The following is a 109,218-nucleotide window of genomic DNA, read 5'->3' on the forward strand; positions in this document are numbered from 1 at the left end:
GTTTTACGTCGTACATATCTGTACGTGCGATTGCTAGAGAAACGATTGGATTGAAACCTACCATTGATACCAAAGGCGTAACTTTAGTGCAGCACGAGGGAAAATTAATGGTGTGTCACGTGTTTGCGCATAACCTAGTACAGTTTGAACAAATGGACGAAAGTTTAATGTGGCGATCTTAATATGCGCACGCAAAAAAGAACTGTTTGATAATTCCCGTCCTTTAGCGTGTTCGTTATTTTACGGGAAGACTTGTAGCATTTTTTTTTGAACACGTCACAAATAGTTACATTAACTAATCGCGACGACGTCATTAAACAACGCAGTTCCACCTTTCCTCACTACCCCCTTTTTTTTGGGATTCCGTCAATTACTGGCGAATATGTAGAGTAGTTAAATTACTTGCGTTTTTGAATGAGCATCTAGGAGGGTAACTTGTACAAAATTGTTGTGAAATTGTCGCAATTTCTTGGTATGGTTGTTTGCAGTTTATACGCCTATGATAATGATGACTGTATTTTAAAATATTGAAATCATTGGACTTGATCATCATCTCAGAAATGATTGAAGCATAGATGCTGAAGTAAGATAACAATATTGTAGATTTCACAAAGTTTGGTTATTTTCCCAATTTTGAACATTTCCTTTTTTTGTTGGATAGTTGCTTAACATTTTTGAAAGTACAAATATAAGCATAGTGATGAATGTGGTACAAGAAATGGTTCAAACAAATTGTTGCTAGTCAACGTAAAAAGGGGCGTAATTTGTTGCTTGTTTGGGGTTAGGCAATATTATCTTAATGTTATGGGGGACCTTGTTAATGATTTACTTAACGAAATCTTGTAGTAATTGTAAAAAAGACTTTATTCGTTTTGTTGTGAATATTTAATTGTTGGAATAAAATGCGTCATTGAATTATTGAAAATTGTGCATCCTTTTTTTTGACTTAATAAAAACTTAATTTTCCACTTTACCACCGAGTGGTCAAAAGATACTAAAAGAACAGTAAATTAGGCATTTGTAGTTGCATGCAATTGTAGTTTTTGGTGGAGGTAAATAATTCTAGATTGCAATTAGGTTACTGTAGCGTTTAACGCATTTTGGAAGTTTCTTGTAGTACCTCTTTATTAATTTTCCAGGATAAATTCGTAAACGGCAACATTCTCATGTTTTCCCCCTCTTTTTTTCTCAAATTGAAATTAGGAATTGTGAAGTTCGTAGTCAACTTTGAGGCGCCGCGAACAACTTGGCAATAACCTCCCCCCCACAATTGGTTTTGTAAGTTCGTACCAAGGTGCTTAAAACTTTACCACGGCCTTTGAGGTAGCTTATAGGATCAAACCCAGTCACGACTTAAAAAAAAAGCACCTTGCAAACTTGAACGTTACAAAATTTCTGAAGGAACCATCAGGCTCTCGTTGATTGAGGGTAGCCCCAAGTGCCAAACTAGAAGCATCACGCTGTAAGACAAACTCACGAGAGAAGTCTGGCAATGCCAACACAGTATGTTCCAGGAACACCCGTTTAAGTTTGTCAAATTGAATATGATCGTCATGTGTCCAAACAAAGGTGACCCCCTTTTTCTTTTTGTCGGTCAAAAAACTAGTAATGTCTGCGTATGAAGGTATAAACTTAGCATAATACGCCAATAGTCCAAGGATACGTTGAAGAGCTTTCAAGTTCTTAAAGGGGGGAAGGTCTTGAATCGCGGAAATACGTGCAGGGTCCAAAATAAGCTGGCCCTCACGCAGAATATACCCGAGATATTTAACTTCCCTCTGCAACCATTTGGATTTGGACGGATTCACCGTTAGACCCGCTTCACGTAAGGCTTGTAATACTAATTGAAGATGCTGAAGGTGAGTATTTTCATCAGGGCTATAAATAAGCAAATCATCAGCATAATTTATTAAGAACTTATTTTTGAATTTGCCCAAAATCTTATCTAAAGCACGTGTTAACAGCTGTGTGCCCAAATTTATTCCAAAGGGAACTCTAGTGTAACGGTATTGTCCGAAGGTGGTAAAAAAAGGTGTTAATTTTTTGCTTGGTTCGTCCAAACGAATTTGATGAAAACTTTTACATAAGTCTAGACATGAAAATACCCTTGCTGATTGTAAGTGCTGAAAAATTAGCTCAATCTTAGGCTGGGGAAAATTGTCATAAGCTATTAAACGATTTAATTGCTTATAAGAGCAAACTAGACGATGTCCACCATCCTTCTTATCCACCAGGAAATATGGCGATGCATAAGCACTTGAACATTCTTCAATAATGTTTTGTGATAAAAGATCTTCAATTTGTGCACGTAAGATGACTGTTTGCGCAGGATTCAACTGAAAAGGTTTTGTACGGAATGGTACATCAGTTATAATAGGGATGGAAACTGGGTCTAATTTGCATTCACCAACACGTTCTGTAACCACATCCTGAAACTCCTTTAACAGTGAGTGAACGGTTTCAGGAGCATTAACAAAAGACGACTCCAAAGGAGATAAATTTGGAATATTTATAACCTCCTTTACTTGATGTTTCCCGGTAAAGGAAATGGGTTCCTGAAAAAAGGGAAATGTAAGAGTCGAGTTTGCAAAAGAAATACTAGCATGCGAATGCGATAAAAAATCAGCGCCCATAATAAGTGGAAACGGAAGAGCATCCGAAATCCAAAAATACCATTTCCAAGATAAGGTATTTGTTTTGACAGAAAGACAAACACGAGAAGTCAAGTTTAAAGGTTTACTATCCATAGTATGAAGCGTTTTTGTTACATCTTGTAGTATAGTGGGATGAACCTGAAGAGTGGATAAAAAGCCACTAGCAATTAAAGAAACAGAACTACCCGAATCGAGAAGTACACGGGAAGGAGTAGAATTTATCAGAGCTTGTATCACCGGCACCGACTTTTCATTTATATGAAACGGATGATCCAAATGGATAATATCGGAACCTGAATTGTTTGAGGAAGTGATGCTATTTCTGGTAGAGAAGAGGACAAAGCTAGAGGCGATTGAAGGGTGTCATTCAAACCAGAAGAAAAGGAAGACGATGACTGTACATCCAAAGATTTCGTAAGTGGTATATCTGAAGGTGTAAGGCAAGGCCTGTCATTGCTGCTGTTGAATGTAACTCACCATAGGAACGTAGTTCCATCGACCAAATTTCTCTCGCCATCTGCATAAACTCCTGGACTGATCTGGGACGCTGATACCCGACTAAATGAAGGCGAGTAGAAGATTGTAGGCCCATGGTAATAGAATATAATAAACTGTCCTCCGACCAATCAATCGGTAAAATATGAAAGGCTTCGTAAACGTTACGCAGATAAGAAGAAAGAAATTCATTTGGGTGTTGACAACGTAACAAATATTTTTCTATTAACACACTTTACCGAATTAGGAGGAACCAACCTATGCCAAACATCTCGAAGAAACATAGGCCACGGAAATTTTTCCAATAAGGCCTCGTACCAGATTTCTTTAAATGGTCCCAAAGTTTTAGCAAAGGCAATAAAAAGTAAGGATTCAATATCCAAAAGCTGTAATTAAGGGTTCTGTGTAGAATAAGCATAAACTGGAAAAGTAATTCAGGATTTGAGCCATCAGTAAAAGGTAAATGCTGTAATAAATCCATTGCAGTGTTATAACGAATCTGGTTTGTAAGAAAACTTTCATTTGGAGGTAATACCAATTCATTGAAGTTATTAATGGGAGGTGGATTAATAAATGGAGTAGGAGGAATCGTAACATAATGTGTTGAAGGAATTTAATTAAAAAGGGACTGCTGTGGATTGGTTGAAAGAGACATGGTGAAATCCAAAAGGGTAGAATTCAAAGGGGTACAATGATATTTATATTCAGCCAAAGAATATAGTACTTGATAAAGCGGAGAACTAAAGATAACACAAATCAAAAGTAGTTGAAACTTCATAAACAAAAAGGTGTCTAACACAAGCAAGGTGTCAAGGGAAAGGAAGGATGAAATTATTAATAAGACGTTACAAAATTTCAAGAGCAACGAATCAATTGCGAAATCCCCAAAAGTTTTAACTTTCAAAAGCAATAAAAGGAATGTCTGACAACTTTCAAAATTCTGTCTGTCCCCAATTTTTTTTTTTCTAACCATAGCTCTGGTACCAGAAATTTTGTAACGTTCAAGTTTGCAAGGTGCTTTTTTTTTTTTTAAGTCGTGACTGGGTTTGATCCTATAAGCTACCTCAAAGGCCGTGGTAAAGTTTTAAGCACCTTGGTACGAACTTACAAAACCAATTGTGGGGGGGAGGTTATTGCCAAGTTGTTCGCGGCGCCTCAAAGTTGACTACGAACTTCACAATTCCTAATTTCAATTTGAGAAAAAAAGAGGGGGAAAACATGAGAATGTTGCCGTTTACGAATTTATCCTGGAAAATTAATAAAGAGGTACTACAAGAAACTTCCAAAATGCGTTAAACGCTACAGTAACCTAATTGCAATCTAGAATTATTCACCTCAACCAAAAACTACAATTGCATGCAACTACAAATGCCTAATTTACTGTTCTTTTAGTATCTTTTGACCACTCGGTGGTAAAGTGGAAAATTAAGTTTATATTAAGTCAAAAAAAAAGGATGCACAATTTTCAATAATTCAATGACGCATTTTATTCCAACAATTAAATATTCACAACAAAACGAATAAAGTCTTTTTTACAATTACTACAAGATTTCGTTAAGTAAATCATTAACAAGGTCCCCCATAACATTAAGATAATATTGCCTAACCCCAAACAAGCAACAAATTACGCCCCTTTTTACGTTGACTAGCAACAATTTGTTTGAACCATTTCTTGTACCACATTCATCACTATGCTTATATTTGTACTTTCAAAAATGTTAAGCAACTATCCAACAAAAAAAAGGAAATGTTCAATATTTGGAAAATAACCAAACTTTGTGAAATCTACAATATTGTTATCTTACTTCAGCATCTATGCTTCAATCATTTTCTGAGACGATGATCAAATCCAATGATTTCAATATTTTAAAATACAGTCATCATTATCATAGGCGTATAAACTGCAAACAACCATACCAAGAAATTGCGACAATTTCACAACAATTTTGTACAAGTTACCCTCCTAGATGCTCATTCAAAAACGCAAGTAATTTAACTACTCTACATATTCGCCAGTAATTGACGGAATCCCAAAAAAAGGGGGAGTGAGGAAAGGTGGAACTGCGTTGTTTAATGACGTCGTCGCGATTAGTTAATGTAACTATTTGTGACGTGTTCAAAAAAAATGCTACAAGTCTTCCCGTAAAATAACGAACACGCTAAAGGACGGGAATTATCAAACAGTTTTTTTTTGCGTGCGCATATTTAGATCGCCACATTAAACTTTCGTCCATTTGTTCAAACTGTACTAGGTTATGCGCAAACACGTGACACGCCATTAATTTTCCCTCGTGCTGCACTAAAGTTACGCCTTTGGTATCAATGGTAGGTTTCAATCCAATCGTTTCTCTAGCAATCGCACGTAGATATGTACGACGTAAAACAGAACTTGCCCTCTAACAAAATAGTTATTTTTAGCACTTTGAAGCAAACGTTACAAAAAATCGAGTAGTTTTTTGTCGAGTAAAAATCGGCATTTTTTGACTCTCACTCCAATTCACCAAAACTACAATTTCACTTTCCTACCTTCGTTTTATGCGTCGCAGCTTATAGGTTCTGACCAAGGGAAGACTTCCTTCACTCTAGGGTGCACGTGCCTCGTGGTAATAAACCGAAATACCTCACTTTCCATTCTCTATATCGCTGGCTGCATACGAACTGTCAAATGCCGCGTTCCTTCCTATGCTTCAATTCTGCAATTGGCACCATATTCCAAACGTAGTTACGTCTATTTTCACATTGAAGACTCTTGATTAATGTTCAACAAATCTCGGCAATTCATCACGAATTTCTTGAAGACGACAAAGTACAACTACGTATCCCGAGAGACATTTTGCAGTGGGGCGCGTGAATTACATGTATTGCCGATACCAAGCCCAAGACGCAACTGTAGTGTGCTCACGCACATGCCCACACACTCTGCCTTCACTTCCTGTGACATCCGAGCTGCAGATGTCGTGATTACAGCGAAGATCAGGGAATTAAATGATAGGTCGTTTTTTTTTTTATCTCTATTCTGAGCGGAGCAATTTCCAACACAACGAGTTGGACGTTGTAGGATTTTGCGATGTAAATTGCAGTAAATCGCTACAGGCGGCATAGTGGATCTCCGGTCAAGAAGAAATTCAAACAGACGCTGTCAGTACAGAAAGTGATGTGCACCGTGTTTTGAGACAGGAAGGGCATTTTGCTCATTGACTTCCATTCCAGAGGTGAAACGGTGAACGCTGACCATTACTGTGAAACACTAAGGAAATTGCGACGTGCCATTCAAAACAAGAGGCGTGGCATGCTTACTGCAGGTGTTGTGCTCCTCCATGACAATGCTCGTCCACATACGGCTCGGCGCACAGCAGCTGTTTTGACGGAATTTGGCTGGAAGTTGTTTGATCATCCACCTTACAGTCCTGATCTGGCTCCCATCGATTTTCACGTTTTCTTGCACCTCAAGAAATTCCTGTCCTCCGGTGAGCGTTTTGGCAACGACGAAGAGTTGAAGACGACGTCTGTCACACGCTGGTTCCATTCACAGGCGGCAGAGTTCTACGACAGTGGGATCCAAAAGTTGATACCACGATACGACAAGTGTCTCAATTCTGGTGGTTGCTATATTGAAAAATAGCTGAACCTTTGCTGTACCTGTTGCCAATAAATGGTTTCCTGAAACTGTGTTGGTTTTTTTTTAAAAAAAATAGGGAAACTTACTTTCTGGATGCGCCTCGTAGAATACAATACAACCATCTAAAAATAGTACTGTAGCAATAGTAATAAAATAATAATAATAATAATAATGTCCTAGCACAATAGAGTATCGTTTGGCATAATTTCACAGTTCAAACAGCACTTTTCATGGCTGAGTGGAGTTCCACTCTATCTCTCCCCTCCATGTTCAAGTAAGATGAGCAGGAAACGTGTTTTTGAGCAGGCCCTTGGAGGGGCCATAGCAATAGTTTATTATGGAATTCTCCCGAGAAATCAATAGGTCTGGCAACACTGACGTTGGCCGCGCTGAAGGCTCCTTCCCCCTGTCCTATTCCCCACCCGCCAGCGCGATGAGGTTCTGCGCAGGTTTCTTTCCTTTTGGTTCCACTATAGTTCAATCTACTGCCGTAGAGATGGCCTTGCCTGCTCTCGCACGGTTCCACGTAGTTCACGTGAACGGCGCTACCTGAACCGAGGCTATATAACCAGCCGCGGAGCAGATTTTCTTCAGTTGGCGAAGAACTCGATCAGTGATCGTTTAGTTCGTATGAACTTTCCAGCCTGATCATTACCAGTGCGTAGTTAGAGATCGGTTAGTTCATTGAATTCTCCAGCCTAATTATTGCCTATTTTTGTGGGAGCAGGAAAAGGTTTATTATCCATTTTCTTCAGTTGGCTTTCAGGTCGGCTCACGATAAGATATCTCTTACAAAACTGACCTGGGAGAAAGTAGCACTCCGCTCTTGCGAGAGTCCAAGCACCCTAGAGAAGTTGTCCTCCGCCCGTGGGCGAGAGAGGTTGAACTCTGACACTGGCAAGAGAACCCACTCCACTTTCGAGTGAGAGATATCCCACTCTGCTTATTGGCGAGAGAGATAAACTACACTTTAGAGTGAGAGGACCCACTCTGCTTGCTGCGAGAGGTTTCCTCCCCTATCAACCTGCGGCACCCCGCCAGGGTAGTGTGGCGTTGGGTTTGTAGGCAACCGCCCATAAGGTAAAATTACAGGTCAGATAAAATACTACTGTTATCGTGAGGGTGGCCTTAATAGATGCCCCTTGTTCCCCAAAAGCCAACAGTTCCCTGTAAAAAGCCTGCAGCTGCAGAAATCGGCACAAGGTCAGCACATTCCTAACGAGAGTTGGAGCCATGGTTTTCGACGGCAGAGGGAAGCAGCAGCAGCATTCTCGCGCCCCCTCCCCTCCATTGTGTGGCAGTACATTGGCCAGTGAGTGTAATATCCTAAGCGGGCATGTGCTAAACTTACAACGTTTACAGTGTATCCAGCTATAGTCATTAAACTTTCTCTAACTTTAGACAGTGTACTTTTTCCCGAACCCTGAGTGAAATAAAGTCTCATGACACCGCTGGCAGAAGAGTTAGCATGATGAGTAAAACTTTGCAGTGGGTTTGGTGCTACTGATTGGTCGTTGCCAAGCTAGTTGACTTGCACCTCCGCTGACGTACTCGTGTAGGTGTAGTAGGCACCGGACAGACGTTGCAAAGGAATATAGAGTCCTTTACGCCAAACCTGCCCGGTGTCCGGCCAGGAAAGGCATAAAAAAATACTAGAAGGAGTGTTAGTGGAGCGTTGCAAGCGGAACGCGAAAAAAATCTATTAAAATACCATGAAGGTCAAACATATATGAAATTAGTCAAGTTTTGCTTTTTATTTACAGCATTTACGCATTTTTGAAATTTTAAATCTGGGAACGCCGGGCGTACTATTACTCTACGCCACTGGCAATAGGTCCTTTGAGGAATAAGACATGTTCTAAAGGCCGAATCACACTGAACTGGATTTCCAGTAGGAATGCCCTAGTTGATGCTGGACTGTCTACCCATTTGCTAGATTTTGACTCACACGATACTTGTTACCGTACTTGTCGGTAATTGCTTGTACACTGGCCTCAACAAGTATTCCGACAGTTTGTTTCTTTATACAGCTTATTTGCAGAAAATACAATTCAGTCTACAGGTGTATCAATATACCCAGTATAAAACACAACTTATTACTAACTTCGTTGACCCTGTACCTGGACATGTATTGAATCGTACCAAGTAAAATTCGCTGACATATAAGTTGATAATTAAATTTTCCCTTTGTACTTGTGATATTTTGGACAGATTGAGATAAAATTTCGGTCTCCTTGTTTTACAGAGCATAAATTTAAATAAAGCAAATAGGTTACATGAAATCACAATGACTGACTGTGCAAGTGTATGAAACGAATTGTTATTCTTTCAATACTTATAAATAGAGCCCGGAAGTTCAGGCATTTATTTTCGTTAAAATAGGCAGGCAAAAAGGCATTTATAATGTGGTAAATAGGCACTAAAAATGAAAAAAGGCAAAATAAACCGAAAAAAGGCACATTTAGAAGTCGCTTACTTTTATCTATAATTTCTGGCAAAATGTTAAAATCTAAGTTGGGGAGAGCATTTCAATTTTCTCCGTCTTGATTGCACATAACTACAAGGTGCTTTTTAAGTTCTAAACATTCATTGATAGTCGTCTGTCGGAGAGAATGTTTTTCATAATAGAAAATGAACTTTCTACTTCGACAGAAGTTATTGGAGCATACATATAACAAGCTAATGTAGCTGGACTCATTTTGGTAACAGCATTTTCACCTTTTAGAATATCACAAATTGTTTTCAATTGTTTCAAGTCCTCATTTGCACTCACTACCCGTTAGCACTTTTCCGCAACAGCTCACCCCTTTTCTCCTGGCACTTCCATCATCTGCTGCATAGATTCCTCGAAGATTTTCATGGATGCTATAATTGTAATTGTCTCTGGCAATGCACCATAATGTGCAAAAGTGAACTTGAATAGCACAGGAGTTTTTTCACTTCACGAATTGAAGCCGCTTCATTTTCTGGAAGAGCATCGATCACCTCACTGATTTTTTGAAGGTTGTTAGCATAATATATAGCTGCTGATATCCAGGTTCCCTATCTCGTCAAGACTGATTGCTGAGGTAAACTAAGCTCAATCGCAACTTCCTGAAATTTTCGGGTTCGAGAGGGAGATTTCAGAAATATTTTCTTTGTGTTCGAAATCAACCTGTCCACTTCAGCAGTCAATCATGCACAAGAAATGTTAACCGAAAGGCAATATCCTAACTCAGCATGAAATACTTTTTTCTCACACTTTTCTCCTTCAGCAATGTTGAAACATGCGTGAGTTCAATATTACTTAAATAAGGCGAAAATTATTCACATAATAAACGGAAGAAAAATAAATGCCAACAACGTTTTTTGGGAGAAAAATAATATATATATACACATTTTTTTTTAAAAAAAAAATATCAAATTTCATTGAAAAAGGCAAGAAAAAGGCATTATAATTAAAAATAGGCAGTGGGGTCCCAAATAGGCAAAATAGGCAAAATGAAAAGGCTTCCAAAACATTCGAAACAACATAAGAAACGTATATCCGGAAAAATTTTATCAATATATGCAGTAGATAAAAAGAGGCATTTTGCCAAATTTCCGGGCTCTACTTATAAATTTTCACTTTAGCAACTTGTCTACAGATTCTCGTTCTACATTTCCAATTACCTTAAATGCTGGTGACGCAAGTACACATTTGTTTATAGTTCACTAACTACATCGCAATAATCAAAGATTTCTTCCTGTCTTGGACAGAAATAATCGACAAGGGGAAAATATAACATCCATTACTGAATACAAAGGTACAAAATTATCCACAATGTATTTGTGAAATAGGTTACTAAAATTGAACAAGGTCGTAAAATTATATTAATGTACATTATACAGTATGTAACATTCTTATTCGTACATACGGATTTTCAAAGAAAATTCTTTAATGTCTGAAAGGAAATACACTCTTTTGAAATTGTCTCTTTACAATTAAATAACTAATATCATTAGGAACATAAAATGTTACCCAATTGTGTATAACCAATGACAATAATAAATGGAACTGAAAGAGGAACATTCCATTTTTTGTACAACTTTTCTATTCGTACACTTAATAATATAAAAGAAAAAAGTATATTCAGAGCAAATTGACTGACAGTTCTAATACTTTGATGCGTATCCCTTGGCTTTAATTACTGCTTGACACCTGTTTTTCATAGAATTAACCAGTTTTCGACATGTTTCAGAGCTTATTTTATTCCACTCGGGTTGCACAACAGTTTTCAACTCTTGTTTGGACTTTGTGACCGATTACTTTGGGTCACGTAAAATAACGCACACGTAGGACGAAAGGGTGATTACGAGGAACAGGAATAGTGCGTAGGAAGAGTGGTGGATTACAGTGAGCGTGTTTTGCATAAGAAATAGAAGCTGTAGCTAGGCGGGTAAGAGCTTGAATGATATTGGTTAGCATTGCATGGTGTAATTATGCAAAGACCAATCACAGCCTTAGAGTTGCAATGGGGTGAGTGATGCAAAAAGAACAAGAGCAGTGCAGTTGGTAACAGAAAAGGCGTAACATCAACTTTCTCGGTGCGGAAAGATTTCCTCGGTTGGCAGTAGTGCCTTCGGACGTCGCGTTGCGAGTTCTCCGCGATTGATCAAACTTTATCCGGGCGTCGCGAAAATACTTTTATAATCCCACATCACATTCTCTGGCATAAGAACAGCATAAGAAGAAAAGTTGATACCACTGTTTATAGTGTAAAATGTAGTGAATATTGGAATTTAAGGTTTATTTTCAAATACAAAAATTAGATATTAGTAGTTTATTTCCTTTTGTGTGAATCTTTTTACAGTACACAAATTAGCTAACTTAAGACTTGCGAGTGACTGGTCGGTGTGGTGCCATAAACCCCAGAGCTCGTAAGCCGAATCAGGTTACTACAATCAAAGCAAGAGTAAAATTAGAAAGCAAGTAAACAAACGCAAAAATAAAAACGGTTGAAACTTGACGCTTGCTTTATGGACTCTCCTCTTCAAAATTGCCCATAAATGCTCAATGGGATTTAGCTAAGTCTGGACTTTGAGCTTGTGTTTGTAGTAGCATAGGTAGTAGTTCGCGCACATTCCATATTAGCCAATTCATGTTAACTCGCGCCTTATGCTTACTGTCATTGTCTTGTTGGAATCTGTAGATTGGCGGCATGTCCAGGGTTGGCAAAATTTGTCTTTTTTAAAAAGAACAAAACAAACTGTTCTTTTTTTTTGTTTAAAACATGTTTTTTTTGTTTTAAACATAGTTTTAAACATGAGTATAAAAAAACATGTTTTAAACAAAACAAAGACAACCTTTTCCCAGTAAATTATAGTTAAAGTCGTTAAAGAGAAAAAATACTCATTTTTATGAGTGGCGACAAGGACAGTTTATTTACCATTGGAGATAAGGTTTACCATACTGCAGGGTAGGCGTGTGTGCGGGACAGAATTTTTTGGGTCGGGACGGGAAATTCTTTAAATCCCGACATTGTGGGTAATAGCCCCTCCTTTTCCGCCACTACTGAAGTAGGTTAGGATTTATATTCACCTAAATTTCAAGAAACTAAATATTATAGAATTACTATCCTCGTCCTGAAAAAATCACGGTGAAATATTTCCTGCTGCCTGAACAGTTTATATAGCAGAAAACAACCTGCAGTGCCATAATAGATTCTCCAGATCAATTTATCTTTCAAAGTACAAAATTATGTTACCAAAAGTAAGCATCTGCGCTTCATTCAGTTATACAGACCAATGAATCGTATCGCAAAAGAAAAAAAAATCACGTCATGATCAAAATCACGCATTGTGTATTCAGATATTAGTTTCCATTTCCAGCTTCCACCAGTCTCAAACTTACAGGACGATACGAAACAAGGAACTTAGAGGTTTCGATTTCTACAGTAAAGCACGGGTCTTTCTTGTCGCACAACAATTTTGCTACCTTGTGCATACATAGCTAGCCTGCCTAACCTAACAACATAGGCATTTAGCCTAAAATTAAAAAGCTTTCTTCCGTGGCGTCAGAACATAAGGTTGCTCAAATGTTGTGCGATAAGTGAGACCTGTAAAGCACGGATTAATTGACACAGATTCAATGAAAAACAGGGTTGCCAAACAAAACAATTATCACAGACTATAAAATATCTACCACCAAAATGTGTTTTAAACACTTGTAAAAAAACATGTTTAAAACACATTGTTTTAAACGTTTAAAACATTTGTAAAAAAAACAAAGCCGTGTGTTTTAAACGTTTAAAACAAAGTGTTTTAAGCACTTTTGTTTTAAACATGCCAACCCTGGGCATGTCCATTTTTTGGGCACTCTGCTTTACGTTGTTCTTCAATATGTCCAAATTAGACATATGCATCCATGATACCATCAGTAAACTGGATGGTACCAACACCTTTGGACGACATACAGCCCCAAATCATTAATGACCCACCACCGTGTTTAACTGTTGGAACTGTGTTAATGTGATCATTGTCTTTTTTTGATTTTCTCCAGACCCTATTTATCCCATCTGACCCGTATATATTAATCTTGGATTCGTCTGACCATATGACACTATCCCAAAATTCCTGGTCCTTGTGGATGTGCTCTTTCGCGAATGAAAGTATATTCCTACGATTCACGTCATTTACATACGGCCTCTTTCGTGGTAATCTGCCATGATATCCATGCTTCCACAAGGCACGTCGGACAGTTTGATCGGACATCATCTTGCCACTAACATTTTCTACTAACGGTCGTAACTAAGGAACACTTAGTCGGGGGGTTTCTCACACTCTTTTTAAAATAAAGCGTTCATCACGTTTATTCAACCGTCTCTGTTTTGGTTTTCTCGGCACCCTGTGTTCAACCTTCCTCTCTAAATTTGTTTACTATGTACTGAACTGTGTAGTGTGATTTATTGACTGTTTGTCCAATCTTTCTTAAAGAATAACCTCTAAGTGCCAAATTTATAATAACATCCTTCAGATCGGAACCAAGTTCCTTCACCTTGCCCATTTCGAACACGCTGATAGATAGGCGATAGGCCTACAACAATATCTACGTCAGCATTCCGCTTGGCGGGGAGCGCGCCTGCATGTTCAAACTTGTTACGAAGTTGCAAACTGCACAAAATCGCCCGAATAGCGGTGGCCAGGGTTGGCAAAATTTGTTTTTTTTAAAAAAAAAGAACAAAACAAAATGTTTTTTGTTTTAAACATGAGTTAAAAAACATATTTTAAACATGTTTTAAACAAAAGAGAGTCAACCTTTTCCCAGTAAATTATAGTTAAAGTCGTTAAAGAAAAATATTCATTTCTATGAGTACAGTGGCGGCAAGGAGGGTTTATTTCCCTTCGGAGATAAGATTTACCATACTGCAGGGTAGGGGTGTGCGGGACAGAATTTTTTGGGTCGGGACGGGAAATTTTTTAAATCCCGACATTCGGGACGGGATATGTTCGAAATTTCCAAAAGGATTTTGAAATCTCGAATTCTACACGTATTTTCCATCTTAAGTGCTTGTTTTTGCACAGCTGGTACAAAAACTAACAATTTCCGGTAAGTTCCAGACATTTACAATGCAGAAAACGTCGAGAATTGACGACTTTTTAAAATGACCATTCGGTATTTCCCGACTGCTTGGGATCCCGAAAAGTCGGGAAGTCATTTCCGGGAGTCGGGATCCGGACGGGGATTTTTTTCTCCCCCCTATACCGGTTCCGACTTTTTGGGATCCCGCACACCTCTACTGCAGAGCAGTGGCGGCTGGCCAAGTGCAACAAGTGAAGATATTTTCACCTAATTTTCAAATTAATATTGACATTTTTCATTTGCTTGTTAAATTAAACTATTTCCCAGCAGAACGCACACGATAATACTCAAATAATACGCCGCTCGGCGCTACGCACGTGAAGAGTTCGTCGTAGCATAAACAAACCAAGATCAGACGCCGCCAGGGTGCGGAAGACTTTAGCCGGTTGTCATGGCAACGGTGACGTCACCTAGCGTTGGAATTGAACGGGTGTCACCATCTAAGTGCAGCAGTTCTCTCGTCGACAGAAAACATTGCATCCAGTGGTTGTGCCAAATCGTTGCGTTCTCGCGAGATCTTGTTCGGCGTGTGTGTTTCGCGTTTCCTATCGTGTGTTGTGTTCATGTGTTGAGCTGTGGTTTGTACAATGAACCCAGTAAATGACTTAGTGTGTAATTTATTGCAGACACCATTTTCCAGATGGACGGATGAAGACAAAAATACCTTTTAAATTGTGGGGGCCCACTGACACTTACTATTTGTTTCTTATTGCCTATAAATGTACTTCTTCACCTGTTATTTTAGGCACGAGCCGCTACTGCTGCAGGGACAAAAGTTGGGGGTCATAGCCACTGCTGAAGTAGGTTAGGATTCATATTCACCTAAATTTCAAGAAACTAAATATAGAATTACTATCCTCGTCCTGGAAAAATGAGGGTGAAATATTTCCTGCTGCCAGAACAGTTTATATAACAGAAAACAACCTGCAGTGTCATAATAGATTCTCCAGATCAATTTATCTTTCCCATTACAAAATTATGTTACCAAAAGTAAGCATCTGCGCTTCATTCAGTTATACAAACCAATGAATCGCATCGCAAGAGAAAAAAAAATCACGTCATGATCAAAATCACGCATTCAGATATTAGTTACCCGAAGCTTCAGTGCAGACGACACCATTTTGATTCACCAGCCGCACCATCTCTAGAGGATGACGTCATGGTTTAACCTGGTGAAAGCTTTGGTGCTCCCCGGTGAAATACGGAAAGCCGAAGCGTGCATCACCGGGCAACCGGTGAAATCTGGAAAGCGCGGAGATTTAATGAAAAGACAGGGTTGCCAAACAAGAAAATTATCACAGACTAAAAAATATGTTTAAAACTCATTGTTTTAATGGTTTAAAACATTTGTAAAAGAACAAAGCCGTATGTTTTAAACGTTTAAAACAAAGTGTTTTAAACATGCCAACCCTGGCGGTGGCGCTGTATGCGAGAAAACATATGCCTGTACAGTGGGATCCATGAGTATTACCGTGCAAATTGTCCATCACCGTGTTCATGCACTTGCTTGCTTGCTGTTTCTTGGCTCACACCGCCTATCCCTTGCGATTTCGAGCCCTGTTCATGCACTTTATTTGATCAATTAAGAGCTTCAAGAAATATAAGAAGACTCAAAACAAGCTGTTGACAACCTCTCCACCAGCATACATAAAAATCCATCGCTTAAAAACACACAAGATTGTAAGAGAAAAATTAATGAAAATAGTCATGGAGAATTTGAACGGTAATACTCATGGATCCCACTGTACGAATAACAATGTTGCATGAAACAGCGTGTTTTTCTCTTTTCACACAAATTATATGCTCTGTTTATACACTTTGAACATTCATTTTTATTGACATTTGTTGGTGAAACCTTCATTAACATTAATTTCCAGGTACATATGGAAATGATTATATTTATTAGTAGATATGACATTTTTTCCTCGGAAATTCTATGTGTACGAATAACAATGTTACATACTGTATTAGCATAGAGCAATCTAAAACTTGTAGTTTTTGTGGTGGGATGTGGTATAAATTAAAATGACATTTTGGAAATTTGTCAGATGGATTACATGATTTTTTGTTGTTAAATCAAGAGAATGCTGAAATTTGAAAATACGTTTTACTTCTGGCCAAAGGATCAAACCAAGTTGAAGCTTCCAGTTCCACAGGTTGATAACTTTACACCTGTTCCTTTTTCTTCTTTTACGCTAAAACGCGTGGCTAACAGTGTTGTTTACAACCGTCAGAATTTTGTGTAATGAATCGGTAATCATCTTTGCAGAATATAAAGTAAGTAAATTGTTAATAATGTGAGATGAATTCTTTTAAATCGATGTACAACATTAGTACTTTATATGCGCATCGGTTAATCTCTTTAACAACCAGAGAACTTGTTCGTATCCACTACGACTCTAGTGTATCTTTTCCGGACATGGGCATATGCTGATATAAAGGAACGGAGAAATAGAAATGGTAATATTCTGTATTAGGTGCGTTCTATACATAATTTTTAAATGATCATACACGCTTTTCTTTACTCGAATCTCCAACATAGCTTGACCTCGTAGGTACGTATCTCGTGTAGAGGTATAAAGCACACGTGTCCTGTACTCTGCAACAACAGATTTGCTTCTTACCGAAATTGAGAATTTGGAACAGTTCATAGAACTTCCATTCATTAATGGATACAATTTGTGTCTGGTTCTGATTTTGAAACAACCCTCTGCAGTATTTCATATTCCTAATTTAAACTGTATTCGTATGTAAACCAGAAATCTTGACAATAATTACTTCATACTGTGTAACATGTTCCTTCGGAGCAATTTTACAATACCCGACCATTCCCCGATTTCGTTCATATTTCGCATATGTAATGGTTTTGGGCTCCTAATCACGAATCTGCAGTTAATATTGGGGGGGGGGGGGTCATGTGTAGAAATTCGAAAAAAAAGGGGGGTCCGTGATCGCAAACGACAATGCACGATTACTCATTATTTACCGGAAGATATGTGTTTCCCATACATTAAGAAGCGAAGATAACAGTTATATCGGAGACATTAAAATCGGATATTTTCTCTTTCGCATGTTTCGTACTTACCTAATGTATATTGCGGAACATAGTTCAAGGTGCCCTTGTGCTTTTTACACAAAAACAAGAACAATTTTTCACATAGAGAGTGATTTTTTTATTCCTTTCGTCGCTTCTGTAACACACAATATGGCGGGCACATTTTGACTCACGTTATGGGTATCCAACCTTCTTCACCGGAAAATACCTACTATCGTGTTCGTCACGTGTGAAAATTTTACATTATGCATACGCATTGGTAGCTGACGGATAGCCCTGCGAACCATTTCCGTTTAGGTTTGGTTAGGTTAGGCAAGCATAGTGAATAAAAAGGGGTTGGGTCTCCCTGCACAACATAAGCTGCTTTTTTCCTCTAAATAGACTAACAAAATTTATATCTCCTGAAAGTACGTACCTTCTACTTCCATTTTCCGTTGTTCCTTTTACAATTACTATTATATTTTTGCACATAAAAAATGTTTGGTAAATGTCTGTTATATCGAAGACACATTTCTTAATTTTTACATAAGAAACTACTTACGGAAATGAGTTTCTGTAGTATTTTGAAAGTTCTTGGAGGTATTTTCTCACCGTAGAATGCTGCACAACAAGAAATAAGCACTTTTGATATAATAAACTTGCATTTTGTGCAAAGCGACAACATAATGCTGTTGTTTCCATTATGTACCTGCATATGGTGCGAGCGTTGAAAGTCATGCGGTCTCGCCAGTGTTTCCAAACGTGCCTTTTTTTACCAGAATTTTATTTATTTTATTTTTTTAACTATGCTTACCTAACCCAACCTATACCGCGTTTGGTAGAACCTGTCCCGCTTCCCGCGCTAGGGAGCGCTCGACAGTTTCGGTGCCAATGAGAAACGAGGAAGAAATCGTCTGCTGGGCAGCGAGGAGCTAATGGAAGCCAGAAGAGAGGCGCTTACGTAGACGCTGTTGTGACGTTGCGTATTTTAATTGGCTGCCTGGCTTTGACTTTCCCCAGCACCGAGAAAAGACAGGGAGCAACTAGCGCGGGAAGAGGGACAGGTTCTACCAAACGCGGTATAACCTAACCTTACCTTGCCGGAAATGGTTCGTGGGGCTATCATGAAGGGTTTTTGGGGCTACCGTGAATGGTTTTTGGGGCTATCCGTCAATGGTTTGTGATGACATAATGAACACGAAAGTAGGTATTTTTTGTTAAGAAGGTTGAAACACTGCATACCCCACTCCAAATCGACAAAACACAAGCACGACGTGCCATATTGTATGTTCCGAAAGGACCCAAGAGAATTACTCGTAATGTGAAAAATCGAAGCTATTTTCGTGTAAAAAGCATAATGGCACCTTCAACTATGTTCCGCAATACACAATTGGTAAGTGCAAACCATTTAAAACTGAAAATATTCGATGGAAATGTGTCTCCGATATAACGGACAATTACCAAATGTTTTTCCCTGCTACTAAAAACAATGCATTTCTCCATTTGTTCGCGTCCATATTGTTTACGTGCTCAAGTGTTGTGCGATAAGTGAGACCCTTCGTTTCGTGGCATTCGAGTTAATTTATCGCTCCAGATTCCACCCACAGACGCACGGTTTCTTTCATTATTTCAGACGAGGAATGCTTACAAGGTTAGGTTAGGCCTGTTAGGTTGGGTTCCAATAGCATAAATACAATTAAAAATGTTTGGTAACACTTTACTATACCGAAGATGGATTTCTTCAAATTTACATTAGAAAGTACTTACGCAAATCATTTTATGTATCGTTGTTGATGTTCGGGAATGTAGTTTTGATCCATTTTAATGCGAATGCATTTGGTTTTCTACGAAAATCTATTTCAGACGCGCTATTGCTGCTGCTGCCATTTGCTTTCTGCACGAGTGCACAATACGCTCTCATATTGTCCGTATATGCTAAATTGAACGAAAGGAGTGCTAATGGAACCTAACCTTGTAGGCATTCCTCGTCCCCGTGATGGTTCGTGGGGCTATCGTGAATTTTGGGCTACCCGTGAATGGTTTGTGGGAAATAAGGAACAACAGTAAGTACTCGTTAAGGTAAGAAATGGACATTATTTTCGTTAGAAATTCATTATTTCACCTAAAGAAATGTTCTGCAATGCAGAATAGTACGTTAGTAATGTAAAAAATTGCGAAATAAATCATTGATAGGTGTCTCCGGTATAGTAAAGTAGTACCAAATGTTTTTCCTGCTACTAAAAGCAATGAATTTCTCCATTCGTTCGTGTCCATATTGTTTACGCACAGTTTGTTTCATTATTTCTTCGAGGAATGCCTACAAGGTTAAGTTAGGCCTGTTAGGTTAGGTTTCATTAGTATAAATACAATGACTAATTATTAATTAGGCTAAGAGAACCAAACCTAGCTACCTAACAACATAGGCATTTTTTGCTTTCACTAGATTTGTGCAGGAATATGCCTTTTCTTTCGTTGCTACGATTTCAATACCGCCCAACCTGGACACGTTTTTCTGGTTTTTTTCAAGAAAAAAAAATCCGCACCTTAAAACTTACTTTTCCAGATGACTAACTACAAAGCGTTACCAAAAAATTATGAACCGCGTTCCTCCTAAGCAGCCCATATTCTGCAGTCTTACCCAATTGTGCGTCAGTGAGAGATTTCTCTTGAAAAATACATGATTTCCCAGTCAAATTTATTCCACGATGAAAGAAAATACCTCAACGAACATTGGAAAGCTTGGAGAAACTAATTTCCGTAAGTAGTTTCTTCTGTAAAAATGAAGAATATGTGTCCTATATAACGAACCGTTACCGAAACAAAATTACAACCCCAAATTTGAACTATGTTTGCCTAAGCTAACCTATCCTAACCTTACCGTGAATGGTTTGTGGGCCTATGCGTGAATTGTGTGTGTGGCCTGTGATCGCAACCGACAATGTACGATTGCTCATTATTTACCGGAAGATTTCAACAAACATGGTTTCCATTCTCCCATGCGGAGAACGATTGTGGTAATTGAAATACAACATCTGAACGTCAAATAACAATATCAACACGTCACCCCCACATGTTAACCTCAGATACTTCATCGGAACTACCTATTTTGTGAGTATAGGAAGTAGGATAGAAATTACAGCTGTATCCGGTATTGTAAAATCTTACCGTTCCTTCTTTAAACGAGAGCTTTATTTGTACATTCTTGCAATTAAACCATGTTGTTTGTTGACAGCAGTGCTAACAAAAAATCTCATACAATATTTATTTGCTTCATGTGCCCATGCAGTAAACACGCTATGTAAAAATTAGAATTTTTTGTTTCATACATAATTTGGAACCAAACTAATAAAGATTGCCAATGGCAAATCTGCGGATCCTAGTTCGTCTTCGCAGTGATTGCAACTGATCTAGTACATACTTGCTAATGGATGTATTATTTTGTCTGTATTTTACAAATTAAATAACTGTTTTCTTGCAAGTATGCAGTTGTGTCGGAATAGAACCAATCTCGGTGGAACTATATTCTGCGCGTACGTTTGGATCTACATATGCGAAAACCTGCTGCAAAGTTGACTTGACGCTTGGTAGTGATGGATGGCTCACACGGTGGAAAAATCATCATGGAGTTCATATTCTTGGACTTGTGGAGAAAAATTATCAGCGGACCTCCCTGCAGCTAGTGATTTTCCCAAAAAACTCCAAAAAATCATTGATGATAATCATCTTAGTCCAGAGCAAATCTATAACATTGATGAGACTGGATTAAATGTTAAACTTTTGCCAAATAAAACGTTTGCTACGTCACAGGAGAAGTCTGCTCCAGGCTTCAAAGTCTGTAAAGAAAGAATCACGGTGGCTCTGTGCTCCAATGCGTCAGGAACCCATAAGTTACCACTCTTTGCTATAGGAAAATCAGCAAAACCCAGAGTATTTAAGAATTTGAACATGTCAACCCTCCCAGTGTACTGGTCACAGAAATCAGCATTGATGGACACATATCTGTTCAAAGAGGGGTTCGTTTGTGAATTCGTCCCCAAAGTAAAAAATATTTGTCGAATTTGAAATTGCCTGCAAAAGCACTGTACTTGCAACTAGAAAAACATAGTGTAGAATATAGATTTTTACCTTTTGGGCTACCCTGAAAGAATGTCTTTTTCTGAAACTTATTTAATTACCACTATCTACAAGGTCTACGAAACCCATTTTGGCATGAATTTACAATACCGGAAGTATCTCAAATTGCTTTCAAATTCGACATACTCACTAATATTTGGCCTCGTAATCACGAATCTGCAGTTAAAATTTGGCGGTCAGGTCTAGAAATTGCAAAATAACCTTGTCAATTACCGCTGTGATTCTCCATATACTAACATGGAAATCATGTTTTCTGATACTAAGAAGTCTTCCTTTCCGCACAACTGTCTTGCTACCTGTTGCATGTGAGGAAAATTGCATCTTGCATAAATTTGGAAAACTTGTTTGCCCCACGAACCATTCACAGTAAGGTTAGGTTAGGTTAAGCAAGCATAGTTAAAATTAAGGGTCATCAGGTTTGAAATGCTAATCATTGCAAAAAATAGTTGTTTTCGTCATAAGTCAAGGGTGTTTATCTGTTCAGACCTACTTTTTTTAGACTTATTTTGCAGTTACCGCCAAATGTTAACTGCAGATTCGTGATTACGAGGCCAAAATTAGTGAGTATGCCAAATTTGAAAGCAATTGAAGATACTTTCAGTATTGTAAATTCGCTCCCCCCCATTTTTGTTAACGATTTAGAGAAACCTCAGTTTGGTGAAAATAACAGTTTGAATAACCACTCCATCACATTCCAATATGAAGTTTAGTGCAATCAAGACAAGCCCATGGTGGAGTGTTTAGCACATTGCACTATGATGTCAGGGCTCCCGGGTTCGAATCCTAGCCTGGGCATGGATGGATGTGTGTTTGCGAGTGTCCATTCGTCAATTTCATCATGTTATCACTCATCCCCATCTTGGCAAATTAGCCAAAAGTGACACAAAAAGCGAAGAAAAATAAAGCAAATCAATCATTAGTGTACCCAAATGCTGAGGACACAACTGTGCTGGTGCCTCCAAAGTGCTCCACTGGGAAAGAAAATGCTAGTGAACAGCCTCATTTGTCACCAATGCTAATACTTAATTTTTTGGCTGTGACTATTTTCACCAGGTGGTGAGAATAGCATGTAGGGCTAGTATTTTCTATAGCAAAATAATTACCTGAATCATAGCATATCATTGTCTTTTATCTTATTTTATTATAATCATTGGCAGCGTTGCTGAACTTACTGCTAAGAAGTTATTTTAAATTAAAATAGGTGTAACAACTAAGTCACCAAGTAGTGAGGATTGCAGAAAGTGCTGAAGACCAGAAATTGCATGATCAGGTGGTGGAAAGTATTTACCGAAGTAATTTTGATGCTAAAAAAACCCCTAAACCTGACCTGCCTAACCTAACACCGAAAGCATTTAGGAAGGTAATACCCCTTCATACTTGACATGCGACATATTAGCAGTACCAGTCCACATCAGAACACCTTGTGGTATTCTTTCAACTCCATGATGTGCAGAAAAGAAGTACTTGTCTCAATGCACACCAACGTATGCTTCATACACATCAACAACTGAAGAATACATGCATCTGTATAGGAGGCCAGTCCAGGTTGTAGACCATGCACATGCAGTTTAGAAACTGGTGAAAATAGCTCAAAAACTAGCCTCAGCACCTGGTAAAAATAGTCACTAACTTTTTTGCAACAGCACTATGGGAAGAAATCAATTTTTGTTATTAAATGATTATTTAATAACAATATTGATTATTATTAATAGTTTGATAAGTTTGAAGCAAAACTTGGGTAGATTGATGTACAGTTCTAATGGAAAACAATATTCTGAAGTACTTAAGGATTGATGCAATTTTCAAATTTTGGTATTGACATTGGTTTTGGTTTCATTTGAAAGTACAACCTTGGTGACAATGAAGTTCGACCAGAAAGGAATACGTGATTAAATGCACAGAGGCATAGGCGGTGGAATGGGTGACCTGCAGAAGTGACGCATGTGTGTAAAAGGAGGCATGTGAGCAGGCAAGAATCGTGATCCCAGCATGTTGCACACAAGGTCACGTAAAGAACGAAAACGGGGAACTATACACGTGACATTGAACTTCGACCAGGCTCCAGACCCATACGGAAAATTCCAGATAGTGGCGCATTTGACGGAAGCATGACGTCACGGACACGATAAGGGAGTCCGCCGTATATAAGCGCGTGCTGTGCACCGAGGAACCGCAGTGCATCATCATGGCCAGGGGCAAACCTATTGACAACACCATGAGGAGAAAAGTGGTGGAGTTGCAACGGGATGGACTCAGTGAACGGGAAATAGGGTGCCAACTGAACTTACCCAAGTCAGCCATCCACTGGATCATCAAACACCACCAAAATACGGGTACTACAGAGCCAGGTAAGGCCCCCGGTCGAAAACGCCTGCTGAGCGTGCGTGACCTACGGATATTTAGGCACTATATCCAGACCAACAATCATGTTTCTGTGGCCGAATTACGACTGTGGACTCGAACGCTTTCACATTGAAGTGTCAACCAGAACCATTCGCCGTTACCTACAGCGATGCAGTTACCGAGTGTACAAGGCGAAACGTAAACCCTTCCTTTCCATGTTGAACAAAGGCAATGACTACGGTGGGCACGAATGTGCCAGGGATGGACATTTCGGCAGTGGAACAGGGTTTTGTGGACGGACGAATCCATTTTCAATGTTGTGTACGGTAAAATACGGAAAACAGTCATTTGTCGGAAGGAGGAACAGAATGAAGCAAAATGTTATGCACGTCGGGTACAGAAACCTGCGTCAGTGATGGTATGGGGATGCATGACGGCATCTGGGGTTGGCCCACTACATGTCTGTGAGGGCATTGTGAATGCACATGCCTATACACGCATACTGGAGCGGCATCTTCCCACAGTGCGAAGGCACCTGTTCCACAGGCGGCATCTCATCTTTCAACACGACAATGCTAGGCCTCATACAGCGCGGCTGACAAGAGAATGGTTGACTCGCCATCACGTGCGAACTCTGCCATGGCCACCATCGAGTCCCGACCTCTCGCCCATTGAGAATGTGTGGCGTGTTCTTAAGCGACGTGTGCAACAGAGGGGACCCACGACAGTGGCTGCTCTTATCGCCTGCCTGCAGGAGGAATGGCACCGCATCGATGTGGAATACCTTGAACGACTCGTCCGCAGCATGCCCCGACGCATTGCCACAGTTATTCGCCGACGGGGTGGCGTCACACCATGGTAAACAGGATCCCCTCTAACAGTGGTCGAACTTCAATGTCACATGTAGATGGACGAAAATGTTTTATTTTGTGTGGACACCATACATTGCTGCGTTGCAGGGGAAATTTATGTTTTCCTTTGTTCCATGTAGCCTGCTGAATAAAATATGTTCAGCATATGCATGTGTTCTCCTTCTTTCACAACGCACTCCTATATTTGTGACTGGTCGAACTTCATTGTCACTAAGGTTGTAGTATCGGCTGAACACCATAAATACATGTGTATATTTTGATTCTTTTGTTACATTGTGATTCTATTTCTTTCTTCCAGGCATGGGGAAGATAATGAGACCAGGGAAAGTCGTGCTGATCCTTAGTGGCCGGCACGCAGGTAAAAAGGCAATTATTGCCAAAACCAATGATGATGGTACATCGGATAAGCAGTATGCACATGCCTTAGTTGCTGGCATAGATAGATACCCACGGAGAGTAACCAGGGATATGAATAAGTCAAGGATTCATCAACGTACTAAAATTAAACCTTTTCTTAGGGTGAGGCTTTTCTCTTTTTTAAATATTAGAATATACATATTGGGTAAATTTAAATGTTAAAATTGGAAACTAGTATATACATTTACTACGTAAATAATTTTCCATCTTATTTTTCAGTGGTTATGAAATTTAAAAGTCCAGCTTTCATTTGATATACGGAAAATTGATTTGAATTTGAATTTAATACCTATCCTAAGCTCACATCTCCTCAATGGCGTAGTGGTTCTGCCATTGCCTTGTCCCTGTTTTGAATACCACTTTGAACTGTAGGTCAAGTCCTGATTATCAGGTATGGCTCTTGCCTTTCCAGGCAGGCAGGGCACATTTTTCTTTTGGAGGGGGGCGGCGGTCAGTTAACCTCTATATTCCTCTTAATAGTTTTTGAGAAGATTTCCTTCACATAGAGTATACCTTAGTGCAACCTATCTTGATAGTGATGTCAGCTGGGACTGCACTGCAATTTGATGTATCACTCCGTGCCAAGCATGAAAATTTTTCTCCTTCACATTTGCATCTCAGAGTCCGCAGAGAAAGCGCATAGGAGGAGCGGAACGTTCTTGTGTGTAGCTGATCTTCATGTGGAGAAATGTAAATGCTTGTGGCTAACAAAATACGGACACGAAAAGATAAAGAAATTACAAAGTTAGATATATTTGGACTGAGAAAATAACGGACATTTTAATGTTTTGAAAACATGTAATAAACAAAGTACTGACATAAAGTAAACATTGATTTTAAGAGTTTATCAAGAAAGCCACTCTTGATGTAATTTCTTCTCGAAGCATTGTTTGGGACAATCTCATTGAGAACAGAATGATACGGATTATACATGACAATTACGCTATTTGGTTGCAGTTTGGGTAGAATGTCGACAAACCACACCTCAAAGTGCTGGCTCAACGTCTTTTTTCGAACGAAACAACAAACACTTTCCACAAAACCATCTTCGCTTCCTACATACACAACAACGAACCTTCCATTTTTCGAATGGGCTGAAGTCTGAGCCTAGATGGAAAGCATACCAATGTGACAGGCACGTATCTAGAAATACATTTCGGGGTGGGGGGTCTGACCAAGTGTCTCAATAATAATAATAATAATTAGAATAATTATATTTAATTAAAATAATTTTAATTGATTATACAAATTAATTAATATTGTATTGTTATTAGCCTACATGAATAGGTAAAAATAGTAAAAGAATAGATATATATATATAACGTCTATTCATTATGTAATTTACATGTAGTTAAGATCGCCAAAATTTGTGTAAAAACAACAGCCCTGGCAAGGAAATTTATGTCATAGACATTGAATTGAATATTTATTGCATAACAAAAAAGTACTTAGATCATAGTGTAATAGGCAAAAATAATTGTACTTGAGTTGTTGTTTTAAGTCCACTTTATGCACTGATAGGCTAATCGGGACTGGATTTACAGTTTAAAGTGGGATGCGAACCACTATATGCCTCCACCGGGTATCGAACCCGGGACCCCTTGATTACAAGGTGACGATGCTACCACTGCATCATCGTGGAGGCTAAAAAATAATTGTACTGTGATCGCTTTTAATTGCCTATTGGAAAAGTAAATTTGGTGATTAATATTTCTTGCATATTATCATACGTAGTGGTGTGTATAAATCTTTGGAAGCCGTATGAGCCAAATTCCTTGCCTTTCATTAAGTTCAGCGGAGTATAACCATCGATTGTACAACAAATGCTAAACAATTATATTTTGAATATTTAAAATTAATACTTGCTAAGTCTTTCACAAGGATGACTGTAAAATGTGTGAAATTGTTAATACCCCTCACCGCTGATCAATAACAAAATAAAATGAAGAAGTGAAGATACTAATTACAGAAATAAGAGAAAATGAAATACCTTTATTTCCATTTATAATGATGGAAAACTTTTCCAGTTCGACGAATATTTTCCTTCGCATGATGAACTGTGATGACTATGATGGTGAATGAAGCCTATATGCATGATCTATCTCCAGGCGAGCTGCTGCTCATCGTCTTTTAATAGAGGTAGGGGCATGGACTTCGATTCCACACAGTTATATAGTGCAGAGCAGTTGATTCACTATATAATGTCAAAATGTCACACTTTTAACAGGGGGAGGGGGGAGTCTTACTCCTCTTCCTTTCTGTACCTCACCATGCCAATAATGAAAACTAATATTAATGTGTTATGTCTTTGTATAAGAAGTCCATTCTGCGGTTCTTCAAACATGCAAACTTCTCGATTACTCTTTTGTTGGAAGTCTGGAATTTCACAAACAAGTTCTTTTTCCAATATATAGCATGGCCAATGCATATAATCTCTTCTGCTTCATGGTGTTACGCATAAAAGTTTTAATGCGCTTTAGCGTAGAGAAACACCCTTCTGATTCCGCAGTGTTCATGGGAGTGGTTACAATAACACGTAACAGTTTCACAATTTTCAGCGTATACCCCTTCTAAGTTGTTATGAAGAAAAAACTGAAGGAGGGAGCTTGCTCCACCACTGATTCTGAAATATTTTATCGTGTACAACGTAGTTAGTTCGGTTTTCAGCCGTAGCTTATTTAGAAAGGTGTGTGCATCAACAGCAGCGTTTACCTCAGATTCAGGTAATTTTAGAGCATATGCCTGAAACTTACTAGAGCTAAAAGTGTTGAAGCCACAAGATGCCCTTGAGAAGCGTTCACGGGCTTGTGTTGTTATGGTATCACAAACTTCTAGAGATGCTGCTAGCTTCAGTTTCGCCGAGTTCTGGATCACTTCCTTCCTCAGATAAACGTTCTCTTCCGGATATACCATTTCTCACGTCCGTCACTGCATTTTCGAATTTGTTTATAGCAGCATGCACTTGTACTGGGTCCGTGTTCGTTTTCTGAACTTCGGCATGATTTTGTGAAACAGTGATAGCCAATACATAAAGGTGTCATTTTTCAATTGATAACATAAACCAGCTGCCTCTCAAATTGTCACACTGTCAAATTCGACACTGTTATATTTTTTCAAGACATTAAATAATTTCCGTCCTGTATTCAAATATTGTGTTCACCAGTCTGCTATTGAAATTCCACCATGACCTCGAATACAAAGCCAGTAAGATGCATGAAGAATGTCCCGACCCCACTTATATGCAGAGTAGCCTGTTGCATGGTAGATTTAATTGATGGGCATATGAATGAATAAAATATGCATATTCATAATGCTTCCTAATAAGTGTTTGAACACCTCTATGTTGCCCACTCATTACAGCTGCCCCATCAAAGCACTGAGCAATTAATTTATATGGCTTATCTTTTAAGAACTGACCTATTTCGGATAACAATATTGTTTGCTGTGGCACGAGCAGGATTAAGAAATCTCCAGAATCGTTTTTAAACTTTTCCAGATCTCTCATAGCGGAAAATGAGAACAAGTTGTAGCTGTTAAGAAGAATCTGTAGTTTCATCAGCCTGAATTGCAACAAAATGAGCATTTTCTATCTAAATACTTATTTCTTCTCTGCTACCGTGCTTACACTAGCAGACAAGATGTTCTTTTATTGATGAATAAAGTTCATCTGCAGATTCATCATGACACCTCAATGCACACTCAAATACATGACAAAATTTAATGCAGTCTATAATAGTTGATAGAATTTTCCTGTTCTTGTCAACCATATCATTGTGCCGTTTCACTGCTATTCGATATGATGAGTCCAGTTGTTTAGCAATGATTACACAACCCAGTAATGCAAGATCTGTACATGCGTTAATGTGCAATTTGGAAGATTCGTGGCTTTTCATCTTTTCTGACAAATGTTTCATGTTCTTTATACCTGTATGTGTCAAAGCAAAGTCGCCCCGAACAAAATACAAGGAAAGCAAACTAAAGTGCTGCGTTTATCGCAACCACAAAGCCACACTTTTAGTTGATACAGTCCATGTTAAAATTCCGATTTACTTGCTTTCCCTTACATGTTGTTGAATGCTGAATTGAAATATTTGGTCGATGTGGTCGTAGTTGCTTTATCTGCAGTTTCTCTTTCATTGTCGGTGATTTGAAAGGCGTAGATATTAAAGTTTCTACATGATTCAATGTCATTTTAACATGGACTAGCGTCGCAAAATGTCTTCCAAAATAATGAAAAGAAATATTCTATATTCTCCAAGTATCCACTAATATCAAGAACTAACTAGGAAGATGATGCAGCGTTAAGTTCAGTTACAACACTTTACATTGGCCATGTACCCCCCAAAAAGTTCATTTAAACTTACAAAGATAATCTGCATGTCAAGTTGTTTGGAACAGACACAATCACACAAATAAATAAATACACACGTACGGAAACTATAAACTCTTCACTCACGAAAACTAATTATTTCATAAGCGATCAGTATGCACACAGAGGAACGCAACACAAACTCACACTAGCTCAAATCCAAATCCGTATACAATGGAATGGAACGAGGATCTTTTTTAAAACACTGAGGGACTAGTTTGTGCAATAAAAAGTGTTGTCAACTTTTCAGGTTGCCGGAACAAGCGCGAAGAAAAGAGTTTGACGGATTTTTTTTCTAGCTTATTGCTGCGTCATACTGAGGAAGATGAGGTGAACCTACGAAGGCTGAAAGTATGAATTAAGTGCCTGCCAAGCGTTGGAAACACTGTGAGAAATTTCATAGTAATGTTTTACCCCACGAGTTTGATAGTGTATAACATTTTACATCTACAAAATTGCGATGAAATGCTATGATGATATATCTACCATGCATGGCCAACTCAGAGAGAGAGAGAGGAAAAAACCTCCTTCAATACCCAAACTTCAAATCTCCCAAATCCAACAAAATTCTCAGTTTTGTCACCTGTCAGATAACACAAAGATACACACACATTGTTGTCAGTTACTCATGAACAAGTCACCTATCTTCAACTTTAGTTATTACCAGGGCCCAGATTTCGATGACCTAAAAATCTTTGAAAAATTACTTTTAAAATGACTACAAAAATCCTGTAAAATGACCTAAAATCTTTGAAAAAGGACCCAGAAATTCTTACAAAACTCAATCTGCTTATTGAAAATAGTATATATATTCCAAGACAAACAACTTAACAATTACTTCTTTACCTTGGTGTGTCGTACGGACTGTGAATAAGATACTCGACAATGTTGCATTTCGCGATTTTCAGACGCTTTGTTGCACTGGTAGTTAAACACAGTGTAAGTACCGCAAGAGAACATTGACAAAACAGAATTGTTGAAGTTCTTATGTTTCAGCATGCAATGATACAAATTAAAAAAAAAAAAAAGACCTGAAAATGATGCAAAATTTTAAAAAATGACTAAAAAAATTACATTTCCTCAACCTGAGGAAGGTGTTCAGGTTTTCTGTACTAGTTAGCAATGTCTAAGTTTCACCAGTTAAAAGATGAAATGTCATCAAGATCCAGGCCCTGGTTATTACTAAGAACAAATATTAGACTTAATTCTCACATAGTTGGCAACAACTGTCTCTTCTGTTTTGATAATTATGTTAACCAAATCTTCATGTAAAATCTGACAATTTCCATAATGCTTTGCAGAAATTTGAGAGGTTGGAGTTAAGTTTAAAAATTATTGAATTATTATTAGTTTTGTCTACCCCTGGCTACGTGTGCTTGTGTCTGTGTCTGGGGATCTTCTCCCTTCAACAACAAAATACGTATGTATGCTTTGCAACTAACAGAACATCATAAGTTTTAATTGATAGGGATTTCGTGTAATTTGGCACACAGTGCATACTGAACTGTATATGTCAATTTTAAATCTATCTGGGAGGTGAACTGTATTATCTGAAGTGTTCTTGTGGCTGATTCCATTATGCTACTATGTTTAAGTTGTAGTAGGAGTGAATATTAGCCATATAATAAATGCAATGTCATAGTACCACAAGGAACAGTTCCTTGTGGTTTCCCAAAGTTGTAACATTTGAGATGATGCACTAGTCAGTATCGACTCACGTTGCTGTTTTGTGGAAATTTCTAGGTCTAGACAGTTGACCACTTACACAATAGGAAGTAGCATTAACCATTGAACTATATAAGACAGCAGACTTTAATAGCCATTGCTCAATACATAATACATGTAATTAGATCCAAAAGGCTAAGGTAAGGAAATGTGATAATTCTCTGAATGTTAGTGACAATGGTTCTACAATAGCATGCAATGTTAATTGGACAGTATCCATTGTGTAGTGCTTTAAACTATACTTATTCTAAGACTCCTCTCCTCTTCAGGTTAATTTTTTTTTGCCAGTGGTGGGAGTCCCAGTGTAGATTTCAAGCATAGGTGGTCACTCGCCTCTCCTCAAAAATTGCAAATAGCATAATTTAGTACAGAATTCTGAGGGACGCTGTGGAGTAGTTGGTTAGAGCAACGGATTTGTAGTAAAAATCACTGTACTGTAGTAGGTTCGATTTCCACCACCTGCAAAATGGTGCTGCCTCAAAACGTAGTGTTAGAAGATGTACACTTCAAAAACACTAGACAATGGATAATGTCCCGTTAACATTGCATGCTAAGGAAATGTGATATTATTGAAGTACTTGTATATTTTTTAGGGTTAGGAGCACCCTTGCATTCATGTTCATCTTTTGAGAGCAAATTTTATATGTTCATGCAAGAAATGTCATCAGATACCTACTAGTTTCCCTGAAGAAACACATTTAAACAGGAAAAACGTATTAATATGTTAACTTCAAATAATGTTAACTTTTCTGTGCTGTTTCTTTTTCAAGTCAAAAAAATCACTCTAAATTACTCCCATAATGGATACTTTAATCTGGCAAGAGCTCGCAAAATAAGCTTTATGTGTACTGTACCATAATATCTCGAGTTTCATAGAAACTTGCACATACATATTTAAATTGTGTTTAACTTTTCACAGATTGTATTTGCATTTTATTGCTATCATCATTGTAAGAATGCTGGCTCATGAGAATAAGGTGATGGTGACTGAATTATTTTAAATTTGGTCTACTCTTTGTTTATCTGTAATATGAAATCTAGCTTAGTGCACTGAAAGGTGTCGTACAAACTTGCTAATTCCAGCTTCACTTACATTGACTGGGCATTGAGTTTGTGTTTACATGTTATGTTGCATATGAAAATGCTTACTTCATCATGAAGGGTTTGCTGCATAATAAACCAGGGTGTGCTATAAACTCAGACCCCAACCAGTAAAGTTTCTGCAAAGCATTACGTAATTTGTTACGGCTGAATCGCTGATCCTTCTTTCACGTGTAAGTTGAGGTCATGAACATCAGCCATAGATGAAATACAATAACATAAACTGGAAAGAATAATTTCTTCAAGGTTACTGTAATTGGAACATTTATTACAGACAATTTTACTTGAGGTATTTTCCCTTAACCTTTACTCGTATTTTGGTCGATTTCGATTTGATACTCATAATTTGGATCAAAAATCGACCATGCAGCTGATTACAAAATTCCTGTTTTTTATTATCTTGATACTTTTCTGTTAGGTCGGAAACACTTACAGTGGGTTAAACAAACCTTTGGCACATCATGTGGATGCACCCCCCCCCCCCCCCCCGACTCCAAAGTTATGTATGGAAGCTGCCTTGGACAGCTGAGCAAGAAATACAAAGGATTTTACGAGCTTGTTTTCCTTTTCTGGACTAAGTGAAAGCTTTTAGCATGGCTTGGGTAACCCGACCTATCTTTTGTCATTAGCCTGAGCTAAGAATAGACAAACAGGAGCCGAAATGCACATGACGGCTGGCTGTAAGAATTCAAGTTCTGGAACACAAGATGCCGGAGGGTAAAGGAAAGAAATGCAGTGTTTGTCGGTGAAATATTCTGCACGCCTTGTATGCACCAATTTCCCCCCTGCCCCCCACACACCCTCCTTTTTGCATCATGGGAAAGGTCAGAACAGGTCCGACCTGAGTAGTGAGAGGAAGTTCGCTCTGGGTGCTTTTTTTTTCGTGGCTGTGAATTCGTGTGCTTTTTTTTTTTGGTGGCTGTGAATTCGTGTGGCTCCTCCGCACCCGTGATTGTTTGTGTTTGTCCTTGCATGTCATTGTTGGTAAGTCCTTGCATCTTTTGTTTCTGCATATCTACTTTTTCCTGTTCATTCGGCTATTTGATGAACCATGTCCGAAAGAAGGCGATTGAGCGAAAGGGAAATACATCAATTCCTAGATGACATGGATGCTGAATATGAGAGTGGGCCAGAGAGTGACTGAGTGAGTGAAGTTGATGATGATTGGGAGAATGTCTTTGACTGGTCAAATAGTCTACGAGTTATGACAATTTTCTTAGCAATATGCAAATTAGCTATTTTTCGTAAAAATACTAGTTTCACATTCGATAATTTCTCAACTTGTAATGCACCCAGGAACATGAAATGACTTTCATTCGGGTGAGAAAGGACCATTCTTTGAAAATAAGGGTAACGTTTGCACCCCCTTCCCAAAATAGCAGGGGAAGAGGGTGCAAACTCCCTATTTTTATGATTTTTTTCATTGAAAGTTTTTGGCCGTTTCCCACCCAACCCCATTTATTGGCTTTGGCATTTTGATTTCTGCAGGGCAGTATGCCCTGATGTTTTAGCTGCAAAACAAAAGTTACCCGAAGTAGATTGGTCAAATAGTCTTAAGAGTTATCTTTTTATAACATTTTTTGTCAAAGAAGTGTACGAATATGAAATGCATGCTAAAAGGGCCTCAGCGAAACCAGGGTTACTTTCTGACGACCCTCTCGGCAGAGTAAAGGTTAATATAAATTTAATTTATTTAGGATTGATGCAGGTATTAATGCAACAATCTTGTTTTCTTAAAATTTTCTGTTTTGTGGAATTATTTTGTGGTGTGTGAAACTTATATTTTCAAGATGATTTGCACAGGGAGAAATCAAACATCACACGGAAATCTGTGTTGTAAGTTGTTGTTAAACAAATTGATGGAACATTCTGGAATATCTTATGATTTGGCACACATTGCATGCTGAATAAGACAGTGAAAAAAATTGAATCAAAGTGAGATATTATTTCTGTATTCAATTTTAGATCTATCCAGAAGGTGAACCTTATTATGTGAAATGTTCTTGTGGCTGATTCTATTATGCTTCTACTATGTTTAAGTTGTCGTAGGAGTGAATATTAGCCATATAATAAATGCAATGTCATAGTACCACAAGGAACAGTTCCTTGTGGTTTCCCAAAGTTGTAACATTTGAGATGATGCACTAGTCGAACTCTAGGTGTCCAGAAGAGCATCAACTACTTCATTGCAGGGACTAGTCTTGAAAGTCATGTAGGGGTGTGTGTGTGTGTGTGTGTGTGTGGTTATCTTGGCTTGAGAAAGTTCTGGGAAACAGGACAAAACGCATGAAAAATAAATAACAACCACCTAAAATAACCATATATTATTTTGTATTCATAAAAAGGGATTATGCAAACTTTAAGAACAACCTGAATGTCCCTATGTTTTAATATGGTGACAAAGCATGGGAGTAAAGGCCCAAAGTTTGAATTTTTTTTTGGAAATTACACAAAATTTCCGAACTCCGTAATTTTTTCCTCAAAGAGTAGTCTTTTGTCATGCTTCCCTCCAAATTTGGTCCATCCAGCATCTATAGGGCTGACGCTATTGTTAGAGAGAGTGTGTATACACTCTCTAGCCATCCCCCCCAAACAAAAAGCTAATGTGTGGCTGAACTTTTATCGAGGAGCCTTCTCCTACTGTTGCAGAGAAGAGGATCTATGAGAAGAGATAGCCACCATCACTGAAATAGCCCTGAAACATGGCTACACATAAGCACAACTGTCCACTTGGTGCAGTAAAGCAGAAACACAGGTCAGGCACCCTAACCAGCCACAATCAACTCATCCACTAGCAACCCAGCCTTCACCAACCCCCAAGGGCCAATATAAATGGTTTGCCTTCCCATACCGTCCCATCACATCCAACCGCATATCCAAAGCCCTTCTCCCATATGGCATCAAAGTAGCACACAAACCCAATGCCAAAATAGCTGATAAACTAAACAAACACAAACTGTACTTCCTCTCCCCCTTGAACACAGGTGTATACAATGCAGAGTGTGAGTGCAAGGCACATTACATTGGCAGTTCCATCAGATCTGTCAATGAAAGAATCCAACAGTACCTAACAGATGTGAAAAAAGCCCAACCCACTACTGGTCTTGTTTAACACATCAAATACAATAGCCATAAAATTCAAAAGGTATAAGTCAAACATGCTGCCCACACACTCGTAGAGACCAAAATCAAGGAAACACATGCCATAATGCATTTCCAGCATGAGCTAAACATTAATAGCAGACAATCACACCACACTTGGATTCCCCTACTACAACAGTTAACAACACCACACCTAGCGACAGCCAGATCAAGGAAACACATGCCACAATGCATTTCCAGCATGAGCTAAACATTAATAGCAGACAGGCACACAACATTTGGATTCCCCTATTACAACAGTTAACAACAACACACCTAGCGACAGCCAGAGAACTACAAACAAAGGATACATGCCAAGCAACAGTACAGCAAGTTCCAACGAGGATGGTGGCAGTGGCCACTGAAATTAATAGAATGCAGTAATGAATGAAGATAAAATTAATAAAAAAGACAGAACTGAATTATCGTGTGTAGTTTTCAAGAAATGGCTCATTAATTGCTGCCGCGTACTGCTTGACCATCCATCCTCAACGATAATATTTATTTGGTGCCAAAGTCGACCATCCAGACGCTAAAGGTTATTGCTGTTGAACCTAACATGTTCTTTCCTCTTAATCACTGTAAATTTGTGTGTTTACAGTGTTTCTTAACCTTTACTCGGCCAATATAGGCATTTTTTGTCAAATAAGTGTACAAATTTAAAATTCGCCCCGAAAGGCCTCGGCAAGACCGAAAAAATGTTATAACTTGTAGACTAATTGACCAATCTACTTCGGGTAACTTTTGTTTTGCAGCTAAAACATCAGGGCATGCAACCGTGCAGGAATCAAAATGCCAAAGGCAATAAGAGGGGTTGGGTGGGCCGCAGCTCAATCAAAAAATCATACAAATGGGGAATTTGCCCCTCTTTCCCTGCTATTTTGGGAAGGAGAGGTAAACTTTGGCCTTATTTTCAAAGAATGGTCCTTTCTCAACCGAATGAAAGTCATTTCATGTTCTGAGTGCATTACATTATCGAATATGTGAATAAACTCCCCATTTTTTATTTTTTTCATTGAAAGTTGGGGGCCGTGGCCTACTTAACCCCTCTTATTGGCTTTGGTGTTTTGATTCCTGCACGGTTTCATGCCTTGATGTTCTAGCTGCAAAACAAAAGTTGCCCGAAGTAGATTGCTCGAATAGTCTGAGATATAACGTTTTTCTGAAATAAGTGTAAAATTAAAAAATCGCGCGCAAAGGTGGCGGCGAGAGAGATGTTACTTTCAAAAACCTGCTCGGCAGTGTAAATGTTAAACATGCGAGGCATTACGTAATTTGCTATGGCTGACTCGCTGATCCTGCTTTCACCTGTAAGTTGAGGTCATGAACATCAGCCATAGATGAAATACAATGTCATAAACCTGGAAGAATAATTTCTTCAAGGTTAATGTAATTGTAACATTTATTATAGACAATTTTACTTGAAGTATTTTTCCTTGACATAAACTTTATTTAGTGTTGATTTAAGAAGTTAGTAGCACAATTATTTGTTTTATTAAAGATTTCCATTCTCTGTGATTTTTTTTTTTTTTTTTGTGAAACTACATTTTATGGATGATTGGAACATGGAGTCTAACAAAACGCAGTTCTGTTGTCTTCTACGTTCACATGTCTATAAATTCTAACTCCAGTAATATTATTTTCAGTGCTTACCCACCCCCCTCCACCCACACACATATATTTTAAAATTTTCATCCCTGTACTTCGAACAGCAATTCCGTACACACTCATATCCAAACCCACACACCTTTACACTTCCTTTTCTTCTAAATGTGTATAGCTCTCAAACTTTCTTTATTTCATTGTTACTATAGAACACTATATATACTAATGTAAATTCATCACATTTTCCTTAGATGTAGCTTTTGCATATTTTTTTTACTATATAGGGCATCAAGTCATTATTTGTATTAATTTTGTTCAAAATGAAATGTTGTATGGCTTAATTGTAACCCTATGGAAATAATAATAAATAATAATAATAATAATAATTACAAATCTACACAGACATCCAAATTATCAAAAACTTGTGTGTGAAATTTGTGTAGTTTTTTAATGCAAGTATGGTATTTTGTCTTCTATAATATTGTGTGTGTGTGTGCCTTTTAGGTGTACAACTACAATCATTTGATGCCAACTCGTTACTCTGTTGATATCACAGTGGAGAAAGTGTCAGTGAAGGATTTGAAAGACCCAATGAAGAGGAAAAAAGCAAGAATTCAAGTAAAGAAGAAATTTGAAGAGAGGTAATGTTATTTTTTCTCATCAGAATGCCAATGAAGTAGACACTACCTGAAAACCTGGCTGTTGCATGAAATATTTTATGAAGCTCTACAGAAAATTTTCATGTTATGTGCATTTATTTATTTTTTGAAACCCAAATATAGATGGGATATAAAGAACAAGAAAAGTTGCTTCATTATTATATGCTGTGTTAATATGTTGAATATATTGTTTCACAAACTCTTGCTTCTAATTTAGGAGACATTTATTCTGTGTGCACACTTTTATCTGTCATGTATCTCATTATGTATACACTGAAAAAGACCTGTATTTAACCTGTATGTATGGTTTGCTGTATATCTCAAAATTTTCACATGCATACCTGTGCATTTGTTTGGTTTCAAATTGCCACTTTAGAACATTTTTATTACTAAAATAACATTTTTTCTTGAATTTTAAGATACTGTATGTGACAATGCCAAGTCCCATCTCTCTGGGTCATATAGTTTAGAAGACAAAATTGTTCGCAAAAAAAATTAATCTGTCAACCCCACGTGGCTTACACAATGTCTGTATTGTTTTTGTTTTTTTTCCCCCACAAAGTGACTCAAAATATTTGTACACTTTTTTCACTGAAAATACCATGCAGGTCAGTCAATAAAAGTTTCATGTCAGGAATTTTCTAAAAGATGAATTTTGATCAGTTGTTCAACCCATAAAGCCTGTTTGTTGAAAGAACGTACTTGAAAATTCAGTTTTTTGGCTTTACCATGGAAAGCCAGGGAGATTCACTATGAATTGCTGAACCAATCAGCTTGGTCCAGTTGCCATGGTGAGGGGAAATTCTTGTGGTATTCTGCTTTGCAAATTTTTCAAAACGACTGGCACCCTCAACAAGGTCAAGCACGGCAAAGCCTAATGGTGGCTGCCTGAAATGCGAGCAAAGGCTAGTTGTTGACAGGAAAAGGTGTCATGTACGACAACAAAAATCAGGCATGTAGCAACATCACTTTTACCTCCTTGAAGTGGAGGCGGAAAGTCGGGGTTTCCTAAAGTTCATTCTGTGACCAGTCGGGCTTTAGGAGAAGTGCAAAATCCTAAAAGTTCTTCTCCCTCCCCTTCTCCCTCCCCCCAAACATCAGGTTTGCAGATTTTGAAAAAGACTAACTTTTTTTTTTTTAACAAGCAGACCTGTGCAAGAAAGGTTAACCAAAGGGCTACTGATCTTCCACTATCAGTATTTTTTGTAATTGTGGCTGCAATTATAATTTTGCATATTTGGAATTAGATAGCAACTATCAAGTGAAATGACAGATTTTTCCTGTTCAATTAAAGGCAAGACAGTCTTTCCATCATTTTCCTGACTTAGTAATTACTATTGCACAAAGTAACCAAGTTATGAAAGAATTTTTCATTGGCTTTCTGTAAGTAATGATGAATTTAAATATTATGGTTTGAAGTCTTCTGCTCCTTAACTGTCTTATTCACAGTTGAAAGTTACCAAGTCACCTTTGTTTACAGTGACACTAATCTTTGTTTTGTTAGTACAAAATGGAGACATAGTACAACAATGGAAATACTGTCTTATCTTCATAATAATATGTATGTTCAATAAATGGTGTATTATGGCTGGTGCATTGGGCGAGTGTGTTAGGGGGTCAATTTTCAGTCTTGCCACCAAAGTTCCTGGGTTTGAGTCTTAGTTTGTGCATGGGTGTCTCTTTTAGTTTCATCTAATCGCTAATTCTCATTATCACATTAGCCAACCTCAGTCGCAGAGTGTTTAGCATAGTGCACTATGACACCAAGGGTCCTAGGTTTGAATCCCCATCTGGGCATTTCATCATCTATTTCATATCATTTATCCTCATCTTTGCGGTTATCCAAAAGTGGCATAAAAGTAGCGTAAAAAAGTACTGACAACACAGGCAATAGAAGTTAAATAAACACATCAGCAGAAATAAGAAAGAAAATGACGTCAATGGAAGTAACCAGTTCTTGTATTAAATTACTTGATGATTGGCCAACTGGAGAGATTCCAGTCATCTGAAGTAGATCTTTGAGATTAGTTGATCTAGCCACCTTCTCCCTATACGCCTTCATGCCGTGGTGCTAAGCACAGGGGAACACTTTCCTTTTTTACCTTTACCTTTTCCCTGCTGAGTGCAACTCCTATTAGCCTGCAGGAACCCACTGCTTTCATGTTACTGCATAAAGCTTTGCAGCTTCATTGTAGAAGTTAGCATATAATTGTGTTGTTACCTTGCTTTTGAGTGTTAATGCCTTTTAGTAATTAATAACTGGCAATGATTTATATGTTCCCCTGGTCATATCCTACTTTTTGTGCACAAATAAATGTCTCGTAACAATTTTATGGTTACATTTTTCCAAATGTGAATTCCTTCTCATTCATGTATTAGTTTTAAGAGATCTGAAATCCAGGTTAAATCCATTTTGGAATGTAATTATTTGTCCATGTCTCTTGTCTTTTACTTATTTCCTGCCACTTCCATAAATCCCAATGAGAAAGAATGGACAGTTATAAGGAACATCAATGCTTTGACAAATTTGACTGCTCAACAACTGCCACTGGGCACTCTAAACTAATAATTTCTCTCTAATAGCTTCTACTCAAGAATGCTTTACAAAACTTTAACTACTATTGTATTAAAAATTATAGGTACCCAAGTTTGGACTCCAATTAAGAATTAACCAGTAGAGCTACAAAAATATGAGTTACATCAAAATTTTGCTTATTCAATTCTGCTATGCTAACAATTTTTTTTTGAGTATGCCTTATAGTTTTTATCGTTGAGAGAACAAGAAAACTCCCAGTTTTTTTTTGCAGTTTTGCAAACGATTGCTCTTTTTGAAATTCTATAAATCAAAAACAGGTTGTCCGATTGTGATGAAATTTTAGTATGGTGCATGCAGAAAGGTTTCTAACAAATCTTAATTTTCAGATTTTTATTATTTGTCAAGAAAGTTATTTAATTTGGGAAACAACTTTTCCTAAAGTCGTTTTCACGTTCAGAAGACACAACGGCGCTTATGGAGAAACCGCAGTGTGTTGCCAATACAGCGCTAGCTCATGTCGCCGGGAAATGATGACCTTCCTTCACAATGAAGGTGTTACATATTTTGTATATATAATGATAATTATATGTAATTATTAATATTAATATTATACTGTGAACGTTACAGTTACCCTTTTTACTATGATCCATTGTGATCACTACACACGCGAGTGTAATGCACGAATATGACACTTCAGAAATCACTTAAAAAAGTAAAAATCACTGAGAGCTCGCACAACTGAAAACACTTTTTCGAGAGAGGGAAAAAGTCTAAACAGACCAAAGCAGATCTCTCACTCAAGAGATTCAAGTTGCAACCCAAACAAACAAATGAGTTATGGCCCACGTGAACTGATAAGACGTGAATGACTCAAGCAAGGCATGTCATATTTCTATCTTGAAGCCCCATATTTTGTCACGTGTTGGAAAGCCTTTCAAAGGTTAATATGGTGTCTATGAATTTATGTGTACGTTGGAAACTGAAAGGTGATCTTCATTTCAGTATTAATGTCGACAGTAATGTAAACGAAATCAACGTGTGACAGCACTAATGTTGCTCACAACAGCAGCATTGGAAATAATTGTCAATTATTAAATTTAAGTAATTTCAATTCTATTATAACAAACTGCATGAAGTTCATATTTTTACTGAATGGAAGTAAAGTGACAACTCGAAAACTTGGTGGTGATTAGCCGGAACGCTGCGGAGAGTCAGCTCAAGATGGCCAGACAAGGTCCCCTTACTTCGCGCCCGGTTCGGGTTAAAAAGAAACTCCAAATGCATGGAAGTAATATTTCTGGGAACCTTTGAGTGGTTATAAAAAATAATTTCATTATTTTCTCCACAACTTTGTCGCTGGAAGTTTTTACTTGGAATTACAGAACAAAAAATGGCCAGCGACGACATTTTCTACTGCACGAATATAAAAAATCTCCACATACTTTATTTGAATATTTTTTAATGCAAATATGCTTTAAAGTATTGATAAATTCTGAGTACCACCATCACCTATGACAATTAAAAAACAGTGTCAATTTTTTTAATAATGAATGCTTCAATTTTACGGCATGTTTCAACGTTAGGAATGAAAACAATGTAAAAATTGTGTTTTCACAGAAAATTTGAGTTTTTAATTTATCTAAAATTATGTAAGCAAGTTACCAGTTTTTTGTGTTCACCGTATTCTCTACAAAATTTCCTGCAAAACTGCAGGTACAGATTTTACTTAAGCTAAATTTGTAAATCCAGAAATTTCTCTAGAATTGGGTAGTCCTACAAATGCAATATTGGTCTTGTTTTGAAGCTCTTTGCATCTGTTTTTAAAATCCATTATCTTTGTCAATTCACATTGAAAAACCAGTTTTATACAGATTTGTATTCAGCGGAGTAAATATGTATATGGCACGTGGCAGCACAGACCCGCGGTGCCATCATGGCAGTTTACATGGTTCAACGGATATTGCAAAATTGATAACGTTTTTTTGACAAATTGTAAAAATCAGAAAATTAAGATTTATGTTTAGAACCATTCTACCTGCACCATATTAAAATTTCATCATGATCTGACAACCCATTTTATATTTATAGAATTTCAAAACGAGAGATCGTTTGTAAAACTCCAATAAACACACTATTTTTTGTTCTCATGAGGATAATAAATATAAGGCATATTCGAAAAAAAGATTGGTTAGCATAGATTAACGCAGAATTGAATAAGCTAAATTTTGGTGTAACTCGTATTTTTGTAGGTCTACTGGTCAATTTGTAATTGCAGTCTAAACTCTAGTATCTATACCTAGTCTGGCCATAAATACTGTTACACACTATTTTGTGAATAAATTGAATATGGTTTCATAATTTTTAAATGTTCTTTTAGTATGTTACACTTACATATATTACACACAAAGAGCACCAATCAGTTTTCAAAATGTACAATTTTCGCTCTCACACAGGCTCGAAGTCTCCCTGGCCAGGCATCTATTACAGCACGCATGGTCTTGATGGGAAAGTCCGCCCCTGCTGCTATCAAGGAGCGCTTTTAACTTTCAATTATAGGGTGCCTCGTCTCTCAGACAGTCCCCTCTAGCTCTGGACAGAGTTTATAGTCCAAGGTACTGAGATCATGGCTATCAGATGGCCAATCAAAAGTGGAGATGAAATCGAGTACACTGATCTCCAGTCACAGTCGCGTCATCCTTGCCTTGTGAGCTGGGGCAGAATATTTCTTGAACATCCAGGATCCATTGTGAAACATTGTTTGGTTCAACAATGTCACGAGAGGGTCGAGGACACTTTCCACATACACTTTCGCATGGCTTTTAAGACCTTTTTCTAAAAAATGAGGCATGGTGGAACTCTCATAGCTAACCCCCCACCAAACCATGACCGAGGAAGGCTGGTGGCATCTCTGATTTTTGGGAACTCTCTCACAAACTTCTTTAGAGTTCGAAGCATACACCCTTTCATTTTGGCGGTTAAAACTTTATTCAGTGGTGAACAATTTCTTACCAGTGAAGAGAATCCTGCAATGCCCATTGGCAATGTATCGCTGCAGGAGCCGTCTCAATTTCGGTTCCCTCTGCTTCTTCACTTGTGGCGTCAGGAAATTTCCAGTACTCCACCGGTAAGCTCCAATTCCAAGGTCTTCATTAAGTTCCCTGAACATTGATTGTTGTGAAATGTTCAGCTCCTGTGCCATTATCACTTGCTTCCGGATGGGATTTCGGCGGATGCGAGCCGCCACTGTTCATACGGTGTGAAGTCTACCAACTCTTGCGCAATCTTTCATGCTACCAGTATTAGTGAATCTCTGGATTGTCTGATACACAAATCTTTTGCTATCTTCGGGATTTTTAGGGGCTGGAAAATCTGTGAGTGACTTCCCAACCATATGCAGAGCAATTACGGCTACTCTGTTTTCATATTCGCCCCACTCCATGCTAAGCACAAGAAGATACACGCTTGCTCTTTCACAGCTGAACACACAATGGTCAGGAGTGAACTTCAGCACAAGCATGGTTCATGAGCCTGACTACCGGATGTATAGTCCAAGCCCAAAGTTTGCAACAGTATTTATGGCCAGACTAGGTAGTATATCCTATAGTAGTTCTGTAAGAATGAAATTGTAAAGTTGCAGATTTGGGTTCTAATTGAATGTTTTTTGTTTTCTGTTTCAGACATAGGGCAGGAAGAAATAAGTGGTTCTTCCAGAAGCTGAAATTTTGAAGGAAAAACTTTTTTTTTTATCAAATCTTGAAGTGAACATGTACATGCTGTTATAATAAAGATCCACTGGAGAACATAAAGTTTCTTAATAGTACCTTTGTGTGTTGTGCACTTATTGACATTTCATTTACTTTGAAAGTTTGGGTTTTGTTTGAAGTCAACTTTTATGCACAGATAGGCTAATTGGTACTTGACTTACAGTTTAAAGTGGGATCTGAACCACTACGTACCTCCACCGGGTATCAAACCTGGTAACCCTTGGTTACAAAGTGACCACTATGCCATTGGGAGGCCTCACGTTTAAAGTTCCTTGGACATCTTAGTGGCAAACCATGTTTCTATGTAAATCAAGGCATTCAGAATTAAATTCATGGTGGAGGCAAATTGCGCAGTGGTTTTGATCCACAAACAAAAATGCATGTTCAACCAGTACTTGAGCTTTAGTCTCTGGCGTACTCCTCTATTAACCGATTCAGCCCTGGATTTGCCTAATCTTTCATTGTCGGAATTGTGTTTGTCTCTATGCTGAGACACCCAGCGTCGAATGACATGGGTACCTGGGGGAAACCCTGGGGGGTAAAGGCGGTCAGGGGCGTGATGCTGATCACATCACCCCCACTCATGACCGGTTCAAGAAAGTGTGGGGTGTTACCCCCACACCTCCTATACGCCTTCATGGCATGGTGCTAAGCACAGGGGAGCACTTTACCTTTTTTTTTTCTATCCTGAGTGGAACTGGGTACAGTTGATATTTTTCCAAGGCAACAAATCCCGTCCCAGTAGCACTGACAGAATCCCACACAGGTAACTCGGTGCAAAATTCTGCTGCTTTTTTATGTCTATAGAGGTATACAGTTGAACCTTGAATTTTTTTGTCGGGAACAAACTGAATATACTTAAAATTGGGGAAACTTTTATAGCATTTTCCTCTATTGTGACCATGAATATTGAATGTATAATACAGGGAAAGGTAAAACCAAGGAACATAAAATCAGGGTTCCACTATAATACTCTTCTCTCTCTCTCTCTCTCTCTCACTCTCACTCTCACTCAGGAAAATGTAAGATTGGGGTTTCAATGTACATACATAAATGGGGAAGGTCAATGGACCATCCGGTTCTCCATGGAACATTTGCCATCTTATATCAGGTCAGTATCAGCAGAAACTTCACATAGGCTCATCCTTTTTTTCTTGTAGTATGGAACAGTACTGCCACCTATTGTAAATGCTGAATGAAAGAAATATTGTACAAACTTGCAATCACACACGTGAACTTTTCTCTATTTTCTTGCATATAGGACAGCCCTCAGTTTGTAGTATGAAATCTGTATTCCACAACATTGTAGAAACTAAATGTAACAGCAGTAACAGAGGGTTTCTATATTTGTTCAACACTTCAAAAAGATGAATGCAAGTGTTTTATTTTCACAATCACGTTTGACCGTTCCACTGTGGAGTTCCATGATTTTTGTTGGAGGTCCAGTTTCACCATATCCTCAGTGGATGAAAATTTACCTTGTGTTGCATACTGTTCTGAACCAAGCTTTGACGTGACTTGCACAGGATCATGTTTGTGGAATGAAAGTGGGGTGACCTGTCGACAATTGCATCATGTATGAAGAGACTCAACTGTTGATGTGTTTGAAAGTCTGGTTTTAGTCAGGAATTTTTATGGACTGATTAAATTATAAAGAATGCTTCCACGATTTCACTAGGATCAAACCTGCAATTAAGTTTGTCAGTTTTTAAATTCAAGCTTGATGCCGCAATTAAATTTTTTAAATTCAAACTTGATGCCATACAATTACTTTGAATTTCATTTCTGTTTCTCATGGAATTGCAAGTACTGTATTACAGTTCTGATTTATAATCTTCATGAAACTTACATTCATAATAGGAATAGTGATGCACATACACAATAAAGAGTAGGTACTGTTTGAAAGAAAATTTATTGCTAAATTACAGCAATCACATGTACTTCTGTGTATGTGTGGATATTTTTAGTATGCTGGTTGATTTTTACTTCGTCTCCACACATTTAGATAACCTATAGTATGAAGCACTACATAGAAAATTACCAGCAACAAAAAATCTCTCGGCAAGTTTTTCTCCGAAAACCCTGACTCTTCCAACACCTCTGATCCTGAACTCAAGCATGGCAGTGAGGGCTTCTTGGAGCATTCTGTAAGTACATGTTCATGGCAAGATAAATATAACAGTCATTGTTGTTAGCCCATTGTTGTTAGTCCTATTTATATGTCATTGAAGTGAGTAACATCTGGTTACAAGGTTACACAAGAATGAGTGTGTTGACACTGAAAGCGTTAATATTATCAAATGCTAATAACTGGATACAGTGATACAGTAGATTGTATTCTATACTTATTGTTAAATGTTCAACACGAGCATCAAACAATTTCCAGTTGCAATTCCAAAACTGCATAGAAGAGAATAAATTGCATGTTATTTCAAAATCTTGAATAAGATTTTTGCCAACTGATGGTCATGTGACATGAAGGAAATTGTGTTTTACCATATGTTGGTGTATTGTCATGGTAACTGAAGTGTAATGTAAATGGCTTGTGAACATTAAGCCTCGGCTGGATGTTCCTCTCAACAGCTGAAAACTGCTGACAAAATCTCCTAACATATGCTTCCAATTTCGGCGATACTCTACAAGGCTTTTCTAGAAGGATACACGAAGTGATGTAGATTCAAAAAAATCAGTTTGGGGTTCTAGTTTGGCGTACAAAAAATAGCATTAATGGGATCTGAAAAGCAGCTTTAAATGGGGCGTTTGAAGAGTTTTAAAATTTGATACTGTTTAAGTTCAATATTGTGGATCTTAGTTTTGGGAATTTATATAGATAATTCCAAACGTTTGCACAATATTTTCAACAGAAATTACATAATTTTATTATGAAAAAGACAAGTATTTAGTTCCCACGCCTTCTGAAATTCAAGGATTTTCTGCTTATGGCGCTGCTACAGTGTAGTGAGGAACACTGACCGTTCTGGCCCCCCTGGCAGGTTCCACTCAGAAATGATACCGCTAGAGGCGCTGGTGTCTGTACAGGTGCATGGCATTCTTCTGCTTATAATGGAAGTAAATGAAGTTTTTGCTGCAACATCCGATTCTTTTCCTTGTAACATTTCTTTGTATCAGAAAATTGCTATGATATTTGGTACAGTAGTCGCGAAAATATTAAAGAACATTCTGTACCGTCGATCATGACCTGTCCTTGAGTTTTTATTAACAATACGGAAGAAAACATAGGCATGGATTGTTACTCGTAATTCGTAATATGACAATTGCCACGAGAATTAATATTGTGTATGCATTATCCTGAAAGCTTCATTGATATTGTCACAAACATTATTTTTATAGAAATTCACACAGACAATACTCGTTTATTTTTCAAAGATCTGATTTACATCCGCTCGCGTGTTGTCTAACTTACCACCCAAAAACTCGCAAGCGTGAAATATGACACTTTTCGTTTCCCGCTTACTGGAAAAATGTAAACAACGCGTTGGTTGAGTTATATTACCACCATGTCTCGAAGATATGGTCCCCACTGTTTTGTGCCTGGTTGTTCTAGTGGATATCGTTCAAGTAAAGAAAAAGGGTATTTGTATATTTAGTGTTCCCAAACAAAAAGATAAATTTTATTAGCATACAAAAATAAACTCATGTACACAATCCAACGTTCGACGTCCAGCTTCACATTGCGATGCACATAAAACATATTTATGTTACTTTTCTGTGTAAATTGATGCCATTTTGTGACTGCAAATCACTCCACAAATATAACTGTTTCCATCAATTCACTTACCACCTTTCAAGACAAACAAATCTACACAATATATTCCAAAAAGTAACTAAGCCACATTACTTTCATAACAAAATTAGCACCTGTACGGATTGCACTGCCATCTATGTTGTCATTGTTTCAGGAACCAGTTTCTTGGTCGTTTTCCACACTACGTTATTCAAGGTGCTGTAGCGCTGCTGTCGCTTCTGGGCAAGCAACCCTCTGAATGTGTATTCTCCCATCTGCGGCACCGGTCATGTGCTGCTCGGGAGGGGTTTTACGTAATACAATTATAAATACTTACTAAATCTTTTGCACCGTGGTGAGACCAAAGAACTGATTTATTTTAATTTCTTGAGGCTCAAAGTAAATAATAAAATAAAAATTTAAATTAATGTTCATTATATTATGATCATAATGCATATTATTATTATGAAACTTATAACGTGCAAAATTTAATAGAACTGTAATGCTCTGTATGAATTTCGTGTAGAGTAAGAAAATTTTAATAAATTTATTTCCAAATCATGAATTTCATATGAAATTAATGCCAATCACATAGTGATCGCATCACCTTGTAATCATGGGGTCCCGAGTTCGTGTCCAACTTTAAACTGTAGGTCCAATCCCAATTAGCCTATCTGTGCATAACATTGGACTTACTACAAAAAATTAATGTAATATTTTGTGTAAAAATAGACAACTTTGACTGACGTGTCGTCGCTAAATAAACCTAAAAATTAAAAGACAAATTATACAAAAATAACAGAAAATTTATGAAGGGGAAATTTGTTACTCGGAAGATGGTAGAGGCTGGGGAAAATGGGAATCCCCTTCAATTTGAACAGTGACTGGCATTGGTAGAAGCATTCATTCATTATCTGATATTCGAGCCTATAGGACTTATGACTTTGCAGTGCATCAAAGTCAGAAATCTTAATATTTAGTTTCAAGTAGGATCCAAACTGCTCCTTCGGGATCGGTGTGCCTTCAACTGCTATTGAACCTATGGCCCTCTGATTACAAGGTGTTACCATTAAGCCATCTGGTAGGCCCTCCTTGGTAATGGTGCATAATATTTTGAATACAATTGAATTGTATTCCTTTTCCAGCAGTTTAGCGAGTAAAATTTTAAAATTTCGCTTACACTAAACTAGGGCGATTTTTTATTTTTTTCAGTTTATCGCCTCGTTTGAGCTGGAATGAGACTTGGGAGAGTCTAGAACTTGTAATACAGAAAACTCCCTTTTCTTTATAACTCCTTTATTTCTCTCTGTGTAAAACCATAGTATCTTTTTCACGATTAGGTCTTGTTCCATTTTCTCTCCCTGGCTCTTCAGATATCGAGCTTCCTTAATTTCTTGCCCTTCTGTTTCTCTCCCTCTCCACTTGCTCCTTCTCTATTTCACTTTCTCCCTTTTGCTTCTGTTTCTCATTCTCTCTTTCTATAGATTTCTCTGTTTCTCTTCCTTTATCTCTTTATCGTTCTGTACTGTTTCTTTTCTTTGTTCCTTTTCTCACACTCGTGAGAAATGTTTATCTTCATTTCTCTCAATCCACCCCTCCCTGTGTTGTTATACTCTCTTTTGGTTGGTTTTCCTCTTCCTTTTCCTCTTTTAGTCTGTCTTTCCTCTTTATTTTCACTGGAGGCATATGGCACAGTGGTTTGGATCCCACTTTAAACTGTAGGTCCACCCCTCATTAGCCTTTCTGTGCATAAAGTGGACTTAAAACCACAAATCAATCAATCAATCTTTATTTTCACTTTCATTCTCTATCCTTTGGTTTTTAAGCATCACGCTCCAGCCTCCTTTAGCCTCCCCCGCCGCTAGGGGTGTCGTCCTCCACTGGTAAAGGCAGTCAGGGGCGTGATGCTGATCACATCACCCCCACTCACGACCGGATCAAGAAAGTGTGGGGCGTTACCCCCTATACGCCTTCATGGCGTGGTGCTATGCACAGGGGAGCACTTTACCTTGTTTTACATAAATTATTGGGTGGGCTTGGGCCCCACAGACCCGTATAAATTGTTATCACTGCACACAGTCACCATAAATTGCATAACGAGAAATTTTTGTATGTAGCTATGCCATCGTAAACTTAACTGAATTCAAATGAAACACCATAAGTATGATATTGTTTACAAGTGGGTTGGAAATGATTATCCCCGATTGAGATGTGTCACTCCTAACCAGTTTTTTGATGTTTCAAAACAAGACTGGGGGAAATCCCTCCTATTGTGCCTTCAAATGACACCCTGCATTATAATTAATATATATTCGCTACTTTCAAAATTTTGATTTTCCTTTTCATCCTCTTCCAAATGAGCTTAATATGTTTCGGAATTATAATTATCTGTTTTTAAAATAACCATTAAAAAAAAGTATTTATATAAAAAAAACAACAGGAAATCTGTGTGTGCTCTTCTAAAATTGAATTTTCAATGCCCCAACTTTGTGTGTGTGTATAATATAAAAAAACACACACACAACAGAGTATATATATATAATATGGAGGACAAATTTTGTACCTTACAGATGAAAAATGTTCCTGAACCACTGTTAATGCATCATCCAAGTTCACAAATTCAGCGCTTCCCCCAAAAAAAGAAAATATATAGGAAAATATAATTATAATCTCAAATTCTTCGTACGCCAGTGCCAGAGGGTATCGAGTACTGATATTAATAACGAAAATATAAGTTTTTAGTATTTGTTGTATAATCTAAGGTTATTTATTTCTGCCGAACTTTTTGGAAGGTAAGGATTATATTGGGAACATATGGTTGTGAAGGCCAGTATCAAAGAAGATTTATGCACACTGGTACTAACATGCTTTTTGTTCATGATGGTTGCGGTAAACACGGTTTAAAATTACACGTGAAATTTAGAAGATTTCGCACTTCCGCATTGCACAATTTAATGGTTCAATCCTAAATTTCACGTAAGTAATGCTTTTTGTTATTCAATAAATATTCGATTCTTGATCTATTTGACATTCATTTCCAATTTCATTTTTTTGCGATATTAACTACACTACACCTAAGCTAGATAATGAATACGTCATGTTATATCCCTGTTCTTACACCGTATTTTTGCCCATTCAGGTAATAATAATAATAATACATTATTAATTAATTTACATATTTAATTAATGTCATTAATCTAATGTGAATACTTTAATTTCATCATTTATATTATTATTATAATTTCTGAGACTTGGTTCGGACTCCCCCCGAAATATATTTCTTGATACGTGCCTGCTTTTGACTAATCTTGATTGATTTGTTGCTTAAAGTCCACTTTATGCACAGGAAGACTAATCGGGACTGGACCTACAGTTTAAAGTGGACAGAGACCTTTATGAAATCGGGGAACTTCAGTGGCTCCTTTCAAAAAAACAAGACTGACAGTTTTGAAAGTCGAAGCAGTGAATCGTCAAGATTATTAGTCTCACAAATTACGCCAGTTTGAGTCTGATGTGAAGGAAGAAGGCAAGTTACGTCGTTCAATTATTCTGTGATTAAAACTATTTGCTTTTGTTTCTATATACTTTAAGCACAATAATGGGAATAAATATACGCAGTAATTGAATTGAATAAAATGTAGAAAAGAAGGGACAAATATTCCTATTTTGACATTTTATTTTCTTTACTTCATTTGTTATAAATACTTCGAAAGTCCAGAGCTCACAGAATCTTTTCAGGCGGGAAGTTTTCAAACATTCGTACCAATTTATATTAATTTATTGAAACTCAAATTAAATAAAAAATATTATTTTCGTTGTATAAAACGATCTCGAAGACAATCAACGCGTGTGTACCCCCACCCACCCCCCTCCTACCCGACACACACCTAGTCCAATGTTCATCCCAGCAAAAAGAAAATCTGCCGTATTAAGACAGCAACGTTTTCAAGTATGCACGTGGTGTGGAGTAGGGAAATTATTCTAAATTTCTTTGCACCCCATGAATTCAAAACATCATTTAGTATAAAAATCAGCAATTTAAACTGACGTATTAACGTGAGATGTAACTGCCCCCTTACTCAATCTCTGGCACCACGTCATTGGTTCTCATTTTCAGTATCGCTTGCTGGCCAATAATAAGTGAGGGTCGAGCACAGTGCTTTCACACAACATAAAATCCGCTTTGTATGGGCAATTGTTCTTGTGGATTATCTTTTAGATTGATATAGATGATTTCACTCCTTGTTTTAATGTTAACAACTGCACAAGCACTTCCGACAAGCAAAAGCGGCGCAGAAACATTTTTCTTCGTGAGCACAAAATTAACAATGTGGGGGCATGGAAAATTCCATTTTAGAACAGCACACATGAATTTCCTGTTTCTTACTGGAATATTTATAATTATTATTACTTAATTTTTGATAATTTTAAAAACTGATAATTCCAAAATATATGAAGATCTTGGGGCCCAGTTCTGCACTCATTAGGGATTTAATGGAAATTGTGAACAAATATAGGTCTACATCAAGGACGTATTTAGGGGGGGCCAGGGTGTCCGAACCCCCCCGAAAGACTTATCAAGTACTAAAATTTAGTAGTGAAAAATACAGCGTTATCTGTTTGGGTATGGATAAAATAAAATGCATGTGATTTTTTTTTTGGTCAAATGGAATTACCTGAAATATTGTATACAAAAGACTTAAAGGTGGGAGTTTTTATTTTTATATTGGGATCATATGGCTTTGAAGGACACGAAGGACATATTTAGGAAGGGTTCAGGGGTCCGGACCCCTTTAAGACTGACCAAGTACTAAAATTAATTAATGAAAATATTAACATTTGTTGCATAATCTATGGTTATTAATTTCCTCTGAACTTTTTAGAACGAAAGGATTATATTGGGATCATACAGCTTTGAATGGCATTACAAAGAAGATTTATGTACACTATTACTGAAAATAATATGCATAAAATATTAATCAAAAACTTACTTTTTCCAACTACATGTAATATCATTTTTGTTATTCGATAAATATTCAATTATTCGTCTATTTGACATTAATTTCATTGCCAGGGCACTTGTTTTTATGTAAATTATTCCGATCTTAACTACAGGTAATCTACGTAATGAATATCCACTGATATATTCTTATACAGTATTTTTACCTAATCGTGTAATAATATAATATTAATTTATGTATTATAATTAGTATTAACTTGATTTAATTTAATTATTTTAAATTAAACATTATTATTATTACTATTCCTGGGACACTTAACTCCCCTTTGAAACATATTTCTATATACGTGCCTGGTCTACATGTATCCATTTTAATGCCTGGTGGAATTTGAAAGGATCAGGTTGAGGATGATTCCACCCCTGTTTTAAACCGTCCCAACCTCTGGTTGTGAATGATACATCCCAACAAGGGATAATTATTTCCCACCCAGTGGATATGTAAATTACATTATTAAATATATCATTCTAATAGAGTTCCAGTTCAGATCAGTTAATTTTAGAGCCTTGGGGACAATAGTGAATTAAGGGAGAATAAAAAATGATACCAGAAAATATTTTTTTATGTAATTATGCACGTTGCGAATTTGTACAGTACAGTGCCTTCAGGCGTAAAAGGAAAAAAAATGATGAAATTTTACTTTTATTTCTCCTGACAGTTTTAAAAATTTGAAAATATTTAAATTTTATTGTTTCGGGTTAAATTAGCTGTAGTTTCAACTTTAGGGAAATAACTTGACACTTTTTCGATGTTAACAACTCTCTTGAATTCCTTATACATATAATTTAAAAGAAAAATGCGTATCCCAATTTAGCCTTTACTATAATACAAGGCCATTGCAAACAAGTTTTTCTCGGGGGGGGGGGGGGGGGTGGCTGTTGAGAAATATTGCCACCGACCTCTTGGCAGTCCTATTCGGGGAGAGTATTTGGTTTTTATTATCTCTCCATTATCATTTTTTAAATATCGCAATATGTTAAGCCTATTTACTGTCAGTGATGATCGTAAACCACCTCAGTGCAAGCTGAGTAGCAGACTGACTCACATTCTCACTACGGAGAGTCCTGACATAATGAAAGCTTTGTTTATGAATGAATCAACTGATTTATTTCGCGTGTCTCCCACTTTTGGCTAATTGCGAAGATGGTGATGAATGATGAAAAGATGAGATGACAATCACAAACACAATGGACAGCACACAATTCCCACAGAGGATTATACTCGCTATGATTCCAGACGACAAGAGTCCTGTTAGTCTATTACATGCAATTGTACTACGTGGAAGATAGGTTGATATTTGGATGCCTTCACAAAGGGATGACATACCCTTGGGGGATGAGCACGTGGAAAGGTAACAGAATGTCAAAGAAAATAAATTAGAATGAATCATGTTACTAAAGCTTAGTAATATCAGTCAATTTTCTAATGCCCTATATAAAAGTCCCTGCTCTACTTTTTTTTAATTACGTTTCGCATTCATTCCCTATTCTTTTCCTTGCTTCACGAGTTGCAATAACTGAAAATTATTTTTCCAATGTTTTGTTATGAGTCCATTTTTTACTCCAACTGTTGAGAGCGGAATTTGTACCACTCCACAATATCCTTTGTGGCAATTGAACCCCGGGAGCCTATCATTACAAGATGTTTAAAATGCTGAATGGTTTCGTTCAAGATTATGTTTGTAAGATGAAGTGGGGAATTCTGTTTTCTACACCACCTTCTTGTTGCCTAAATTTTTACTCCTGTACTACTATTAAATGTCAATGCTTTATGGGTATTTGCTTATTGCCCTCCCCTAGAAATATTCTATGCACTGTTCACATGCATTCATCCATTCTGGACACTTATCGATATCTAAAACTACTGGAACATAAGATACAAAAATTCGAATAATCGTGGGGCTTATATTTTGAGAGGGGAGGGCATAATCGAACTTGGGACAAGTTTGCAGGGGGAAGAGAATCAAAAAGTTGTCCATCTTATTAAAAAAAACATCCAGAACTATTTAACTAAATAACTGTTGTGTTTGATAAATTATAAAAACTACTGTTTTTTTCGTTGTTCCTTATGTCGCAGGAGATTATCAAAAATATCCTTAACTTGTAAATTTTAAATTTTTAATAGCCTGAAAATTTGGGGGGGGGGCAATTAATCCCCCAAACCCCTTGTCCTCACCAACTTACACCTGGGACTTTCAAACCTAAAACAAGCTACTTCACAGCGCAAAGGGGCTGCTCAAAGCAAGTTGGAAAAACTTGCTCGAGACTATGAAGAAAACATGTTTCAGGCACATCTGCCAGTAACCACAACTAAAGACCTGGAGCAGACCCATTCGCAAAACATCGCTCCTAAAATGGCATGCAACCTGCGCAACACCCTTGCTTGAGCAGCTTGTCTGCCCACCTGCCCAGATCGTTCCTGGCAGGCATTGTAGACCCACCGGGTACCCGCAGTCTTACGATACCTAGTGGGTCTCAGTTCATTCTTTCCATCAACTGCAGGCCCCTCCCTCTGCATGACGTAGTTGCTTCGAGTAGGAACTCCACCGGTCGCATCTGTCTGCAGTGTTGCCAACTGCAATAGATTTCCACTACTTAGAAAGGGAACTCAAAGCCACATCGCCAATGAAATGAGATTTAAGAATGTTGCTACCTTTGCCCCCACACACATTGAAATAGGTTTTCCGTGGCATAGACTCCATAAGAATATGTCGTAAACAACCAATAATCCAGGGCACTACTGGAACATGTCACGTTCAACGTCGAGGTCGCGAGTAGAGCAACACACTGTTCTACTGCGAACACCAGAGCCGTAGCCAGACAGGGTCCAGGGGCATTGCTGTTATCCTACCCCTCCCCCCCCTTTCTGAAGTTTGGTAAACTACTTTGTAAAATTTGTTTGCAGTGACGAGTGAAAATGTAGACTGCAGATATTACTTTACTCAAAACTTACTAAATTCACAGAATACAAAGAACAGATAGGTGTAAAATGATTTCATTTGATTTACGAGCCGAAGTCAAAGTAGCAGGTAATAATTAGAATATTTTCTCTCTGCTTCAGCTATGAATGGCAAGATATTGAAAATATATTGTAAGTATTCGAACAATATTTCTAGATTTTCTGTGTCTATATTAACTTAATGATTAGGCTACACACACAACACACACATATAATTTACTTTCATATAATACTATTAAACCTTTGAAAATGGACTTGGTTTATGAAGCCCACCCTGATAACCCATGAGTGCCCCCCACCCCCACCCTGCCAATCAATTCTGGCTACGAGCCTGCAGAGGCGCAACCACGAATTTTCTTTTGGAGGGGCAAGTATCTGGATAAACATGCCAACAACAACAACAATAATAGTAGTAAAGTAACATCAAAGGAATTATTATTCTCAAAAATCATGCAAAAAGGGGGTGGGTAGAAGTCGGTTCTAACACATTTGTGTTGAAACAAGGGATTTGAAATATTTTTTCAACATCTTAATTTCACATTAGCTAATAATGGAAACCAAGCACACAAACTGTTTTTGAAGGAAAGAAAGTGCATGATAAATGCATTCCGAATGTTCATATTGCATGTAAAATATTTTCTTTTCACATATGAAACATGGAGCGACGTAAAATAAGAAAATACATATGCAACATGTTAACACTAAATTGTGTACGTATTCAAAGTTTCTTTAATGCATATTTAAATACATTACATAATCAATTAATCAATCTCATAGCAGTGTTGGCATTGGGCCGCCATGGCATTCTCTGTTTTAAAACTTTTTTCATTTAGATCGTTCGGCTCCCAGGGCTGACCTCAGCTACCCCCTAGCTACGGCATTGAACTTGATGAGACGGTATAATATACTATAATATATTTCTACTTTCATAAAATTTGAAATCAAGGGCTTGCAATTGCCCCTCCATTCCCCTCTGCAGGTGCCCTTTGCCGTCTGGAAGGAATAATACAAGAAAAATATGAAAACTAATTCCATCTTGAGTATCCTTTAGCCTAGTTTTTCTTGTACTTTAATGTTTGCCCCCCTTGCCCAACCCCGCTAGACTTCATTTTCGTCGAAAGTTAATGAGCAATGCCTCCTGCCTCCTGTGGTTGCGCCACTGTGTGCCTGGTTAAGACACCATGTAATGAAAAACAATTAGTTTTCAATGAGGAGTTTTTTCTTTGCCCGATCATTCATTTAAATAAATGAAGCTGTAATATTGCATGCATTTCCTGGCAATAAGATAAAAACTGCTTACAATGAACTGAAATCGCGAAGTATATAAATTCTCCTTGGAGCAGAGAGCTCCTAGGACTTCGTAGGATTTTGGAGCTACATAAGTAGGCAACACTGGCTGCAGCTGTCCACGTGGTGAAGAAATGCCTGGAACGACATGCTGCTGGAGGGCTGTTTCCTTCCAGCAGGTTTTGCAGGTGCCTGGGTCTTGTTGAATGCCCAGGTACCTTGAAGATGCAGAACCCGGGTAAAGATGCAAGTCGACTCGTTGCTGTGGGCAGGCGAGCAGGTAAACCTGTTCTCACGGGGCAGGAAGCACGGGTAGGCAAAAGCTAGACTTTGCAGTACTCTGACCACAACCATTCAATCCTCAATGCCCCCCCCCCCCCCCCCACACACACACTCTTCCTTTTCTTCCCTACCAGATCGTAAAACCTGGGGTACAAGGTGCTGTAGCTGTGGTGCCAATTTGATGAAAGGGTATAGTTCATCGCACCATATTTCATCTGACGTAAGCGCAGAATGCTTTCTTGGTTAGGGAGGCTTGTTAGTTTAAATCTCTCAGCATAAGTACACTCTAACAACGAAAACATTTAACCTTGCCTGGCCTTAGAAGATTAAATACGGAGCTAGACCAAGAAGAGGTTTGAATTTGGTGGGATACGTGAGACCAGTTGCAGAAAGTCGGCAGCGAAGATGGGAGTTGTCTGATAGGGACAGAGGGAAATTGGTAGACAGCGATGCCAACGCCTCCCTCGCACTTCTTCGTACTATTGTTAGGAAAGGGACTAACGACACTCTTGAAATCGCTTTTCCTTTCAACATCCAGCTGAGGCTTAAAGATGTATTAACTCTGTAGTGCATCAGTTAATACAGTAATGGTGTCACATTCACATGGAACTTCAGAAGGCAACACCAATGTTAGCAGTTTTATCCTGTTTTGACAGCAGTTTCAATCGTACTTATGACAACATTTAAACAAGTAATAGCCCACAGTAACACCTTACATGTTTGTTTTTACAGTACAGTGGGGTCAAAGGCCCCAAGTTCAAAACTTTCCGTAATTACGCACAATTTCCGAAACCTGTAATTTCCAGGGTTTTTTTCTTCCAAAGTTGCAGCACATGCATTACATATCCTCATAGAGTGATCTTTTGTTGTGCTTCCCTCATTGGTCCATCCAACGTCCATAGGGCGAATGCTAGAAGCGAAATTCCTGACATTGTCCCGAAGCTGGCAATACTGCAGCTTTAAATAGTTATTTTTCGCTCAAGACATATCAGTGTGATTTGAACGAAACTTGGCACGGATGTAGGAATGTACCACCGCTACATACTACATTTTTCCATACACTTCGGTGTATTGAGGGGACACTGTGTCATTTTAGAAAAATCAACTTTCTTCTTCTTCCTTTAACAATAATTATTGTGATGCACAATATGTAAATTTTACCTCGGGTAAAAGCCCTGTCTTGAAGTAAGAAAGAAAACAAAACAATTTCATCTGTCTATGACAATTAGTTTTAGAGTTACGATTTTTTTTGTACTCCGTGGAAAGTTTGAAAAGATGCTGTATCCTTTCAAAAGTCAGGTGCACGAGAGCTCCTGCCTCTAAAGGTTAAGGATCTGCATACTGCATTATTGGGGGAAGGGTATCATTTGTGTTTGTTGAGCTTGCCGCCTGTTTTGACAGTCAGTTTTGTGAGCTACAGTAATGCTATGTGGTTGGAGGGGTTTAGTTAGGCTGTTGGATGTGGCAGGATGGTAAAGGAAGGCAAACTACTTTTTCTCTGTTGTCTGACCTGCATTTTGGTTTTGTTGCACCAAGGAAATAGTTGTAGTCATTGGAACCATGTTTTAACCCTAATTCTAATACTAAATATACAACACATGACAAATAAGCACAGAGTTTACACATGAAATGTTAGATATTGTTAGCTGTATCAACCTAAAGTTCTCGTTTACTAAATTTGGATCCAAAATTTTGAATTTTCTATTAACAGTTAGTATGTGTGTCTAGTCACTGTAATTGTTATAATTTCCATTCCATTTGTTTCTTACCAATTGACTTAATATCTCTCCATTGCAAAATTGATAAGGCTTCATTGCTATAGTAAAACTGAGACAAATATTTCAACCAGCGAATTCCTGATGGCAAAGACCTGAAATATAATAAAGGCTTCGATGTAACAAACAAGGTTCAACATGCTACTGATAATTTATGTTATGCAGAAATTGGAGACGCTAATAAAATTGTACATTAATTCAACTTTACAGGGTGGGTCAAAAGTGTGGAACAGACTGGCTGACGCACACTAATCCCATGCCTGAAATGTGAGTGGGTGAAATTGTACCAAGATGGCCATAATCGTTGAGTAAACCTAATTTTCTTAATTGGAAAGATATCAAAATGGGCTAGAATTTGATTAGAAATGTGACGGTGTGCTCAGTTTTGTCATGACTTTAATCATTCCAGCTCCCTCTGGTATTAGGTAAAACTATTTTGTATAATTTGTTTGCAGTGAAGAGTAAATATGTAAGCTCACAACTTGAAGGATTATTCCACAGAACATCAACAGCAGCAGTGGCGTAGCGACCACCCCCGCAATTCAGGGGGTGGGGGTGGGGGTGTAGAGGCCCCGCAATGTTTTCCCCGCTCCTGAAATTTTATATAATTTCAGAAATTCAACACATAGTGTCGAAATCGAAATAGACAAAATGTAGGTCAACAATGACAAAATTTGAACTCTAAATTCACTGAGGTGAGCACTAAATAGAAACTGCTGATGGGTGAACTTAGAATACATATCAATAGAGTTACTGTACATAATTTAAGAGTCAGAGGACACCACAAATAACTTCACGATTGTTTTATTTATTTATTTTCATGTGGAACATTGTCGAGAGGGTTCCCAGTAACATATGCGATAATAAGCAGGGCATACTGGCTCAATTGAAGAGGCCATTGCAACTTAATCTGTGGGCTCTCAGAAATGCCATATTAAGTTACTTGCTTGTAGATTGCCTAAAATAGAAAAAAAATATCTCTCATCTCACACCTTTACAGATGTACCATTTGTCGGAATCTTTCAAGAGTATAAATTGTCTGTAGTTATGAATCCACTAGGAAGATTCAATTGCTCGGTCAGTCTGTTTTTTGTTGCCACACAAACAAGAAAACTTGGTAATTCATGAACTTTTACTACTAACATTAGTTTTATGTGTAGTATTTAAAATGTAACTTCCCACCAAATATTTTCAAAGTGGGCCCAAGTCTTTTCATATTCAAATAAGAACAGAGACAAATTTCCCACATAGTCCAGACCTGTTAAGTGTTACAGATTATTTGAGATTTTTAGCTATAGTGTGATAAGGTAGTTTAATTTTGGTTTAATTGTTAAACACTTCAAAAGGGGGGTAGCTAATTGTTGTATGTTCGTTACCCTCTGACGTCATCAATGATAAGGGGTCCCAGGGCACTACGGTCCACCACTGAACAGCAACTATTACGTTCGCTCATCTTGTTTATGAGCTGAAGTCTAAGTAGCTGCAAGTATTTAGAACTTTGTAAGTTCTTTCATAGGGGAGCTTCTTTATCTGTAACTTCACTGCCCCTGTTGCAGCCTTCATTTATTCAGAAATCTATGACTGTCATCATGCAAATTTCCTTCGCACCTGCATCAAAGGTCAACAGCTCCCAAGTTTTGGGAAGGAAGGGGAGCTTCATTGATTCGGCCGGGGATGGAATGCACTGTAGGCACTGTAATTGAATATTGTTCATTTTCTTGTGATATAAATATCTGTATCATCTAAAGCAGTATGGATTGTGTAAGGGATGATTTCAGTATCAATTAACACTTCAAGATATATTTTAAAAGATGTAGAAAAATTTAGTATTTGTGTGATATTTATAAATTTTATGTAACGTAATGACTCCCCCCCCCCTGCACACATAATTTACCTTCATTTAATACTTAAATTCTTGAAAAATGGAATTGGTTTACAAAGCCCCCTCCCTGATAACCATGAGGCCTCCCCCCCCCCAGAGATCAATTCTAGCTATGGGCCTGAATCATTCTCACGTAATTAGTTGCTTGCTTTTTATCGTTCACTGTTGGATTTTCGAACGAGCCGAACAATAGAACATTCGAATTAAACTTGAAAGTACTATCACTTTTCATTTCATCAGATTTACCCAGGAGGTAGAAAAGATCATGCAAGAATGATTAAAGTTACGATAAAACTGAACACACCGTCGTGTTTCTCATGAAATTATAGCCCACTCTTATGTCAAATGGCCACTTTTCTGTTGAGGAAAATAAATTTCATTTCAATATTATGTCCATCTTGGCAGCATGGCCTAGATTGCTTTAGCTCTCACCAAGGCTATATTTCAGGCATTGGATTGATGTGTTTTACATGGCTGGTTTCGCACTTTTCACCCACCCTGTACATCAAAATTTGGTAATGAACAACTACATCGGAACTAATAAATAGATTACTTTGCAACCACTAATGGACATAAGCAAATTTTTACCAAAGCATTGTTGAGAGTGGTGTATTTTAAGGGAAGGGGCCTTGAGCCAAAATGTTATTAAAATTATTATAAAGATAGACCTATTTGCAAGTAAAATTAGTCTAAAAGTAAAATTGAAATATTTTGCTTTGGGTGAAATGTAATTGACATTCGATTCAACACGTACCTGATATTTATCAAAACACCAGCCATGAGAAGAGAAATTTGATCAACAGGACTTGACAAGAGAGTTGCTAATATTGGAGATTCGAATGCAGCAGACATCATGCAACCTGAAGTTTAATATTACATCAGAACATATATAATTGATAGTAATGCTTCATATAAAATCATGAATTTAATAAAAGTATATATATTGCACATGCGTATTTGAAATAGTTAAATTTCCTTACATTATTTTTTAAAAATATAATTCTAATACAAAATCTTATAGGAATATCTATGGAACGAGTACCTTTATTCGTATGATCAGTAATTATTACTGCAGTTCTGCTATTATTATTTAGCTAATCGTTCTAATTTACATTTGTTTCATTATGTATGAATTTATTTTTTAAAAAAAATGAAACATACTTGCTACTGTGTAAAATAATTTGATTGCTAACACTTCTTGTAAGTAGGGATGTAGGTTTTTTGCATATTTGATGACATTGAAAAACAAATTGCTTGTAAGGAAATGTTCAGACATGCCTGATGTCTAAAGTATGTCCAAATGTCCTTTGATATTTTTTTTCTTTACTTGTAAAGATAGCTAAAAGTTTTCCTAGTGTTGTTCCTTTCATGAAACAAGATGAAGGTGTTGTGGCGGGTGACCTTTTTTTGAAAGTGCTCAAAAGTCAACTTCTCTTTCAGACACTACACCATGGATTGCATTCTGCAGACTAACAAAGGTCTGAGACCTGGACTTGGAAAACTTTTTCTTTTTGTTCTAGTATGATTTTTGTTTCTTTCTTATAATAAATACATTAAAGACACCTTATATTTACCAAATGCAGAAGCTGAACTGGCCAATAAAAGTACAGGTACTAACAGCAAGAAAAATGCTTCAAGCCCAGGTTTAAATCCAACTGCCAAGAAAATAACAGTGTAGAATAAAAATGGTTCAATCATTGTTTGGGGTACCTAAAAAATTAAAAGACATGTTTCCAACATTTACCTTTTTTAAAACAAAAGTACGTATACATATGTACAGTCAACATCAAAGATAATGGTAGGCAAATTGTCCACCGCTATTTTTTTTTATTCTACATCCTGTGTTGTTTTTAAGGAATGAAATCAATACGTTAGATAGTATTAATAAATTTAACTACTTACATGAGTGAGTATGGAGTCTTATTAGGACAACGTTTCTGAGGTCAAACTGCCTCCTTCATCAGGTCGTGAATGTTTCTAGGCACAGAGCATAGTGACACGTAAAAGAAGTGTTGAATGAGGATTCGGTTAAGGGTTAAAGTTAAAAACAGCCTTGGCTCGTAACAGCCACATGGGATCTTTTTTAGTGCTTTTAATATAAGGTTGGGTTGTTTTTACGAAGTTTTTAAGTTGGGATATGGCAGATCTTTTGCAAGTGTTTTGAACCTCAACCCTTAACTGAATCCTCATTCAACACTTCTTTTACGCGGCACTATGCTCTGTGCCTAGAAACATTCACGACCTGATGAAGGAGGCAGTTTGACCTCAGAAACGTTGTCCTAATAAGACTCCATACTCACTCATGTAAGTAGTTAAATTTATTAATACTATCTAACGTATTGATTTCCTTTAACAGTGAGTAATACACACCAATCTACAATATGTTAAGGAATGAAACCATGTTGGTTCAAAGCAGGCATTGTCCTCTGCCTATGGACATCATTATATCAATTCATTATCACATTATGTAATACAGACCTAGTGAAAATGGTGGTGGACAATTCACCTACTGTTTCTTTTGCTGTTGGGTGTACTACAATATTATAGATTCTAATGGCAGAGAATCTGTTAAAGGGATTTTTTTATCTGTTGGATGTATTTTAACTTGTTCCCAGTCAAATCTGTCCATGAAATTTTGTTTTGCCTAAAGAATTAGTAATTCTGTGATTCACAAATTAAAATATTGTGATCTTGTAATCAAGTGATCCTGTATTTGATACTTGGTGGAGGCACACAGTAGTTCGCATCCCACTTTAAACTGTAGGTCTAGTCCCAATTAGACAATCTGTGCGTAAAGTGGATTTAAAATTCAAACTTGATATTAAAAAAAAAAATGTGTGTGTATAAATGCATGAGGGTAGAGGTAGCAAAACATTTTCAAACTGCAGATAGATTATACATTTTTGAGTTGTAACATTATGCTGTAATGTCTGTATTCTATCAACAGCAGGTTCAGATTTTAAGTGGGAGGGGGTTACTTTAGATCCAGGCCTCCATCTATAACAGGGGATGCTAGTTCAATGGCCAAACACATTAATTGGTGAACTTTTGATCTCGTCACCAAAGTTTGAGTCTTGGACTTTGCATGGATGTTATTTCTTACTGTCCCTTCATCAATTTCAACTAATCTTCATCTTTGTGATTAGCTCAAAGTGGCAGAAAAGTCACTAAAGAACGAAAATAGAAAATACATTAAAGAATGGATCTCCACTCTGAATATAAAGGCCATTGAAAGAAGCCAGAATATGAAAGAAAATGAAATACTGGTATGAAATACGGGAAAGTTAACCATCTGATAAACGTAAAAGATCTTTGTGAGATAATTAATATGTACCCTTGAAATTAAATATTAATAAATAAATTATGGCATAATTATAAAGATTAATAGTTCGATTATGTCTAAACTTGTTAACAAATATATAATTAGCTTTAAATTTGTTGACTACTGGATCTAATGATCTCAAGGTCCAGTATAATTGATGTCAGGTTGAGAAACACTGGTAACAAGACATCTCGGTTTCAAAAGCCCCATGACTGATCAAGAAATATGCTTATGTAAATACCTAGCTAGGAAAGTCACACTATAACCATGAATAAATCCTGCCCGCTTTCATGTTGAAAGTCGTATTACTTGCCCCAATTGTAACTTAACAATCTTCGTTATTTCAACCAACTCTGTGGTGCAACATCCAAGACCTCTCGAGCATCTTTCCATTGGGTGCTCGTCAGTTCATCAAATCCCATCCCATTATTTTCTGGCTTTTGAGGCTGGATTCTATTTCTTTCAAATAGCTCCCTATACTGAATAAACAACAAAACTTTTGAGCTTGCACGGATTGAACCAAGCTCGCCTACACCAAGGGCAAGAGCACCAATCATCTTGCTTTGCATGAGCACCTTGATTATGTGACAAATACATATCAATAAACTGAAAACAGAATTAAACATGCATGCAAGTGCATAAATATATTTTTCAACTACGTAGGCCGTACATTCCCTTATTAGTCACAACTTTGTATTCTCTCAAGTGCAGTAACAAAATATGCTGTTGTTTTCTTAAAGGGGGGGTGGCCGCGGTGGCTCAGTCGGTAACGCGTCTGACTACCATGCTCAAGGTCCCGGGTTCGATCCCCGGCCGGTTCAAATCCGGGAACTTTTCTAACGGTGGAAGCGGCCCCGGCGCCTACCCAGCGTCGAATAACATGGGTACCTGGGGGAAACCCTGGGGGGTAAAGGCGGTCAGGGGCGTGATGCTGATCACATCACCCCCACTCACGACCGGATCAAGAAAGTGTGGGGCGTTACCCCCACACCCCCTATACGCCTTCATGGCGTGGTGCTATGCACAGGAACACTTTTCTTAAAGGGAAAAATTAAATATTTCTACAAAGCCTTTTCAATGTTCCAAAGTGTATATATATAAAAGGGTACGTACCAAACTTATAATTTTTGAAGCATAGTATGTAGCTGGCTGATAAAGTCCGTTACTACTTTCCCTGAGGAATGTAGGGATTTCCTGAGAAAAAGTGTACAGCACAGAGTATGTGCACGAAAAATAGACTTCACTGATAATTAAGTAGAGTAAACCTCTAATATCTTGAATTCCGCTTTGGTTAAGTTTGATTTCTGCAAATGTCAGCGCGAGATAAATGGATGTAATCTGAAAGTGAAGAAAATTGAGAAATTATCATTTGTTGCAATTTAAAGAATAAAATCAAGTTTGGACATAGTCTAAAGTTTAAATTCTAGCCATAATTGCCTTAAATTATTAGTGGCAGAAAACAGTAAAATACACAAAGACCATTCACTGTTTGAAAACAAAACAACAACAACATGATTTTCTTTTCAAACTTAAAAAGCTTATGCATTATCTAACAAAAGTTGAGAAAATTGTATGTGCATACAATTCTGGAAAGCGTAGAATTTTGTCTTGTATCTAGAGTGACCACCAGGCAGGGGCCAGAGGGGCTGAGGCCCCCCCCTCTTTAAACTGCCTTCTACCCCCTTGACTTTAGGCAAAACTATTTTCTGTAATTTGTTTGCTGTGAAGAGTGAAAATGTATACAGCAGATATTATTTTGCTCACAACTTTGGTGAAGGATAAATTGACAGAACAAACAACAGCTAACACATTTCTTCATCTCATTTGTAAGATGAAGTCTAAAGCCGGCTATAGACGAAAGTATTTCCATTAACATTTTTGCTATCATAAATGCTACGTAAATGCTTCAAAAAATCTTATAACAGATAGTACACCAAAGCAGTTCATGGAACATTTATGTTAGCTGTTGCAATTACAATGTATAATACATACAGCACGAAAGGCACGTCGAGTTACACCGTCTATGATGAGTGCACGGTGCTTACAATTGAAAAAGCTAAAATATTCTTCCATACGTGTACAGTAAACGTTGTATTGATTGATTGATTGAATTGTTGTTTTAAGTCCACTTTATGCACAAAGGCTAATCGGAACTGGTCCTACAGTTTAAAGTGGGATCTGAACCACTATGTGCCTCCACCGGGTATCGAACCCGGGACTCCTTGATTACAAGGCGAGGACGCTATTTAATAAGCGCCATTCTTCTCTACCTAAAACCATTTAATACGAAGAGATATTCCTCTTGGTTGAATAGTTACCTTATTTTAAAAGTGTGAAGTGATACGTTGTTTACATCTCATGCGGATGCCATTACAACTGCAGTCGTGACCTAAAGATTGCTTCTGATTGATTATGCTACGAAAAATACTACAGAAATAGTCGGTTCTATCCTTGAGAAATGCCATGGCATCTGAAATACCATAACATTTCTCACTTTACATGGTAGCATATTGGTCATGGTGTAAATGTTAAGAAAAATGCTTTCGTCTAAAGCAGGCCTAAATAGCGGCAAGTATTTAGAAGATTATCTTCTCTAGACTCTAGAAGGATCTTTCACAGGGCAGCTTCTTTATCTGTACCTTCGCTTCCCCTGTTGCAACCTCCCACTTTGACAGAAATCTGTGACTTTGATGACATCATGCAAATTCCCTTCGCATCTGTGTCAAAGGTCAACAGCTCCCATGTTTTCATTCAGAACGAAAGGGAGTTTCCTTGCTTCCGCCAGGGGGGGGGGGGGTGTATGAATATCTGTATCATCAAAAGTAGTATGAGTGTGCAGTAAGGGATGATTTCAGTAGCAGTCAACACTTAAAAAAAATAGATGGTTTAAAAGATATAGAAAAAATGTAGTATTTGTATGATATTTCTAAATTTCATATAACTTAATGACCCCCCTCCACACATAATTTACCTTCATTTAATACTGTTAAACTTTTGAAAATTGGACTTGGTTTACAAAGCCCCCCCCTCTATAACCTGTGAGCTTCCCCTGGAGATCAATTCTAGCTACGGGCCTGGTGACCACGCTGAAGAAGCATGGTTCATAGCCTTGTCAGAGAATTTTCCTTACTCTAAAAGAAAAACTAGACTTTATGCTCAACATCCTTGTAAGGGCCAAGGCCTGCCAGAATGACTTTTTAACTGGGTGATGCATGGTCAGGACATCAAGTCCCATCACCACTGTTTTCTGGCTTTCAAGACCGAAGCCTGCTACTTTTCAAGTAGTTACCCAATTGTCCTCGTGATTCTGTGTCAACGCTGAAATTTTGGTGCCTCCCACTGGGAGTCAAACTTGGGACTGCTCGCGTCAAAGGTGAGAGTGCTAACCATTAGGCTACACGGAGCCTATTTTCTTTACTTTGTGTGTGTGAAAAGGTCAACTGGGTCCCATAGGAATAAAGAGTGGACTTGCAGACGTCTGTTTGTATGAAAGTGGACTAAGGTTGGTGCCAACAGTGATGATAACCTTGTTTCATCACCTAATGGATTAGGTTTCACTCATGAAAGTTACCTCTGAATAAAATGACTAAACACCTGTGCTGTAGATAAAAATTAGAGAAGCATGGAGACTTGCATCAGCCACCAAGGGGACTGCTTTTAACCCTTAAACTCAGTCTTATTCCATAATGAAGCAAGATTTTTCTCATGGTTTGTGACTTTTAGGTCATACTGGATCGGATAACAGGCCTGCATGGGTTTAGATGATTCACAGATGACTATTGCTCCTGAATAATTTCAGCATGCTGATTCCAAAAATGAAATCCATTTTTACCCATCACGTGTAGTTTTTTCAGAAAATAGCAATATATTAACTGCCTTAATTTCACAATAAAATGTGTAGTTCCATGATTTCCTCAATAGGTGGCTCTGTTTAGATGATGGTAAAATATTGGCTTTCTACAATACAAATCCTCCAATTTCGAAATAAATGCACATAGAATAGTAAGCATTTAATCCACCTTCCATCTTCACATGACACACTATATGAAAATTGTAAATTTTGATTACGTAAATTCCATTTTCGAAATCCCTCGTAAAAATTTCCTTCACAAAATGTTCAAAACTCAATGTTATAAAGTAGTGTGTTGATTGAACTTAATGACGTGGAGAAAAATCATGATCTAGGGAAAAATCCTGACGTGATGGGAAGAAATATATGTCATGTGTATGATCAACATTCAAAATACTTCCAGAATCACCTATTGGTTTGTAAACATCCGAAATTTCCTTTGTTTAAATTTATTTTATTGCATTCTGTAATATACGTAATGGAATGGCGAATATGATAATTTTGATTGTGAAATTGTGAATCACGACGTGATGGTGGAAAATGAATATCATGTCCATGATCAGCAAGCAAAATACTTCCAGAATCATCTATTGGTTTGTAAGCAACCTAAATTTTACTTGCTTAAATTTATTTTTTTGCATTCTGTAATAGGTGTAATGGAATGGCGAATATGATAATTTTGATTGTGAAAAATCCTGATGTGATGGGAAAAAATGGACGTCATTTTCGTGATCAACACTAAAAATACTTTCAGATTCACATTGATTTGGAAACAACCTAAATTTCCCTTGCATAAATTAATTTGATGCATTATGTAATGGATGCAATGTAATGGCGAATATGAGAATTCTGATTGTGAAATTGTGAAAAATCCTGACATGATGGGAAAAAATGGATGTCATTTCCGTGATCAGCATTCAAAATACTTCCAGAATCACCTATTGATTTCAAATCATCTGATGTTTTTTTTAAAAAAAATGCAGGGTGGTGTAATTGTCGGAGCTACATGTTTTGAGTTTTGCAATAGTATTGAGGTATGTAATTAGCAATTAGTAAAGTTTAATTTCATTCTTGCTATTTTGGAGGTGGAGGGGGCATGTTCTGAAAGTTATATGCCTTTTCTTTTCTCGTTCCTTTTGACAACATTGCTCTTTTCTCAATTCTGGTATTTGGAAACACACTTTTACCAACGGTATAGGTACTGGCTTTCCTTTTTACACAACAGTGCCAATGAGCTGGAAACTACTGTTTTGTACTTTACGACATCCCTCCCAAAAGAGCTATGCTCTCCTATCAATAAGCCCTATCCATTGTCTAATGCTCTTTTCATTGTCCCAATCTTTTGCCCCCTCCCACATCTTTCATGTGGTTATGCCCACGTAGCTAAAGCCTCATCATGTGTGTTGTAAAATGTCACAATGTTTGCTATATTTCTTCCTAACCTTGCAATTTTTTTACCAGTATGAGATCATGCCCCTTCTACTCCAGCAAAACCTTCAGAAGTAAGTGGTCGCCCCCCACCCCACTCATTGAATCTGCCTTAAAGCAAACTTTAAGATTGGTTCATCACCTAAGTTTATTTTCATCACCTGCATCTATCGCCACCCAGGACTCACCGCCTCTGGATCTTACCCGAAATTTAGCCAAGTTATTTACAAATATTAATTGACGCATTGGAGACACTTGCACAAATGTCGGTGACACATACAGTGTAGACCACAACAACTTCGATCTGAAAGAAACCAACAATTGGCAAAACATCACAGTGAAGCAACCAACTAATATGATACAAAATCTTGTTCAGTGCAACAAACAGTTTTTGACCAAATGTTTACGGATTTCTGTAGCTCTTCCTATCACGACTTGTTTTCCACCCTTTATTGATGAAAGCTGAGGTGAAGAATGCCTTAATGGGCCTAATACGTAACTATGAGGACTGTGCACAGAAATGTGTTTTTGAGAAAGCCAAAATGCATACCACTGTAAGGTGCATAATTTTGAACAATTAAAATTACAATTGAAATTAGGCCCATATGCAATTGTATAACTGATTAGTTCAGAAATGATGCATGTATAGTGACAGGTACATTGCAAGGCATTGTTTCGGTACTTACCCCCTAAAGGTTTTCCAAAACATTGGTTTTTATTCGGTGGTTCCCCACCCATAATAAAAATCCTGCCTATGTTCTGCTTGTTGCACAGGCTTCCTGCTCCTCCAAGCAAGCTAGGATCTTTCCACGGTGATGGCGTGAGGGAGAAGAGAGAAGAGACAGAGGCAACGGGAATATTTCTGGAGGCAGTCACTGTTAATATAGTTTAAATACCATTAAAAAATTGCCTATTTGGGCTTAAAGAATAATTTTTTATGTACTTTTACTGTTTGCTGGAGCGGATGGTAGGGCTGGCAAACTGGTTAACTGGGGTTTTACTCTTTGTTCCATGGGGCTGTCACTGTTTTGCACATGTCTTGTATAATGCTTCAATGTTAACTTTATTTTATTCCAACTGTGTGAAATATTTGCCAATATCAGAAAATAAAATGAGATCCTGGGCTTCCTATGCCACTCCCAAGGTCTTTTTGTAGAGTTAGGTCATCACTTCTTGACACATTTAATCCACTCTTGGAGCCAGATAGTCCTTCACCTAAAGTTTTTCATCTCCCCAACTTTCGGCAACTTTATCTTTCAGCTTCCATATCTTTTACCCCCATCTCAACTTTCAGCACCCATGGCAATTGTCCCTGTTCTCCCTAACTACTGGATGGCCACGTATGTTGCAAAATGCCTTAATGTGTGCTTTGTTTAATTCCATCAGTACAAATTATTTAAAATATCTGTTGCCCTTGAGCATCCCCTTGAATCTTTGTACATGTCATAAAATGCCATAAAGTTTGTTGAATTTCGTTCCAACTGTGCAAATTATTTATCAAATTATGAGGACAAAATAAATCATAAATACAATGTGCCCTCAAACGCTTGAGGGAGCTGATTCTCTCTCCAACCTTTAACCTGCCATTGCTTCAGAACCAAATGTGTTGTTGTAAATGTGTGCAAGTAACAACACACTCATCATGAGTTTGCACCGAAACTTTGTTTTGTGTGAAATGCCAATTAACTGAATATTTGGCACTCAGCAAGCTGTGAACACTCCTTTATTGCCTTCGAAGACTCAAGATGTATGCAGACAACACTACTGGACAAGTAAGATTTGATCTTGCTGTTTTATGCACTAAAGTGCTTCCCTCTGCTTTGCACCATGCAAAGTTTCCTCCAGTACCCACGTTATACGATGCTGGATGGGCACTGGAACCACTTGAAGAGATGGGAAAAAATCCTGATCCTCCCCCTCAGGGGATCGAAGTCGGGTCTCTTGCATGGTAGTTTGACACCCTAACGACTGAGCTACCGTGGCTCACGTTTTATGCACTAATATCTCAAAAATATTAGCTAAATTTTACTCCGACCAGAGAAAGGAGACAAACCAAACTTTACTATCTGCATCAAATTTCTATTGGTCTGTTAATTTTCCAATAAAAAACTAATGACTTTAGTGTTGAATTGAAGCTGTATATTAATACTTACATTACTTAATAAAAGGAATTTTTATGGTTTTGCAAATGTAGTAGTTATTTAGGAATATACTTTTATAAGAGAAAAATTTTCATAGCCCCCAAGTTAAACAAGCCCATGTGTACTTTCATGTCCCAACATTGCCTGCGTGTGGTCCGATGGATTTCAAATTTTGTAAAAGAAATCTTCTTCTGACCAATTATGGAAAATTTGTTTCTTTTCTATATAGCTCAATGTGTACTGAACAAAACAAGGTATAATTTGTAACTATAGCATTCTTAGTTGCAGAGAGATACAATTTTATTTAAGAGCATTTGAACGTTTAAATTTCCCGCTGAAAACACATCCATTGTTTGTGGGTTCACCAGCAAACATGCTCCATTGTTTAAGGGTTAAGTGGATGTTCGCCACTACAATTTTGTTATTGTATCATTTGATATATTGACAGTTTGGAAACTTTCTGATATCACCTCATGGACTTTGTACACTATGTTTTGTTGTAGTTGTCTTGCAGGGTAAAGCAGGAGATGTTGTTGGTTAACATTAGTATTAGAATGACCACACTCTTTTGCTAAAACTGATATGTATCATCAATACAAAAATCAATATTTAGATATATTCTGCACAGAACCTCTACATATATGTTATATCCATATACTATATTTGCCGGAGTATAAGACAAACCTTTGTATAAGATGCACCCCATTTTTCATACACATTTTTGAGGAAAAAGCTTTGTCACTGAATTTATAATTAATTTACAGTATTTCAAATATGAAGTAATATGTAGTTCTACTGTCAACAAAAAAATACATAATTTAACTAGGAAAGAATGCATTTTATTCTTCTTCATCACACCGCAAGAAAGCAAGAAAGAAATCGTCTATATCAGAAGAAAGTTTCCAGAAATACAGGTAATAAAAATACTGACTATCCGCGTATAAGACCTATTTTTTAAAGGAAAAAAATTACCTATTTTTTAAAGGAAAAAATGACCTATTTTTTAAAGGAAAAAATGCATCTGATACACTGGCAAATACAGTAATAATAAAAATGGCAGAATTTTACTCCAAATAACAGGCTATTTATACTGTATCAAATGGTACTGGAACCTTGCTTCCCAGAATAAATCTGAGATTCTCTCACTCTCCTTTCAAACGTAAACTATATTCCTTACTGTGTGCTACATAGGGGATAAACAGGGTTGAATAATAGTTTGAAGAATTGTACTTTTGGAGGTGAGCATTAGGAATTTTCCATGTTTAAAAAAATGTGACGAAAGTAATATTTTCTCAGTGGTTTTTTGTGGTATACTGATTTATTTGTACCTAGATTACATAACTCCTATTGCTAGAAAGGTTTTTTTTTGTATGTCATAATGCATTTTACATTTCCTTTTCTTCCAACTATGCTGGTTGGGACGTGGGATTTAAAAATAATGTAATGATAAGGTGCAAGTATGAGACAATTTTTCCATAAATATTTCAGCATATTCCATTCATAGCAGGAATTTGTGCAAACCTGAATGCAATCAAGGATGACTAGATAAATTTTATGCATTTTTGTGCGGAGTTCGGTCATGGAGAAAGCTGTACAAGCTACTGGGTACAAATTTTTTTCAAACCTTAGAAAACTTTGATGTGATTCCAGACTCGTAGCAAACATTATTAAGAATAAATAATATACATAATTAGTTCCCACTTATTTTTATTAATATTTCTGACATCCTAACATTGGCTCTGTCGCCCTTCTTATCTCACCTTAAGAAAACTGTAGGATATTGTGTTTAAAAGCCAGAAACATTAATGAAATTTACCAGAAACTTGAAACTTTTTTTCCCTCCATAATAACCTGAAATCACCGTACAGTGCTACTTCACATTGTGATCAAATATCTATATCTGGAAGAAACATGTGAAGGATGAAAATAAATCCAGTTTATCTACGAATTATTTAGATAGGATTAAATCAAGTTATTTACCATAAAAACTCCTACTCGTATGAAATGCCCCTTAGGGCTTCTTCTCGAGTCTGTGAAGGACCTCCAGATAAGCCACTTCAGTTGCTCATGCCATTCTGCCTTTCGACTGCAAGTCAAAGTTCATTATATTGGAATGAAAAATATTTTGTATTACGTGTCACAAATATGGTTGTACAGAGCGATTCATTGAAATGTAGCTGTTTTGCTCTATCGGCAAGGGAGGTGCTCGCAACCGTATGTTGGAATTGTAGACTGCCCGTGAATCAAGCGTGAAAATTTCTGTAACTAGTTTAAAGAGTGCAATTTATGATAGAAGGTACTGAAACGGGCTTCATTGTCCACACATTTTTGACACCTCTTGATGAAGTTACCCATAACTTGCTGCATTAATGTTGGTAATTTCTTGGCGGATGTTACGTTTCAGTTCTTCCAGGGTGTGTGGATTGGACTTGTATACAACATTTTTTAATCTATCCCAGAGATAAAAATCTCATGAAACTTTTACACTCAGGAGTCTTGTTTCAAATCGCCTTGAACTTCATGTGGCGATTGAGGTAACACATATGAATCATAAATAAATACATGTCATGCAGTAGAACACATCTGCTGAGCCCTAACACACTTTGCTGTTGAATACACTATCATTTCACAGTCACCAGACTAATAAACAGACCCCACAATACAAAACAAGGACCATTATCACTTCACAGTCTCACGTTTACTTTCAAGACCTCTGTAAAATCAGGTTTCTAGCCCCCTTCGCAACCTTACATAGCAGGTGTCTTATTAAAGATGTATCAAAAATGTGTGCACATCGAAGACAACTAGTTTGAACACCCCCTTTTTTAAATCTGGTAAGTAAATCCCTTTTTAGAATAATTATGGAAACTGTTGTGTGCTTGCTTCATCTAGACACTACAATGCCTAAAAATGGCCATGAGTCCCTCGCTTGACAACAGAGCAAACACCAACGTGGCAGTCTACACTTCCAAGGATCGCATTGTATGTATAATACATATTAATTTAATCCTCTTTTCAGTAGGGCATAAGAACATTGATTTAATTGAAACAGCTCCATGTTGCTGTGTTTTAATTATGGTAGTTCAATCATTGTGTTTCTATTTCAGAAAGAATGTGCAATAAAATAAAATAGTGGATGTTTTGAGACTGTAATTGGATAGTTTTCCTTATGCAACTATTTATTTTACACCATGGCAATTGAAACATAGTGAATGCAATGAGTTTGTGTTTCTTTCTCCTTTGAATCCTCATAACTTTTACTACAACTCATTCTTTTAACTCCTTATTTTGTTCAAGTTAATTCTGCTCATTATATATATATATATATATATATATATATATATATATAATGGATAAAAGCAAGGAGGGCCAAAAGGGCTAAGTAAAAATCAAAGAAGGTAAAAGGAAACACTCAACGGACAGTAGAAAAATTCAAAATTTTCGCTAATTTTCGGTGAGTGTTTCCTTTTACCTTCTTTGATTTTTTTTATATATATATTACAAAAACAGAAATACAAATAGTAATTTTAGCTATGGATTGAGCATAAAAACCTTTAGCATCCTTATGAATCACAATTCTGATCGTTCTTTCGTAGATATGCTGCTAAAACAATTCTCTCACTTATATTTTATTTTGTATTGGAAGGGGGTTTAAAATATTCACATCAAATCTATAGTTTTGAAAAGTGAATGAAATGATATAGTTTGAGAACTTTGAGTTTTGTTTCATGATGCTTTCTTGTTAGCAATATAATCTGCATCCAGACAAGGATGCCTGCTCAATAAAGATATTATTTTTAAGAGAAGTCGAACGAAATTATCATTAGAAAGCCTACTTTCGCTTTGCATTCACATCTAATGAAGCAATATGATTATTTTTTTAAGCTGTTCCTCGTGTAACCTTTAACAGGCAGGTGGTCATTTGTGAGACCGTTGTCTGTAAAACGTTGAGGGTTGCTGGTCACTATAGTAGCCAGTACCACGTGATGATGTTGAACACATCATTTCTCCAAAACAGGAGATATAATTTTCAGTTCTGTCTGTTTTGCTCCTTTACATACATATGAAGGTATGACATGCTCAAATTTCAACACACTATGAGTGTTGTCAAAAGCTGGTTCTAATTTTCTTCCTTAAGAATTTTAAAGCATGAACTTTTCAAATGCATGGAAATGAATTTAAAAATACTTAGAATGAGAACAATTCATCATATAAAGATTTGAAGTTTGGTTTATTTTGGATGGAATGGCTAGGGCTTACACAGGAGGTAAAATGTTAACAGTCAGTTTTGTTTAGGCATAATTTGAATAATTCCCTCCTCACAAGAGCATGATATTTTGAGGTGGGGGATGGACCAACTGCAAATGTCCAGAGTAAATAGTTTTCCTTCTACTTTACTTTTTAGTTTTCCATCTTCCAGCAACACTGTATATTTGAAAATTGCACACTTGAAAATCTCTCTGTGGCACATTATTGCTCTTATTAATGTAATAGGTATACTCAACACCTTCACAGAAAATGTTATGGGAGTGAAATATTTTTACACTGACCTTAGGTTGCTAACACTTTCTGTCTAGTGGAAATAAACATAAATAAGTGTAAAAACAATGTTAAATAACTAAGAATACAATAATAGTTTCAATAATAATGATAGTAATAATAATAATACATGTTAAACGCTAGGCTCTTTTTTCCCTTTTGCATAAATGAGTATTTGCCTTGGCCTCCACAGAAATCAAGAGAAATTTGTGCCTATGCTTTGTATTATTTTATTTTTTACTTTCAACTAAATGGCCTCCTCAATGGCACAGTGGTAGCGCCGTCACCTCGTAATCAAAGGGTCCCGGGTTCGATACCGGGTGGAGGCACATAGTGGTTCGGATCCCACTTTAAACTATAGGTCCAGTCCCAATTAACCTTACTGTGCATAAAGTAGACTTAAAATACCAACTCAATCAACTTTCAACTAAATGAATTGAAATTATATCTTGTACAGTCACAGACACTTCTGGGTTGTAATGATCCCATTGCCAGTCAATGGGATTGTTACATCCCAGAAGTGTCCATGGCTGTACTTATTATTGCTTTCTATGAAATAAAGAACTATGTTTTGGTCTAGTTGGTAGAGCATCTGACTGCCACAAGGGAGATCCGGGTTCGATTCCCAAGATGGGTGATCTATACCGCGTTTGTTACAACCTGTCCCGGTTCCCCCGCTAGTTGCTCCCTGTCTTTTCTCGGTGCTGGGGAAAGTCAAAGCCAGGCAGCCAATTAAAATACGCAACGTCGCAACAGCGTCTACGTAAGCGCCTCTCTTCTGGTTTTCATTCGCTCCTCGCTGCCCAGCAGACGATTTTTTCCTCGTTTCTCATTGGCACCGAAACTGTTGAGCGCTCCCTAGCGCGGGAAGCGGGACAGGTTCTACCAAACGCGGTATAAGGTCGGAAGTTTCCCAGCCTTGTCCCCTCATAAAGTTCTCTGGGGCTCATTCAGCCTCAAATCAATGGGTATCCTGGGGGTGGGGGGGTTAAAGGTGGTCAGAGAACGGTGCTGATCACATCACCTCCAAAATGGCTAAGATGGATAATGTGTGGGGCCCTACCCCCACATCCCCTAAATGTGCCTTCATGGCATGGTGCACTTTACCTTTTATGTTTGAAACAATATACTTACATGGAAGCATGTGCCTTAAACTTTTCCTTTATCTGAAATGAAAAAAAATAGAAGATTTTAAAAAAAAGTTTACTCGGAGCACACATTACAAATTAGTATTATAGTTTCTCATCTGAAGTGTCTTGAAATTGGAATTGTTAAATCAAACTAACAATGCTAAAAAAAAAGTGCAATAAATCACTTCATAATTTAAGTATAAAGGTGATGCTGGAAATTTATTTCTTGATACATTTTCACATGTGAATTTTACTCTCCAACGAAGGACATTGGAAGTAGGTGAATCCTCTGTTATTATCCACATGGTATTTAGATCTGTATGTAAATAAAAGAATATACCTCGACAAAAGATTCTGTTGATGTAGCTGTAACTTGTTCATAAAGATGTTTCCCATAAAAGGATGCTGTAAACTCATCACACAATTTATCCACTCTAAATTGACTCTCCTTTTCTTTACCAGGGATGACTGATAGTTGTTGAATGTAGAAATCTGCTACGTTGTATGCTGATGGACACTGTAAACCTAGACTGAAAGGAAAAGAATGGGTTAGAATGAAGAAAAGAATAAATGATATATTCTAAATATTTTTAAATGCGAATTTTTAAAAGTCAGAAAACCCTTCCATGACATTTGTTTCTGGATCAAATATCATTTTGTATTTAATGTTGACTTTACTAATTCTTGTGAACTTCCTGCGAGTAATTGCAATTTTGCAATGATGTAATATTGTCAACTTATGCACCCTGTGACGTTGCCAGCAGTGGGGGGGTTTCCTTCCCTAGTTAGACAAACTGCACCACCAAGTGGCATTAATGAAAATATTGAATAATGACAGTCTTTACCTCTTAGAATATGGCAATTTACATATTTTGTAAGTGGTGTGTTCTGAATGTTATCACTTTTTCTGTTTGTAATTCCAATTAACTCAAAAATATAATAATAATTAGTTTTAGTAAATATGTAAACATGTATGTTCAAGATTCTAGTACTGACCTTGTCATTGGACTGTCCTTTCATGTATTTCCTGTAATCATCATTCTCTCATTGCTACGAGGGTCACTATTTATATTTTGAGCCTTGGCAACACTGATTGAAGTTAGGCGCGATTTGACGTTTGCACGGAATCGTCTGGCATTATTGACCATAACGTACTTCAAATGTTTTGTCAATAGCTTGATTTGTGTTGTTTATGTTGCCTTGGAGATTGCGCGACAACAATAAAATGGAATTAACTCGTGAACATTTTCGTGCGATGATTTTTTACGATTTTCGACGTGGATTATCAAGACAAGAGTGCATCGATCAACTTACTTCCACATTTGGCAATGAAGCCCCATCCTTTGCCACTGTGAAACGCTGGTATAACGAATTTAATCGTGGCCGCCATTTGCTCACCGACGAGATTCGCAAAGGTCGTCCAAAATCAGTTGTTGTTCAAGAAAACATTGATGCTGAGCAAAACCTAATACTGCAAGATCGTCATGTGACATACTGTGAGATTGAGGCAACCATAGGCATAGTTCAACCAGCATATATAAAATATTACATGATCATTTAGCTGTGAGAAAGGTATGTTCTCGTTGGATCCCACACAATTTGACAAAAACTCAAAAAGACGCTCGCTGCTCACTGCTTTGACAAATGGTTTGAACGAATGCAAAAGTGTATTGACCATAAAGGAGAATACTTCGGAAACCAATAAAGCAGTTTTGAATGCCAAATTCCTGTTTTTTCATTGTTAGGCTCAAAATATAAATAGTGACCCTCGTATTAACTTGGAGGGCAGTATTTAGAGTGCTTGACATCCACCCAGCACAAAGAAGGACAAAGACATAAAACACCGTAGATGCCATAGATGAATAAATCTTGTTGGTGTTTTCAGGCATTACATCATTAATACACTTTGCAGGCTGCATTAGCTCGAAGAGCTTGCACTGCATGCAAGTAATGTAATTGCCCCCCCCCCCTCCCCTTCAATTTCTTCCTGGTTGTTAATTCATCCTCCTATGGCTTCCTCAGTTGAGGTAAAATGAAGCTAATTTAAGACAGTGATTCCTTTTTAATAGAGGTGTGTGTTATTTAATAGTTATCTGAATATTAGTGACAATGGTACTACATTAGCATGTAATGTCAATTGGACATTATCCATTGTCTAGTGCTTTTAATATACTTATTCCAACACGTTTCGAGAGAGCACTTCCTCTCTCGTCTTCAGGTGAAATTTCTTTTGCCGGTGGTGAGAATCAAACCTACAACAGACCTGTGCTGTGATTTTACTACATGATCATGAAAACCACACTACAGTGGAACCTCGATTTTATGTTTTTCAGGGGACCAAGCTTAAGAAACTTATAAAAAATTTTCCTCGATTTCACATTTTAACATTTTGCTATGTTGGGACCATCAAGATTGAATGTGTAATGCAGAAAAACATAATTGTTGTTGTTATTGATTTGCTTTATTTTACTTCCCTTTTTGTGCCACTTTTGGCTAATTTGCGAAGATGGGGATGAGTGATGATATGATGAAATTGATGAATGGACACTCGCAAACATCCATGCCTAGTCCGGGATTCAAACCCGGGACACCTTACATCATAGCACAATGTGCTAACCACTCTGCCACGGGGGCCGGCACAGGAAGACATACAATTTGGGATTCACTGTATTAGTTTAGTACATATGAAGTATCAACATTTCCCTTGGAATAATACTTATGGTTTCTGTGGTTCAGTTGAGATTATTGTAAGTGAGCTATACTGCTCCTTTTCTTCTTTCTTTGATGTCTATTTTGTTCTGTATCCTAAACTGAAATGGAAACCAAGTTTCTCTCTTCATTCAGTTCGATTTCGATCGATTTGGTGTTTTAAGTCCACTTTATGCACAGTAAGGCTAATCGGGACTGGACCTACAGTTTAAAGTGGGATCCGAACCACTTGTGCCTCCGCCGGGTATCGAACCCGAGACCCCTTGATGACAAGGCGAAGACGCTACCACTGCGCCATCGGAGAGGCCCTCTTCATTCAGTTGTTTCAAAACTTCTCTCGGACAGTTTTAAATAAATAAGAGGATGGCTTTTAGTCATTCTTCTACTAGTAGTTGAACTAAAGTATCCAATAACAATAAAATTACATTAATACAAATGTTGCAACATAAATTTAATAGATAATTCAGTACAAATGAACGTACCTGTTGAAGAAATCAGCTGCCTCCTTAGTATCTCCATGATAAGCCAGACGGCCTTCAGCTAGGAGTACCAGTTCCTGGAAATAGCTGAATATACCAGAGGCAGGTTGGTGAATGGAACATATAACAATTTTACCTCTTGTTGCCAAGAGCTGGAGCTTTTCCACCACAGATACTGCACTGTAACTGTCCAAGCCTGTAGTTGGTTCATCACAGAACATAATTGGAGGATCAGTTAGTAGCTGAAATGTAGAGTTTGTTTATGAATACAGACATGCTTTCATTTGCAGTATTAGTTTCCTAAATGCTTTTTGAAAATGGCATTCTATATTCTATAAGGTAACATCTAGTAAAGGGGTGGGGGTGTAGAAAGAATAAAATTTAAAAGTAAATGTGTGTGATTTGCACTTTAATCAGTATTTGTCACATGTATTTTCTATTTTTCTTTGTTTATGTCCCTTTGGTGCCACTTTAGACCAATTGTGATGAAGGAAACACCCATGCTTAGGAAAGTCAGCCACCAAGGCAGCTCAGTTCCTCATATTCGAGAGAAAATTTCAATACCCGTTATACATTCTGAGAATAAAATGAAAGGTGTAAATGGAATAGTAACAATGTTTCCTTCTAAAAGGAGGCAGATAAATACTTAAAATAAACCTTTAAATAATTGTAAGTTTCCAGTAATAAAACATTAACAAATCTTGTGTCCTTAATGTATTCCACATTCATGTGGAAAAATTGAGGTTTCACTGTATTTAGCACGAATTTGAATTTGTATTACATTTTCCTATTTTGGAGAACTTTCTTCGGCTAATGAAGAAAAAATGAAATTTAATGTAAAGAAGAAAGTTAAGTGCTCCCCTGTGCTTTGCATATATGCATGTATGCGTATATGGGGGTGTGGAGTTAGGACCCCACACTTTCTTGATCACAGCCAAAGGTGGGCATGATGTGAGCAGCACCACTCCACTGGCTGCCTTTATCCCCAGAGTTTCCTCCAGGTACCCACTTTATGCGATGCAGGGTGGATGCCAAACATGCTTGAACAGATGGAAAAAATCCTGGTTCTCTGGTGCTGGGGATCAAACCCGGGTCTCTTGCATGGTAGCCTGATGCCCTAACGACTGAGCTACTGCAGCTACAGAAATTAATGTAGGGAGATGTACAAAGCAACACCCTTGAGACTGTCAATGGTGAGCTTGTGAGTCCAGCTTTTAGTGTGCTGGTTTATGAGGTGGTTATCGACCTGATATGATAACCATTTGTTTGAAGTAATAAGTTCACATATTTTTGCTTTTAGAATTGAGTAGAAAACAACTTCATTTTCCAAGAATTAGATAAAAATCGATAAGGGCAAAAGTGCTGGAATTTTGTTATGTAAATAATATGTAATCATGAATGTGTTGGCTCCAGCAACCTCCAAATTGAATGCTGCTGCTGCTGCTTTAGTGGTCTTGTTTTTGACCTCACATGCCATTGGCCAGTGTTATTTAAATTTGGTATTTCTTCATGTCCTCGTTTATTAGGGAAATAGTCAAGTTTTGTTAATTGAACAAGCACAGGAAAGTTAGTGTGTGAAAGGATATTTGCTGAAATTAAGAGACACAATTTAGATGCCAACACACTTGAAACAAAAATAATGAATAGTCACAAATTGGAAGTTTTCAGAATTATACTTTAAAAAGTTGATGAAGTTCACATTTTCTGTACTTCATGGGGTTGTAAAATCTTAAGGATGCACATTCTCTCAGAGAAAGAACCTTGAGTATTAGAAATGAATCTAAAACTTGAATTAAATACCTGCAAAATATGTATGTGTTATCTAACCAAATAATTGTAAACATCTTGAATGAGATAATCGCTAAAATTTTAATTTGTATGGTATGATATTGATACTAAATAGGTGGTATGTATAAAAGGTATTAAATTTTTACCTCTACTGCCAATGACAATCTCTTTCTCTCTCCACCAGACAGATCAGATAATCGAGTATCCTTACATTGGACTAGATTTAAGTCAACCAGTAATGACATAATGTGAGATTTTCTGGTCAGTGGTTTTACTTCTTGGTCTATTTTCATGGCTGCCTAAAAATAAAAATAAAAGTTATAATAAATACAAAAAAATACTTGAATCACAAATCATTCTCACTGTATCTTCAATTTTTAAGTTACAAATATTTTACATAATATTGCATCTGTAGAGAGAGGACCAGGATCAACTGTAGGTTGCATCAGGATCATGTTTTGCATTTTCTACTTTGTATTACTCAAAATGCTGCACAGTATAAAGTCTCCCCCTGTGCATTGCACCATGGCATGAAGGCACATAGAGTTGTGGAGGTATGGCCCCATACATTCTTGATCTTGTCCATAGTGTAGGTGATGTGATCATCATCATGCTCTGGCTGTCTTTACCCTCCAGAATCGCCCCAAGTACCTACTGATTAGAGGCTGGGTGAGCCCCTGAGGTACATTATATCAAGCAGGAATTTTGTTGCAAAGTCCCCACCTGGGAATCAAACTGGGATCTCCCACATGCCACTCGGACACCTTACCATGGCCCTGGGAACTCACCACACAACCTGAAATTATATCTGTGCAAGCATTATTTCTTTATTGAACGAATTATCCCTTCACTACTTCAACATTTCAAATTGTTTCCATATTTCCACATTTGAACTTAAAATTTTCTCACTTTTCTTGCTGCTTTGGGAATGCACTGGCTTTTCATGGACGTAGTATACTAACGATATCATTTCTACTATTAAGAAGTTCCATGGTGCTAGAATGCCAAAGAAACAACAGGTAGGTGAAGAAAGTCAAGAAATGATGCTTGTTTGTGGTCAAGAATTTTTGCTAGTTTTTACAGTATAGTGAATTGAAATTGTAATATATCTGTACTGGGATTTGATAAAATTGAATATTTGGAAATTTAAAATTGTATTGAGTGGTGGTTAATATTTGTTCACCTTGTTAATCTCTTGTTAAAGTACAACTTAAGTTTTCATCTTAACCGGCGTGGTAAGAGTTTTTCATTGAATAAAAATATATATTTTCTTAATTTTCAACTATACCTAAGTAGGGGGCGATTTGTTAAGAAAAATGAAAAATGGGTCAAGAAAAAAGGAAAGAAAGGTCAAGAAAAAGTCAAGAATTTTGGATTTGTTATTTTGGTAGACACCCTGTAGAAGTAAGTGTTCTTGCGAATTTTGTCTTCTGCTTGTTTGTAGATGTTGTTGTAGTTGGTGGAACTATCTGGGTTGCCCAGGCTGTAGCCTGATAAACGTTTTCTGAAGCCAAAATAACAATCTTGCAATGCACTAGAATATAAACCTTGCTGTTGTCATCACATGACATTTTTTTTTTCTCAACTTCAAACCCCTATGTTTGGCCTTGTAACCCAGGCAAATTTTTACACCTTCCACCACTACTGGGTGTTCTCTATTGCATCTACTAATGCAGTACCTTAATTAAAACTTGTGACACGAGCACATTGCTTCCATCTTAGAGCTTGAGCAGAAAGTGACAAGTTGAAGGCTTTTAGGGTGGTTGTTTCTACAGATACCCCAGAATCACGTAGATACATTGCAGATATGAAATTTCTTAATAATGTCATAAATGAAAACTTCAGACGCATCATCCCACTTCACGAACTTTCCCTCAGACTGCCTGGACATAAATCACAGAGCAAGGAAACTTTCCACACTGCAACTCCCAGGCTCTCACTTGTTCAATGTTCCTTATTCCATAGGCTACCAAATCAGTTCAACAACATCGCAAGCCAAGTAGATATCTCCAGCTCATATTTGTCTTTTATCACCAACTTAGAAAAAAATGTACCTAAGTAATGCTATTTTTCTAGTGCTGAGCCAATACCTCTTTGAACCGATACAGATACTTGAACATTTCAATAATTAATTTTCTTTCAAAATATTGATCAGTATTGATGTGTAAATATTCTTCTCCAATTACGTGCATCAATTTACCAAGAAATTTGCTTTAGAATATTGAAGAATTACATCAGATCATTGAAATATATGTTATGTAATCAGAAAATACAATTTTTCATGCAAAACGAGTGCAAAATGAAAATTAAGTTTGAATTTTGCATAATTTCGAGGATAATTAGATTCCGTGAAAGTGTCGCGTGGCATTTTGCCTACCCCATGAAATACCAATATGACAGAAAAGTATTGGCTGGCATCTTTAATGCATTGGCATCGGTATCGGCTTATCCCTAGTTTCTATTTCTTGTATTGTTCTTTAACACAAGTCTACTGTTATTTTATTGTTCAAATGGCTTCTGCTGTACTGGAAGTTTCAATAAATAAATACAGTAAGTACTAATAATCCCAATGGATACAAATTTTTGTTTTATCTCTCAATAGTTTTTCTTTATCTCCATACAGATAAATTTTAATCAGTATAATTATTTTCTAAAATGCAGAATTGTTTCATGGATGCATTCAGATCATCAGTTATTAATTACAGTGAATGTTGGCCTTCTACTGTACACAAAACACTTCAAAGTTTGTTTCAGATATTTCCCTTACCATAAACTGGAGGTGTTCCTGGGTTGTTAAAGTATCTATTACAAGATCTTTCTGAGGTACAAACCCAGAAATTTGAACTAAGAATTCTTTCTCTATTTCCTTTCCATTTAAGAGAATTGCTCCACTTTGTCCATTACCTGTAATGAAATTTTTATATTAAATTTTGTACTCATTGCAGGTAACAGTTTTATGAAGAGCCATTGTTGAAGTATCTCACTTCATTAATAATACCTATACTATGAAGCTAACTCTATATTTCTCCAAACAATGTGAATGAGAGTATAGAAATAAAATACAACCTTTACACACTCACTCACTCACTCTCTCTCTCTCTCTCTCTCTCTCTCTCTCTCTCTCTCTCTCTCTCTGCATTCTGTAGATTGGCCTCCCTCTGATCATTTCACTCAATAGCTTCTTAAAATTTCAGACAAAGGTCTATCAGCATTCCACAAGCCTCTCCACTCTTATGAAAATGACCTTTACATTTTGGTTATGTTTATTGTGTTTTGTAATTTAATTGTGCATGTTCATACCTAATATTCAAAATAGTCTCAACACATGAATTTTTATTGCAGCTTGTCTGTTCTTCATACGGAAGGACCAAATCAAAGGAATTCGGCTTGGATTATGTATATTTAACTTTACATCAAACTAACATTTAGCATTGTAATGAAAGAAAACAGTATCTTGTTGGAAACTGCAACACACAAGGGACATTAAAAACAAACTATATAATATGCACTTGAAACATTACAACATTAATAAATTTAAATTATGAATGAATGTAATGCTCAAAGTGGGGAGAATGGGGGGGGGGAGTTAATCTCCCAGTTAGGAACATTTTCATAAAACATTCGTAGGATAATTTGCATAAGCATTGTTTCCATGGTGATCTACAAGCATTCTCTCCCTCCCCCCCCCTCCTGCTAGGAATTGTATTTACTAAAAATATTTTATAGTTATGTAGTTATAGGAAAGTTCGTAGAGTGAATTAGAGGGAAATAAACAAGCATGGTTGAGAACTAACCTTTTATTCTTTTGCTAATTGTAGCCAAAAGAGTAGTCTTTCCTGATCCACTGTAAAATAGGAAAAGAAAAGGAAATGTAGTTCTGTGCCCACACAAAAAGGAATATATGGATGCCATAGAGATAGGACAAAACTTTGAAGTTTCCTTACCATGCCATTGAATTTCTGGTCTCAACATGAAATCTTTCATAATTTATTTCACTCTTGTGTGAATTTTAATTTTGTTCTTACCCATACCTCTTTTTATTATATAACCTAGAAATGAAAAGACATTGGAATAGTAAATTAGAACTCATATGTTGTCAGATAGAAATATATTTTTACCATAGTATAACATTTATTGAAACTGTAAAATGTAGAAATGAAATTCTAGGCAGCACAAAATCTGTTTCTAAGATGGAACACAAAAAAATGGAAACTTACATTCTCAAAATGCTCTAACACAATATTTTTATCAATTGTCGGCAGGGAAAAAAGGGGGGTATTATTGCTCTGTATTAGTCCATAATTTCCTTATCCTGCCATCGATAATATAAACTATCCGTTGCACTAACAGTATTAGGAATAAATTATAAAATAACAGATTATATGCAAGACAATTACGAAATTATACAGAAATATGTCTTATTATGAGAAAATTGAAGAAATATGTTTTAAAAACGAGTAATTGGAAAAATATGTCAAAATATGCCTTATGAAGTTCATCTATTTCGGCTGATTTTCATCAGATACGTAAACATCTCACCCCAGTATTCGATCCAATGCCAAATAAAAAAAATATGTTACAACATAAAGTCCCAGGGCCTTAATAATGTGTTTGTCCTGTCATTCATGTCATCAGTTCATCATTCATCCTTATCATTGTGATTAGCCCAAAAAGTAGAAAAGCAACATAAAGTTACAAAAATAGGAAGAAAGATGTGTGAGGTGTCTATGTGGGAAAATAGCATAGGGACATACGAGGTGTGGCTAGAAAAAAACCGGACTGATGCTACAAAATCTTTGATGGGTTATTTTGTACAATAGGAACAATATCCCATTCAAAGTACTTCCCTGCACTATCGTTACACTGCTCCATACGAACCTTCCATTGCTGGAAGCAGTGCTGGAAATCAATCTCTGAAACCATGTTCATGACCTCCGTCGCTTTTGTTTTCATAGATTCTACGGTCGTAAATCTGGTTCCTTTCAGTGCTGATTTGACCTTTGGGGAAAAGAAAGTGGCACGGAGCTAGATCTGGCGAATAACGTGGATGTTCTAACACTGGGATCACATGCTTGGCCAAAAAAAGCCTTGACTGACAATGGCGTGTGGGCAAGAGCATTGTCCTGATGAATAATCCATGACTTGCATTTCTACAAATCAGGTCGTCGACTTCTTACTCGCTCACGAAGGGTCGTCAGCACCGTAATGTAATAATGTTGGTTGACAGTTTGACCTTCGGGTACCGAATTCGGATCAATTCACCGTCATTTGCAATGTTTAATTCAAATTTTGACCTTCAAGGCCGTCCAGGACGAGAATCGTCCGCGATCACTTCTCGTCCCTCTTTAAACCTTTGAAACCACTCAAACACTTGCTTGCGTGATAAACATTCTTCTCCCTAAACTTCCTTCAACAAACGATGAGTTTCTGTGGCGGATTTTCCTAGTTTCATAAGAAACTTCACATTGATACACTGTTCCACTTTCACACTTAACAAAGTTCCCGACGAAGCACAGATGTACGGTTCACTTCGTCGACAAGCTACAGCGGAACTGAGCGCCGCGTACCCTGGGCAATCACACAGTCGATAGGCAGGATATCACGTTATACACTCATGCACCGCTTGACCTTGACGCACTTGCCGTTTGTCGACAGCAACATCAATCCGGTTTTTTTCTAGCCACACCTCGTATGTATCTTTTAGTATATATTCACATTTTTGTGTTTATCTTATTCTTGATTTTACAGCTGGGCTATCACAGCCAAATAATGAGTAATATCAAATTAGCACACCCTGAGCTACAATTTGAAATTTACATAAAGCATTGTATAAGTGTTCCTTGATAAGGATAAATAAATCAATAAAAATGTACATAATTTTGTACATAAAATATACATTTAAACTGTTTATCAGATTTAACAAAACAGTAACCAAAACAACTGACAAGAACAGTAGTTCTGTTTCTCGTAGTATATTTTCAATTTATAATGTTAATTGTGTACTTGAAGTAATAGTTTAACAATATATAAACAAGTTTCAACAAAATAACTACCTTGCCCCCATGACAGCAAGAAGATGTCCAGATTTAGCCAATCCACAAACTGAAAGCAAAAAATATTAAAACATTGTATCAAATCACACCATATATACATATGTCACACATTTGTAAACTTATATATTTTATATGCAAAGTTAAAGGTAATTATTTATTTTAATGCCATGATTCAGTAGCAGCTTCTGCCTATTCGCACATTCGCACGTGCACACCCAAATAAATCTGCAATGCAATAATTTTTTTTATATACTTATTCACTGGACACTATCTCCTTCAAAACATCAAACGTTCCAAAGCCCAATCGCCCCGTCGGCTTCACATTACCAGTGCCTGCCGCTGAGATACGTTTGCTTGGAACACAAGTCGACCTGTGCTCGTTTGCCGCTGTTTGCAGCATGCAAAAAAAGAGAAGAGATTCACTCTTCTAGATCGCGGGATTATGGGCTTCACGCAGCACACTGCTAGCATTGTGTTCACGATACAGCAGTGTTGTAATCCCATTCCATTTGAGATCGTGTAGCGGAGTAGAGGCAACCCACATATCGTCGTAAATCGAGGGATTTTTTTTTGGAAAAGGGAATTTCTATGGTATCTTCGCCCACACTGTTCCAAGCATGAAAAGGAAAGAAAGAAGGGAAGATGGAATGGGGGGGGGGGGTAACTGAAAGCGAAATGTGTTCTTTAAACAATGTCTTGCATTGTCTTTGCTTAGTGCAGCTTGGTCAAGATAAACTGCCCTTGTGACGCTGTAGTCGAATTATCATATCAACCCGTGCAGGGGAACCGTGGATCAGTCAGCTGTGTGTGCTCGTGCATTGCAAAATTGTTGCACTGTCAAAAGCTCCTTCCTGTTCCAGTGGAAAGTGTTTGCTTTCATAATGAAAGGAAAAACTGTACATAGCGAAAGCAGAGACATAATATTTAAAGTTGTTGAATTTTTGGAGGGAAGTTAGCTACAAAGCATGTAGCAACTTCAGTAATAATATGGATACAGTGGAAGAGAAAGGAAAAGTTTGAACTACGAAGAGGGCAGTGTGGAGTGGATTGAGTGAGTACTGTTATTTTCCTTAATATTTATTATTATCTTGATTTCGCTTGCTTCTGTCGGTCATTAGAAGTAAACAACTGCTAGATAGATTACAACTGATTTTGTGCATGTGGTCGTTGGATCTGCTACCTTGTTTGCAGGAGTGGCTCAAAATAAAATTTTCACTTGGATGAGGTGGAATTTGGCGCCCCCTACTTTCCACCTTCCTCCAATATAAATCATAACCATGTTATATATTTACGGTCTTAATGATGAAAAATAATAGCCTTATTTTAAAAATACTTTAAAACTGTTCAAGAACACATTTATTGTTGGTATATGTTTAATTAATACCTACAGATCTGTATTTCTATGTTTATAGTGATTTTGTCATGTTATCGAATGTTGAATTATCTATACCCAATAATATCGCTCTTCTTTTGATTGACGGAAAATTCACCGAAGTATTTCCAATTTATATATATTAATATTTTTCATGAAATAAAACTCTCCCTTAGCCTCATTTTCAGTAAAAGGTGGTCATAACTTGGGTTGCAATACATTTAGCATCATAATGTATGCAAAAACAGGTGCGAGTATTTGAGAGGGGTTAAATAACACTTCTTCTGGACATGAGTCTGAGGTGCATACCCATAAAGTCAGACCACGAGCCGCCACTGCCATGATTACTTAAAAAGCAGCACAATAACATTCATACTACACTTGCCATTTTTTAGGACTTGGTGATGTTCAAATTTCCTGAAACTCCAAAACTTAGAAGGTGGTTTCTTCCTTTTCACCCACACATTAACATTTTTCCATGTCAGTGTAAGTCCTGCTTGGCATGGCCTTATTGATTGAAGCTGCACTGGAGTATCCTAAGAAAAGATAAGCAATTGACACTATAATTTCAAGACTGCATGTGAGACAGCATTAGAAACTGATTGGCAACCAGAAATTCATGTACAATTTGATTATTGATCATAGAAATACGAGGGACGTTTATTAAAGATTTCCCCTGACCCAGTTCTAGTGAATGTAGAATACTGAAATTGTATATGTGTAATGATACATATGTGCATAGGTCATGAGGTAATTTGCAATTCTGAACTCCTCTTAGTTTTTCTCTTACAAGTACTGAATTGAGACAAGGTGTAGTGATGGATCCAGTGGAATACCAAGCAGTCATCAAGTTTCTTTACTTGAGAGGCCGCACACCAAAGGAAACGTTTAATGAGATGAAAGTGACATATGGAGAGGATGCCCCATCGTATGACGTAGTGAAGCACTGGCATCGTCAGTTCAAGTGTGGTCGGACTTCAGTAGAAACAACCCCATTCCCGGGCAACCCCAGTCAACCATTGACGAAGACACCATTGGGCAAGTGAAAGCTGCCATCTTGGAGGATCACCGCATAACCGTTCGCCAACTAGCTGAAGATGTCAAGATCAGTGTGTGGTCTGTGGAAAAAATCATCGATGACCATTTGCACATGCGGAAGGTGTCTGCCCGATTGGTTCCTCGGCTACTCACAGCTTTCCAAATGCAGGAACGAGTCGCATGCTCCCAGGCTAATTTGACCACGTGCCACAAAAATCAGGAGGAATTTTTTGACAGACTAATCACCCAGGGTGAAATGTGGGTCCATCACTATGACCCAGAGAGCAAGCCCCAGTCAAAGGAATGGAAGCATGCTGACTCACCACCACCAAAGAAGGCCCATGTCCAACCCTCAGCGGGCAAAGTGATGCTCATGGTTTTTTGGGACCAGCATGGATTAGTTAAGATGGATTTCCTGGCGAAGGGTACCACAAATACCGGGACGTACTATGCTTCACTGCTGCAGAAATTGTGGAAGGCCATCAAAACCAAGAGGCGTGGCATGCTGACCAAAGGCATCCACATCCTGCAAGACAACGCTCCAGTTCACAACTCGAATGTTGCCCAGACAGAAGCACGGTCCTGCGGATATGAAATCCTTCCTCATCCCCCGCACTCTCTAGACCTCGCACCATCAGACTTCCACCCTTCCCAACCATGAAGTCATTTCTGAAGGGGAGGCACTTCCACGACGATGAAACATTGATTTCTGACGTCAAGTCATGACTTCTGGAGCAACCTGCATACTTCTACAAAAAAGGTCTCCACGGGTACATAAAGCGATGGGAAAAGTGTGTGGCCATTGGTGGTTCCTATGTAGAGAAGGACTAATGTCTGTACCAATTTTCGTTTATCTCCGTCCATGGGAACTGGTTCAGGGGAAATCTTTAATGAACATCCCTCGTATCAGAACTGTGAAATATTATAATAGATTGTAAGAAGGTGCTGGAGGTGATAATTCAATTCATCTCTTTAGTCACAATTGTCCTCTTTTAAACCTGCACTGTAAACTTAAAGTTTGCCTTCATTCACACCTATGTGAATTACATCACAATTCTGCATTTATAAGTTTTCCATGACTTATTTAACCCGTAGTCGACACACCTGGGTCCTATGGACCCGACAGAAATTTATTTTGCCTTTCATTATGAAGCGATTGGCAGCAATGATGTGACTGGCTCAGTAGTCTCGTAGCCCTTTGTTCTCTTCAAGCCAATGAAGTGGTTAACGTTGTGAGGGTACTAAATATGCCAAAGGCAACTAACATTGGGTCCCCAGGACCTAGGTGTGCCATTAGTGTTACTTTTTGTGTTAACGTGATTTTTACATCGACGAAGCTAAATCGAGGATTGTGAACGAAAACTGCATCTTTGCAATCTTGAATGATTCCCTAACAGATATTGTTGGATATCAGTGGTGCTGATAATGAATATGAGGTTAGTGAACATGAATAAGATACAGGGGAGGTCGATGGTAATATAAGTGAATATGCCAAGGTATAAGAAGATGTAGAAGAAGCTGAATATGGCAGTAAGACTGACAAATCTAATTTTTTTATGGAAAAAACCAGTATACATTGCCTAAATTGTTTTGGAAAGTGAAAAAAAGTCACCTAGAGAAAGGTACTATACCAGCGTTCTCGCCGTGGCTTTGGTCAAACTGTAGTTGTGTTATTTGTCTTATTTCTATGTTTTATAATTATATGTAATATAATTAGTATTTAATTACTGGCACATTATGGAATCTCATATATGAAGATTGGAGAGAATGACGCAGATAGTTCTTCATGTGCACTCATTTCTATTATATGCATATATTGTCATGATGTAAATATATTTATCAAAAAATATCTATTTGTTACAGTGTGAATATATTTTTTTATTATATGAACATACTGTTGTTTCAACTACCAATAAACACATTTCAAGACAGCATGAACAAATATTGTGTATTTCCAAATTTTTATGTACATAAAAAAAAAAGCTGGGTCACAGGGACCCAGGTGTGTCTTAAGTGTATTTTTTTTTTTAATTGTGTCAACTAAGGGTTAAGCAGAATATGTTTGTATGGTGATTTTTCTTTATGTAGTATTTGGTGCAAAACACCAATATTTATTTTATTTACAATGTCTAGAACATTTTCTTAATTCTAATCTGACTAATAAAAATTACAGGTATTATGATTTTAATATTTTGGCACTATTGAAAGTTGAACTTCTTCACCAAATTTACTGGGGAAGGTGTAACCTTAAACTTTTTCAGACCCTAAAAGTGGATCGAATGCTATAAAATTTCAGTATTGACCCAGTATCGGGAGGAAAATTGGGGAACAACATTTAGTAATGGTGGCAGATTGCTAAAAAGCAGCAGTGAGACTCAATGCACTGACCATGCATTAAGCAACAACAAGGTGCATGGCAGGCTGTTCAGTTTTATGTATTGATTGTAAAATGTTCTTGCTTTCAACCCATAATAGTTATCGTGTTGAGTCTGAGAGTACCTTGAAATTTTTCCTGTCAGTAATATATAAATGTTATTTCTGCTAATAGGTATATTATTTTAATGTTAGTAGTAATGTATTGTAATATTAGTATTAGTTATTACATCTTCTGTGTTATGGGTTAATACATAGCAATCAGATATTCTAGGCTATCTGCAAAGCCCAGGCTCAGAAGAGAAAAATAAATCGATCTGAAAATGTGCATAAAATTGTTCATTTCAATAAGATGATGGTGTTTCAGGAGTTGGCACACTTATTTCTTACGAGTCAGCACACTTATTTTTTATGAGTTGGCACACTTATTTCTTACGAGTCAGCACACTTATTTTTTATAAGTTGGCACACTTATTTCTTACGAGTCAGCACACTTATTTTTTTCTGAGTTGGTAATCTTGCGCACTTTGAAAATCATGAAACACAGCAAAGCACGCAAGGAGTCCCGTGAGTTTAGCATGGCAGTCTTCTAGCATGAATGTCATCAGTGTTGCGAAACTCTTGTTCCAAGCATGGAATCTTCCCAGAAACAGGGAATTTTGGAGCCAGGAAAGGGGGAAAGGGTTGCTGATTGATGTTAGGGAAATTCTCCCTCTGGGCCAAGAACATCACTTGAAAAAGATTAAAACAAGAGGGAGAGGCCTCTAACATGTTCAAACAACCAGAGTAGATGTGGGGGTGAGGGAAAGTTGGGGAGTTTGTTGGCTGCCCAATTATGGTTTATATTTGTGACCATTCCTGAAAATAACCAAACTGACAAAGGTCAGCAGCAGGCACTCTGTTCTGTAGTTCGAGTGAAAATGTGTTGGGTTCAGTGGCGTAGTGGCTGCCCCCGCAACCCCCACAATGCATGGGGCCCCCAAGGTGTAGGGGCCCCGCAATGGTCTGAAATTTTATATAATCACAGAAATTCCATAGATAGTGTCAAAAAAAAAAAAATTACGAAACAGAAATCTGGTTCCTAGTAACATGATATGACTACATCTGCAATAATAAACAGTTGCGTATTGTCTCAGCCAAAGGGGCCCGGGTAACTTGTCACACGGTTCCCCTCCAAAATGCAGAATTAAATTACTTGCTCCAGAGATAGAAATCGACAGGAAAATATCCCTCATCTCATACCTTTATAGCATCGCAGTTTGTAGTAAAAGTAGTGTAGTGTGTCAATTGTCTACAGTTATGAATCCAGTAGAGAGATTCAGTTGATCAACCAGTTGATTCAGTTTCTCAACCAAATTTGATGTCGCAATAAATATCACACTTGGTAATTCATGACTTGTTACCACTAATATTAGTTTTACATGTGATATTTAAAATGTAACATCACACTAAATATTTTGAAGGGGGCCCAAGCCTTTTCATATTGAAATAATAGCTGAAATGAATTCCCCATATTTTCTACACCTGTTACGTTTTTTCAAAGGGGCCCCAAAACTCAGTTGGAGGTGGAGTCCAGGGGCAATTACCTTTCTCTGAGGGCTATTATTCCCTCCTTTGCAATGCAGGGTAAACAGCTTATGAGTTAAATGTGACCATTATTTTGTGTAATTTTGTGAAGTTCATTTTTATTACATACTGAAATATTGTGGACATTTCTGTCGAACTAGTTCTTCTTTTACAATGTGTTACGACTTTGTGATCTGCAGTGTTTGAAGTGAAAATTCCTAGCTGCAAATTTCCTTGTTCGAGTTTGAGGATAGAAAGAAGGATTCTTGTATGGATCAACTTGAAGACGATGTAGTAGGTGGAGCAGGATGTTTACGCAAATTCGAACATTGCTGATCTATTAATAAAACGGTTCTTGTTTCATGAAAAAGTCTTTAAGAAATATATTATCAATGGTCTATCGAAAAGAAATGGCAGTGCTAAAATTATTAATATTAATAATGAGGTCCACTAACACCAAAATTAAACACCGTGACCGTGTGGCAATAACGTTTTGGGAGATCCAGTCCTTCCAATCGGCATTTCATTGAGTAACAATTTTTTTAGTGAATAGAGTCCCATCGTCGCTTTATTATATCTCTCTCAAGACTGGAGTCCACTGCTATTACTTCCTAGCAGATTGCAATTGACCTTGTGATGTTAAGTCACCACCGCGAGTATAAATAAAGGTCCAGTTCAACACCCATAACTGAAGTGATATGTTTGATTGAGTATATTACTCACTATTAGAAGACTAATGTGAGCGACTCTTACGTTGAATCTTGGGATGGCTTTTGGGTTTGAAGGAGCATTCACCTTAAAGTCCAAAAGAGGAGTGTTTCCTATCCTTTATCAGTTCCCTCAAAACATTATTTCTTTTAATATCTGTGTATTATATGTAACCTTATTACAAATGTTTCAAGCAAAAAATACAAGGGATCACGAATAAAATATTGGGCAGTGTGAAGCCCCTCCCTCCTCCAAAAGAGATTCTTGGCTCTGCAGCTCCGTTGAAGTAAGAGAAAATATTTCCAGATTCTTCTTCTAGTTATTTTTCAGAGATTCAGACCATCGTGATTTACTTTGAAGAAGGTACTACACTGATATATAAGTCAATAACAAAAAATGAGAAGGCAGAGTATTTGGGGTAAAACTTAATTTATTGTACAAGTGACGGGGAGAGGGGGGCTAGCTAACTATTGTACACCCGTCCCACTCTTGCATCATATTTTTTTTGTCACTAAGGGGCCCCCCAATATTTTACTTGCATTGGGGCCCCAGAGAACTGCGCTACGCCACTGGTTGGGTTCATTTCTTTGGTGTGCGGAACTTTTTGTTTCAAGGCAGGTTGCTGTGTAGTGGGGGAGTGAGTGCATGAATTATATTTTTGTGAATATATTTGTGTTGTGTAGTGAACTAAATGAAAAACACAATTAACAAGCAATTTACTTTGAGGATAAGTTTCAACGTTGAATATTTTATTTATGTCCACTTTGTGCACAGATAGAGGACTGGACTTATAGTTTAAAGTGGGATCCAAACCACTATGTGCCGCAACAAAGTATTGAACCTGCGACCCCTTTGTTTCAAGGTGACGACGTTAGACAGCACATGCCAATGTGGAAGCACCAAGCTTCAAATCGTGAAGACACTCCAAAAAGTATACAAGGTAAGAAGTTTATTATATATTTTATTCTCACTTCTAGACCTACATAAATATTTCACAATATCACGTCACTTCAAATACCAAAAAATGAACAAAAAAGACCCTCCCTCCCCACCAGCAAATTTTTATCGATTCAAACTTTATGATATAGTGATTGAATTGAATGATTGAATTGGTGTTTTAAGTCCACTTTATGCACAGTAAGGCTAATCGGGACTGCACCTACAGTTTAAAGTGGGATCCGAACCACTATGTGCCTCCACCGGGTATCGAACCCGGGACCCCTTGATTACAAGGCAATGACGCTACCACTGCACCATCGGGAGGCCCTATGATATAGTGAGATAGCCCAGATTTAGAACCCAGTACACACCACTGTACTGGTAGCAATCATGACCAGTGTAACTACTTTGAATGCTGAATTGAAATTGAGAAATTGGTGAAATAAAAATTCAAATATTTTATTTAGAAGATTCTAAGGTTTATGTGAACTTACAAGTGTGCTTCCAGTTGTGCCCAAAGATTCATTTAACATGTCACTGGTATTGTTATCAGTGATTATATGAGGTGAATCTTCATCACCAGTAGCCATGATTCACAGCATCTACATGAAAAATAAAAAAATAAATGTTTTATTTCAATTTCATGCATGAAAATGTACATTTTGATGTCAAACAAAGAATTATTATTTTTTATATACTTTGACTTTGATGCAATGACACTACATCTGTGATAATTTTATTCTTTCTGTGTTATAGATTCATCATGTGATTTATTTAATTTCATTGACCGTATTACAGTGATTGTTCTGCCTGTAAAGTAGAACATGTCAGTCCAATTAATTATAATTATCTCGAAGTATTGTACAAACCAGCGGCGGCTCTAAGGGGAGAGCCGCCGTGCCATGGCTCTACCCTCAGAAAAAGAAATTGCACTTGCTTTGCCAAAATATAGTTAAATTAATACATTTACGAACGAGGAGATTCGAATCTCGTAAGCGTTCCAGCTTACGGCCGCCTCAATTCCTTCGCCGCATTCCCAGCTGTTCTCTCACTTGCTCTGGGCCAGCATAGTCTGGCCTGCGCGCAGAGCCATGTGCGGAGGCATGAAAAAGTCTCCGCAGTCAACGAGCGAAGGGGTGGGGTGGTAGCCCAGTGGCAGCCATGAGACAATCAACCGAGCCAGGTCGAGTCGTGGCACGACGCGAGAGCTTTTGCATTGTGTTGACATACTTGCAAACTTCACAGAGAAGTGACTAATCCTGACCTATTTGTAATACTCGTTGGAGAAGTAATTTGCGAGAAAGATACTTTCCTGCATACTTGGCAAGAACGAACGTAATATCTTCCCCAAATTTATGTAACCATTTAGATAGATGCGTCTAAAGAGCCATCCAGACTTTTATGTTATCGATTTCTTCCTTAAGAAAAGATATATCTCTTGCTCTCACGCACACACTCATGTGTTGCAACTGACGTTGACAACATTGAAGACATTTACTGTAAGTACAAAAGAATTGCCTAAATATCAAAGGGAATTCGCATCACCAGGGGATTTTTTACTTTAATATTCTTAAAAAAGCACATGGAAAATCTATGAGTATAAGAATTTTACTTGGAGATATAATTCAATTTCTTGCATTGAATTCTAAAAATTGTAGATCTACAGTTCATTTAGCAGATAATCATATTTCAGTTGTTAGTAACACCGATCGTTGATGTACCGTCTGCCGTGCTGGGGTTGCAAATTATAAACAAAGCAAGGCGAGAATACCCATCGACTCGGAGTCTCTAATTGTCCAGTGTTTTTCTGTTTAGTGAAGTGAAAGTGTCCGATGGTGTGTGAAAGGAAGGGTAGTTATTAAAGATGAGTCAGATTAGAGCACTATTACATACACCGTTTTCCAAGGAACTATACGATATTAAATTAAAAGTTAAACAACTTGGCTGTCCCACGCCAGATTTAAACATCAATTATATTTAAAAATATCATAAAAATGGTAAAGGTGACAGGCGTTGAAATTTTAATAGTCGCATTTATTGCTTAGAAACTCTGGGCGACCTCCGCACAGCATGCTTCAACGCCAGGGATTGCAGGTTCGAATCTCGGCCTGGGCATCGGTGTTCTTTGTGAGTGTTCACTCATCCTTATCTTCGCGATTAGCCAAAAGCAGTACAAATGCAAAGTAAAATAAACCAATCTTAGGAACTCTGAATTTTTGTCTGCAATTTTAGTAAACAAAGTTCCATTAAAATTACCTCTTTCATTAGATTTCTATGACATATGCTAGCAAAAAATTTTCGATTTCTTGATCACGTTGGCACTACCCATCATACTAGCTGCCAGCCGCCACTGGTACAAACATACTTGTATGAAAACAATGTGTGATATTAAGATGTATAGAGTATTCAAAAACTGATTTACTGGTGGGAGATTCTACATATTTTCTATGGTTCTGATATGCTACCAGAGTTAGCCTGTTTTGGACACAGCACATTCCCAAATGCAGGGACATCATTACAGGGGTTCCCGAAGGGGGAATGACCCTGAAATATATTTTTAAAAATAACTCCAAAATATTTATTCAGAAAGTCTTGAATAATACTGCAACACTGAATCAGTAAAGTGGGGAAGCAATGGGAGAGTGAACAAACAAACAACAAATAAAACCTTTTGTTTGCTCTCTGCTGTCCAAAATTGAAAACACAGCAAGAGTGACAGGTATCATTGTGATTATACTACCCATTCCAAAACCTCTGTGAATGAATTTTCCTCCAAGCAAGAGACTCAAGGTTACGACAAAGGTCACAACTTGATCATATTCCCTAGGGGACTGCTGTAAGGGAAGCTCTCAGGAGGGATGACTATTCACTTTACTGGTCTGTCATTTCCAAGTCATGTGCCCATCTTCTGCTTCATTAGGACATATAGTCAGTGGCGCAACCACAAAGGGGGGGCATTGTCCCCCAACCTTCGACGGAAGTCAATTCTAGGGGGGCAAACATTGACGTCCAAGTAGAGTTACCAGACGTCCGGATTTTCCCGGACATGTCCTACATTTTAGCCTTGTGTCCGGCGTCCGGGAGGAATTTGAAAAATGTCATAAATGTCCTACATTTTGAGCGTCACATAATAAAATTAGGGAAATACGTGTTTCAGTTTAACAAAGATAAATCATACAAGTTACATGTCTATGGACTGCACTCTCAAACTCAATAGTGGCATTTATTTTGATTCAGTCATTGCTGAAAAATAAAATAAAATATTGTCCTGCTAGAGGACAAATGGAAAAACGGAAGCAATTAATGAACAAAAGTTTTGGGGCCACATTCTGATGATGCGATCGTCCAATACCTGAGGGTAATTTCTTGCCTTGGGGTTTATACTGATGAAACAAGGTTTTTTTCCATTCTTATTCATTATCTTGATTGTAAAGCAGGGGTTTAGAGAATGAAGTTATTTAGAGTGTCTAATAGTCAAGAAAGTCGTGAAAATCAAGAAGAAATAAAGAAAGTAGGTCAAGAAGTCAATAAAAAGTCAAGAAATTATACTTGTGGTCAAGAATTTTTGCTATCCCAATGACTGATCAGTGAATTTAGTTTATTTTACTTAACTTTTCTGCCCCTTTGGCTAGTCGTGAAGATGAGGATAAATGGCCATAAGATAAGATGGATGAAGAGACAATCACAAACATATAGGGACGAGAACACGAGCCCCACATAAGATTATACTGGCTGTGAGTCCAAACGCCAGAGCCTCGCTAGTCTGCAAAATGCAGTCCAGCATGCATTAATAGATAAAATAGGTCTAAATCTCTTGTTTTATACGCTGCAGTTTACATTTTAACCAGCCTTTTGGTAGGATTTTCTTATTAATGTTATTTTCTTAATTGCTAATTTCCAACTTAACCTTTATTTATTCAACCCCTACTTAGATAAACAAAAACGAAAAATAAATATAACAAAAAATCCTGAAAACTCAAGAATTTTGGATTTGTTATTTTGGTAGACACCCTGTTATTCAACTAAAAACTACCCAAGATGAAACTTCTGGAACCATTTCTATGGTAATTGCTGAATATTTGTTTGCCATTACTGGTCATAATGCAAAGGTTGAGAGACTACTTTCATTACCATCAGCACAACGGACTCACGAGAGATTTTTCTTCTTTCATACAGTCTGTAAGAAGTTTGGTACTGGTCCATATAATATCAAAGAGTTTGACTGTTCAGTCTCTCATAAATATATTTTGACTGAAATTTTGGGAAATATTGGCTCCTCTGAGAAGTACCGTTAAAACAGGTGCATTGTTTAGTATAATTACAAGTTTGGAAATTTTGAATTAAAGAATTCATTAAGAAATCTTTTTTTTACTGAAAAGTGTCAATTTTAAATTACTCTCTAACATGTTCTATAGAAATATGTATTAAATATTGTGAATGTTTTGTGTCCTACATTTTGACTCAATGTCCTACATTTTGGAACATAATGTCCTACATTTCCCTCATAGCGATCTGGTAACCCTACGTCCAAGGGCACCTGCAGGGGGGCACAGACGAGAATTGTCCCCTTCCATTTCAAATTTTATGCAAATAAAAGTACATTTCATAAAAATTTCTTGCACGCTTCGCTTGCAAAACCTGCTTTTCTCAGTTTCATCAAGTTCACAGCTGTAGTTCAGTGGCGGTGCGAGTCGGCCATAGGTGCTAAATGATCTAAATGAAAAAAAAGTTGTGAAGGAGAGAATGCCTTGGTGCCCTATTAGGGGTAAATAGGGAGAGGCAAACATTGACGGCCAAGGGCACCTGCAGGGGCTACACAGAGGAGCAATTCCCCCTTCATTTCAAATCTTATGTATATTAAAATACATTTCGCAAAATTTTCTTGCTCGCTTCGCTCGCAAGCCCTGCTTATCTCGTTATCGTCAGGCTCAGCTAGGGGATGGCAGGAGTCGGCCATGGATGCCGAGCGATCTATATGAAAAAAGTTGTGCCTTATTAAATCAATATTGTTTTCAATTGCAAAAATTTGGATCTAAAAATGTTCATACAGTAGTTGTTTTCTGTAATCTGATGTATTTAAATAATGTGTGTTGTATATATGTATTGAATAAACTTTGAATACGTACACAATTAATGTTAGCATGTTGCATATGTATATTCTTATTTTATGTCTCTCCATGTTGCATATGTGTAAAACATATGTTGTAAAATGAAAGTTATACATGTTATATGTTCAAAAAGAATTATGTTCGGAATGCATTTATCATTCATTTTCTGCCATTCAAAAATACAGTTTGTGTCCTTGTTTTCCATTATTAGCTAATGTGAAATTGACGGTGAATTAGTTTGTTCCAAACAAATGCTTTAGTACCGACATCTACCCCCTATTTGCGTAAATAATGAGGATAACAACGTTTTTCATACTACTACTACTTCTACTACTACTACTACCACCACCACTAGTAATAATAATAATAATAATAATAATAATAATAATAATAATAATAATGATGCCATTATTATTGTTGTTATTATTATTATGATCATTATTGTTGTTGTTGGTACGTTTATCCTGGTACTTGCCCCCCCCAGACAAAAAATTGTGGTTGCTCCTCTGCATATAGTGGTATGTATAGATTTGCTATTCTTGTCAATGTACAATGGTAATTTTAAAACGTACCATTCCCAGCATCAGTCATTGAAAAGTTCCTTAACTGGACTTAGGATTTTCCCCACACCCACCATGACCAGCAAATTTAATATGGAAATAAGATCAGATGCCTTTAACATTTCCATTCTCACAATGCACAATTGCAAGCTAATGGTTGCTGAGCAGCTGCTAAAGTATGAGGTAATCGTTCCTTCCTCACTTTTATTGTGTTTTGTATTATCTACTCTAGTAATGCTGTAGTTATAACTATAAACTTGTCTTGATCTCAGATGAAAGACGAAAATTTTGACAATATCCACCATCATCATTCAAATCAGATCAATCCTTGGGGGAGACTAAGTAGCAGCTCTGGCAGAAATATAAAAGGGAGACCAGATAACAGTGGTGATGAGACTTCATGTACTGCCCATATTTTAACAAACTATAAAACACAACACCATAAGAGACTCTTACTTTAAAATAATGTCATATAAATGAGTTCAAGTTTGAATTTCTAAGTAAAAATTCTGAGCCAACAATTGATGTGGATTTTTGCATAATGTATTTTTTGGTTCACTGAAGTACATTTGGTTTAACCATAAAATTTTATTTACGATGGGTTAGGGTGTTGGTTAGAGCATATTTTGTAGTTTTCTTTATATAATTGTACATATAGAAGAAATTTTTTTGCACAATTATAAAATTAAATTCAGCTTGTAGAGATTTATCATCCACTTGCGATGAGTGTAGACCTATAAAAACAGTGGTATACAATTTTAAATTTCATACTAGATAGTAGAAAGATTACCAGGATATACTAATAAATAGAACCCCTACAAAATATATCCTATATATACTATAGTATATATAGTATATATATACTATTCTCTATCATGAAATGTAAAATTGTATACCACTGTTTTTTTTTTTTTTTTTTTTCATCTTGCAAACCAATGATGATAGAGTCAGTCATAAATGATATTTCATTTTGTTCAGCATAGATCAGCCTATAATGCCTTGTTTATGAAAAACATGTGTGTGTTAGTAGTTAGAAGAGGAAGCAGAAGAAAATTATGTTGAAAACCTTTTTCAGTGGCCTTGATCATATCACAAGCAGATGAGTTGATTTTTTCTGTTAACTAGTTCACTGCTATGTTCACTTAAGATACATTGTTTTAGACACCTCTGAGTGAGAAATCCATCACATATATACAGGGTGAGTCATAAGTCTCCATACAAATGGTGAAAATGGTGACTAATGTTTATTTTTATTTTTCAGGCAGGTGAACCAATGAAAAAGAGATGCCACTAATGAAGGAAGAATGGATTGACATCATTCTGTTGGCTGGGAGTGGTACCACCCGTCATGTAGCATGTACATTCAATGCAACTCACAGAATGCAAATAACCCATGAATGACACCGTGGTCAAACTTATCAAGAAATTCAGAAGGACAGGTTCCGTCGCCGACGAAAGCAGGCCTGGAAGACCAAAGACAGCAACAGATGAAAGGAGGGTAATGGAGGTGCTGACAGTGATGACCAGGAGTCTGACAAAGCTGAAATTGGAATCAGCCAAAGCAGTGTCATGCACATTTTGCAAGTGAACAAGTGGCACCCATACAAGCTGCAGCTCTTGCAATATCTTGCAGAGGACGATCCTGACCGTAGAGCAGAGTTCTGTGAAAGGGCACTGAAAATGAACGAGAATGTTCCTGGTTTTATTAGTTGTATTCTTTTTTCAGATGAGGCTAATTTTTATGTCACTGGTGAAGTGAACAGGCAAAATGTCAGGTACTGGACTGATAGCAATTCACATTGGATGTCGCACTGCAAAATTCAAGGGGTGGGGAAACTCATGGTGTGGTGCGGGATTTGGGGTAACAGGATTGTTGGTCCTTTTTTCATTGAGGGAAACCTCAACGTGATGAATTATCTCGACATGTTGAAAAATGACATCTTCATGTCAATCCTGGACTAAAGTGGGGACTTCCCTGCATTCTTCCAGCACGGCGGGGCACCAGCGCATTACGACATTGAAGTGCGCCAATGGTTGAACCAGCAGTTTCCTGGGTATTGGATCGGTCGACGTGGTCCGGTGGAGTGGCCACCCAGGTCGCCAGATCTTACTCCCATGGATTTTTACCTTTGGGGACACCTGAAATCGATTGTGTACCAGAAGAAAATCCGTAATGTTGACCACCTTAAAAGGAGAATCACACAAGCTTGCAATCAAGTCACAGGAGAAATGTGTGTCATGTGTTCGCCAAAATTGGTTAGAGCGCCTAGCATTGTGTTTGGACATGGAAGGGAGACATGTGGTACATATCCTTTAACTGTAGCATAATATAATCCCATTTGTAAAAATAAAATAAAACATTAGTCACCGTTTTCACCATTTGTATGGAGACTTAGGACTCACCCTGTATGTTAAATGGGGAAGGGTCCATCGTTCATTGGCAATTTATGGTGGTGGTTGTTATTATCTATGTCTCAGGAAGATGATATAACCCCCTGCGCCCCCACTTAACTGCCCATGACCAGACTCGTGCCATCTTTATGCATCCCAGTTCTTGCTTCTCAAACTTCTATACCACCACTGGGGAACAATGTCCCTGCTTGATATGTGTGGGAGGCACCTTGTCCCCCCTTCCCTCCAGTTCTAACGTCCCTATTGTGATTCTTTGTTTAGATTATTTTATGTATGTGTGGGTCAATGTACATGGTAAAGTTATGAAACTCGATTTTCAAGGCTTCTTTATTCCGTTGTGGGGGGGGGGGGCGGCAAAGCAAGTACGGCTGGCCCTCTTTTATTACCTAGGGCTAGTGACTTATGGAGCAGACTGTACAACGAGGTTGTTATACATCCTGTATGGCATGGTGATGCTCAGTGACGTGCGGTGACGTCGACACTTGGGGTAGCAGTCAGTGGCGTGCTCAAGGGAGTTGGGGGTTGGTGTGGGTCACACCCTCCCCCCCTTTATGGCCCAGTATTCCTAAAAAAAAGAAGGATGTCAATAACAGGAAAAGATTGCAAAATGATGAATGAGTACTAAAAGAAGTACACGTAACCCCCACCCACATTCGAAAATAAAAAAAACGATTACATTTGACTCCTGGGTTCGAATCTCGGCTGGCCGTGGGTATTCTTTGTGTGTGTCCCTTCATCAATTTTATCGTACCAAAAGTGGCGGAAAAGCGAAGTAAAATAAACCAAATTGAGCAATCAATCAATGTTTTGATTTCATTTTTGTTCCTTAGCGTCGCTTTTTTGTCACATTTGGTTAATTGCGAAGATGATGCGATAAAATTAATGAAGGAACAAACACAAAGAACACCCATGCCGAGGTCAGGGTTCGAACCCGGAACTTCTGGTGTCGTAGCGCGCTGTGATAACCACTCCCCCACGGTTGGTTGATTTGGTGTTTTAAGTACACTTTGTGCACAGAAACAAAACAAGTAACAAAACACAACACACTTTTTTGTAGTTTCTTCAATGATATTCATTTGACTTTTAGAGTTCTGAGATACATTTTTCATTCCAAATTATTTCATTATTCACTGCAACACATAGGACAAGAATGCGCACTCATCACGGGTTCGAATCCTGGCGATAACCAAATGTGACAAAAAAGCGAAGTAAAATAAACCAAACCAACAACAATATGAACGCGCGTTCTCTTGCCCAAATAAATACATCCGTATTTATGACTGTTAGAGGCCAAGAGTAGTATATTTAAATAAAACTACTAAAACGAGAGTGAGAGAGAACCTGAGCACATATTTGTAATTTAATCATTAGGCTATATATTCCATATTTGAAAAAGAAAAAAGAAAGAAAGCATAACATTATTGTCTGCACATAACACGTTCCCATTTCATAAATAAAAAAACTACATCCCATATTATACATACGTACATATTGTACAACGTGTAAAAGGTTGTGTAAGTACAGAGAACATAAGTACTGCAGCAATTTTTACCCTGAGTTCTTTAGAGGATTTACAAAAAATCTATGAGAAACCAATCCCCTATCTGTCCTATAGGAGATAGACTGGGGGACCTGAAAGCCTGGGCTTTCAATCATTGCAGCGGGGTGCGAGGAGGCAAGGGAGGTAGAGGTAGAAATCTTCCTTTTCCTTGGGCCGGCCGTTTCTACCTGGAAACTGGTCAGGCGGAAGAAGAGCGAGCTAGGGTATCCAGCCAGCTTTGCCCGCGGAGAACACCGATGGAGGAGAAGCGCGTGGAAAAGAAGGTGTTGCATATGAACTGTGGCTTTAACAAGATAATAAATATTGTGATTTGAATATACATTAATTCGAGATGTGAGATTGATTGATCTATCTCTGCTAGACTAGCTACTCCTCAGTGCACGTCACTGGTGATGCTGATATTCTCCTGTCTTACGTCTAATGTGGTGGATTTTACCTATGGATGTGGTATATGCACATAGAATGTAGATGCTGCTGCAGACGAAGTTTTACGCTACACACATACACACACGCATGCACACAAACAGAACAGAATGGAACAACACTATTATGACTGGTATGCTCTACTTGTAGCTTCCAAGGTCACTAAGGGCAAAGTTCAAGAAAACTGATAAGAAGGGCGGCACCAAGAACGGGCCAGAGTGGGCGATGGCCCGCCAAAGATCAAAATGACCACCTTGTGGGAAAAAAATAAACAAATTTCATTGTAAAAATAAAACGAAAGTAAATAGATAACGATGAATATATAATGAGAACCTTCTTCGTTTGGATCGCGGAACAAAAATTTCAATATCAGAACACGCTTTTCTTTGAACACGCAACCAAATCGTTTACAGTCATCCACACCAAAGTCTGGCGCGCCACGGCTGATAAATTAATACTCACGAGGAGACGTTTCAGCCTCTTTAGAAAGCAGTCAGAAATCTACGTCTTTCTGAAGTGTCGGTCGAAGCACGCCACAAAGAAGTACGTCACGCACGGTTGTCGCCGACTGTCCTTGAGTTGCGTGGATCCGGACAAGTGCGAGCGTTTCGGAAGATGTCAAATCTAAGGTCGGAGGCTATCAGGTCTGACCGGCTTAAATATTTTAAATAAGGTTTCTAAAAAAGCGGAAACAGTGCGAGATGGTCACAACACAACTTTCCTCAATTATGCGGTATGGCCTGCACGATACATTCTTATTCAGAAGAGGTATTGATTTAACTTTTACGCGCAACACTGAACTAAACTTCTTTGTAGGCGTGTTATATTTATTAATTTTTAAATGTATACCTGAGAATGTTTTAATGTTTTGTTTTGAAAATAACGGGGGAAAAGGAGTGGAATATTTATATTTTTATTTCAGTTATTTTATGTCGATTTCTACCTCTTGGGTTAAGTCCGACGATGATGATGAGGAATAAACGCAATGGTACGTCCATGCTTTGATCTGAGTTTGAACCTGGGAACTTCCGTGTAGCATTACGCTTACTACTCCGTCACGGATGTCGGATCCTGTGGCCGAGTGGTTAGCACATCGCGCTGCGACGCCAAGGTTCCCGGGTTCGAATCCCGCTTGGGCTTGGTTGTTTGTGAATGTCCACTCATCAATTTGATCATTTCATCACTCATCCCCATCTTCGCAATTTAGCCAAGAGGCACAAAACGCGAAGTAAAATAAATTAAATCAAACCAAAACAAACGGATGCCGGATTTTTTTAAATGAGCGTGTGCGTAGTGGTCTACAACGGTTCTTCCCTTCAGAACAGTTTGAAACAATTCCTATCCCTGTCAGAAGTGCTGGCAACTCGCCAGCACACGGGACAGTTAGAGTGAGATTACTTTCGTAACATCTCTGGCTGTTTTGCATTGGCAGCTTTGGAGCGAGTCATAAGTCCCGGAGCAGCTAATCAACAAACGAGCCGCTGGCGTCATCTCTACCCAGCACCTATCGCTATCCCTGTTGCTCGCGCTCTGGACTGTTGGTAGGCTCAGTAACTGGACTCGCGCGGTCAGCTGGAGTTGTTATGAAAATAATCTGACTTTTTTTTTTCTACAACGATACAGTCAAATACGCGTATAAAAGGATACGGAGGGCCCAATCACAGAATTATACTGCAGAAGGTTTAACCTGGCACAGTTCGCGCCAAACCGTAGATTTCCTTCTGCTAGCCGACTTTCCGGGCTTCACGTGAGTGTTTCCAACCATTGGAGACAGCACGTGCTATGTCTTATGCCTACCAGGGGTCGGCGCTGCCTTCGCGTGTCCTTTGTTGCCACTTGTCAAGGACGGGAATGTTCTGGTGGCGGAGACGCATATTTCCGTTTCGCACTTAGGTCTAGCCCCATTCACCAGGCCAAGACGACATTAATGAGCAATTGCACATTATAATATCTATCCGTAGCATAGATATTTGTTTTCGCTGATTTCGAGTTGTTATTATATAAAACAAGAAATGGGACCGGCCTCCGCAGAGCACTGGTTAGCACAACGCGCTACAATGCCAGGTGTCCCGGATTAGAATCCCGGCCTGGGCAACGGGTGTTCCTTGTGATGCGAGTGTTCCTTCATCAATTCCATCATATCATCAATCATGCTTATCTTCGCGATTAGCTAAAAATGGCACAAAAGCGAAGTAAAAGAAGTTAAATCACTCAATCAATCAACAAGACATGAAATACTTTTCACGATTAGACATTGAAACAAGGGTGTGTGAAGAAATGGTGTACATTCGTAGAGCATTTAAACTTTGTGTTTTTAAAGGTGAGAAAAAAAAGCGTTTTAAGGTGTTTTAATAGCCACCTCAGTGACCGAGTGCGTTCAGTGATCAGCTCACGATCTCGCCACCGACGTTTTGGTTCGAGTCGGCCTAGACAGGGTCTTTCTTTGTGTGAGTCTCTTAATTTTACTCTAATCAGTATTTGCACCCATGTTCGCAAATAGTCTAAAAAAGAGCAACTAAAAGCTATGTGGGTTAAGTAAAAGAAATAATAAAGAGAGAACTGTGTACATCTCTCTCAGCATATACAGAATATGACACTATAAAATTTTCTTTTCTTCGAATAATTGTTGTTCCGTGGCGTAACAAGTCTTTAGTGGACTAAGTCCTGCCAAGCGGCTTTTCTCAGATGAACGCCTTGTCAGTGC

At 37.6% G+C, this 109,218-nt stretch overlaps 2 protein-coding genes across 3 annotated transcripts; one reads left to right on the forward strand and one right to left on the reverse strand.

Moving 5' to 3' along the window:
• The first annotated feature begins 16,510 nt into the window (after window positions 1–16,510).
• Window positions 16,511–44,124, forward strand: RpL27 (ribosomal protein L27). Its single transcript, XM_083121531.1, has 4 exons — window positions 16,511–16,645; window positions 25,050–25,270; window positions 37,614–37,750; window positions 43,982–44,124. Exons 2-4 carry the CDS (start codon window positions 25,052–25,054, stop codon window positions 44,028–44,030), a joined length of 405 nt encoding a protein of 134 aa, XP_082977657.1. The 5' UTR covers window positions 16,511–16,645; window positions 25,050–25,051; the 3' UTR covers window positions 44,031–44,124.
• A 1,839-nt stretch (window positions 44,125–45,963) lies between these two features.
• LOC145987074 (protein white-like) lies at window positions 45,964–106,628 on the reverse strand. 2 transcript variants are annotated; one of them, XM_083121532.1, is made up of 16 exons: window positions 106,528–106,628; window positions 96,945–97,052; window positions 90,212–90,362; window positions 88,455–88,503; window positions 86,196–86,245; window positions 85,169–85,305; window positions 82,548–82,700; window positions 80,617–80,855; window positions 77,766–77,955; window positions 77,430–77,461; window positions 73,737–73,842; window positions 65,451–65,675; window positions 62,590–62,725; window positions 61,770–61,875; window positions 59,128–59,228; window positions 45,964–46,213 (listed from the first exon to the last, which is right to left on the reverse strand). In XM_083121532.1, the coding sequence occupies exons 2-16, from the start codon at window positions 97,038–97,040 to the stop codon at window positions 46,032–46,034; spliced, it is 1,953 nt and encodes a 650-aa protein (XP_082977658.1). In that variant the 5' UTR covers window positions 97,041–97,052; window positions 106,528–106,628; the 3' UTR covers window positions 45,964–46,031. The 2 variants fall into 2 exon arrangements, with proteins under 2 accessions (XP_082977658.1, XP_082977660.1); XM_083121534.1 differs by lacking the exons at window positions 45,964–46,213; window positions 59,128–59,228 and having other exon boundaries at window positions 62,590–62,670.
• Window positions 106,629–109,218: the final 2,590 nt, after the last annotated feature.

This window comes from Lepisma saccharinum, chromosome 4 (assembly GCF_977018435.1).
Source record: "Lepisma saccharinum chromosome 4, izLepSacc3.1, whole genome shotgun sequence".
In the NCBI taxonomy this organism is placed as follows: domain Eukaryota; kingdom Metazoa; phylum Arthropoda; class Insecta; order Zygentoma; family Lepismatidae; genus Lepisma; species Lepisma saccharinum.

Bases quoted from the DNA above. Each gene is read 5' to 3' on its own strand.
- RpL27 (XM_083121531.1), top strand. From the start codon at position 25,052: ATGGGGAAGATAATGAGACCAGGGAAAGTCGTGCTGATCCTTAGTGGC. The intron at 25,271-37,613 runs GTGAGGCTTTTC...TGTGCCTTTTAG, and splicing joins AAATTAAACCTTTTCTTAGG to GTGTACAACTACAATCATTT. The intron at 37,751-43,981 runs GTAATGTTATTT...TTTCTGTTTCAG, and splicing joins AAGAAGAAATTTGAAGAGAG to ACATAGGGCAGGAAGAAATA.
- LOC145987074 (XM_083121532.1), bottom strand. From the start codon at position 97,040: ATGGCTACTGGTGATGAAGATTCACCTCATATAATCACTGATAACAAT. The intron at 88,504-90,211 runs GCAAGTGTAGTA...TTTTGCTTTCAG, and splicing joins TCACCAAGTCCTAAAAAATG to TTTGTGGATTGGCTAAATCT. The intron at 77,956-80,616 runs GTACGTTCATTT...TTTTCCTTTCAG, and splicing joins GCAGCTGATTTCTTCAACAG to TCTAGGTTTACAGTGTCCAT.